The following is a 114,323-nucleotide window of genomic DNA, read 5'->3' as shown; positions in this document are numbered from 1 at the left end:
CGAACTGTTGCTACTTCCAGCCGAAGACAGGTTGAAGTCTACTTCAGCCCATCCTGCTGATCATACTTCCACTAATAATACAACTAGTCACCCTTTGTTGTTGTGAATAAACACGTTTGAACACTGAATTGACTTTGGGTGCTTTTGGGTGGAGAAGTCTGTGACCCAAATTTTCACAAATCACTAAGAATCATGACAGAAACATTAAAGTGTGACAAACATGCAAAAAAATAAGAAATCAGGAAGGGGGCCAACACTTGTTCACATCACTGTACATATATATTCATTAGTGCAGGGGGATTGCATAGCGGTTATTTTCAGACCTTTGCTGCTGGATTTTAATGCTTCATTAGTTTGATGATTTTTAGTTTAGTTTTAACAGATTTTACTGAGATTTAGGCTGAGCTACATTAGACTGTTGTTGGTTGGCTTTCTTTTCTTCATAACAGATCTGTTACCCTTGAAGTAAAACATTGGTCATCATTTCCTACCAGAAATGTGACAGTAGATAACAAGTTGCATGCAAACATCTGCTTTCTGATGTAACTTACAAGAAGTAACAAGTGGGCTAGCTTGGCTCTGTTACTGCTCTTTGTGGGGAGCAACTCTGTGATTCTCTATCAGCAGGTGACTGAGGATGACTGGTGAACCCCAACCCAAATAATGCTAAAATATGTCTTCCTACACCTGCATCAGATGGATGACATTTTGCCATTCAGACTGTTACTGAACAGTCAGTCCCTGTGAATAATCAACCGATTTTCCTCAATCATGTTTCATGTATTTGATTCTTTCTGCACATAAAATGTGACTGTATTTAATACTTGTGTCTGTAAAGCAGTCTTCAAAGACCAAAGCACTGGCACATGTTGATGATTTTAAGTCACACTGCATCTATGCATTGAAAGTCTGAAGTACATTCCTGTGTGCTATTGTTAAACCTTACAAATTGTTTCTGATCTGTTTCCGGGTAAGTGAATCACTTCATATTGCAAGCATGTCGTGCTGTATAGTTGGTCTACAGATTAGTAACAGACTAGGTATAGTCTGACACACCTAAAAACTAACAAAACTCTCTGAACAATTCATTAACAGCTACTTTCCGGTACTAGTCATGTATCTTTATATTTTTACTGGTATTTATTGCTATTCCAAGACTTTCGTTCGTTAACCTACCAGTTAGCTTAGCTAGCTAGTAGCATGGCTTCTCCCTCTCTCTCTCTTTCCTGCTCGGTGTGCCACATGTTTAGTTATTCCTCTGCCTCTTTTAGTGATAATGATACTTGTAATAAGTGCAAGGTTCTGCTAGCTTTGGAGGCGAGGATCGCTGATTTGGAAGCAGGGCTCCGCACCTTTGAACAAAAGCCAGCTAGCCTAGCCCCATTAGTAGGTGTGGAGCCACCGAGTTCAAGCTCAGGGTCTGTCTCAGGGTCCTAAACAGAAGCTCATCACTTGTCTGTTCACGTTTCTAATAGAATTTCCCTGCTCAGCGACACATCCGCTGAGAAACTGACTCTGATGATTGGCGATTCCATAGTCAGAAACGTGAAGCTAGAGACACCAGCGACCGTAGTCAAATGTATTCCTGGGGCCAGAGCGGGCAACATTGAGTCAAATCTGAAGCTGCTGAATAAGGCTAATTGTAAATATGGAAAAATTGTTATTCACGTTGGCAGCAATGACACCCGATTACGCCAATCAGATGTCACTAAAATTAATGTTGAGTCGGTGTGTAATTTTACTTAATTAATGTAGGACTCTGTAATTTTCTCTGGACCCCTCCCCAGTCTGACCAGCGATGACATGTTTAGCCGCATGTCGTCGTTCCGTCGCTGGCTGTCTAGCTCTCATCTCTAGAAATATGGAGTTTATTAGCCAACCTAAAGTTTGACAATCCTGAGTGAGGACCGGGACGCAGAGACTCAGTCTAAAACGCCTGTCGGCAGTTTCCTTGGAGCCGTCACCCCCCTCAAACCCCATAGAGATTGTGTCTGCCCCTCGAACATATAAGAAGTTAACAGAAGAGGAATTATTCATAAAAACCTAATAAAAATTAAGACCACTCCTCTTATTGAACAGAAAAACATTTATTATTATTACATATTTGGTCTCTTTCGTCTAAATCTCTGTTAGTAAATGATTTGATAACTGATCACCAAATTGACCTGGCTACAGCAGGATGAATATGTCAGTCTGAATGAATCAAACCCCCTCAGTCATAAAAATTGTCACGTTCCTCGAAGCACAGGTCGAGGTGGAGGAGTAGCTGCAATCTTCCACTCAAACTTATTATTAAACTTTCATCCTCAGAACAGTTATAACTCATTTGAGAGCCTCACTCTTAGTCTCTCACATCCAAACAAGAAAACACAAAAACCAGGTCTACTTGTCATTGTGTACCGTCCATCTGCCCCTTACTCAGAGTTTTTAACTGAATTTCCAGACTTCCTGTCTGATTTAGTGCTTAGTTCAGATAAAGTCATTATAGTGGGAGATTTTAACATTCATGTAGATGTTGAAAATAACAGCCTTGGGCACTGCATTTAATTCTATATTAGATTCAATTGGTTTCACTCAAAATGTTAATAAACCCACCCACTGTTTCAGTCACACCCTTAATCTTGTTCTGACCTATGGCATCGAAATTGAACATTTAATAGTTTTTCCCTAAAATCCTGTTTTGTCAGATCATTCTTTAATAACTTTTGAATTTAAAATGATGGATCATGCAGCATTTGGAAGAAAATTCCACTACAGCAGATGTTTATCTGACAATGCTGTTAATAAATTTAAGAAAATGATTCCTTTTATATACATCTATGCCATGTGTCAACACAGTGCAAGGCAGCTGCCTCAATCCCACTCCCCACCAAATTGATCATATTGTTGACAGTGTTGTATCCTCACTGCGTGAAACGCTTGATACTGTGGTCCCTCTGAAAAAGAAGTTAGTGAGGAGATTAGCCCCATGGTATAATTTACATATTCATACCTTAAAGCAGACATCACGAAGGCTGGAAAGGAAGTGGCGTTCCACAAATTTAGAGGATTTTTTTCTAGCCTGGAAAAACAGTCTATTAACATATAATAAAGCTCTCCATAAAGCCAGAACTGCAGACTTTTCATCACTAATAGAGGAAAATAAAAACATAAATATTAAACAATATTAAACATAACTGTTCTTTTCTTTAGACCAGGCCTATATGTTACAACGAAATCCTGTGATGCAGCAATTGATAGAAATTAATAGTTTTATTTATCAATTACAAGCACAGTAGTACTATAAAGACTGATTTGTTGAACTTCCAGCCTTGTAATCATGTAAAAACTTACAACAAAGTTTTTTTTGCATTTTTTCCATGCAACTATCATACAGTACTTTGTGGTGTTTTTTTAAATGCTGAATCAAGTTAGTAGTATTGCCCCATGAGGTAGCAACCTTAGCAAGGCAGGTTTTGCACAATACCTGACGCTGTGCAGTGTCATCTTTTTTAAAGCCAAAATAATTCCATACAACGGACGTCCTGCTCCTCTGGCACTAAAGCAGTTTCCGCAGTCAGGTTCTGTCGATGCTGAAGCCACTGTTTAACAGATTAAGTTGTAGTGTAGCATGCTAACTTTATTCTTCCTCTGCAGCCTGCTAAACTCTCACATGTCACGTGACGGACAATCACGATTTAATTGCAAATGCAATTAATCGTTCAGCCCTATCTTGAATCATCTGTAAGACCTCAGTTATGTTTAGACTGCTTCTCTCCCATAGATCTCTCTGAATTTACATCAGTAGTTGCTTCATCTAAATCATGAACATGTCTCTTAGGCCCCATCCCGACTAGACTGCTTAAAGACACCCTGTGATTAATTAAGTCATCTTTATTCTACTTAGTAAATTTATCTCTAATATCAGGCTACGTACCACAGGCCTTTAAGACTGCAGTAATCAAACCCCTACTCAAAAAGCCTAGTCTTGATCCAGGAGTCTTGGCTAATCATAGACCAATATCCAACCTGCCATTTATTTCTAAAATCCTTGAAAAAGCTGTTGCTAAGCAGCTATCAGACCACTTACACAGGAATGAACTATTTGAAGATTTTCAATCAGGATTTAGAGCACATCATAGTACAGAAACAGCACCGTTAAAAGTCACCAACGATCTTCTCTTAGCCTCAGATAATGGACTTTTATCTATACCATCCAAGATGGCGACCGACAAGATGGCGATCACCAAATTAAAGCAGGAAATACGCCGCCTCTCTCACGATCTCCAACAGAAAGACTCCATACTGACTAGCTTCAGGGACATTGCCCTCGAGCAGTCGAGGAAGATCTCCACACTTACCTCCACTCTCCAGGACACTGCCCCATGGGACCCGTCAACCTGTCCACGACCCTCCTCCTCTTCTACACCATGTCTTCGGTCCTCCTGGACCGAGGTTGCGATTCGTGGGCGGAAAAAATATCACCACGGGTCTCCGCGTCCCTCCCTAGACCTCTCCAATCGATTTGCACCTCTGTCTTCTGCCACTCCGGACCTACATACTGTCTCATCTGCCAATCACGTACCGGATCGTTCCGCTCCGGTATCCCAACAACACCCGTCACCCGCCAATGTCGTTCGGCGCCGTCACCTGCTCTCGCTCCCCCCTGACGACACCCGCTGCCCCCGCCTTAGTCCAAGTGCAATAACTTCCTGGATTTCTTCTCATCAAAAATCGAAAATATACACCAGCAATTTCCCCCAATCTGTGACACTGCAAACTGCCTCCACTGTACCCTACCCTGTCTATCAGTATCCTCCCCGCTTTCGAGTTTTATCATTCCACCCACCACGGTTATCTCTTCACTGATCCTCAAATCCAAACCCTCAACCTGCAAACTTGACCCCCTACCAACCAACCTCGTCAAGCTCTGTCTCCCCTCTCTCCTTCCTCATCTTACCCACATTATTCACACTTCCCTCAGTTCTGGTATCGTACCCCCATCACTCAAGACAGCCATCATCACACCAATCCTAAAAAAACCTGGCCTCGATCCTGCGAACCTTAACAACTTCCGCCCTATCTCCAATCTCCCGTTCCTCTCTAAAATTCTTGAAAAAGTTGTCCACCACCAGGTCCATACCCACCTTGCCGCCAATAGCTTATACGAACACTTTCAATCTGGTTTCCGCCATCTTCACAGCACTGAAACTGCCCTGGTCAAAATCACCAACGACCTCCTAGTAGCCGCAGACTCTGGCCTTGTCTCCATCCTCATCCTCCCTGACCTAACTGCAGCTTTTGACACCATCTCGCACAATATTCTCCTCCATCGCCTTGCTTCCATTGGCATAGCCGGCTCGGTCCTCTCATGGTTCACCTCCTACCTCTCTGACCGCACCCAGTCCGTCCATCTCCAGAACTTCCACTCCCAGCCCTCTACTGTCAGTTGTGGCGTGAGTCCTGGGGCCCCTCCTCTTCATTATTTATCTCCTTCCTCTCGGACATATCTTTAGGCAACATAACATCAATTTCCACTGTTACGCAGACGACACCCAGCTCTACCTCTCTGCTGCTCCATCTTCTACCCTCCCCCCTCCCTCCCTCCTTACCTGCTTACATAATATCAAATCCTGGTTCACCCATAACTTTTTGAAACTCAACCCCGACAAAACTGAAATTCTCCTCGTGGGCACCAAATCCACCCTTTCTAAAACCAGCACCTTCTCCATTTTAATTGACAACAATACTGTCCTCCCCTCCCCCCAAGTTAAAAGCCTGGGTGTCATCCTAGACGGTACTCTCTCCTTCACTCAGCATATCAATACCACTACCCGGTCGGCCTACTCCCATCTCCCTAACATAAACCGCATCCGTTTTTCACTCACCATCGAATCATCTGTAGGACCTCAGTTATGTTTAGACTGCTTCTCTCCTATAGATCTCTCTGAATTTACATCAGTAGTTGCTTCATCGAAATCATCAACGTGTCTCTTGGACCCCATCCCGACTAGACTGCTTAAAGGCACCCTGCCATTAATGAACTCATCTTTATTGGACTTGGTAAATTTATCTCTAGTATCAGGCTACGTACCACAGGCCTTTAAGACTGCAGTAATCAAACCTTTACTCAAAAAGCCTAGTCTTGATCCAGGTGTCTTGGCTAATTATAGACCAATATCCAACCTGCCATTTATTTCTAAAATCCTAGAAAAAGCTGTTGGTAAGCAGCTATCAGACCACTTACACAGGAATGAACTATGAACACTATCAGGATTTAGAGCACATCATAGTACAGAAACAGCACTGTTGAAAGTTACCAACGATCTTCTCTTAGCCTCAGATAATGGACTTGTTTCGATACTTGTCCTCCTAGACCTTAGTGCAGCATTCGACACCATTGACCACAACATCTTATTACAGAGACTGGAGCATGTGATTGGTATCAGAGGAACAGCGTTAAAGTGGTTCCAATCCTATTTATCGGACAGATTCCAGTTTGTTCATGTCCATGATGAACCTTCCACACGAACAAAAGTTAGTTATGGAGTTCCACAAGGTTCTGTGCTAGGACCGATTCTGTTCACCCTGTACATGCTTCCTTTAGGATATATCATTAGGAAGCACTCTATTAATTACCACTGCTATGCAGATGACACTCAGTTATATCTATCTATTAAACCTGTTAACACAAACCAGTTAACCAGACTTCAAGCCTGTCTAACTGACATAAAGGCTTGGATGACCAGTAACTTTTTACTTTTAAACTCGGAGAAAACAGAAGTCATTATATTTGGGCCAAAAAATCTCAGAAATAACTTTTCTAAAATTATAGCTACTCTAGATGGCATAGCCCTGGCCTCCAGCACTACTGTAAAAAACCTTGGAGTTATTTTTGACCAGGACATGTCCTTTAACTCACACATAAAACAAATTTCTAGAACTGCATTCTTTCACCTGCGCAACATTTCCAAAATTAGGAACATCCTGTCTCAAAATGATGCAGAAAAACTAGTCCATGCGTTTGTTTCCTCAAGGCTAGATTACTGTAACTCATTACTATCTGGATGTCCTAATATCTTAATAAAAGCCTCCAATTAATCCAGAATGCCGCAGCCAGAGTCCTGACAGGAACTAGCAAGAGAGATCATATTTCTCCTATATTGGCTTCTCTTCATTGGCTCCCTGTAAAATATAGAATAGAATTTAAAATCCTTCTTCTCACATACAAATCCCTTCATAATCAAGCTCCTTCATACCTTAAAGACCTCATAGTACCATATTATCCCAATAGACCACTTCGCTCTCAGAGTGCAGGCCTACTTGTGGTTCCCAGAGTTCTCAAAAGCAGAATGGGAGGCAGAGCCTTTAGCTATCAAGCTCCTCTCCTGTGGAACCAGCTCTCAGCCTGGGTTCAGGAGGCAGACACTCTCTGTACTTTTAAGGCTAGACTTAAAACCTTCCTCTTTGACAAAGCATATAGTTAGGGCTGGCTTCAGGCAACCCTGAACCATCCCTTAGTTAGTTATGCTGCTATAGGCCTAGACTGCCCGAGGACCATCGGTGCACTGAGCTCCCCTACCCTACCCCCCCCCCCCCCCCTTCTCTCCCACCTCATGTATATTCCACCATTGAATATTACTAACCTTGTGCTCTCTCTCTCCCCTAGTTTGTGCTCTCTCCCTCCCTCTCTCTCTCTCTCTCTCTGTACCTTCTGCAGATGTCCCTGGTCCTGGAGCTGTTTATCGCTGATGTGCAGTTACTGGCCCCACCAACTTGCAGTGTCTATTTGTTGTTTATTGTTGCTGTTCTTTTCTCTCTGCTCTATCCACTCACCCCAACCGGTCGAGGCAGATGGCCGCCCAAACTGAGCCCGGTTCTGCTGGAGGTTTTTTTCTTCCGTTAAAGGGAGTTTTTTCCTCTCCACTGTCGCCAAGTGCTTGCTCATAAGGGAATTGTTGGGTTTTTAGTTTTAGTTTTTGTAAAGTGCCTTGAGATGATTTGTATTGTGATTTGGCGCTATACAAATAAAATTGAATTGAATTGAATTGAATCGATAGCACGGCCATACTCGTTAATGCCTTTGTCACCTCTCGTTTGGATTACTGTAACTCACTCCTCACTGGTCTACCTCTCAAATCACTTCATAAACTTCAACTTGTCCAGAACTCTGCTGCCCGCATCATCACCAGAACTCCATTCTCACATCATATTACCCCTGTCCTTAAACAACTTCACTGGCTCCCTGTGTCCTTCCGTATAAACTATAAAATCCTCCTTCTCACCTACAAAGCCCTCCACTCTATTGCCCCACCATACATCACTGATCTACTTCACATCTATTCTCCGCCTCGTACTCTCCGTTCCTCCAGTTCCACTCTCCTCTGCACCCCTACAGTGCGCCTGGCCACCATGGGCGCTAGATCCTTCAGCCACACTGCGCCCCGCCTTTGGAACATTCTCCCTCATCACATCCGGTCGTCTCCGGACTTATCAACTTTTAAATCATCACTCAAGACGTATCTGTTCCGTATAGCGTTTTCCACCTAACTCTCTTAACTTCTCAAAGCAGCCCGTGATGTTCTACCACCCTCCGCCTATTACATATTGTCTCATATTGTTTCATATTTGTTGTTCTGTCATCTGGGTTTCTGTGTTTCAATTTGCTCTTGCTGTACATCGCCCACTTCCTGGATGCTCCGCACTTTTGCCTTTACATTCTGGCCCTCTGTTAATGCATTGTTGATTTTATTGTTGTTTTAATGCACTCTATGTATTTCATGCTGTATTCTTCCTTTTTCTCTCTGTAAGGTGACCTTGAGTGTTTGAAAGGCGCCATGAAATAAAATGTATTATTATTATTATTATTATTATTATTATACTTGTCCTCCTAGACCTTAATACTGCATTTAACACTATTGACCATAGCATCTTATTTCAGAGACTGGAGCATGTGACTGGTATCAGAGGAACAGCATTAAAATCGTTCCAATCCTATTTATCGGACAGATTGCAGTTTGTTCATGTCCATGATGAACCTTCCACTCGAACAAAAGTTAGTTATGGAGTTCTGCAAGGCTCTGTGCTGGGACCGATTCTGTTCACCCTGTACATGCTTCCTTTAGGCTATGTCATTAGGAAGCACTCTATTAATTACCACAGCTATGCAGATGACACTCAGTTATATCTATCTATGAAACCTGTTAACACAAACCAGTTAACCAGACTTCAGGTGTGTCTAACTGACATAAAGGCCTGGATGACCAGTAACTTTCTACTTTTAAATTCAGACAAAACAGAAGTTATTGTATTTGGTCCTAAAAACCTCAGAAATAGCTTTTCTAAAATTATAACTACTTTAGATGGCATATGTTGGTTCTAATCAAACATCTACACAGAGACTTTCTTTTCTTTCTTCTAGGTTGAGCTCGTGACTGTTAGGAGATACAAACTCGTTGCTATCTCCGGCTGCAGCCCCGAACCCGCCCAGAACACTTTAATTTATATGTGATGTGGTTACATGACTTCCAGGCACCGTCTCACTTTACACAACAGGGGAGAGTTGAAACATAGGTTAACTTCAAAGTTCATACACATATCTTTACATGTCCATATCTTTACATGTCTTGGTGATTTGCACAGAAAAACAGAGAACATCCTTGACTGTGACATGCCTGGTTGCACCCTTTACATAAATCTGTCTGCAAAATGACAATTCTCATAACACAGTTAGCAATTTACAATGCCCTTATTCTAACATTTCCCTCCTGTTTGTCATTTTCACCATAGTATCAGAGTTTTCCATCTTCCTTGTAGGATTTTCTGGAAACTCGTCATTATGACTAAACAAGATTTAGAAAAGCAAGGCTCTGTGAGGGGTTGGGCGAAAACCTTCTGTAAAGGAAAAATTCCCAACCGGCCCCCAGGCTCCTGGGCGACCACCTCTGGTCCTCTATCAGAGCACAAACAGTTACACATAGTCAGTATTTACACAAACTGTGCTTGCATAACAGACAATACTTAGAATCAGCCGATGGAGAGCCATAGCTGGGAGTAAGGATCAGATGGTCTCTTCAGCAGCCAAGGGTTTTGATACCGGCTGACTTCCACCTTACTCGGCTCCTAGTGGCTGTAGTATCTTGCAGTGGCTCTGGTGAATCCACGTGGGTCTCTCCTGAATCTTTACTGCAGTGGGAGTGGTCAGGATCACTGTATAGGGCCCCTCCCACTTGGGAGTGGACCAGGTCTTCCTCTTGATGACCTTTATCAGGACTTGGTCACCAGGTTTGACTCTCTGCACCTGTGGAGACAAAACATCTCTTGGCAGATTATTTGCACTCATGACTTCTCTGGTTTGCAACATCTTGCTCATCCATTCAGCTAGAGTAGTTTCTCCTTGAGGTTTTTCACACACATTTTCACAAATGGGAAGTGTAAAAGGTCTTCCATAAAGGATTTCAAACGGGGTCAGGCCTCTGTCTGTTGGCGTGACCCTCATATACATTTTTACCAGGGGGAGGCATTCCACCCATGTCCTTCCCGTTTGCTCCATAGTCTCATCTTTATAATGCCATTAGTTCTTTCTACCAGGCCTGCACTTTGGGGATGGTATGAAAAGTGGTTTTTCAACTCAAAACCCAGATGTTTAGACATCTGCGTAACTACTTCATTTACAAAATGTGGACCATTATCACTGTAGACTCGCTGTGGGATTCCATGATCTGGGATTATACTTTTACACAGCGCTTTGGCCACTGTTAGTGCATCAGCACTTTTGCTGGGCACAATCTCAACCCACTTAGAGTATGCATCTATCAAAACAAGACAATACTTGTATGTCTGACATTGTGACAACTCTATGAAATCCATGTGAATAACTTGGAATGGATAGTCCGGATTGGGGAATCTCCCTCTCTTTGGTCTGAGATTTCCCTGTGGGTTATGCTTACAGCAAGTCAAACAGGATTTACAAAAATTTTTTGAGTAGTTATTAAAACCTGGTCCATGAAAATACTTTTCCACTGCATATACCATTCCTCCTGTTGACACATGGCAAGGCCCATGTGTCAAAATAGCTGCCGTATGATAGAGACTTCTAGGCAAGCAAAGTTTGTCTTTAATCTTAAAAAGATCTTGCTCTATCATGGCTCCTTCTTTGAGCCAAAATTGCTGTTCAGCCGGTGGAGCTCTTTTCTGCATGTCTGAAAGTACTTCATGATCTATAGGCTGTTTCACTTCTTCCATGAGGTACAGGTTACATTTTCCAAACTGTCCCTGCGCTGCTGCTTTTGCTATAGCATCTGCTCTGTTGTTTCCTTTAGATACTGGATCTAATTTCCTCGTATGTGCGGCACATTTACAGACAGCGAGTCGTTTTGGTAACATGACAGCTTGTAATAACTCTTTTAAGAGTGGGGCATGTCTAACTGACTGTCCTCCAGCTGTCCTCATTCCTCTGCGAGCCCATTGTGCAGCAAAGAAATGAAGAGTTGAAAAAGCATACTGGCTGTCTGTATAAATTGTGACACTCTTCCCCTCTGCTAGCCTGCATGCTTGCGTTAAGGCTATTATTTCTGCAGCCTGTGCTGAGAAATGTGAAGGAAGTTGCCCTGCTGCACAGACATCCTGTAGTGACACTACTGCGAACCCACACATATTTTCTCCTTTGTCATTTTTAAAACAAGAACCATCTACAAACCACACGTCCCCTTCAGCTAAGGCTACATCCTTCAAATCACTACGGGGTTTACACGTCTCTTCAGTGTTTGTAATACAACAGTGTGGTGTGCCTTCCTCAGCTGTGGGCAATAATGTAGATGGATTGAGTGTAGAGCATCTTTTTATAGTCAAATGTGGCTGGGACATTAGGAGCGCCATGACTAACAGATGTCTGGCTGGTGACAAAAATGACATTTTAGTTTCTGTCAGAAGTAAGTCAACTGAGTGTGGGACCAGCAGTGTAAGTGGATGAAAAAGTACTACTTCTGCTGAGGCTTACACTGCCATTGCAGCTGCACACACAGCTCTGACACAGGCAGGCAAAGCACAAGCCACAGGATCCAGCCTCTTAGAATAATAGGCTACTGGCTTCTGCTTTCCTCCTGACAACTGAGTTAGCACCGAAGTCATGAACTTCCCTTTACAATCTACAGTTTGAACAAAGGGTTTACTATAATCTGGAAGACTCAAGACAGGTGTGGTCACTAACTGCTCTTTTAACTCACAGAAAGCCTGTTCTCCATCCGAAGTCCATTGTATTTCCTGCTTCATGGCCATCGGTGTTTCATAAATCAAGTCTAACAGCGGTTGTGTTACTTGAGCATAATCTGGAATCCACTGTCGACAGTAGTTACACAGCCCTAAAAATTGCATCATCTGTTGCTTAGTGATAGGCTTACAGGCTTGTTGAATAGCTGCTTTTCTGGATTCAGTCAGGGCTCTGCCTTCTGGTGTTAATTTATGACCCAGGAATACAACTTCAGAAGTAGCCCACTGTAGCTTTTTTGGAGATGCTTTGTTACCTGTTCTTTCTAAATGTTTGAACAGTGCTATCGCCGTGTCTTTGTTATGCTGCTGAGTGTCTGATGTAATTAAAATATCATCCACATAGGTCAAAATTTGGCTATGTGAGGGCACATGGAATGTAGATAAGCAATTTTCCAATTCTGATGCAAATATAGTGGGGCTATCAACATAACCCTGTGGCAACCTGGTGTAGGTAAGTTTCTTTCCCTCAAAGGTGAACCCAAACCATCCCTGTGAGTCTGGATGTACTGGGATAGAGAAAAAAGCATTACTGAGATCCACAACCATGAACCACTTCATCTCAGGTTTTATATGGTTCAGCAGAGTGTGAGGATCTGGGACACATGGGGCCCTACTTTCAACTGCTTTATTTACTTCCCTTAAGTCTTGGATCATCCTCCAACTCCTCCCATCAGCTTTTTTCACTGGGAATATAGGGGTGTTACACTGAGCCTCTGGTGCCCTCACCAGGATCCCTGCATCAAGCATCTCTTGTACCACAGGCCTGATTCCCTGAAGGGCGTCTGGTTTAAGGGGATACTGCTTTATCCTAGGTCTATAATCGGATTTGGCCTTAATAATAACTTCTGGAGCTGTGGTCATTAGGCCTACATCAGTTTTGCTTCGAGACCAGAAACTGTCAGGCACCTCAGCCAAACACGGATCTAACTCCTCCAGAAGTAACACTCATTCTCGGTCATCCTCCCCCATGTGAGCACGGGGAGTGGCCGTTACAACCCAATTTAAGTTTTTGTAAAAACAGCTTCCCACACTATTACTAAACCAGCCTCCTTCTTCTTCATGCCAATCACAAATACTCTCAGCTTTATTCAAAAACTGCTTTAACTCCTCCCAATGCATGTCATTCGTCTTAGACACTGACAAATGAGGATTAGGTGACCATCCCATCAAGAGGCGCTTAGCTTCTGGAGGAAGACTAACAGAGCAGACTGCCTTTCCTTTCCTATCAGTATAAAGGGTCGTTATCCTCTGTGGCCCTAACTTCTCAAACTTCCGTACATAGTCAAAATCTGGACCTGGGGTATGTTTATAATAGAGGGTGACATGCATCTGCTCTGGGGAGAGGCTTTCTGAGTGTGGTGGTTGAGGATCAGGCAGCAGTCTCAGGAGCTGCTCTCCTGTGCGTCCAGGGTCAGGCATGGGCAGATCTAGGGACCACCAGTAATGTGGCGCCCCTTGTTTCAGCACTACATAAGAGGGGATCTCCTCCCCCGGGCCTATGGCTGCCATCCCGTTTGTAGTAGGTACTAGAGATATTTTTAACTTACTCAACAAATCTCTGCCCAATAAGTTCACAGGACAGTTAGGACACAAAACTGCCATTACCTTTTCCTGAAAGCCAGATGCCTCATCCTCAATCACAAAACTTTGGGAGAAACTGCAAGGGGTGACCTGTCCATTTGCTGATTTTACAAAAATATTTTTATCACCTCTTGTCACTCCAGGAACTTTATCCCTCAAGACTGTTCTGTCTGCTCCTGTGTCACACAAAAACTTTATTTTCACTCCATTAATTTTTAGCATTCTAATGGGCATTACCTTATTCCCTTCTGCACTATAATAAGTGTCTACAATTTCTTCAAGGTCCAGCATTTCATCTACAGTAGGGCCTAGTCATGCTTGGGGTTAAAGGGTCCCGGTCTCCTATACTCTTCTGATCGTCTGCCTTCATCTCTCCCTGAGCTCTGGTTCTGCTCATCACAATCACGGGCAAAGTGTCCTGGTCTACCGCAATTATAGCATACATCATCCTTCCATTTCCTATTTTCAAAGCCTCTCCCTGAGCTCCCTCTACCTCTGCCTCTTCCTCTGAATCCTCTCCTGTTGTACTGTGAAGGACCTCCTCTCCCCCTGTCACCCATGACATCCAGTAGTGCAAACACTGCAGCTTTTGATTGTTGTTCTGATTTATGTTTCTGTAAGTCTTGGGCATGCTGTGCATAATTCATTATTTGAGTCACTCCATCTGTGGGTGTATTAATATTTAGCTTTCGGATGTGGTGAGTGATGGACGGAAGAAACCCACTCAGCAAGGCCTGTTTCAGTTGTTGCTGATAGGGGGAAGCGACAGTGTCAGAGGGGTCCAAACCACTGTTTGCCTTGAACACTTCCTCTAGCCGTCCTCTATAGTCCTGCACATCCTCACCTTCTTTCTGTTTACATTGGGCAATAGCTTGGTAATCAGGAGGTTTAACAAATGCATTTTTTACTCTATCTGTCAGTAATGCAACTTGGTTGTCTAAGACTGGGTCTCCGGGGGCCAAAACCTCCCCCCCTGGAGTCTGCCCTGTATATCCTCCCCTCACTCCTCCATATCTGTGTCCTAAAGCTTTCCTGCACACTGAGTCAATCTCCTGCCATCCAAATTGTAAGTTTGTCTAAGTTGTTGCAAATTTACAATCCATTGATGAACATTAGCGAAGGGGTCCCCTAGCCCTTTTACTGCATCCTCCAGCTCCTTACAAGACCACGGTCTCCTTACCAGGAGAAGGGGCCTGTTATCATTCCCTACTCCAAAATGAGGGTTAGGCACCTCTATGGCTGGAAAGATGCTGGCTGGGTCGATCAATGGTGGCCAGGGCGGCGGATCAGGACGGGGCCCCATCCCTGACCCACCGCCCTGGAGGTCCCTAAACGGGCTTAATTTTGACATGGCCTCTGCCAGTCCTTGGACCTCATCAATTAAAGGACCATACAGATTTCCTGATCTAGTGTGGCTAGGACTGGTTAGAGCAGGTCCAGCCGTAGGAGGCGGGGTCACGGCTGTCCTCGCTGCCCCCATCACAGGTGCGGCAGCCGCAGCCTTCTCTTCTCAGCTTGCTCTTGCCATTTTACTGCCTCAATGAGCTGAAGTTTAAATTTATCAATCTTCTTAGGTTCTGCTATGGCCATTTCTGCTTTTAACTGAGTTACCAATTTATCGCATGCGCAGGTTTCCAATTTTCCAGGAAACTCATACTTTTTCTTCCATTCTCCTAAATATCTCGCTGATCCAGGAGAATAAGTGTTCATAAATTTAGGATCCCCCATTAATTGGGGTTTACTGTTCCCCTTTCCCATAGTTGCAACTTTGGCACAAGCAAACGATCAGTCACAACAGCGCGGGGATCGTCCACTGTATCAGGCTTCTACAGGTGCTAAGTAGCCGTCCACTACACTCAACTTTTCAATTTTTACTTGTGCCCAACAAAATACACAGTTTTAATAGGTAGTGACACTGCTCTATTCAGCCGACAATAGTCCGTCAACTACCATCAGTCACACGTTCTCATTCACTCACACGTTCTCATTCACTCACACGTTCTCATTCACTCACACGTGTTTCAGTATCCCTGACACTTTTCTTTTCATCCCTGACGAATAGCGCTTTCACTTTTCAAGTGTCCCTGACACTACTATGTCCCTGACATAGGTTTCGTCCCTGACGAACTCTGCAGCTGCTTTCTAGTGTCCCTGACACTGCTATGTCCCAGACATAGAAGTCAACGCAGCTCACCTATTTCTGCAGATACGTCTCTTGTCTGGCTTCCGTCAAGCAGCAGAAGTGAAGAGGATCTTTTCAGGCGAGTAGACACCGACCTCCCGTCGAATTCACGAGGGTGGATTTTCCTCGATCCCCTATGGGACCGACTGCGCGCAGTTTTCCAGCGTCCTCGCCCTCCTCTTCACCGTTGATGCTGTATTGGAAACCGGGCGGAAACACCAATAAATGTTGGTTCTAATCAAACATCTACACAGAGACTTTCTTTTCTTTGTTCTAGGTTGAGCTCGTGACTGTTAGGAGATACAAACTCGTTGCTATCTCCGGCTGCAGCCCCGAACCCGCCCAGAACACTTTAATTTATATGTGATGTGGTTACATGACTTCCAGGCACCGTCTCACTTTACACAACAGGGGAGAGTTGAAACATAGGTTAACTTCAAAGTTCATACAGAGTTCACATCCATATCTTTACATGTCTTGGTGATTTGCACAGAAAAACAGAGAACATCCTTGACTGTGACATGCCTGGTTGCACCCTTTACATAAATCTGTCTGCAAAATGACAATTCTCATAACACAGTTAATTCTCATAACACAATGCCCTTATTCTAACAGCATAGCCCTGGTCTCCAGCACTACTGTGAAAAACCTTGGCGTTATTTTTGACCAGGACACACAAAACAAATCTCTAGAACTGCCTTCTTTCATCTGTGCAACATTGCCAAAATTAGGAACATCCTGTCTCAAAATAACGCAGAAAAACTAGTCCATGTATTTGTTACCTCAAGGATAGATTGCTGTAACTCATTACTATCTGGATGTCCCTGTATCTCCATAAAAAGCCTCCAATTAATCCAGAATGCCGCAGCCAGAGTCCTGACAGGAACTAGCAAGAGAGATCATATTTCTCCTATATTAGCTTCTCTTCATTGGCTCCCAGTAAAATACAGAATAGAATTTAAAATCCTTCTTCTCACGTACAAATCCCTTCATGATCAAGCTCATTCATACCTTAAAGACCTCATATTACAATATTATCCCAATAGAGCACTTCACTTTCAGAGTGCAGGTCTATGTGTAGTTCCCAGAGTTTCCAAAAGCAGAATCGGAGGCAGAGCCTTTAGCTGTCATGATGCATGTGTCGACTTCCTCTCCTGGACTTTTATTGAAGGATCATACAGGATCCAGTCTTTCTGTTTGTTTCACCTGTGTCTTGTGTCATCTGTGTCTTACCCTGTTAGTTAAATATTCCCTTCTCCCACAGTCACTTGCCAGGTCATTAGTCAGTGTTGTCAGACATTGCTAGTTTTTCCAGCCTTGCCAGAGTTTTCTCCCTTTTTTTGGATTTTGTCTATGGAGTCCTTTGTTAGTTAAGTAGCCCTTTTCTTATGTGTGTCTTCTAGTTCCCCACCATGTCTTGTGTTTATGCTCTGTCCTTCCAAGTCTGTGTTCTTGTCTCTGTAGCCTGATGTGTCCCTGAGTGTGTGTGTGACCCAGGTTGTATGCGCTGTTTTCCGAGTTCAGTGTTCGTGTGTCTGTTCTTCTGAGTTCTGTGTTCATGTTGTGTGGTTGTGTGGTTGGTGATAATGGACTTGTTGCTATACTTGTCCTCCTAGACCTTAGTGCTTCATTCGACACTATCGACCACAACATCTTATTACAGAGACTGGAGCATGTGACTGGTATCAGAGGAACAGCGTTAAAATGGTTCCAATCCTATTTATCGGACAGATTCCAGTTTGTTCATGTCCATGATGAACCTTCCACACGAACAAAAGTTAGTTATGGAGTTCCACAAGGCTCTGTGCTAGGACCGATTCTGTTCACCCTGTACATGCTTCCTTTAGGCTATGTCATTAGGAAGCACTCTATTAATTACCACAGCTATGCAGATGACACTCAGTTGTATCTATCTATTAGACCTGTTAACACAAACCAGTTAACCAGACTTCAAGCCTGTCTAACTGACATAAAGGCCTGGATGACCAGTAACTTTCTACTTTTAAACTCAGAGAAAACAGAAGTCATTGTATTTGGGCCAAAAAATCTCAGAAATAACTTTTCTAAAATTATAGCTACTTTAGATAGCATAGCCCTGGCCTCCAGCACTACTGTGAAAAACCTTGGAGTTGACCAGGACATGTCCTTTAACTTACACATAAAACAAATCTCTAGAACTGCATTCTTTCACCTGCGCAACATTGCCAAAATTAGGAACATCCTGTCTCAAAATGACGCAGAAAAACTAGTCCATGCATTTGTTACCTCAAGGCCAGATTGCTGTAACTCATTACTATCTGGATGTCCCTGTATCTCCATAAAAAGCCTCCAATTAATCCAGAATACCGAAGCCAGAGTCCTGACAGGAACTAGCAAGAGAGATCATATTTCTCCTGTATTAGCTTCTCTTCATTGGCTCCCTGTAAAATACAGAATAGAATTTAAAATCCTTCTTCTCACATACAAATCCCTTCATGATCAAGCTCCTTCATACCTTAAAGACCTCATATTACCATATTATCCCAATAGAGCTCTTCACTTTCAGAGTGCAGGTCTACTTGTGGTTCCCAGAGTTTCCAAAAGCAGAATGGGAGGCAGAGTATTTAGTTATCAAGCTCCTCTCCTGTGGAACCAGCTCCCAGACTGGGTTCAGGAGGCAGACACTCTCTGTACTTTTAAGGCTAGACTTAAAACCTTCCTCTTTGACAAAGCATATAGTTAGGGCTGGCTTCAGGCAACCCTGAACATCCCTTAGTTATGCTGCTATAGGCCTAGACCATCGGTGCACTGAGCTCCCCTGGTTCTGCTGCAGGTTTTTTCTTCCGTTAAAGGGAGTTTTTCCTCTCCATTGTCGCCAAGTGCTTGCTCATGAGGGATTTGTTGGGTTTTTTGTTTTTGTAAAGTGCCTTGAGATGATTTGTATTGTGATTTGGCACTTTACAAATAAAATTGAATTGAATCCCCAGCAGACTGTAGCATGAAACAGCACACTTGCTACCATAGTTCAGTGGAATATGTGCACCATCTTCTTGCAGCTGTCTAAGGAGCTAAGCTGTCTCAGGAGGAAAAGTCGTCTCTGCCCTTTTTATATAGAACGTCTGTGTTAAGAGACCACTCGAACTTATTTTCCAGGTGCAAAACTAGATATTTGTAGGCTGGCACCACTTCACTGTCTGCACCACAGATGATGACTGGATGAAGAGGAGGTTTACTACTACCATCTCCTTGGTTTTAGAGGTGGTCAGAAGGAGGCAGTTTTTGTGACTCCAATCACTGAAGGATTTCATCAGGCCTCTGTACTCCTCTTCCTGTCCATTCCTGATACATACAACAATTGCAGTATCATCAGAATACTTCTGAATGTGGCAACACTTGTATGTGCAGTCTGTTGTGTACAGTGTGTACAGGAATGGAGCCAAAATAGTCCCCTGTGGAGCCTTTGTGCTGCTAAAAGATGATGCAGTTTTGCAGCCAGATGAACTGTGGCCTTTCTGTCAGGTAATCTGTGATCCAAATAAAAAAAACAAAAAATAAAACTTCAGTCATGATATTGATATATCAATATGTGAAGATGAAACATATATTTAGTCTTTGGGACAACAACCTGCATTTTAATATTTAGGAATGATTCCAGAACATTCTCTACAACATTCTCTCTGATACAGCAGATGTATGCATTAACAGTTAATGAGTGAGAATGAAGTACCGCTGACATGCTGTGAGCCACAAAATTATATAAATGGAAAAAATGTAATGAGTGAAGCATGGTGACATACTTATTGTGTGGTGACAGTAACATCCTGACAAATGACCACATCAAGCAACAAAATGCCCATCCAGCGGGACTTGAATATGTGAATGTCTGATCTAAAAAAAAAAAGCAGATGATCTGTCTAATACTTTTATAAGTTTTATGTTCAGGCCAAACACATGTTTTAGATTGTCATGTTCCCAGGTTTTACACAGCAACAAAATGAAAGAAGCTTTTTCTGTTGTCCATGGTTCCAGAAATAAAGGTCCTATTCAGACTGATGAGTCTGATGGAAAACATTTTTGAATTCATATTCACTTTGGATTCAGAAAACTTTCTTAAATGCACACTCATGTTATAAATTACTTGTTTCAAATGATTGAATAGCCCACTTGTCATGGTCCGGTCGGACCCTCCCTCCTATCCGATAAGACGATCCAATGCACCTGTGTTCTGATGATCAATTAGTCTCACCTGTCCCTCGTCCCTCAGCTGTCCATAAAGACGCCTACCACCCAGGAACGCACGTCCGATCTCATTAGTGACTGCTTGGCTTGTGACAATGCAGAACCTACCGCTATTCAAAGGACTCCATCCTCTCGACCTGGTTTCTCCAGAGCTCCGCACTACCTCTCCTACCAATTGACTTCCAGCCCTCCGGTACACCGATCTCCTGATTCCTACGTTTCTCCACGTTCCCTCACGCTGCAAATAAAGACTCCTGAAACCCTCGCTACTCAGTGTCCGCTGTATACCTTAACACCACTAGGCTGTGCACAGCTCAACAGGCCTAGGCTGCCTGTGAATTTTAAATATGACAAAAATGAAGAATTTAATGTGCTTATAACTCACCCAACTGTTGCTAAATGACCCAATATTAGGCCATTGACAGATGGAGTGTTTTGAAAGTTGGATGAGTTGTGAACAGTAAAGTAAGGACATTATCAAAGGATGGGGATGTGGCTTTCATACTGGGGGATAAACAAGCACATGCAGCTGACAGGAACTTAAAGTGCAGAAACAAACAGCACATCAAGGACCAATTCAACAGCAACAACCACCATAACATAAAAGGCATCAAAGCAATAATTGAAACCATTAATGAAGTGGTGATTTATTGGTGATTATGCCAGAGAAACTAAGTCAGTTTTATACCTGCTTTGATATTCACAAGAGGGGGGCAGCTCCACCCTTCAGTTCACACCCTGACGAGCGACCACTGGTCCTCTAGCACCACCAGTTGAGGACCAACCTGAAGAAAATGGCAAACAAAGCGACAAGCCCAAACTGACTGACAGTTCAGGTACTGAAAGCATGTGCAGACTAGCTGACAGAGGTGTTCACTAAGGTATTCAACCTTGCATTACAACAGTGTGCTGTTTTGTGTTTAAAATCTTCCATCATTATCCCAGTACCCAAAACAACATCTGTAAAGACTCTAAACAACTAATGCCTAGTTGCTCTCATACCAATAGTGATGTGTCTGTGCTTCAAGATTTTGCTGCTTCCCCACATTAGATCCATCTTTCCACCTGCTATTCACCCTCTTCACCTATGATCACACCCCCATGTACCCCTCCAATTCAATAACATTTGAGGAAAACAGTTGTTTTGCTGATCATTAACAACGATGAGATGGTCCAAAGTCTTAAGGTGGAACATTAAGCTGATTGGTGTAAGGACAGCAACATGGCCCTCAACACGCGTAAGATGATATCTGACTTCAGGAGTGCAGGAAGAACAGCCCACACCCCCTCCAAATATATGGAGAGGAGATGGAGAGTGTTAAAAGCTTGAACATCCTTGGAGGACCTTCAACACTTCAAGTCTGTTCAAAAAACCAAGATTGCTTTCCTTGAGGTGAAACAAGCCTGGCTTTTAACACAAGCTGCTACTAAACATCTATAGGACTACCATGAAGAGTGACATCACAATCTGCTCCCACACCTAGACAGAAGGCAAATACCATTGCTGGAGACAATAATCACAATGGACATCCATATTTTGACATCTGTCTGGTAAACAGTTTGGAATAAGATCATGTACCAAGAGACTGAGAAACAATTTCTTTCATTGAACTGCGGCCGCAATAAAAACCTCCTCAACGGCTTCCCTCTCTCACTACAAAAAGTCAGACTGACAACATGTTCACCTTTTAAGACAACTACATACACAGTATTGCACTTTTGGATTCTAGTAGTGTTGGGACTGTTATTACACTAGATTTTGACATTAAGAATACATGCACTTAGGCATGATGCAACATTATGAGCCTTTCACATTGCATCTAGAAATGTGTGGCATCTACCATCGCTAAGCAACCATGAGATGTCTGCCACATGACCACAAGGACGTTGCAGGATAAATCAAAATGCTGTGAAAGGCATGTGTTTTTGTGTTTCACACAACTTCATTCATTCATTCATTCACTCACACGCACGCACGCACGCACGCACGCACGCACAAACCTCTCATTAGCACAGGGATGACATGTCTGACTGACTCAGTTTGTTATGGAGGTGACTCGGCTGCTGTACTGACCATATATTCCTTCTGGTCATGTTATTTCTCTCCTCCTTGGCATCTTCACCCTAACTACCCTGGACTACAATAGTCATTATATTTGTAGATGCTGACACTGAGATCAAATAAATATGATGCAAAAAGTAAACTAAAAGAACTATTCACAAAGCAGCTGTGAGGGCCCCTGTTAAAATCATGCTTCATGAAAGGTCAAACAATAGGTCAATATGCCTGTAGTGTTAGGTTGCCAGGTGACCAATATTCACTTGTCAATAATAATGTAATGTATCACTTTCATGTGATTCTTTTAAATGGACTGAACAAATTTACATGAAGTGATTCTATATACAAGAATAATTTGACCAGGAAATCCAGCTGGTGCGATGAAACCATCTTTATTTTATTTACTGTACACAACATGCTATGAAACATAGTGAAGTATAACAAACACAATTTGGTTTAATTAATAATTTTGACAAATTCTGAAATCATCAGCACTGCTAATTTTCAGTCACAGTAGTGCAGAGTTGTCCAAACTATCATCGCCTGTGTGATTGAATTATTTGACTTCTTAGTGAGCCAAATGGATCTTCAGTAACTTACTGACATCAAAATGTTTTTAAATGTTATGTATTGCTTCAAGGTAAATTACCTGCTGGGACAATGTCTTAGGAGTCTTCAGATTTGGGAGCAAATTTTTGAGCTAACATCTTTTAGCTGTTTTGTGAATGCAGACTAGGGTTTTTGTCTCTATACTTCCATCCACACTGACTTCCAAGTTGTACAGCTAGTTAACGTTTGTTATCCAGGGATGATTATATGGGGAGTTGAAGTGAAGTTGAACACTACACATTCCTACATAACCATCAAGGATGTCTTACTTGATGCCTACTGGTGCTGCCTCATCCCTCTTCCACTGAGTCTCACTAAGTGCTTTGGGGGCAGGTTATGTGCCTTGCTCATTGGCACCTCAGGATCTAACTAAATGAATATGTGCTGATAATGTTTGTTTGGTCCTGTAGGTAATGAAAACATTGTTTCAGCAGCAGTTAACTCCTCTGCCAACATTATCATTGTCCAGGTGAGAAATAACACTGTCTTGAGGTCCAGGTTGAAGCTGGTCCAAACTAGACTGAACCAACAGAATCTCTTTAACCAGTCTCCTGAAACACAACAGATTTGAAACAAAATTTCATTCAGATCCTTATTTCATCGCTATTTTGATGCCAGCCTCCAAAATCTTCTTACTTGTGTCATTCAGGAATTCATATCTCATCCTATAAGGCAAATGGCATTCAGTCCAACTCCCTGAACTTATTTCTTGTTTCAATACAGTAGTACCGAAACAGACCAATTATGACTTTTGAGAAATAATGTAAAGAATCAATCGTTGTATAAATCATACACAATAGAACTGCAACAGCAAATATGTATTGTATGAAATGTAACTGCAACAATATTTTTTGATTATGTAATAAAGATATGTTAATATATTTAATACTTCAGTTAAGAAATGTTGTGTTTATTGATATTTGTGACTTTGATGAAGATCAGATCACATATAATGACAAACCAGCAAATTGCCAACAGTGCAATTACTTTTTCTTGCAAGTGTAATTCCATCAGAGTGAGGACATTTCGGCAAAGTGAGGACATTTTGGCCAGTCCCAACTTTGTCTCCTTACTCCTGTTTGGGTACTACGGCCACTATATCAGGGTTGAGGTAAGAGGTGAGATATTTAGTTGTGATGGTTTAGGTCAGGGTAAAGTGCTATGGTATGCATTTTGGCAATGAGTGTCCTCACAAAGATAGAAATATTTGTGTGTGTGTGTGTGTGTGTGTGCCTGGTGTTAGTATCCTTGTATGGACTGAAATCCTTTTTGCTGCAAACACTTACACTGTGGGTGCTAGATTCTGTGCACTTAGTTATAAACTTAGTTTATGGTTAGGGTTAGGGGTTATGGTATAAGGCAGTCAGTGGCTAAGCTTAGCATAAAGCATCAAGCAATAATTGAAAGTCAATGTAAGGTCTCCTAAAACAAAGGAAAAACAAATGTCCATGTTATTGTGTGTTTGTTTCTGGGATATTATGAGTCTCATGTAAATAGGCTGCAATGCTAACACATATCTCAGCCTAATGAAACTAATTCTACCCAGGAGTGTTTTTTATGTAATAGACATTGATAAGGAATGATTGTATTAATGACATACAGAGAATGGGTAAATTAAGAGATATCTTTGACAAAGACATATAAATGTACCAAAAACTCAGCAATTTCTGTCATGTAATTATCAAGAGTCATCTTTATTTATCTGTTACTATACTGTACAGTATATTTCCTTAAAATTTTCCTTTACTGCATCATTTTATCTCTCCATCTATCCTGATTTTTTATCTAATCTGAAGTTACCTCATTGCTTCTTCAATGTTCTTGTTCTCTTTGACTGAGGTCTCCATCCATGTAGCAAAGCCGTTGGCCTTACTGAACTTGTCAATATTCTCTGCTGACACAGCCCGCTGAGCTAGGTCACACTGAAGAGATACAGACAGGCAGTAAGGAGAAGGAAGACTACTTTAGTGCGAGTAGTTCACAATATTTATTGCTTGATGTGTTGAAGCTGCAGCAATGTAATTCCTTCTCTTCCATTTTGAATGCCTGTATGTGTGAAAAAGTTTGATCTTTTATAGTTGAGGTCAATAAAATCTCTCTCTTTCAGTGTAATAGTTCAGGTTTTGGGTGTAAACCAAACAGGAAAGAGTTTTAGAGAGAAAACAAAAGACTAAACAGGTGTTAAGCAAAATAAATGACTGTAGGCCATTTTAAAATAGATTTTTGATTTTGTTTGATTTTGATTTGATATGAACTATAGGGTTTCTCTCTTAACAATAATGTATAATACTCTGCTAAACAGAATGTTTCTCTGGGAACTAGTTTTAGAAGTTCAGGTTAAGGAAACATAGTGACAAAGTTTCTTAAAAGCATAAGATAAGATAGGATAAGATAAGAAAACCTTTATTTGTCCCACAATGGGGAAATTGCATTGCTGTAACAGCAAAGCACAAGTACACAAGATAGTGCCAAAAGTAGCAAAGATGTGAGATAAATAAGAAATTAAACATGTTAATAAAATACTATGTGGAATAAAACTATAAAGCTACAAAAACTATAAGTGTGTACAATATGTGCCTATGGGTATGTACAGTATATGGACATCTATAGATAAATAAATAAATATCAGGCAAAGTGAGTACAGTATATTGCAATGGTAGTGATTCACCTTATAATACAGTATTGCACATGATTACAGCAGATGGATAACAAATGTACATAATAATATCAATTACAGTTTTAATATAATAACATCAGCTTTTAGTTGATCTTATTTTTCATTGGATTCCCTAACAATTCCTCAAGATGTTGAGCACACCACTCATAAATTAGTACTGAGCCAGAAGGTTTTTCTGATATTCATTAGTTAAATGCACTGGGTTACCTTGTTGGCCAATAGGATGCAAGGGATAGAGTTTCCATTGGGCAGCATGGCCTTGTTGTCCAGGTCATTTTTCCAGTGGGGACAATTGAGGAAGCTGGATGAGCTGGTGACATCAAACATCACAATGCACCCCAGTGCACCTTTGTAATAGATCCTGGTCATGGATATGAACCGCTCCTGGCCTGGAGGGAGGACATAAAGCCACGGTGTCGTCAGTCCATACATTCATGTATCTACTGAAAAATGTTTTGTACCTGCAATATCCCATAGCTGAAGTCTGACTTTTTCTTTTTCTGACCACTTGAGTAGCTTCACGGAAAAGTCCACTAGAAAAATTAAAAAAAAAAGAAGATGTGAACAGCAATCTATGACTGAAAACAGTTCTAAAGCAATAACTCCTGTTTGAGGATGCTTTGCCTAATACTACAGTGCCCAGCATTTTTTTAAAGAATCTAAGTCATGCTGTTAGCTCTTTTACAGGGTATCATTAGCCACTTACACACAGCATTATGATTCACCATTTGCCCACTTCACCTCAGAATATCCTCCTCGTCTCAGTCCCAAGACTCCCACATCTTGGCAGTCGTGGCCTAATCGGACTTGTAACCTGAAAGTCACAGGTTCGAGTCTCAGATCTGGCAGGAATTGTCGTTGGGCAAGCGCCCAGCCAGCGCCTTGTCCACTCTCAATGCCACGATTGAGGTGAAACCCTTGTGCAAGGCACCGGAACCCCAGCTGTTCCGGGTGTGTGTGTTCACTACTGTGTGTGTGCACTTGGGTGGAAATGGAATTTCTCCATTGTGGGACTAATAAGGGAATTAGGTTTAAGTTTATCTACCTACCCATCTTTTTCCCATTCCCAGACCTTCCCCACCCACCTACACACCTGTTTATATTACCCTCATTAGCCCCTCTGCGTATACACCCATGGTAAAATATCAATTATTGTTTCAACTTAAATGTAGAAGTGAAGAGACAATCTTAAAATTTTACATCAAGTAAAAATTTCAAATTCATTCTTATACCACAGCCTGTTATCTTCATTATATACTGCATGTTCTGTAGGAATTTTGTCTAATTTAGCTAATTTAGGTTTTACATTTAACTGCTGTGGTCTGTCAAGGCAGTGTAGTCAATAACACTGCCACCTAAGAGCAAGAAGGTTCTGGGTTTTAATACTGTTGAACCTGGGTGTTTCTGTGTGGAGTTTGAATGTTCTCCAATGAGTTTTCTACATGTACTGCAGCTCCTCCCACAGTTCATGCAGTCTGGGTTTAGGTTATCTAGTGACTCTAAACTGCCCATAGGTGTAAATATAAGTGTGAGTGCCTGTCTCTATGTAGAGATGTGTAAGCCCTTTGATAAACTGGTGATAAGTCTGCCTATCATCCAGTGTCAGCTGGGATTGGCTTCAGACCTCACTGAGACCCTGAAATGGACTAAGAGGTATAGATTAAGAACTACTTTATTCATCTCAAACTGGGAAATTCCACTCTGCATTTAACCCACCCAAGTGCAAGTCCAACTCGCTAGGCCACGACTGGAAGGATGGATGAACTGGTGGTAGTTGTTTGAACTTACAAATGTCTGCTCAATTCAGGTGGTCTGTTTAAACTTCTGTTTTGATAATTTGATGTATTAATGTATTGAACAAGCAGCACAGTGAATTGGTGGTTTGTGCTCTTGTCTCACAGCAAGAAAGGCCCTGGTTTGAAACTCAGCAGGGACCTTTCTGTGTGGAGTTTGCATGTTCTCCCTGTGCTTGTGTGGGTTTTCTCCAGGTACTCCAGTTTCCTATCATAGTCCAAAAACATGTATGTCAGGTTGATTGGTGATTCTAAATTGCCTATAGGAGTGAGTGGTTGTTTGTCTATATGCAGCCCTGTGATGGACTGGTGACCTGTCTTGGGTGTACCCCTCCATTTTGCCTGAAAAGAGCTGGGATAGGTTCCAGCAGATCTGTGTGACCCTAAAAAGGAATAAGCAGGTATAGATAATGGATGGATGGAATTTATTGCGTATTGCCCGACAGTCCTCTAAAATTAACCATCCATTTAAACATAACACTTGTGGATAACTGTTAATTATCTCTTCAAATTGATAGAATGAACCATAGTTCTTCATTTTGATTGATGACGTTGCTCCTGTTGGAGTCACTTTGTATGAGAGTTGGTACAAAGGTGTCATATTATGCTGCAGTGACTTTGTTCAGTGGTAAGTGTGGACTGAATTCAGTTTTAACCTTCATCATGGGTAGACTTGTTTTTAGTATTATCCAAAGAAACAAACAGGTCACACTGCACACCTCTTTTGAGAGTTAAAGGTTAACCAACTAGTCCTTTGATATGAAATACAACTGTTCCATGTTCTTAATACCACTACTTGCCATGTATTTAGTGAATGCACAATTTACTTTTCTCTGTGTATAGGCTCTACAAACATATTATAAAATAAAACACAATGAACATAAAGAATAGTAAAAAAAAAGACAGTATGCACTAAATATACTTTAAGTTATTTTCACGGATTCAATGTGAACTTTCTGAATAAAAAGTGGAATCAGACTGCCTTTGTCAGTTGAAAATCAGTTTTTGAGAAACTGTTGCACCTGTATGACAAGGTATTTTGGACAAGCTTGAAAAACACATAGACATACACATATAACAACAACAACCCAGATAATGATCCTGTACAGTAAAATAAATCAGCCATACCTCCAACCGTCATTTTGTAGTTTTTGCTGAACTGTCCGTTGACATAGCGATGCACAAAAGAAGACTTCCCAACATTTCCATCACCAACAATTAATATTTTTAGCAGGTACTCAGTCATTGCTGCACTCCGTCAGACAACAACATATGAGAAGTTCCAGTAATAAAAGGTGCCAGTGGTCAAAGTTCAAACCTTATATCAGGAAACGTAATCTGTGAAATAATCTATAAATAATAAAGTTGTTTGCCTGTGACGCAGCAAATACTCTACCATAACACACCTCGATTCAACTAATAAGAGCCTTTCTTTTCGTTTGTTGTTTTAAGTACATTTCAGGTTTTAAATGTTCACTGATAGTACGTACTTCAAATATAAACCCTCTGCTACTAAGCCCAAAATGAACATTAACATGAACTTGTTTAGAGACACTATGTCAAATCTAAACCTAAAGCAATTTATTCTAACCCTAACTCTATACAGTGCTGACTGTCCTTTTCTCCGTGTAGCATAAAGTGTTACTTTCTGCAAGGAAGTTGCCACAGCCCATAAATAGTTCAGTGACATAAACCACGCCTTCATGCACCAGGAAGCTGTTAATCAATCTGTGTAGGTGTTGGTTAACCTTTGTTTCTCTCTCCTAATGCTCTCTGGTCCTTCAGTGTTTGAAATGAACTATCACCCACATGTACATTTGCAACAGGAATTGTACTCAGCCCATTGATACAGAAGGCCTTACATAATAAATTGTTGAAAGTTGGCTGAAGCTGGAAAAGTCAGGGAAGGAGTCGACCGAAAAAATACACAAACTGAAATAATTTTTTTGCTTTTTATGCACCAAAAAATATTATTCAAACACTGATGCATCTTACTGTTGTGCTCCAGCATTGTCAAAGAGTAAGTCAGAGCGTTTACTATCACACCATTTACCCAGTATGCAAATATTTACAACTGCAATGCACCATAATCACATGTTGCAACTGGTGACTATTTCACTGCTTGGCTTCAAGGTGTGATGAGTAATATAATATGAAAATTTGGCTTGGAAAAAACCTAATATTACAAAAATGTCAGGATATTAAAGTCATAACTTTGCAAAAAACTGTGAGAATTGTAAAAGAATAAAGTTCCCTTTTAGTAGAGAGGTAAGAGAAGACACTTATATGACACTGAATTGACCACATCACCCCTGTTTTAACGTCTTTACACTTGCTCCCTGTTAAATTTAGAATTGATTTTAAGAGTTTACTTGACAATTTTAAGGTTCTCCATGTCCTGGCCCCGGCCTACATGGTGGACCTTTTAACCCTGTATGCACCTTCAAGTTGTTTCATATCCTCACATGATACACTTATAGTTTTTCGAGCTACCCAGCTAAAAACAAACGGTGACAGAGCCTTTGCTGTAAGGGCACCAAGACCCTGGAATGAGTTGTAAATTTGGTAGGCAGGATCATTGTCTTCTTTTAAGTCTTTGTTAAAATCATGTTTTTACAGACTTGCCTATCTGAAACCACTTATATTGTTTTATGTATATGTTTATTTGATATTATTATTATTATGTTACCTTTTTTTTAGCAAAGAACCTCATTATTCTTAACTGAGCTTCTAAAGGAAAAATAGTACAGATGAATGGAAAAAAATCCTTATGATTAATTAAAGATTCCATTCTTCCATCCTTTGCAGTCTTTATCTGACACCTGCTGGTCATGTTACAAACTGTACAACAGAGCACATGCAGCAGCAAGTGTTCACTCCTCTAGTGAAACATTCTATATCAAGAAAAGGAATTATCTCAGTTTTCAGAAGTTTACATTTAAATATATGCCTTCTGTGCTTCTCTGTATTACATCAGAGAAAACCATTAAAAAAATAATTATTTGTGAATTTTATTTTGTAAATAAATTAAGTTAACCTATCAACAACATAAAGAGCAACGAAATAAACACTGACATCAATGTGTTGCTAAAGCCTCTACCCTTTTTTGCCACAATGCTTAACTTCACAAAGTTAAAAAAGGTATAAATTTGTTTTATTTTTGTACTTTTTGTTTGATGGATTTCCAAATGTTGAATTAAAATAAATAGTGGAATAGCAGTTATCTTCCTACACAGGCCTGCAGCCTGGAACCCTTGTTGTCACAACACAGCATTCAATTCAATTCAAAATACAATCCATTAACTGATCCGGCAGATGCAGCAGTTTGCACTCCTGTAGGTTTTATTCCACCTCTTCATTCTATATTTGATTTAGCTTTTACAAAGAAGATGAGTTGCATCTTAACTTTTTTAACTGAAGTAGAAAACTAAAAGCTCTTTTTTTCTGCAGGTTTACCATTAAACCTTAAAATGCAATATGTTTCTGCAAGACTTTGCCTACTTCTCCTCATCCTCTTCCACTCTCGGACCTCAGTAGGCCTTAAGGAGATGGATAAAGTGTCATTAGAGGTCATTGTTAACAGCTCCCCTTGCAGTACCACATGTGGTCTTGGGCTGAAAACTCAAATGCTATGTCTACTAAAAGATAGCGAGAGAGCAATGGAAGAAGACGTAAGGAGCAAACATGGAACAGAGGTATCACAGAAACATAGTAAACATCTAAAATGTGAACGTAACATGGAAAATATCTCAGACTTCATTTTCATCTGCACATGATAATCTGGATGGAAGGTGTCAGAGGAATGTCATGTCCGTAAAGTGACGTGTTTGGAATCATGGCAGTGTGGGCTCAGGACAATGAGTGTGACTTCAGGACAGAGAGTGGAGATTGACTGTCTGGAAGAGGTCATGGAGGTGATGGGGAAGTTCTCCTTTAGGTGAGGGTAAGGAATCGGGTTAGCAAAGTCACACTGTCAAACTGTGACACACTGTCACTGTCAAACACACACACACACACACACACACATATATATATATATAATGATATATAATGACACATATATATATATACTTACTATACTATACTATATATGATACAAGAAGTGGCTGATATCGAAAAGTCCTACCGGTGGCTGGAAAAAGCTGGACTGAAAGACAGCACAGAGGCACTAATCGTAGCAGCACAAGAACAGGCCCTGAGCACAAGATCGATAGAGGCCGGGGTCTACCACACCAGGCAGGACCGCATGTGCAGGCTGTGCAAAGACCCTGAGACAATCCAGCACATAACAGCAGGTTGTAAGATGCTAGCAGGCAGAGCGTACATGGAACGCCATAACCAAGTGGCCGGCATAGTGTACAGGAACATCTGTGCCGAGTATGGGCTGGAGGTCCCAAGGTCAAAATGGGACACACCTCCAAAGGTGAGGGAGAATGACCGAGCTAAGATCCTGTGGGACTTCCAGATACAGACCGACAAACGGGTGATGGCTAACCAACCGGACATAATAGTGGTGGACAAACAGCAGAAGAAAGCCGTAGTGGTAGATGTAGCAATCCCAAGTGACAGCAACATCAGAAAGAAGGAACATGAGAAGCTGGAGAAATACCAAGGGCTTAAAGAAGAGCTAGAAAAGATGTGGAAGGTGAAGGCAACAGTGGTCCCCGTGGTAATCAATACCCTCGGGGCTGTGACCCCCAAACTGGGAGAGTGGCTCCAACAGATCCCAGGAACAGCAACAGAGATCTCAGTCCAGAAGAGCGCAGTGCTAGGAACAGCTAAGATACTGTGAAGAACCCTCAATCTCCCAGGCCTCTGGTAGAGGACCCAAGATTGAGGAAGACACACACACACCACCCATAGGGGTGAGAAGGGAATTTTTTTTTATTATATATATATATTTTTTCCTTCTCACCCCTATGGGTGGTGTGTGTGTCTTCCTCAATCTCGGGTCCTCTACCGAAGGCCTGGGAGTTTGAGGGTTCTTTGCAGTATCTTAGCTGTTAGCTGTTCTTCCACATCTTTTCTAGCTGTTCTTTCAGCCCCTGGTATTTTCAAGCTTCTCATGTTCCTTTTTTCTGATGTTGCTATCACTTGGGATTACTACATCTACCACTATGGCTTTCTTCTGTTGTTTGGCTTAGTGGTTAAGGCCACTGACTTTGGGGTGGGGGAGATCAAAGAGTTGGGGGTTTTTGTCCTGACCATCAAAATTATATATGTATATATATATGTGTGTGTGTGTGTGTGTGTGAATGAATCAGCTTCATCCCATTATATGAGAATAGCTCTCTATGGACAACAAAATGTGATCAATGAAAGTTTGGGCTATATGTTTTTAATGGTCCAGAGTGTTGTGGCGCTATGCACGAGGAATAATCACCTCTGATGACTCTCTATTTGCTCATTGGGAAGCTCCTGAGCTGGATCGGGTGATTCTAGACCCCATCAGTGAGGAGGATGCAGGTAAACACTTTTATGCCTGTATACAAACAGACCCATGTTGTGACATGAAATATCTTTAGTGTAGTACTGAAATGTGGGTCTTTATTACAAAACTAACAAAGAAATACAGCACAGAAATATGGATGCCTATGGATGCACCAAAGAACAGACACAAACACCAAGTATGTAATTATGATATTTTCAGGTACATATTGCTGTGATGTACAGGATACCTCTTTCCGCCTGGTGAAGAGGGCTTACTGGGGGATTCGCGTTTTGCCTGTTGGGGTTATCAGTCTGAACTATGAACGTTCTGTGGCCCAATGGGATTCAAGTGGAAACCAGCAGGTGACAAAACGGCATGACTACAGGAGGACCCTTCTTTACATGGTATGGTTTAGTTTAAAAAGTAATATTTTTGTGGATTCATTACTGTGGATACAAATACAAAATAATATATAGCCTATATAAATAGTGAAATATTCTTCTTGTGAGCCATTGCATTTTAACTAATGAATACTGTGGATACAAATGCAAATATATATAGCCAATATACAGTGGGTACGGAAAGTATTCAGACCCCTTTAAATTTTTCACTCTTTGTGTCATTGCAGCCATTTGCCAAAATCAAAAAAGTTCATTTTGTACACTCAGCACCCCATCTTGACAGAAAAAAAAACAGAAATGTAGAAATTTTTTCAAATTTATTAAAAAACAAAAACTGAAATATCACATGGTCTTAAGTATTCAGACCCTGTGCTCAGTATTGAGTAGAAGCACCCTTTTGAGCTAGTACAGCCATGAGTCTTCTTGGGAATGATGCAACAAGTTTTTCACACCTGGATTTGGGGATCCTCTGCCATTCTTCCTTGCAGATCCTCTCCAGTTCTGTCAGGTTGGATGGTGAACGTTGGTGGACAGCCATTTTCAGGTCTCTCCAGAGATGCTCAATTGGGTTTAGGTCAGGGCTCTGGCTGGGCCAGTCAAGAACGGTCACAGAGTTATTCCGAAGCCACTCCTTTGTTATTTTAGCTGTGTGCTTAGGGTCATTGTCCTGTTGAAAGGTGAACCTTCGGCCCAGTCTGAGGTCCTGAGCACTCTGGAAGAGGTTTTCTTCCAGGATATCTCTGTACTTGGCCGCATTCATCTTTCCTTCAATTGCAACCAGTCGTCCTGCCCCTGCAGCTGAAAAACACCCCCACAACATGATGCTCCCACCACTATGTTTCACTGTAGGGATTGTATTGGGCAGGTGATGAGCAGTGCCTGGTTTTCTCCACACATACCGCTTAGAATTAACGCCAAAAAGTGCAATCTTGGTCTCATCAGACCAGAGAATCTTATTTCTCATAGTCTGGGAGTCCTTCATGTGTTTTTTGGTAAACTCTATGCAGGCTTTCATGTGTCTTGCACTGAGGAGATGCTTCCGTTGGGCCAGTCTGCCATAAAGCCCCGACTGGTGGAGGGCTGCAGTGATAGTCGACTTTGTGGAACTTTCTCCCATCTCCCTATTGCATCTCTGGAGCTCAGCCACAGTGATCTTTGGGTTCTTCTTTACCTCTCTCACCAAGGCTCTTCTCCCACGATTGCTCAGTTTGGCAGGACGTCCAGGTCTAGGAAGAGTTCTGGTCGTCCCAAACTTTTTCCATTTGAGGATTATGGAGGCCACTGTGCTTTTAGGAACCTTGAGTGCTGCAGAAATTCTTTTCTTTTCTTGGCCAGATCTGTGCCTTGCCACAATTCTGTCTCTGAGCTCCTTGGGCCGTTCCTTCGACCTCATGATTCTCATTTGCTCTGACATGCACTGTGAGCTGTAAGGTCTTATATAGACAGGTGTGTGCCTTTCCTAATCAAGTCCAATCAGTTTAATTAAACACAGCTGGACTCCAATGAAGGAGCAGAACCATCTCAAGGAGGATCAGAAGAAATGGACAGCATGTGAGTTAAATATGAGTGTCACTGCAAAGGGTCTGAATACTTATGACCATGTGATATTTCAGTTTTTCTTTTTTAATAAATTAGCAAAAATTTCTACATTTCTGTTTTTTTCTGTCAAGATGGGGTGCTGAGTGTACATTAATGAGAAATAAAATGAACTTTTTTGATTTTGGCAAATGGCTGCAATGACACAAAGAGTGAAAAATTTAAAGGGGTCTGAATACTTTCCGTACCCACTGTATATATAGTAAATAGTGAAATCTTTTTGAAATTGCAAAAACATTTGACATTTGAAATAAAATGTTTCTTATTTAGCTTAAATCATTCAATTCACAAAAACTTTTATTGGCAATGGCAAAATAAAACCTGGCAGTGCATTTGCTATGTCTGAACACACAGGTGCTATTGAGTTTGAGCCTTGCATGTGTCGTGGCTGCACTAACACTGCTGAGCCTGGTCTGGACAATAAAGAGGAGAACATTCAAGAATTTTGACAGATGTTGCTGATTTGATTTAATTTTTGCTCCATGTGGATAATACCTCAATAAAAAAGAACTTCTTAGAAATAAAAGATGGTACCTAACCATATACCTAAACATGAAATGTTGCACAGTTTGCTGGTACAGAAAAAACAGGGCTTGTCACTCTGCTGAGGCAGAGGAATGCATGGGCCTGGTTTCCCTTTTCGACAGAAGACATTTTGATATGTGAAAGAAATGTGCATAGGTGTAAATTTAAAAAAAATGATTGAATTCCATCTGCTTTCTTCATGTTTCAGACTGTGTGTGCTGTATGTGCTAACTCAAGAAGGGTCTTTAAAAAACAACTTTTGTTAGAAGGTGGGTTTCCATCAACTTGTTTCAATGAATATGTTTAATTTGTGCACATAAAGGTCAGGAGTGGAAAGTTAACTAATTTAAAAATATATCTAGTAAAACTATAAAATAAAAAAAGTAAAAGTTGCATCACTAAAAGAAAAATGTGATAAGGTGCTAATTGACTTAAATTAATCACAACATGCACAGATTTTGCCATTTAAACACACACTGAAGAGAAAAAAAACTTAACTACAAACCTCTTTGGCATGATAAGGAGGCTGTAACATTCCTCAAATGAATACATGAAACAAACAAAAATACTCTAATAGACTGGTGATCCTTCCTCTCTCCCAATGTCAGCTGGGATTGACTCCAGCCTCCCTACGACCCTGGATGTTCCAAGATAAGTAGTAGATAATGGATGGAGGGAACAAGCAGAAATATCCTGTTTACAGCATGTTTTGTACTGACACTTCTGTACCCTCTTCTGCTATGGTTTAATGAAACTCGGCTACAAAACTAACATCACCTGCTGTTTATGTTGATGAACTAACTTCCACAATTCACATATCTGCAGTGGATGAAAATATGCTTTGTACTATGTTTGGATGGAAACTTGCAATGTCATGACTCAAAGGTAAACTGAACTGAGCCATTGCATTTCCAACATTGACAAGTCAGGCTGTATGCTGTGAAAAACACCTACAAAGTTAATTTTTATTGAAACTTCAAATACTTTTACCAACAAAACACTTCTGTACTTGCAGGACTTTGACTTAATAGATTATTTATAAAGCTGTTCCAATATCACTTTGTATGGTTAAAGGTTTTGTTAAATAACATGAAAGATAATGACTGTTTTATTAGGTTGATATTTGTGACTTGGTTTGGTTTAAAAAGTGATGTTTTGTGGATTCGACTGATTACTGTGAATACAAATACAAAAAATAATATATAGCCTATATAAAAGTGAAAACTTCTTTTGTAAATGGCCATTACAAAAATGAAATTTGAAATACTTCTTGTGCAGCTTAAATCTAATTAAATTCACAAAGTTCTAGATTTATTGGCAATGCCACAATAAAACCTGGCAATATATTTGTCTGAACACACAGGTGCTGTTGGCTTTATTAGCTTAGAAATATTGTGTGTGTTGATATTTGTGACATTGTGACCAATTTTTCAGAAAACCAGATAATTGCAAATAGTACCATTACTTTGTATTGCAATTGTATATGAATACATTGGTACTTTTTCGTCAGTACTTCCTCCACCACTGGAGGATACTCATGTATGCACATGAACATGCAGATGATGCAAATATACTCTACATTTGTCAGTCCTCAAGAATACACATCCTTTTTAGTAACACTGAATGTAAACTATCTCTAGCAACACAGCCACATAGGATTCCAGCTATCTTAGAAGTCCTGCTTAGGGCTAAGCTCTGCCTAACTCCATGCACTAATAAGAAAGACAGAGCTATGTGTTACCATGCACTAATAAGTGCAACCAGCTGAGAGGACAGTCCCGTGGAGAGATCTAATCAAGTGGAACCAGAAGCAGCTAACCATTAAATAGTTCCAAGACAAATAGAGTAAAAGAACATTAAAACATGGTGTCATGGATAAGGTTATCCAACTGTGCCAGTTGATGGCAATGTTGCCTCATATAAAGAGTTCAAAGTGCCGTATGTATCAGGTTAAATGCATATTGGTAATGTTTATCACAACCACAGTGTGATGGGATTGCTACCACAGTCGAACCAACCTGTTTAATGAATAACAAGATGAGATGAAAATGTTTATGCGCCACATTACAAAAAAGCTGGACTAAACAGACAGCTGTACGGTGGCCGACAAGGGCAAAAGCGCTGCAAAAGAGAAACGCTGCAAAAGAGAAACACTGCAAAACAGAAACGCTGCAAAAGAGAAACGCTGCAAAACAGAAACGCTGCAAAACAGAAACGCTGCAAAAGAGAAACGCTGCAAAACAGAAACGCTGCAAAAGAGAAACGCTGCAAAACAGAAACGCTGCAAAACAGAAACGCTGCAAAACAGAAACGCTGCAAAACAGAAACGCTGCAAAAGAGAAACGCTGCAAAACAGAAACGCTGCAAAAGAGAAACGCTGCAAAACAGAAACGCTGCAAAACAAAAACGCTGCAAAAGAGAAACGCTGCAAAACAGAAACGCTGCAAAAGAGAAACGCTGCAAAAGAGAAACGCTGCAAAACAGAAACGCTGCAAAAGAGAGAACACAACGGAAGTGCGCCAGGCCGATAGGGGGACCCCGAACCGAGGGGTGCAATGAACAAAGAACTTTTACAGAGGCGAGAGAGACACATGTAGTGACATAAGTCACGTCTCATTTTGGAGGCTGCGTAATGACACAGGTTATAGTGTTGAATTGCAAAAGAATTGAATGAGATATCTCTGATGATTGTTCTCATGTGCTAATATGTGCTAACAATGTTCTGTTACATTTGTTTACTTGATCAAAATGTCATACAACGTGGGGAGACGTGACGGGGGGGGGGGGGGGGGGGGGGGGGGTGTTGCAGGGTGGGAGATCTGAAGGTGCTGTAATGACTATAGGTTGTCTTGTTCAGGGTGTTCTTTGGGGAGTCGGTAGGGTGAGCTAGAGGGAGATGGGTCAGGGAGGAGGGAAGAAGTGTGTGTGGAGGGAAGAGAGGGAGGGTGAGAGAGAGATGTTCGGTGAGGGGAGTTAGCGTTACTGATGGGCGATACCACAGAATTTGGTATCGATCCGATACCAAGTAACTACAGGGTCAGTATCGACGATACCGATACCTTCTGCACCTTAAAGGAAAATCATTATTGCACAGTGTTGATTAATATCTTTATTGCAATGGCAACATGAATAATGCTCATGAACATAAATACTTGTTTAAATGCTAATAATAAAATGATAATAAATAAGGGGCAGCATGGTAGCTGAGTGGTTAGCACTGTTGCCTCACAGCAAGAAGGTCGTGGGTTCGCATCCCGGCCTTTCTGTGTGGAGTTTACATGTTCTCCCTGTGCTTGCGTGGGTTTACTCCGGGTACTCCGGTTTCCTCCCACAGTCCAAAAACATGCATGTTAGGTTGATTGGTGACTCTAAAATTGCCCGTAGGAGTGAGTGTGAGTGTGTGAGGTTGTCTGTCTTTGTGTGTCTATATGTGGCCCTGTGATGGACTGGTGACCTGTCCAGGGTGTACCCCTGCCTTCCACCCGAGAGAGAGCTGGGATAGGCTCCAGCAGATCCCCGTGACCCTGGACCAGGAAAAGCGGGTATAGAAGATGGATGGATGGATGGATGGATAATAAATAAATACCATTTCCCTTCGTAGTGGGTGAAAAATAGCACCACACGATGCTTCTTTTTCTATCTCTCTCCATGCTGCCGTGCCTCTCAGCACTGAGACGGAGGAGGTCCCTCCACGCTGCAGAGTGGAGAGACTAATACTTCCTTCTGCAGTGCATGACTGGCTCTGGAAAGCTCTGACATCTGATTGGCTGCCATAATCATGTGATACGGAAGACCATTTAAAATACGCTTGGGCTGGTTTTCACACATCCAAAACTCTCAGAAGTGAAAACTAATTGCACGTTTTTTATTAGGAGTGGTATCGAGCGATACTTAAGAAAGTATCGACTCCAAAGTATGGAAGTATCGATTCCAGAGAGTCGATATTCCCATCCCTAGTTAGCGTGGCTACGGCTGAAACAGTAGCCTGTTACCTGTTACCTGTTCTGACTAAAAACTTAATAAAGCAAAGTGACAAAAGAACGTCTGCTGGCTGTGAATGGCGGGCATTAGAGTACGTTTTACATTTATTATTTTTTAAACACTTGGCCGTCATGTTTTACAGTATTATAAAAGTACAATGTTGTAAAAGATGACGGCCAAGTGTTAAGTAACAAATGGAAAACGCACCTTCAGATCTCCCAACCCCCCCACGTTGTATGACATTTTGATCAAGTAAACAAATGTAACAGAACATTGTTAGCACATATTAGCACATGAGAACAATCATCAGAGATATCTCATTCAATTCTTTTGCAATTCAACACTATAACCTGCGTCATTACGCAGCCTCCAAAATGAGACGTGACTTATGTCACTACATGTGTCTCTCTCGCCTCTGTAAAAGTTCTTTGTTCATTGCACCCCTCAGTTCGGGGTCCCCCTATCGGCCTGGCGCACTTCCGTTGTGTTCTCTCTTTTGCAGCGTTTCTGTTTTGCAGCGTTTCTGTTTTGCAGCGTTTCTCTTTTGCAGCGTTTCTGTTTTGCAGCGTTTTTGTTTTGCAGCGTTTCTCTTTTGCAGCGTTTCTGTTTTGCAGCGTTTCTCTTTTGCAGCGTTTCTGTTTTGCAGCGTTTCTCTTTTGCAGCGTTTCTGTTTTGCAGCGTTTCTGTTTTGCAGCATTTCTGTTTTGCAGCGTTTCTGTTTTGCAGCGTTTCTCTTTTGCAGCGTTTCTGTTTTGCAGCATTTCTCTTTTGCAGCGTTTCTCTTTTGCAGCGTTTTTGTTTTGCAGCGCGTTTGCCCTTGTCGGCCACCGTACAGCTGGGCTATATAGATTCCTACCACTCAGTTACTTTAAGTCAATTTACTAACAAATACTGATTATTCAGCCATTGAAAGCATAGTGCACCACCCACACCTGCATCCACGTGTCATCTCCTGATAATACTTGCTGTATATATACTTGATGACGTGCTACTTTTGCATGACAAACAGCCACATCATTCTAGAGCCTGAGGATCGTAATGTAAAAGGAGGTTTTACAGTGCAATAGTTATTCAACTTGAGTATTTCCGTTTCTACTTCTAGTGAATTTTATTGGTAAATATTGCCCTTTTTACTCCCTTATGTTGACGATTATAGTTACAGTGCAGATTAAGATATTACACACATATCACTATGGTCAGTAATGTAACCATCATTGTGGCTGACCAGTGACCACAAGTTAAAATTTGAAATTTAAGATTTTGAGTTTTTTTTTTCATTCTGTTGAATGAACAATATCTCACTAAATACAGATCAAATGAAAGTGAATAAAGTATGCAATGCAGAGATTTTGGTCGGAGACTGAGGCGAAGGGCTAGTCGGGAACTCTGGAGAAAGGCTAGCCGTAGACTGAGGTGAAGAGCTGGGTGGACACTCAGGTGAGGGGCCTGCTGGAAACTCACGGGTAAGGCCTGCCGGAGACTGAGGTGATGAGCTGGCTGAAGACTGAGGTGAACAGCTGGCTGGACACTCAGATGAGGGGCCTGGTGATGAGCTGGCTGAAGACTGAGGTGAACAGCTGGCTGGACACTCAGATGAGGGGCCTGGTGATGAGCTGGCTGAAGACTGAGGTGAACAGCTGGCTGGACACTCAGATGAGGGGCCTGCTGGAAACTGCGGGGAGGAGCTGGCCAGAAACTGAGGCGATGGGCTAGTTGTGAACTCAGGGGAGAAGCCTGCCGGAAACTCTGATGAGGGGCTGGCTGGAGACTGAAGCAAGGAACTAGCCAGAGACTCAGGAGAGAGGCCTGCTGGAGACTCAGGTGAAGGGCTGGCCGGAGACTCAGGTGAGGAACCAGCTGGAAAATCAGGTGCCAGGCCTGCCGGAGACTAAGGTGATGAGTTGGCCAGAATCTGAAGCGAAGGACTAGTTGTGAACTCAGGGGAGAAGCCTGCCGGAATCTCAGATGAAGGGCTGTCTGGAGACTGAGGCAAGGAACTAGCCGGAAACTCAGGTGGAAGGCCTGCTAAGAACTCAGGTGAACGGCTGTCCGGAGATAGGAAGGGGACCTCAGCGGGGACGTTGTTGTCTGCGCACTGAGGTTCTGGGATCGTGGGCAGAACCTCAGCGGGGACGCTATCGTCGGCGCACCGTGGTTATGGAATCTGGACTGGAACCTCAGTGGGGACGCTGTCATCAGTGCACTGAAGCTCTGTGTTAGGTAAATTCTTTTAACAAATAGACTCAGAGGACAAACTTCGGTAAGATTATATAGAAGTTTTACTTGCAAGGAGCAACAGTCACACAGCACCTTGGTACAGCATGAGGATCACTGGCTGCTTGCAGCCTAACACATCAGTTTTCATGGAAATACAAAAGAAAAGGGAGGGGATTTCTCACAGAAAGACATCTGGGCCCTAATCAAATAGTCAAGGTTAGAGCAAACTGTGCTCACTGAGAGCAACAATTATATTTCCGCAATACACAATAGGCCCTATTCAGAAGTGTTTCAGTTATACAAAAGTAAGGTGAATCAGGTCACAGGAGGGTAAACATTTTAATTTCTCTAACACATCCCTCCTGTTTATGCTTAGCATAACTACTCTATGAAAATGTTTAGCAGATCATTAATGATAATTATTCTGGTAAAACACACAGAAAGATCAGAATTGTTACTATTATAGCAAAAACAGTAAAATCATAAATCATAACTATGATCAAACAAACAAACAAGATCACAATCACAAATCTAAAATGATTAGCATCCTAAAATATAACTTGTAGAAGTGAGAAATAAATGTCATAACTTTCTGTCTTTATGGACAAACAGTTATCACAACATCACTTCCTGTAGGAATTTCCAATGTTGGAGTCATTTGTGCCTTACAGTTCAGAAGTTAAGACAAATTTATCATAGTCGGTAAAAGACACAGTCAGGTCTTCCTTCGTTGGCTCTGGAGGAGTTTCAGGGTCCTGGTCATCCTGTGAAATGCACTGATACATTTGTTTGTTATTGCTGTATCAATAAGGCATTGACAAAGGCCTCTAATACACGGAATGCAACAGCAACCACAGCAGTCATACCAAATAGCAGTCATCACAGCCATTGAGATGAGTATGGACTGGATCAGACCGCTCCATTTACCAAACATTCCCACAATCCAAGAAGTGAAGTTGTTGTCAATACCAGCATTGTCAGCGAGCTCCTCAGATAAGGCTTGGAGTCCTTGTAAAGCTCGAGTGACAGATCCATCTGGGGAAGTGTTGTTAGGAATAAAGGTACAACAGGCAGATCCAAACATTTTACAAACAACTCCCTCCTTAGCCAGTAACATTTCCAATGACATCTGGATCTGCCAGGTCATATGACTAGTTTTGCCTAACTGCTCTGCTAAGCCTCTGACAGCATCTCTAGTGTAGTTAATGAATCTCTGCTGGTTGTAATACAAATAATTTATCCAATCAACATTTTTGTTAATGTTTGACCACCAAAACAGAAAAGATTCAAACCCTGCTGCAACTTGGTTTCTAGCTTTGTACTTATCGGGAACTCCTCTGGGCTCTGATGGCATCAATATATACTCTGTTATCAAAACTGCCTGCAGTGTCTCTTTTCACACGGTGTGGGATGTCTAGGGAAGAACCAGACAGAAGTAACACATAAAATGGCATCACCAACTGTATAAGAGCACAGGTTCCCTGACAATCAGATGGGAGCACTGGTCTCAATTGGTTTCCCCCACAACACCGCCATAGGTCAGCATGTGCAGTAACATGGTCCGTGAACCAGGAAGGGTCATAGCCTGCCCCAGGAGTGGTCACATTGGTGGTAGAGTTGCACCAGTGGAGATCACCGACCTTTCTCCCTGAAGTGGAATTTCTCAAAAACAGGTATAATTAGTACTATAAGGTGTAAAGAAAGGAGGAGTAAGAGCAGGAATAGCTGGCATCAAATAATGCAAAGACATTGTTTACTGGCTGGAGGGCAGGTGGAAGTAAACAGCTGCCTGTTGGATCATTGTGTGGATTAAGTCTTATCAGTGTAACCTACATATGTTAGTGACATAAATATACTTGTCTGCCCATGTTAGCCGTTACCACAGTTAACTACTTTACAAAACTCAAACTGGGCAGTTTGAGTCTCATTGGCCCAAAGATAAACGTGGGCACATCCTTAGCTCTCTATGTCCTAGGTTTGGTTTTGGTGTTATTCATGGCATTACCTGGCTGTAGCAATTCCTTCTCAAGGGAGGAAAAATACCAGGTCTTATCTCAGTGGAGTTAGCAGGATTCTCCGGCTGTTGCAAACCTTTCTCAAAGAGAAACAAAATCAACATAACTGTGGTCAGTGATATGACAGTCAATATGCTTATTGTCAGGTGTACGCTACACTGACATGGCTCTTTTCCCTGAAGGCAATGAAACACACGACAACTTTGTACCGAGTATATGCCTGCAAGTGAAAAAGGCCTCAGTTGCAGACAGAGAGAAGAGACTTTCTTCTCTCCCCCATGCGACCTTGACTCTCCTTCGCCCCTTTTCACTGAGCAGTCTTTTATTTTTATAGTGAGGAACAAACAAGGCACATGATGTGTGGGTGCAGTGAGAAGTTTCAGCTCATCATTACACAGGTCAAAAGGTTATGTAGTTTATCTGGTTAGATAGACACCTGCTAAAACATCTTACACAAACATGGTAAATCATGTTACACAATGACAACAATTGTACTTTTGACCTCATGACCCCAACACTTATTGTCAGTGTCACCCCACAAAATAGTCTAAAGGGGTGCCAGGGTCGATATATTGGACCCTCCATGGCAAAATGTACTTCTGAGCAGTCTTCTCCCCAGGTCACTCTACTCCTCACTCACCTAATTCCGCTGGGTGTGGTTGGTTTCTTCACTGGTTTGAGACGAGTGGTCCCTATTGGTCCCATCCCCCTTTGTAGCCAGACTTCACCACAGGTTAGTTGGAGTTTAGAGTGAGTCCCTGCTGGTTTGACAGAATTACTCAGACAGTACTTTTACCTCTTTACAGTGTGTTAAATGAATCCAGGAAGATCTTTCAACAATTCTCACAACCATGAGTATAGACTGCAGTACTTGGTAAGGTCCTTCCCAGCACAGAGAAAACCAATACTTTCTCTTGATCATTTTTACAAAGAACCAGTCTCCTGGATTCACTCTAGAGTCAGGTTCAGGCTCAGGACCCTCCTGTTGTGCATTAATACAACATTGACAACATTTTTATTATTCAACATTTTTGCCATGTAATCAGCAATGGTCTCAGTCATGTGAGCATCATCCTTAATGAATGGTTTTAACTGAGGTAGATGGTAACACTGCAGTAAGATGTTTAATTACCTGGTTTTCAAAATATGTACTATTATTACAATAGATTTTCTCTGGAATTCCAAATCTGGGAATAATAGTAGTTGTCAGTGTTTTAGCTACTGTTAGTGCATCAGGATGCTTTGCTGGAAACACTTCAATCCATTTAGTTAATGCATCAATGATTCAATTCAATTCAATTCAATTCAATTTTATTTGTATAGTGCCAAATCACAATACAAATCATCTCAAGGCACTTTACAAAAACTAAAACTAAAAACCCAACAATTCCCTTATGAGCAAGCACTTGGCGACAGTGGAGAGGAAAAAAATCCCTTTAATGGAAGAAAAAAAAAACCTCCAGCAGAACCGGGCTCAGTTTGGGCGGCCATCTGCCTCGACCGGTTGGGGTGAGTGGATAGAGCAGAGAGAAAAGAACAGCAACAGTAAACAACAAATAGACACTGCAAGTTGGTGGGGCCAGTAACTGCACATCAGCGATAAAGAGCTCCAGGACCAGGGACACCTGCAGAAGGTACAGAGAGAGAGAGAGAGAGAGAGAGGGAGGGAGAGAGCACAAACTAGGGTAGAGAGAGAGCACAAGGTTAGTAACATTCAATGGTGGAATATACATGAGGTGGGAGAGAAGGGGGGGGGTTAGGGTAGGGGAGCTCAGTGCACCGATGGTCCTCGGGCAGTCTAGGCCTATAGCAGCATAACTAACTAAGGGATGGTTCAGGGTTGCCTGAAGCCAGCCCTAACTATAATGCTTTGTCAAAGAGGAAGGTTTTAAGTCTAGCCTTAAAAGTACAGAGAGTGTCTGCCTCCTGAACCCAGTCTGAGAGCTGGTTCCACAGGAGAGGAGCTTGATAGCTAAAGGCTCTGAATGATCACTAAACAGTATTTCTTTCCCTCACAGTTATTTAGTTCAATAAAATCCATGCAAATGTGTTGAAAGGATATTCAGGTAGTGGAAACTTTCCACTATTTCTTGTCACAATCTGTCCCTGTGGATTATTTTTGTATATATTTCACATTGTTAATAATTTTTTTACAGTAGTTTGTAAAACCATATGTTGTAAACACTATGTTTACTAATCTACCATCCCTCCTGCTGACGTATGCACATTAGCATGCGTCAGTACGGCTGTGTATCTAAATAAACTTTTAGGTAACACTACTTTTCATCTTTACCTAATTTATACTCTTTTCTTTTTGTTTTTGTTGTTACTCATGAGTCTTTTCATTTCTAAGGTACACTATTCTGCATGTCCTTAAATATCAGCTCATCAAGATGCTCACCTGTAACTGTAGCTTGTAAAGGCAGTGGTTTCTGTGCTACTGATTTAGCAACTCCGTCAGCTTTACAATTACCAAAAGAAATCATATCTAGTCCTCACATTTGTGTCGCACTTACAATTAGCAACCTCTTTAGGCAGCTACACAGCATCTAACAGCTGTAAAATAAGATCTTTGTGTGTGATGGGCTTACCAGATGATGTAATCATATAGTTCTTCCACTGCTGAGCAAACACATATACAATTGAAAATCCATAATTGTTATCAGTGTAGATATTAACTACTTTTCCTTCTCATAATTTACAAGTTTCTGTTATGGTAATAAGTCCCTCAGCCTGCAATGATAAATGAGATGGTAGTATTTCAGCTTTAAAACATCTTTAAGGGTTACAACAGTGTATCCTGTAGAATTAGATCAGTCTGAGTTTTTTTTTTCTTTTTTCTTTTTTTACAAGATCCATCTACAAACATTGTCATTTCAGCATCTTTATAAGGTGTGTCAGTTTGGTCAACCCTGGGCAACACTCTATTCTCAGTTTCAGCAATACAATCGTGGCTCACCATCCTCAGCTATAGGCATTAATGAAGCAGGATTAAAAGTTGTACATCGTTCAATTGTGAGATGTGGCTGTGAAAGCAATGTAGTCATGCAGGATAGATGTTTAGCTGGTAACATGTATGCTAATCTTGTTTTGCAACAACAGGACAGAGATTGCATGTGGAACCTTTAGTGTCAGAAGATGGAACAACATAATGTTTGCTGAAGCTTGGACTGTCATGGAGGCTGCAGTAACAGCTTGAATACACACAGGCATTGCTATTGAATCCAATTGAGCATAATAATAAGCAATAGGCCTGTTTTGTCAGCACTGAAGTCATGTGACCATTTTTACAATCAACAGTTTGCATAAAACATTTTTCATAGTTAGGCAGTCCTAAGATAGAGGTGCTGGTCAGGGTCTTTTTAAGACCATCAAAGGCGTTTTTCTGCAATTTCAGTCATTTTATTTTATCATAAGTTGCCATAGGTGTGTCATAAATCAATTTCAACAATGGACTAGACAACTCTGAATACTTTGGTATCCATGCTCTGCAGAAGTTTGTCATACTTAAGAAAAACATCATCTGTCTTTTAGTTTGTAGTTATGGTACTTTAAGTATAGCTTCTTTTCTGTCTGAGTCTAGAGCTTCTCCCTTGCTGTGAAAGGTCGTGACCTAGGTATCTAACTAACCTTTTTTTTTTTTTGTACAACTGTAGTTTGTTCTTACTCACTCTGTGTCCCTGTTCTGCTAGAAACTTAAGCAGAGCTATGGTATTTGTTTTGCATTGTTCTTGTGTTTCAGAGCATATCAAAATTTCATTTACATACAAATACGTATTTGACTTCTTGCAGGAGGTGAAAACTTTGCTAAGTTAGCAGACATTACTTGGGAAAAGATGGTAGGAGACTCACAATAACCCTGCGGAATCAGCGTCCAAGTCCATCTTTTGCCCGAAAACTCAAATGCAAACCAGAATTATCATTGTTTGTTAACTTCAATAGAGAAAAATGCATTTGCCACATCAATGACAGTGAACCACTTTGAGCTGGGCTTGACGTCATTCAGCAGGGTGTGTGGGTCTGGTATAAGTGGAGCTCTAGGTATCTCTGATAATGCCTGCTTTTAGTAATGAGCTCACCCACAATTTGAACAGTTTCTCTTCCTCAGGTTGTAGTCTGCATGCTGCTCCTACATCTTTTACTAAAATGTGTTCTTTTGTAGTCAGTCTGAGTTTGTCTGGTGGATTAATAAGAACTGACCTACAAGCTCCTGTGTCACACAGGAATTTTATTTTAACTCATTGCACCAACAATGTTACTTTTGGTTTTTCTTCATACAGCATGAGTTCAATTACTCCTTCTAAGCTCAAAATGTTAGCTTCAGTCAGATGTGTGTCTCGTATCTCTTTATTCTGTTCAGTGTGTTTATTTTGCATCTGACCTTTTTTGCTGTCTAGTCATGCAGAGTAGCCTGCTCCTCCCTCCTGGTGCTCAGGGCGTGTCTTTCTCTGTGGGCAACTCTAGGCCCAGTGTCCTGCTTTTCCACAGACGTAGCAGTAGTCATAATTAACTATCTGCTGTCTGCCAGGTCTCCGGCCTCGACCTCGTCCCCGCCCCCTGCCCCGGCCATCGACGCTGCACCGGGGCTCTTTTTGTTCCGGGTCTCCCACAGACCGTGGGTTCATCCCGAGTTTCTGATTTCCTGAAAACCCTGCTCGGTTTTACCCAAATACGTTTGAGCCAGCGTCCCCCAGGCCACACAAATTTCGGTTTTGTTCGAATTCCAGAACTCAAGTCAAGTCAATGATATTTTTAGTCTCATTTTGAACTAACCTCTCAGCCTGATATGAGACCACAATTCACTGAGACTCTACTCAGATTGCATGACCTGAAAGACCCAGGACCACCCGTCGCTCCCAGAGAGCCAGAAACTCCCAGGGACTCCCTTCACACGGTTTTGTTTGGGCCCTAATTCCCTGAGACTCTACTCAGGTGACGGTTTTGTTTGAATCCTACAGACTCCCTGAGACTCTACTCAGGTGACGGTTTTGTTTGAATTAGACCCACTGAGACGCTACTCAGTTTTACCAAATTAAATTTCTCTGACCTTACAGGAGTCCGTCTCTGGTCTCGCCTTTCAAAGTTCAATCGCGTCACTCCTCTCCCCTCACAGCAGATCCTAGCCTCTCAATGTTCCAAACCATTCCCTTATGGGACCGGGGTGGAGGGCTTTCAGTCAGGAGTCTTAAGACTCCCCCGTGCACGGTTTTTAGGTCCAAACCTGGAAGGAAGAGGAGATATTGCAATCCCTGATGAGCCCCCAAGTTGTTAGGTAAATTCTTTTAACAAATAGACTCAGAGGACGAACCTCGGTAAGATTATATAGAAGTTTTACTTGCAAGGAGTAAACATTTTAATTTCTCTAACACCCTGGAAGTGGTGGAAGTGGAAGCTCTGGTACTTGGGGTGTCAGCTGGAAAGAGGAAAGCAAATAAGGAGCCTTGGTGGTGGAATGAGGAATTTCAGGAGCGTGTTAAGAGGAAAGGGTTAGCTAAGAAGAAGTGGGACACTGAGAGGACAGAAGAGAACAGACAGGAGTACAGGGAGATGCAGAGTAAGGTCAAGGTAGAGATGGCAAAGGCCAAACAAAGGGCGTATGAGGATTTGTATGATAGGTTGGACACTAAGAAGGGAGAGGTGGATTTGTACAGGTTGGTGAGGCAGAGAGACAGAGATGGGAAGGATGTGCAGCAGGTTAGGGTGGGATGGAAATATGTTGACGGGTGCCACAAGTGTGATGGAAAGATGGAAGGAATACTTTGAAGAGTTGATGAATGAGGAAAATGTTAGAGAGCTCAGAGTAGAAGAGGTGACTGTTGAGGAGCAGGAAGTAGCAAAGATCAGTAAGGATGAAGTGAGGAAGGCGTTGAAGAGGATGAAGAGTGGAAAGGCAGTTGGTCCTGACGACCTACCTGTGGAGGTATGGATTGTGTCTTTGTATGCATTGTGTCTTTGTAGATTTGGAAAAAGCGTATGACAGGGTGCAGAGAGAGGAGCTGTGGTTTTGCATGAGGAAGTCTGGAGTAGCAGAAAAGTATGTTCGAGTGGTGCAGGACATGTATGCGACCTGTAAGATAGTGGTGAGGTATGCTGTAGGTGTGACAGAGGACTTCAAGGTGGAGGTGGGACTGCACCAAGGAGCCCCTTCTTGTTTGCTGCACTGAGAACTGTTTCTAGGTAAGTGATTCCACTTCCTATTGCAAGCGTGTTGTGCTGTGTGTGCTGTAAAGTTCGTCTACAGATTAGCAACAGACTAGCTTTAGTTTAACACACCAAAAAACGAACTAAACTCTCTAAACAATTCATTAACTGATACACATTCTGGTACTAGTCAAGTACCTTTCTATTTTGACCGGTATTTATTGCTATTTCCAGACTTAGCACTCGTTAGCCTACCAGCTTAGCTAGCTAGTAGCATGGCTGCTCCCTCTCTCTCTCTCCTGCTCAGTGTGCCACATGTTCAGTTATTGCTCTGCCTCTTTTAGTGATAATGACACCGGTAATAACTGTAAGGTCCTGCTAGCTTTGGAGGCGAGGATCCCTGATTTGTGTTGGAAAATCTTACCTTATGACTTTCCCCGGGTTCATTAATGTAGGGATAAAAGAAGACGGAATGTAAGTTAGGAATCGACACACCGGTTTATTGTAAAAGTACAGAGACGTCTCTGGAGATCCACTCACACACGCAGGCAGAGAGATCTAAACAATAGATGGAAACTATACAATGTTTAAACTGTTGGGCAGCGCCCCACCAAAAGGAATTTATGATATTACCTTATATGGAGTTGTTATTGCCAACTGTCTTCTATGTGTTCTGAGTGGGGGTCGCTCGAGCAAACTAAGGCCAGTTACTTCCTTTATCTTATATGAAGCCCCCATAGGTGTGTGTGCATTCCACATTTGGAAGAGCGGCTCTGCACCTTTGAACAAAAGCCAGCTAGCCTAGCCCTTTTAGTACATGTGGAGCCACCGAGCTCAGGCTCAGGGTCTGTTAGCGGTCCAAGGGCAGCTCCGGAGCAGCCCGGAGAATTAGCCTGGGTGACGGTCCGACGGAAACATACTCCTAAGCAGAAGCCCACAGCTCATCACCTGCCTGTTCACATTTCTAACAGATTTTCCCCGCTCAGCGACACACCTGCTGAGTAACTGTTTCATTGGCGATTCTAGTCAGAAACTTGAAGCTAGAGACACCAATGACCATAGTTAAATGTATTCCTGGGTGGGCGACATCGACTTGAAGCTGCTGGTTAAGACTAATCGTAAATATGGTAAAATTGTTATTCACGCCGGCAGCAATGACACCCAATTACGGCAATCACAAGTCACTAAAACTAAGTCAGTGTGTAACTTTGCCAAATCAATGTCGGATTTTCTCTGGACCCCTCTCCAATCTGACCAGTGATGACATGTTTAGCCGCATGTCGTTGTTCCTTCGCTGGCTGTCTGGGTGGTGTCCAGCATAGACAATCCCTTTCTGGGGAAAACCCGGTCTGGTAGCAAGAGACAGCATCCATCCCACTTTGGATGGTGCGGCTCTCATTTCTAGAAATCTGGCCGAGTTTATTAGCCAACCTAAAGTTCCTAAAGAGTGGAGACGCAGAGACTCAGTCTAAAACACCTCTCTGCAGTTTCCTTAGAGCCGTCACCCCCACCAAAACCACACAGAGATTGTGTCTGCCCCTCAAACATATTCATCAAATAAATCAGAAGTTAACAGAAGAGGAGTTATTTATAAAAACCGAGTTATAACTGATCACCAAATTGACTTACTCTGTCTTACCTGGCTGTAGCAGGATTAACATATCAGTCTGAATGAATCAACTGGAGGCTGGGGGGAATTGTGGGAATGCAGACACACTTTGTGTGACTAGTACTGCAGCAAAGTGTAATCCTACATGTTTAGACACGTGACAGGGTCACCGCTCTTTACTAGAGGGGAGACAAAAGGGAATAACAACTCCATATATGGTAATAGACTGAATTCCTTTTGTGGAAAAGTACTGGCATGTAGGGCGGTGGCTAAGCTATATACATTCTATAGATTTTGCCTGTAACTCAGATCTCTCTGTGTGTCCCATGAGGGATGATCTCCAGAGCGCTCTGTATTGTTTAAATAAAACCTGTAATCAGCTGAACCACTCCAGTGTACTTCCTCATCAACGGACCTGGGTAAGTCACGGGTGTATTTAACACACCCTTGATCTGGTATCGAAATTGAACATTTAATAGTTTTTCCCCAAAATCCTATTTTGTGAGATTATTCTTTAATAACTTTAGAATTTAAGAAAATCATACAGCATTCAGAAGAAAATTCCACTACAGAAGATGTTTATCCGACAATACTGTTAGTAAATGTTATCTTTATTTACATCTATGCCATGTGCCAACGCAGTGGAGGGCAGCTGCCTCAATCCTAATCCCTACCAAATTCATCATGTTGTTGACAGTGCTGTAGCCTCACTGTGTGAAACACTTGATACTGTGGCCCCTCTGAAAAAGAAGTTAGTGAATCAGAGGAGATTAACTCCATGGTACAGTTTACATTTTCATACCTTAAAGCAGGCATCACAAAGGCTGGAAAGGAAGTAGCGTTCTGCAAATTTAGAGGAATTTTTTCTAGCCTGGAAAAACAGTTTATTAACATATAAAAAAGCTCTCCGTAAAGCCAGAACTGCATACTATTCATCACTAATAGAGGAAAATAAGAACAATCCCAGGTTTCTTTTCAGCACTGTAGCCAGGCTGACAAAAAGTCACAGCTCTGTTGAGCCCAGTGTTCCCTTAGCTCTCAGCAGTGATGACTTTATGAGTTTCTTTACAAATAAAATCATAACTATTAGAGAAAACATTCAACAGATGCTTCCTATTGCTGCTATAAATGAATCTTCTACTGCAGTAGCTCTTGAATCATCTTTAAGACCTCGGTTATGTTTAGACTGCTTCTCTCCCATAGATCTCTCTGAATTCACATCAGTAGTTGCTTCATCTAAATCATCACAGGTCTCTTAGACCCCATCCTGACTAGACTGCTTAAAGACACCCTGCCATTAATTAACTCATCTTTATTAGACTTGGTAAATTTATCTCTAGTATCAGGCTACGTACCACAGGCCTTTAAGACTGCAGTAATCAAACCTTTACTCAAAAAGCTGAGTCTTGGCTAATTATAGACCAATATCCAACCTACCATTTATTTCTGAAATCCTTGAAAATGCTGTTGCTAAGCAGCTGTCAGACCACTTACACAGGAATGAACTATTTGACATTTTCAGGATTTAGAGCACATCATATTACAGAAACAGCACCGTTAAAAGTCACCAATGATCTTCTCTTAGCCTCAGATGATGGACTTTTTTCTACACTTGTCCTCCAAGACCTTAATACTGCATTTGACACTATTGACCACAGCATCTTATTACAGAGATTGGAGCATGTGACTGGTATCAGAAGAACAGCATTAAAATGGTTCCTGATGAACCTTCCACATGCACAAAAGTTAGTTATGGAGTTCCATAAGGTTCTGTGCTAGTACTGATTCTGTTCACCTTGTACATGCTTCCTTTCAGCAATGTTATTAGGAAGCACTCTATTAATTACCACTGCTATGCAGATCACACTCAGCTGTATCTATCTATGAAATCCGTTAACACAAACCACTTAACCAGACTTCAAGCGTGTCAGAAGTGATTGTATTTGGGCCTAACAACCACAGAAACAACTTTTCTAAATTTATAGCTACTTTAGATGGCATAGTCCTGGCCTCCAGCACTACTGTTGAAAACCTTGGGTTATTTTTGACCAGGACATGTCCTTTAACTCACACATAAAACAAATCTCTAGAACTGCCTTCTTTCGCTTGCGCAACATTACCAAAATTAGGAACATCCTGTCTCAAAATAATGCAGAAAAACTAGTCCATGCATTTGTTACCTCAAGGCTAGATTACTGTAACTCATTATTATCTGAATGTCCGAGTATCTCCATAAAGAGCCTCCACTTAATCCAGAACACTGCAGCCAGTGTCCTGACAGGAACTAGCAAAAGAGATCACATCTCTCCTATATTAGCTTCTCTTCATTGGCTCCTTGTAAAATACAGAATCGGATTTAAAGCCCTTCTTCTCACATACGAATCCCTTCATGATCAAGCTCCTTCATACTTTAATACCATATTATCCCAATCGACCACTTCGCTGTAAGAGTGCAGGTCTACTTGTGATTCCCAGAGTTTCCAAAAGCAGAATGGGAGGCAGTGTCTTTAGCTATCAAGCTCCTCTCCTGTGGAACCAGCTCCCAGTTTGGGTTCAGGAGGCAGACACTCGCTGTACTTTTAAGGCTAGACTTAAAACCTTCCTTTTTGACATAGTATATAATTAGGGCTGACTTCAGGTAACGCTGAACCATCCCTTAGTTATTCTGCTATAGGCCTAGACTGCCCAAGGACCTTTGGTGCACTGAGCTCCCCTACCTTAACCCTCCCCTTCCTTCCCTTCTCCTCTCCTCCTCTCCTCCCCTGCTGCTTTGTGCTCTCTCTCTCCCCTAGTTTGTGCTCTCTCCCTCTCTCTGTAACTTCTGCAGGTGTCCCTGCTGTATATTGCTGATGTGCAGTTACTGGCCCCACCAACCTGCAGTGTCTGTTTGTTGTTGTCATGATTCCCCTTTGGGACTTCCTGCCGGAGAACCTTTATTTTGTAAAGACTTCCTTTTTTCCCTGGCACTGGTTCCCGGCAGCTTTACTTTAGTTATTTGTGTTCATTGGTTTCACCTGTTGTCTGTTGTGTTTATCCCTTTCACCTGTGTGTAATTGTCTTTGTGTTTCTCCTTATTTACACCTCTCTCTTTCCTTTGTTCCCTGCCGAAACATTAGTTGTATTTAGTTGGGGTTACAGAGTGAAAGTGTGTTTGATGACGACCGTCTCACCCGGTCTTTCTTAGTCCCGACAGTCTCACCCGGTCTTGGGAGTTTACCGTCTCACCCCGTTCTCTTGTGTTTGTTGTTTTGCCCTGGAAGTCCCAGGAGGAATAAAGCTTGTTGTCCTGCAATTGGGTCCTACCGCCTCTCCTTTCCTCCAGCACCTCACCAGCTCATGACAGTTGTGTATTGTCGCTGTTCTTTTCTCTCTCCTCTATCCACTCACCCCTACCGGTCGAGGTAGATGGCCGTCCAAACTGAGCCTGGTTTTGCTGGAGGTTTTTTCTTCCGTTAAAGGGAGTTTTTCCTCTCCACTGTCGCCATGTGCTTTCTCATAAGGGATTTGTTGGATTGTGCCTTGAGATGATTTGTATTGTGATTTGGCACTATACAAATAAATTGAATTGAAAAATTTCATTGAATTGAATGGACAGGCTGGCAGATGAGGTTAGACAGGAATCACCGTGGACCATGATGTTTGCAGATGACATTGTCATCTGTAGTGAGAGCAGGGAGCAATTGGAGGAAAATCTTTAGAGATGGAGGTTTGCTCTGGAAAGGAGAGGAATGAAGGTTAGTTGCAGTAAAACAGAGTACATGTGTGTAAATGAGACGGACTCAAGTAGAACGGTGAGGTTACTGGGAGTAGAGGTGAAGAAGGTGGAGGATTTTAAGTACCTAGGGTCAACAGTCCAGAGTGTTACAACCCTTTGTGTCTAGGGGAAATTTTTAGGGAAGAACACATTGACCAGATCGTAAAAGGTCGGCCGATATTTAGAAAAGGCCAAGGAGCTTAAGTACAACAAAAAAAAAAAACAGATTCTGGTATGGGCACAGCCAAGTACTTCAAAACGTTCAACAAAAAAAAAAAAACACAGGCTCAAAGCCATTCAAAAATGAACTAATAATTCCAGGTCTTTTTAACTACTTTAGAAAATCAACACAAATACCAATAACTATACAGCTCTAATATTACCAAGAACACAAAGACTATTCAAACCGACAAGCGGTATACAAGCACTACACTGACAACAAGGTTTGAGGAGAAAGTCACAACACCGAGGTGAACTGACCATTGGCAAGGCACAGCTCACCCCATGTGTCGGAAATCCTGGGCCTTAAATATAGGAAATGCTGAGGTGTAGTCAGCTGATTGGTGGGAGGCTGGTGAAGGGGAACCAATCAGGCAAGGAGGCGCGGCCCATGGAGATGTTCTGCAGCTGCGAGTCGGCGACTTCCTCTGCTGTCGGTCACCCGTCTACGGCTCCACCCAGCAGACAGAGGTTGGAAGGTGTGGGTGAGGATATCCCAGGCATCCTCTCACTGGGTTTCTCAGTCAAACACAATATCACAGTAACACACACAGGGGGGGGGGGCGGAAAGCTGAACGGCCCATGGCCGTAACAAGAGCAATGGAGAGTGTGGAAAAAAAGTGAAGAGACAGGTGGAAGCAGGTTGGAACGGGTGGAGGAAAGTGTCAGGTGTGATGTGTGACAAAAGAGTGTCAGCAAGAATGAAAGGAAAGGTGTACAAGACAGTAGTGAGACCAGCAATGTTATATGGTTTAGAGACAGTGGCACTGAGAAAAAGAGGAGGCAGAGCTGGAGGTAGCAGAGCTGAAGATGTTGAGGTTCTCTTTGGGAGTGATGAGGATGGATAGGATCAGGAATGAGTACATCAGAGGGACAGCTCATGTTAGATGTTTTGGAGAAAAAGTCACGGAAGCCAGATTGAGATGGTGTGGAAATGTTCAGAGGAGGGACAGTGAATACATTGGTAAAAGGATGCTAAGATTAGAGCTGCCAGGAAGGAGGCCTAGAGAAAGACCAAAGAGGAGGTTCTTGGATGTAGTGAAGGAGGACATGAGGATAGTTGGCGTGGGTGAGGAGGATACAGAGGATAGTGTTGAATGGTGGTGGATGATTTGCTGTGGTGATAATGCTCTCTTATCTTTATTTAAAGGTACAATGTGTAAAATGTGACAGAATTTGTGATCTAGTCATGAGATTTCAGAATGCACCATCCAGGTACAGGGAGGGTACAGTCTCCCTCACCTTTAAAAGAAAGTGTGATTCCCTGGTCCCTTAGTTGGTCCAGTCTGGGCTACTATAGGAACACTGCGGCATAACATGGCTGCCTGTGAAAAGAGACCTGCTCCTGTAGGTTTAAAAGGCTCATACTAAGATGAATAAAATGTAGTGGCTGGCATTTTTTTGGTGAATACACTAATGACAACATATTTATTAATACTCCATTTCTGCTAATAGATCAATCTAAATATTACATACTGACGCTTAAACTCTCTAATGCACCCAAGCACATTTTTTGTGTTGAAGGGACATTAACATTCCCATTGACTTTTTTGAAGGTGCATCATTTAAATAACATTTTGATTATTGGAACTTTACATCAAATTGAATATAACTCATTTACTGGGTAAAGAATTTGAAGATTTCAGCCAATTTGAGGACTAAGCAGAGATGACAGATGCCAACCTCAGTGTGCATGCAGACAAGGAAAAAAGGCTATGATGACAGAGTGAAATGTTTTTGTTTCTTTGTGATGAGCATGATCTTTTATTTTAGGAAAAACAGATACCAACAAAGGACTCCAGGGAAATAACGCAAATGAAATTACGCTGATATACTTACCGTAATTCATTCATTTCCTTGTGGAACTTGCCCATGCTAAACTCTGAATCATTTCCCTTCATGTGGTTATTTCCAACATCAGTGTGCAGAGACAATTTAATTATTGGTCCACTGTAGCATCACAAAACAATTTTTATACTATTTTCCCACTGAATCAATATATAGAACTATGTATGGGTGATAGCTCTACAATGAGACTATCCAAAAAAGCCCTAGAATGGCAAGGGCGAGCTGTTTATGACCATGTTGAGCTCTTAGGAGGCAAGATCAGCACTTTTACGTAGGTTTGAACTGTGAAGAATATCCTGAAATTAAATCACAAACCACACAGAAAATGCCCAAGGCCTACTTTTAGGGGTCATTGTTAAATAAGAGTTTTGGGATCCAATACAGTCTAAAGCCTCAAAGTCATTCTTGTGTTAAGTTAATACTAAGTTGGCTTGCTCAGTAGCCAAGTCTCATCACTAATCTGTGGGAAGTGGTAATAAGAAACAAAAAATGCAAAGGCAGGGAAGAAAAAGACTGCTAGCCAGTCAAGATGGATCTAAACAACGCCAGTTTTAAATGTTGAAATGCCATGAAGGAAATGCATTCAACACACTAGACATCACAGATATATACCACTTATTCAAAGCAGAAAATATGTTATGGATGAAATGTAATTCCACTTGGATCATGTGCTTTATCAAAATCAATATTTAATGAAGTTGTAAAATGTTCATATTGAATATAATACACAAGATGTTCAATAACATTTGGCTGTCTAGACTATTTACTCCTTACAGTTAAATCATTATTTGATGTTTTATGTTTAGACTCTTACACCACCTAGCAGGGGTTCTAGACCATTTTTAAAGCCCCCTTGTCTGTCATTTCAGCCCCCCTAAAACAATCAGCTATCAAATTATTAAAATTTATTGAAAGTATAATTTTTACTATTTAAAATGCTTCATTAATGACTGACTGCATTCATAACTGTAGTATGACTGCAGTAATCAAACCTTTACTCAAAAAGCCTAGTCTTGATCCAGGAGTCTTGGCTAATTATAGACCAATATCCAACCTGCCAGTTATTTCTAAAATCCTAGAAAAAGCTGTTGCTAAGCAGCTATCAGACCACTTACACAGGAATGAACGATTTGACATTTTCAATCAGGAATTAGAGCACATCATAGTACAGAAACAGCACTGTTAAAAGTTACCAACGATCTTCTCTTAGCCTCAGATAATGGACTTGTTTCTATACTTGTCCTCCTAGACCTTAGTGCTGCTGTTACGCCCCAGCCTAGGGGTTGCCGGAGCGTAACACGATTGTGGAGTTTTCCTTCAAACCTCTTCCACTCTCAACCAACACGAACAAGACGAACTACAATTAACAAGAATATTTATTCTGTTTAAACACAGAATACAATATAGAATGTTCAAAACAAACACAAACGCTAATTTAGCCCTACTCAAACAAAAACGCTCCGTGAGCCCTACGATATCAAACAAACGAAAATCAATAACAGAAACGCTATAATAGCCCTACGATCTCAAACAAAAGAAACAACACAAACTCACAGGTCGCTAGCCTGGAAACTCCTAAAACAAAACAGGAGAAAACAAAACACAAACGTCGCCTAAATATCTAAGTATTTCTAATCTAAATAACGAAAATCCTATCAATACTAAACCTACAAAATCGAAACAAAAATCTAATCACTAACTAACTAATTGCGAAAACGAAGTCTTTATCAAATAGCTGGGAATGGCAAAGGTGGGAGAATAGCTCTCCTGAACAGCAGTCCGTGGGCTTCTTATAGTCCTTCCGGGAAGTGTTGGACCAATCCCGGAAGTCCAATCCACGGGCTTCCTACGTCCACGCCCACTCCATCCTCCGTCACACCCACACACATACACACGTAATGGGGAGGACCAATAACACACAACCATACACACATAATGACCCCTAGGGTCATAACACTGCATTCGACACCATTGACCATAACATCTTATTACAGAGACTGGAGCATGTGAGTGGTATCAGAGGAACAGCGTGAAAATGGTTCCAATCCTATTTATCGGACAGATTCCAGTTTGTTCATGTCCATGATGAACCTTCCACATGAACAAAAGTTAGTTATGGAGTTCCACAAGTCTCTGTGCTAGGACAGATTCTGTTCACCCTGTACATGCTTCCTTTAGGCTATGTCATTAGGAAGCACTCTATTAATTACCACTGCTATGCAGATGACACTCAGCTGTATCTATGAAACCTGTTAACACAAACCAGTTAACCAGACTTCAAGCCTGTCTAACTGACATAAAGGCCTGGATGACCAGTAACTTTTTACTCTTAAACTCATAGAAAACAGAAGTCATTCTGTCCTTTAACTCACACATAAAACAAATCTCTAGAACTGCATTCTTTCACCTGCGCAACATTGCCCAAATTAGGAACATCCTGTCTCAAAATGATTCAGAAAAACTAGTCCATGCATTTGTTACCTCAAGGCTAGATTACTGTAACTCATTACTATCTGGATGTCCCAATATCTCCATAAAAAGCCTCCAGTTCATCCAGAATGCCGCAGCCAGAGTCCTGACAGGAACTAGCAAGAGAGATCATATTTTTCTTATATTGGCTTCTCTTCATTGGCTCTCTGTAAAATCCAGAATAGAATTTAAAATCCTTCTTCTCACATACAAATCCCTTCATAATCAAGCTCCTTCATACCTTAAAGACCTCATAGTATCATATTATCCCAATAGACCACTTCGCTTCCATAAGCAGAATGGGAGGCACTGAGCTCCCCAACCCTAATTTGTTGTTGCTGTTCTTTTCTCTCTGCTCTATACACTCACCCCAACCGGTCGAGGCAGATGGCCGCTCAAACTGAGCCCGGTTCTGCTGGAGGTTTTTTCTTCCGTTAAAGGGAGTTTTTCCTCTCCACTGTCGCCAAGAGATTGCTCATAAGGGAATTGTTGGGTTTTTAGTTTTAGTTTTTGGAAAGTGCCTTGAGATGATTTGTATTGTGATTTGGCGCTATACAAATAAAATTGAATTGAATTGAATTGAATTGAATATTGCAGAATGTAATGACCAGAGATTATGTTGATTCTTCACATATGTGATTGTTTGCATTTATATTTGTACTATCGACATTCTGCAATACACAGCCACAACACCAGGTAGTGTTATCAGCAATACTAGTGAGCCCCTAAGGCCCCTGGCACCTAGCTAGGATTAGGAAAGATTGTGAGTTTAATATGAGTTTAATATTCAAAAGTCAACAATGACTTGAAGTGCAACACAAGATTTATTTATTTCTTTTATATATGTATTAACTAGGACTGTCAATTGATTTAAATATTTAATCGCAATTAATCAATTGTCATGAGTTAACTTGTGATTAATTGCAACTTAATTGCACATTTTTATCTGTTTTAAATGTATCTTAAATTAATACTTTTCAAGTTTTTAAACTCTAATCAACATGGGCATGGACAAACATAGATGCTTTATGCAAATGTATATTTTTTATTAGTGAAACTTCCCTAAACATACAGCATGAAGAACATAGACATGTTTCAAAGACGGTAGATATGATTTTCAAACAACTTGTTCATGTCTATTAAACCCATGGAAAAAAAGAATATAGAAAAAACACAAGGTCCCATTAATTTTCCTTCTTTGCACTAAGCCAGTTGCTCAAACACACAAGCCTGTTTACGTTTTGAGATGAAAGGACAGCTCGCTTTTTCTGAACAACATACCCAGACAATGAAACAATTTTTCACAAGGTATGGATGTTGCAGGTGTTGCTAAGTATCTGTCAGTTCAGAACATGTTTTTTTTTCTCCATTTCTGTTTGCTGCTGCACTGTTCACTGTCTATGGCTGCATTTTCAATTTCTCCTACTACAGGCTATACCACGGTTCAAACAGGAAACGCGCACTGTGTTAATCGCGTGTTAATAAAATTAGTGCCGTTAAATTGAGTTTGCGTTAACGTATTATTAACGCGTTAATTTTGACAGCCCTAATATAAACCTACAGTATTTACAACAGTTTTGAGACACAACAACACAGCTGTCATAATATATAATCACCTTTTCAGTAGGTATAGCAATTGCCGCACATCCAGCAGTTTTAGAAGAATAGTGATTAATTGGAGCTGTGTTACTGTTTACCTGGTGAATGTACAGTTAGGTGAGTTCCATAGGTAAGTACCATAACACAACTGATGATGTGTCCAAGGTATACCCCACCTCTCACCCAAAGTCAGCTGGGATTGGTTCTAGCCTTCATAACCCTTGATAGGGTAAGTGCTGTAGATAATGGCTAGATGAAACTGAGAGGTCACCTGCCAGCCAGTCACTTAAAACAAATGAAAACATGATGTCACACCATAGCAAAAGGGTCACACCTGTGCCTTCTCTTAGCGTAGGAGTTTTCATAAATCTCTAGAAAGGTTGCTGGCTTCATCTTTATGAAAAGGTCTTAAGAGGAGAATTTTAGGAGAATTTAGGAGAGTGCTTACCAGTAGGATAAGAACCCTTGTGAATATGCCTCCTGGCTTCTCACTTAGTTTGCTACTGACCTGACCTGGACTTGGTTAAGCAACAGAACACATACACTGATGGTGACACACATTATCTGCCTCAGGTCGTTCTCTCTCTGTCAAGCTTCATGTCTTCTCATCCCTGTGCTTCACACCACTATCTGAGAGCTCATCCCAGTAATTCACACTCCGTCCTTCTCACTCAGTTTTAATGTCACTCTGCCATTCATTGTCACAGTGCTGATTTGGATATGCACTCTCCCACTGATTTGCCTTCTTCATATCATTAATTCACACTTTGTTTCTCCTTATCTCTAGTTTTTTCTCACCCAGTTGAGTACTCAGGCTGAATAAAACATGATGGGACCTGACCAAACCCAACTGGTGTTTTTTTCATCCTTTCTTTCTTATATGGTATGTTTCACTACATACAGCATGGCATAAAGGTCTTGTTTTACATCATCTTTACTGAAAATTCTTGTCATGGACAGAAAGCTCATATTCAGGTCTCCAAATTTTATTATCTCTATGATGGTACTGCTGATTAATATAATATTATAGATTACATTGAAAAATATGGCTTTCAATGAGAGACATTATAAAAATTAAGGAAACCACAGAGGATTTTGAGAAAGTGAAGTTTTTTTTTGCAGTTACATTATTATGTTCAGTCTGACTGGATGATACTGGTTCAGACTATTAAAAACAAAAATCTTAATTTTCCCTCCAGTGCAAATAAATATGGACATAATGATATAATATCAAATGCAAGGACTGTAGTTTGAGAACAACACTGAAAAGTTTACAATTAATGACACAGAACAAAGCCGGAAGCTTGGTTTGAAAGATCAGGTCCTGCTGATTTTAATTATATGAGTCTCATTTGTGGATGTTGAATGCTTTTCAAGTTATGAACCTGAGAGGAGAGACCACAAATGATTTTGATTGGGTTCAGTACATTAAATGATCATTTAGTCAAGCCTGGGGCATAGATCATTTTGCATAAAGTTATTTTTCTATATGTTTTCCTCTCCTCATTGGACCAAAGTCAAACATACAACCTGTGCAACAAATTATGTTCTTTATCAGCTTAGGGTTTGCATGTGCTAAATAAGATGAAACAAAGATGATAGGACATTTTGGGCAGGTCATTATGAAAATATACAATGTGTTCTTTGCATTTAGCTCTTTAGTTGTGTTTTTATAGACAGCACCACACAAAAAGCAAGGCATAAAAGAATCAGCCACGACAGTGATACAACGGTTATTTTAAAGTTAGGGTTTAAAAAAGATCTGTGTATTAGAATCTCATTCTAAAAATAAATGCCGTTAAAATACATAATATGAAAAATGCAACCACAGGGGAGCACAATCCAGTGTCTTCATGCGCCGGTCCCAAGTCCGGGTAAATGCAGAGGATTGTGTCAGGAAGCCCCTCCTTGAACCGCCACCTTCTCGTGGTGGAGGGGTTGAGTGCCCATATGATCCTAGGAGCTATGTTGTCCGGGGCGATATTCCCCTGGCAGGGTCTCCCAAGGCAAACAGGTCCTAGGTGACGGACCAGACTAAGAGCGGTTCAGTGACCTCTTATGGAGCAAAAACTGAGGACCATGATGTCGCCCGGCATGGCGAAGCCGGGGCCCCACCCTGGAGCCAGGCCAGGGGTTCGGGCCCGTAGGCGAGCGCCTGGTGGCTGGGTCTCCCCCCATGGGGCCCAGCCGGGCAAAGCCCAAAAGAGCAACGTGGGGCCACCCTTCTGTGGACCCACCGCCCGCAGGAGGATCCAAAAGGGGCTGGTGCATAGTGGATTGGGCAGTGGTCGAGGACGGGGACCTTGACGACCCGATCCCTGGATGCTGAAACTGGCTCTAGGGACATGGAATGTCACCTCACTGGGGGGGAAGGAGCCTGAGCTTGTGCGGGATGACAGATGACCATGATGTTTGCAGATGACATTGTCATCTGTAGTGAGAGCAGGGAGCAGGTGAAGGAAAAAATAGAGAGATCAAGGTTTGCTCTGGAAAGGAGAGGAAAAAAGCTTAGCCACAGTAAAACAGAGTACATGTGTGTAAATGAGACGGACTCAAGTAGAACGGTGAGGTTACTGGGAGCAGAGGTGAAGAAGGTGGAGAATTTTAAGTACCTAGGTTCAACAGTCCGGAGCAACGGAGAGTGTAGAAAAAAAGTGAAGAGATGTGTGCAAGCAACTTGGAATGGGTGGAGGAAAGTGTCAGGTGTGATGTGTGACAAAAAAGAATGAAAGTAAAGGTGTACAAGACAGTGGTGAGACCAGCAATGTTGTATGGTTTAGAGACAGTGGCACTGAGAAAAAGACAGGAGGAAGAGCTGGAGGTAGCAGAGCTGAAGATGTTGAGGTTCTCTTTGGGAGTGACAAGGATTGATAAGATCAGGAATGAGTACATCAGAGGGACAGCTCATGTTAGATGAGAGAAAAAGCCAGGGAAGCCAGATTGAGATGGTTTGGACATGTTCAGAGGAGGGACAGTGAATACATTGGTAAAAGAATGCTGAGGTTAGAGCTGCCAGGAAGGAGGCCTAGAGGAAGACCAAAGCGGAGGTTCTTGGATGTAGTGAAGGAGGACATGAGGATAGTTGGTGTGGGTGAGGAGGATACAGAGGATAGGGTTGAATGGAAGTGGATGATTTGCTGTGGCAACCCCTGAAGGGATCAGCCGAAAGGAAAAGAAGAAGACTACAAAATAGATTACATTAATACTTATCTGTTTTTGAGCAATACCAACAGAATTCTGTGATACTGTTTTCACTGAGGGAATGATCTCTCAAAACAAATTTTTCTTAATACACACAAATAAACATCCACAAATACCAACATGACCTAAAATGTTATTTTAAACAAATAAAAAGTAAAAAAAAAAAAAAAGAAATACATCACATCATTGTTGGTAAGCTCTTAACCTTTCCCCTGAAGCACACCAATTGTTTGCTTTGTTGCTGTCCTTCTTTTCCCTCTGTCTAAGTAGCAGTGACCTTTTTGTGAACACTCTAGGTCTTTTATGAATGAGTGCACCATTGTTTATGTTCCTGTGCTGCTCAAATGTGTTCATCTAAACAGAAAACCCAGAGATGATGCAATCTGTGATCCACAGCTGACTGCAGAACCAAAACTGGTATTTATATGGAGCCGACAGGCCTAGGGTGGGGATATAGATAATCTGTATACATAGGGAATGAGGAGAAAAAAAACAAAAGTGGATAATTTTGTGACCTTTACACTAAAGAATAATGGTTATGCTGAGGTTGGGGCTTGAAGGCGAGTGCCTAATGGCTGGGTCTCCACTCATGGGACCCAGCTGGGCAAAACCCAAAATGGTGATGTGGGGCTGCCCTTCTGTGGGCCCAGATCCACAAGAGGATCCCATAAGGGCCTGGTGTATTGTGGATCGTGCAGTAGTCGAAGATGGGGGCCTCAATGACCTGATCCCTGGACGCTAAAACTGGCTCTAGGGACATAGAATGTCACCTCACAGGGGGGGAAGGAGCCTGAGCTTGTGCAGGAGGTTGAGTAGTACTGAGTAAAGATAGTGGGCTCACCTCTATGCACAGCATGGACTCTAGAAACCAACTCCTTGAGAGGGGTTGGACTCTCTTCTACTCTGGAGCTGCCCCTGGTGTGGTCTTGCTTATAGCTCCCCAGCTCAGCTGCCAGCCACTGAATGAGAGGGTCACTTCCCTGCACCTTTGACAGGTCTCTCACTGTTGTTTCAGCCTATAGTCTGAGCAGCAGTACAGAGTACCTGGCCTTTTTGGATTCTCTGGGAAGGGTGCTGAAAGGTGCTCCAACTGGGGACTCCATCATTCTGCTGCAGGACTTTAACACTCGTGAGCAGCGACAGTGAAACCTGGAGGGGCATGATTGGGAGGAACGGCTTCCCCGATCTGAACTTGAGTGGGGTTCTGTTGTTGGACTTCTGTGCCAGTCACAACTTGTTCATAATCAACTTGTCCATCAGTGTACATGGCACATGGCACTTCATCTCTGGATGTTGTTGGCTGTCATGGCTGACATGCCTCTGCAACATTGCTTGGCAATCGGGAACAGTGCCTGTGGACTGGCAGACCAGAGTGGTGGTCCTTTCTTTTTAAGAGGGGACGGAGGGTGTGTTCCAACTATAGAGGGATCACACTCCTCAGCCTCCCTGGGAAGGTCTATGCCAGGGTGCTGGAGAGGAGATTCCAGCCGATGGTAGTACCTCGGATCCAGGAGGAACAATGCGGTTTTCATCCCAGTCGTGGAACACTGAACCAGCTCTATACCCTCTTCAGGGTGCTTGAGGGTACATGAGAGTCTGCCCAACCAGTTTACATGTGCTTTGTGGACTTGGAGAAGACATTCAACTGCGTCCTTTGTGACATCCTGTGGGAGGTGCTCCAGGATTATGGGGTCCAGGTCCCTTTCCTAAGGGCTATCCGGTCTCTGGACAACCGGAGCAGGGGATTGGTTCACATTATTGGCAGTAAGTCAGACCTGTTCCCAGTGCATGCCGCACTCTGGCAGGGCTGCCCTTTGTCAGCAGTTCTGTTCATTATTTTTATGGACAGAATTTCTAGCTGCATCCAGGGGAGTCTAGTTCGGGGACCACAGGATTTCATCTCTGCTTTTTGCAGATGATGTTGTCCTTGTAGCTCTATTGAGCCAGGACCTTCAGCATGCACTGGGGTGGTTTGCAACCAAGTGTGAATTGGCTGGGATGAGAATCAGGACCTCCAAGTTTGAGGTCCTGGTTCTCAACCGGAAAAAGGTGGCTTGCCATCTCCAGGTCAGGGTAGGGTTCACCTGCCTCAGGTGAAGGAGTTTAAGTATCTTGGGATCTTGTTCATGAGTGAGGAAAGGAAGGAATGTGAGCTTGACAGATGGATCAGTGCATCGGCAGCAGCAATGCAGTCTTAAGGTGCAATGTAATAAATATATAAAAGTTGTTAAGCAATAAAACATTGCACCATCACTCACACACGTGTGGGATTTTACGACAGAGCAAATGGTCACTGACTTAAACCAATGTGGGGGTTGAATGTTTGCTTGACCCTTTCATGGTATGTGGTTCTGTCTGTTTTATTGTTTTAGTGTTTTAGGGTAGAAGGTTGTAAATAACTGCCAACAATTTGTTTCTTTGATGGTAAGAAGACTGAAGATAGTACCTGAACAAACATGTGGAGTCTGTTCAAGATTAGTCCACCCCTTTCTTGTCAAAATGTATATAAACTGGTCTTTTAACCCAAACGGGAGAGGACTTCTGCAAGGACGTCCTCTCCGGGCCCGTGATTAAACCTGAGATGATTCATCACACTTGTGGTTGTTTTCTGAGAATTAGCAACTCTCAAACTTAAAGAAATTTCTACCACAATTTGGCGACGAGGATGGGATGGACATGCCACTGACTGTTGCCTGTTCTAGACCGAAGGAAACCACCGGTGGTAAAAGTTAAAAACACAGGGAAAATTCCGCTCCGACAAACGGAGGAACTGGATCCCGCCTGAGGTCAGAACGAGTGGCGGACAGTGGATGCTCCATTCATTTACTGAGTGAGTACAGTGTTATGAATCATTTCTTCTGTATGTTTTTTGGTATGTTTTTGGTCTGCGTTAAAGAAAAACCCTAGGTGTGTGTTTGGTAATCACGTGATCGTTGTAATCCCTCCTGGTAATGAGACCAGTGTGTCTGCGGGACAGACGCCAGATGATGAAAAAATAGTCCTAAAAAACAAAAAACAAAAAAGAATAAAAAAACAAGAAACAACGTGAAAACCCCACTGGCTGAGGATTACAAACGTAAGTCTTCCTTCGGGAAGCCATATGGTTTATTAAGGAAAACGACCCGTACGTGGCAAACATGAAAAAATTAAGACAGTACTGACGAAGTAAGCTATGATTGTTAATGGAAAACGATATTGTTGTTTATGAAAAGTAAGCTGTTATTGTTAATGTTGTTACTGAGAAGTAAGTAATGAGGAGTAAGCTATTATTGTTTCTGAGGAGTGAGGGTATTATTGTCTATTATTCTTAGAAATCATCCCATAAAATAAATTGGGCGTGTGAATGTGGTGATAATTTTATAAGCTTTGTGGTGACTCCTTCAGTGTCTTGTATGCACAATGTGTGTACAGTAAGGGTACGTTGCTCGGAACGAAAGTGTCATACAAACTACCTGGCTGAAGACAGTTACCCAAAGTTAGTGTTTGTCTGATAAGATCCGACCATACGATGAGATGGGAAGATCAGAGTGAATGAGAATTTATTGTGTGTGTGTTATAAGCCCAATGAAAGTGTAGGCACCAGTCCCAGTGAGTCTAGGAACATGGGGAATAATCCGGGGAAATTAGAAATCCTACCTGACCCTCTGACAGGCCCTGCTAAAGTAATGACAGAGAAATGGGGTAAATGTGCAGTTGAGGAGATTCCACTATGGCACGCCATTACTGAAGGGGTTGCAAGGCACACTTAGCACAGACTGTTTGAAGCGGTGTAGAATATTGTTGGAAGAAAGAGAAGCGGAAGTGACAAAGAAAAGAAAAGGGAAGAAAATAAATTGGCACTCTTTCCAGAAATGGGAAAGGGAGGCAGAGGTGAAAGACAAGAAATCCACTGCAGGGTTGATGGTAAACTTAGCAAAGTCTGATGGTGAGGAAGTTAAAAAGGGAAAACAGAAACGTAGAGTAAGAAAGGGTAACCTGCCTCCTCCATATGCTGTCGCTATGCCCGTGGGGGGTCCAGCAGCAGCACAGCCTATCAGAGCCCAGGTGGCTGCAGCAGCGAGTGCCCAGTCACAGGGAAGCTCAGACGAAGAACAAGAAAGTGAATCTGAGCAACTCTATCCTGACCTGTCTTCTCTTTACATAACCCCTCAACCAGCGAAAACCCAGACTGAGAAAAAAACTCAAATTTCACCTGATCCTTTGAGCAGAACAAAGTCTCCCCTAGCAGCTACGTTTGACTACTGGCTGAGGAGCCAGACCAACAAAGGGGAAATACACCAGATGCCCATGATGACGTTCCCTAACCCTCAGCCTATGCCACAAGACGCACAGGCACAGGCCAACTGGAATCCAGAAGTGCTCGTCTACAGACCATGACAGCCAGATGAACTGAAGGAGGTTGCGGATGAACTACTGGACCCCCAAAAAACTGGCGGTGAGAAATGGGTAACAGCAATGCAGCAATTACTCACTATGTATAACCCTACGTTACAGGAAGTAGAAGCTGTGTGTCGCAGGTTTTTCAAACTCCGGTGGGCAAACATCAGACCCACAACATGGTCAACCACGGCAACAGTGGGGTCCCAACAGTTCACCACCATGATGGACACCCTGTATGATGCTGTACGAACTGCGTTTCCTTTGAGAGTCTGCTGGCCTGAGATTCACAATACCAGACAAAAAGAGGGGGAGTCAGCAGCTGATTATCGCACCCGCATGGAAACGGTATTCGCTGCGCATTCAGGAATCGACCCAGGTAATGCGGCATACACCCACCTGTTGAAAACTGCATTAGTAAATGGTCTTTATCCTGGCTTAAGGAGCTGCGTGATGACATCATGTGTAGGCTGGGAAACAGAGACTTTGCCAAATGTATGGACACATGTCTTACACGCAGAAAGGAACCGAGTGGAGGCTCACATGAACCAGGTAAAGACTCTCCAAACTGCTCAGTTGATGTATTACCAACAGGGAACGCAAACCCTCAGAAGGGGCCTGAGGCCACGACACTACACTCCAAAAGGCCGAAAATTTCTGCAGGATCAGCGTCAGAGAGGACAGCCTAACACAGAAGTACGGTGTTACACTTGTGATGGATATGGACACATATCCCGTAACTGTCCTACAGACAGGAGGAGGACTTCACAGGACACACAAGTGCAAGAGAAACCCTGGCCACATGCTCCACCCCAGGGACTTGCTGTGCATTCACCAGGGTTCCAGGCTCCTCAAGCATAGGAGGCAGGGGAGGCAGGTCAGGACATCGCACTACACGGAGACACACATACAGTTCTACAACCACACACTAATAGACCAGTTGTTACATACCATCAATACATACAACTAACATCAGACTCAAAAACACCACCTAGATTAACTCTTAAGATACAAGGAGTGAATGTAACATTCTTAGTAGATTCAGGAGCAGAGATTTCTGTCATTCAATCTAAATTGCTCCCAAATGCACAGAAAACAACACAATACCTTAAGACAATAGGAGCATCAGGCATCCCTGGTCTTGAACCACTATCAGAGCCACTTACAGTATGTTTTGGTGATTACAGAGGTGACCATGTGTTCCTTTTGTCAGATGTATGTCCTGTAAATTTAATGGGCAGAGACCTCATGTGTGCACTAAGGGTTGATGTTAAATGTGAGCCCACAGGCATTGACATAACTTGTGCAACAGCCGGTCTCTATCCCTTCTCTTTGTCACAACCTGCCTGTTATTACTCATGGGATCTCATACAGTTCCCTGACATAGATGAATTATATTCAATGGTGCCACAGATAACACAGGCACCTGCAATCCTACAATGTATTTCTCATGTTTCGGCAGAAAACAGAGATATCACATATGAAGAAGCTTGGACTACAACTGACAAAGACACACTGGAAATAACCTCAGTATTAATTGGACACAACTGTGCAGCAGCTGTAGTAAGCCTCTCTAAGTCACAATTAGCTGTGTTTACAGAAAGGGGTTTTGTCCCACACATTGCATTGACAAAGCAACCATATCAGTCCTGGGAAGATATAGGTTCGTGGGTTAAAACAGCACTAGAGGCTACAGACTGGCAGCCAGAGTGTGATGGTAGATTACATTGCAAATCATTGAACATTACATCCTGCTCCTTACATATCCTAGTACCAGTTATACGATCTATTCATAGGTTGTATTCACAGCATAAAGAACCGTTACTCCTTGTGCCTCTGACGGCTGATGAGGAAGCATTACTTTCAACAGTACCTAGCAAATTGTGGGCTACAAGTAAGTTTGATTTTGGGGAAATAAAAGGTGCAACTCCTGTTGTTGTACAGCCAAAGTCTAATTTTAGGCCTTGTAAAAAACAGTATACACTGAGTCCTGAAGCTGTTGAAGGCATTGCTCCTGTCATTCAGTCACTGATAGATAAAGGTGCTATTGTGGAATGTCCTCAGTCACCCTGCAACACCCCAATCTTGCCTGTAAAGAAACCAAATGGTAGTTGGAGGCCGGTTCAGGACCTCAGAGCCGTGAATGCAGCTGTTCACCAAGTGGCTCCTACAGTTCCAAACGTAATAACACTAGTGTCTCAAATTCCGGGGGATACTCGTTGGTATTCTGTTATTGATTTAGCAAATGCATATTTTAGCATTCCTGTTCATCCTGACTCACAGTTCTGGTTTGCATTCACTTTCAATGGTAAACGTTACACATGGACTCGCATGCCCCAAGGGTTTTCTTCAAGTCCTACTCTGTTCACAGTGGCAGTGGCTGAAAACCTCTCACATTGGGAGAGTCCATGTGGTAGCACACTAGTTCAGTATGTTGATGATTTGTTAATATGTTCCCCAACAAAGCTAGCATGCCAAACAGACACAGTGTCTCTACTAAGTTTTCTGGCAGAAAACGGCCACAAGGTTTCAAAAGACAAATTACAACTTGTCTCACAATCTGTGCGCTATCTTGGCCATATTTTAACTCCGGAGGGTCGCAAATTGGGTCCTGAACGCATCCAAGCAATTCTGGATGTACCAAAACCGCGAAATAAAAAACAAATGATGTCATTTTTAGGATTAGCAGGCTATTGCCGTCCATGGATTCATAACTATGCGGAGATCTCCCAACCCCTTAATGACATCACACATGGGGGAAAACATTTGGCCATGACTGACGATTTGACTTGGACTTTGACTGCAGAGACTGCTTTCACAGAACTAAAACAGGCTTTGTCAAGCACACCCTGTCTAGGACTTCCAGACCACACTAAACCATTTAATTTATTTGTATCTGAACGAAATGGCTTCATGTCTGCTGTCCTCACCCAGCAACATGGTGACAAACAACGACCCATAGGTTATTATTCAAAATATCTTTCTATAACAGAGAGAGGTATGGTACCATGTTTGAGAGCAGTAGCAGCTACTACTGAAGCTGTCTTAGCTACAACTGATATTGTTGCCATGAGTCCTCTTACAGTACATGTCCCCCATGCAGTCCACTCTCTCATTCTGCAAGCAAAAACAGCTCATCTTACACCAGCTAGACAGATGCACTGGCAGAATATTTTATTAACAATGTCACATGTTACTCTCAAACGCTGCACTGTTCTTAACCCTTCAACCTTGCTCCCTACAGCTGAAGACGGAGAGCCTCATTCATGCTTAGAGCTTGTAGAAGCTACAGCTAATCCACGTGATGATTTATTTGACACACCTTTGGTTAATGCTGAAGCTGTATTCTTTGTTGATGGGTCTTCAATGAGGAACCCATCAAATGGGGCACCATGTGTGGCTTATGCAGTCTGTACTGAATATGATATAATTGAAAGTGCTAGATTGCCCTCTCACTTATCAGCTCAGGCTGCAGAGTTGTTTGCCCTAACCAGAGCTTTCATTTTGGGTACCGGAAAACGCATCACAGTCTACACTGACTCTCAATATGCATTTAATGTTTGTCACAACTTCCATGCTTTGTGGAAGAACAGAGGTTTCCTCACCTCAACGGGTAAACCTATTGCTCACAGAATTCTCATTATTAATCTTCTGAATGCCTTATTGCTCCCTACTTCAGTAGCAGTGTGTAAATGCCAGGCCCACACTGGTGCTACTGATCACATCTCGCAGGGGAATGCAACTGCGGATGGAGCAGCTAAGGCAGCAGCAAATTCACCTGTCTCCCCAATTCTACAGATGCCCCTGTCTATTCAGGAAAATGTTTTTTCCCTTGATGATGTCTCCTTATTACAGACAGGAGCTGATGTGGGTGAGCAAACTGCCTGGAAAAGAAAAGGGTGCACACAACTTCCCTCGGGTATCTGGGTTAGCCCTACTGGGCTCCCGGTGCTCCCTAGATCCATATTTCCCTTCTTGGCAAAATTGACTCATGGGCCTGACCATGCGTCAAAAGGGGGGATGGTGGATATTGTAAATAGATTTTGGTATGCACCAGGATTTTCAGTGTTTGCTGAAAATTTTTGTAAAAAATGTGTGATTTGTGCTACTAACAATATAGGTAAAAGTTTAGAAGTAACTATGTCTGCGCATCCAAAACCAGAAGGCCCATTTGAACACTTAATGATGGATTTTATTGAACTCACTCCATGCAATGGCTACAAATATTGCTTAGTAATATTGGATATGTTTTCAAAATGGATTGAGTGTTTTCCATGCAGAAATGCTACTGCTGTTTCAGTGGCAAAGGCATTACTGAAAGAAATCATTCCACGATGGGGACTCCCTTCCAAACTAAGTAGTGATAATGGGTCACATTTTGTAAATAATGTGATACAGAGTCTGTCAGTAAGTCTTCAGATTAATTTGAAGACACACTGTGCATACCATCCATCTAGTGGTGGTGCAGTTGAGAGAGCTAATCAGACACTGAAAACCAAACTTACAAAATTAATGGCTGAAACACAATTGTCATGGGTAAAAGTCTTACCTTTAGCGCTAATGTTTATGAGAGGCCGCCCACATAAAACAACTGGGCTCTCTCCTTATGAGATACTCACTGGACGACCCATGCGAATGACAAATACGCCTTTCCCCCAGAATAAGTTAACTTTAACAGGAATGGATGATGAGATGTTACAATACTGTTGTGCACTTAACCAGACTCTCAAGCTCATTTTCCCTAAGGTAAAAGCTGCCCTTCCTGAGCCTGTGGTAGGACAACTCCATGCTATCCAGCCAGGAGACTGGATAGTGGTTAAAGACCTTAGGAGGAAGCATTGGAACCAGCCCCGTTGGACAGGACCATACCAGGTGCTACTGACAACCCCAACGGCTGTCCGGATTGCAGAGAAGGATACGTGGATTCATGCATCCCACTGTAAACCCTTCCCACAGGGTGCCACCGATGAGACGACGACGAGGAGCTGAGAAGATGCGCGGACTGTGGGTGCTGTTAGCAGTTGTCATCACTGGAGTGATCACCACTGCAGCCATAATTCAGACTGCATTCAGAACAGACGAAACCACGAAAGGAAGAACCAAAGACATGTCATCCAGACTCCCAGAAGATGACATCTTACAGGCAAACAAAGAACTCTTAATAAGACGCAAAAGACAGTTGTTCGAACAGTCCGAGTGGAAACCTTGGGGGTTTGACGCAGAGGAAGTGCTATCTCAACCTGCTGTTCATGTTAATAGTTGGTATTCCTACATTCAGTGGCATAAAAACAACCTCTACGGACCGTATTCTAACATTCTAGCTATTCAGGGTCCTCCTGAAAGTTGGCATTCTCTTTTTAAATTAGAAACACAGCATTGCCCTTGTTTGGACCCTGTTATTAGTTTAGTACAGTCTTTTACAAAATATACATCTGTAAGCGAACACAGCAGGCAATACTGTAAATATTCCCATCGAATGTGGTATGGTGCAACCGCAGATGCATATGGACATACACAGGAACAGAAATTTATTTATTTATCATGTGTAGATTGGTTTTGTGATCACATGTTGCCTGCACCATTTCCATTGAATTCTACTATAGCTGACCCTGTGGAAGTACCTTTGCAACCCACAAATATTTCACATTCGGTGTGTTTGTGTTCAAATGGCACAGGACAGTTTATGGGAATATCCCAATGTACAAACCCTGTTGCAGGTCTTACAAGTCGAACAATCATGACTGCACATGGGACTGAGCACCAGCCAGCTTCTGGTTCAGTTAATATCACTTTCAAAGATGGACAGACAATATTAGTAAATGATTACCTTCATGCTCCTGCATATATGGGTATACCACCTATTGGAAATTTTTATTGGCTTTGTGGGAACAGAGCATTTCTTTTCCTACCGTCAGGATGGTCAGGGTGTTGCTATTTTGTTAATCTTACAATTGTTAACTTAGCCTTAGTTCCTGTTAATTTAATGCATAGTGTAAACCACATTGAGAAGCGAGAGATAGCAAAATTCTCAACCCTTGAAGCTTTCCATTGGCGTATTTCTTTAGGTGAAAAATGGGGAATTGGGTTGTTACCTTGGTACGGTGTAACATTCTTAGCCGATCACATTGACAATATTACCTATTCAATGTCTGCATTTGCCAATGAGACTATAAAAGGGTTTTATTTACTTCAAGCAAATGACAAATCTCATAGACTAACATTATTAAAACATGAAATGGCTTTAGACTATCTTTTAGCCAAAACTGGAGGCCTGTGTTTAACTTTAAATTTGACAGGAGATGCTTGCGTCACTCTCATTCCTGACAATTCTGATAATATGACAAATGTTATAGCAACATTACAACGGATTCGGGATGCTTTTGGGCCATCCGAATCTTCGGGTTTCAGTTTTAGAAATTGGTTATCAGATAAGTTTGGTCCTTGGGGTGCTGGAATTGTGCAAATTTTAATCCCTGTAGTTATTATGTTTAGTATGCTCCTGTGTTTTTGTACATGTGCACTCACTTGCATGCGGAAATGACTGAATCATTTAACTGAAATACAGTTAAATGATTGGGCCCCGGGAAACCCATACACTGACAGTGATCTAGATATAGAAAAACCCTGACTAATGATGTAACATTTTGTTAATGTCTTGTCTTGAATGTGTTGACACTTTGTGTCAAAAGGGGGGAATGTGGGATTTTACGACAGAGCAAATGGTCACTGACTTAAACCAATGTGGGGGTTGAATGTTTGCTTGACCCTTTCATGGTATGTGGTTCTGTCTGTTTTATTGTTTTAGTGTTTTAGGGTAGAAGGTTGTAAATAACTGCCAACAATTTGTTTCTTTGATGGTAAGAAGACTGAAGATAGTACCTGAACAAACATGTGGAGTCTGTTCAAGATTAGTCCACCCCTTTCTTGTCAAAATGTATATAAACTGGTCTTTTAACCCAAACGGGAGAGGACTTCTGCAAGGACGTCCTCTCCGGGCCCGTGATTAAACCTGAGATGATTCATCACACTTGTGGTTGTTTTCTGAGAATTAGCAACTCTCAAACTTAAAGAAATTTCTACCACACACGACAGCACACATTCTGCATGCTCTTGCATGTTTTCAAAATGAAGTAACTATTACACATGAGTAAGTCAAATATTTCCAGTGTTTAGTGCTCTTATTGCTTTTGCATAGATGCTGTTCTTAGGTTTGTTAGTCTGAATTTTCAGTGATCTGAAATGTCTGCCTGAGAGCAAACATTCAAAAACAAAAAAGCCAGGGTGGGTGGATCTCTGAGAAAGTTCTGGGCCTTCCTGAGGCAACAGGAACTGTAAAGGTGTTCCACAAAGGGGAGGGGCACAGCCGACAACCTTCTGTGCTATGTTGATGACAGTGACTTCCTCTCTGCAGATGTGTAGCTGGAGAGCCACAGATACAGTACATTAAAATGCTCTGTATGGTGCAGCAGTAGAAAGACACAAGCGGTTCTTGTGCAAGATTATTGTTCTTGAGTAATTTCAGAAAATACAGTGTTTGCTGTGCCTTTTTGATGATGGCGGCGGGCCAAGTTATTTTCCTTGCACCACACCCATGGCTGCTCCACCTCATACTGGTAAGCAGTCCCATTCCCATAGAGATGAGCCCCACCATTATCATATCATCTGTAAATTTATAGTTGGTGAGGGTGCAGTCGTATGTGTACAGGGAGAAGAGTAAGGGGCTCAACACACAGCCCAGTGGGCAGTCGGTGCTGAGTGTGAGAGCTGTGGAGGTATGAGGGCTAACTCTCAACCTCTGAGGGCAGTCTGTCAGGTCAAGTCCTTAATCCAGAGGCACATTGCCTAAGATATTCCTACGTTTGACAGTTTGGGCACCAGTTTGCTGGGGAGGATGGTGTTAAATGCGATGGCATCCTCTGTGAACATACTTGCCCTCTAAGCAAACTGGTGAGAGTCAAGCTAGGTGGAATATGAGAGGTAATATGGTTAGATATAGTTTCTCAAAGCATTTTATTATGATGAGCATAACAATGAGCTCCCGCAGCTTTCCTTGGGTTCACTGCCCTCACTGGGTGTTCTTGAACTGTGTAACTCTGGCTGCTGGATGTAGAGTGGTTGCTCCCAATGGTTCCACCTCAGAGAGATTTAGTTCCTCTGTCAGCGAGGTGTCACTTTTAGCCGACAACAAAATTGGTGACCCCGACGTGATCTTCAAGGGACGACTGGACACAGTCTGAGGCTGAGGATTTCCAGCAAGGACTGAATCTGAACTCCGGACCTGCTGACACTCACGGGGCGGCCCCAAAGTAAAAGGTAAGCAGAACCTGTTGTTCCGAATAACCAAATTTTGTGTATTGGCAATTGCTAAATTATAAGTGAGTGTTCTGGAGGTAAGGAGCGAAGGATCAAATTGGGATAGGGATTAATGCTATGTATATGAAAGTATTGCATTGAAGAATTGTATGTGGGGATTTTCAAGTAAAGAAAGAATAAAGAAAAGTAGTAATGAGTAAGATAAACTGCCTGATAACAATAGGTTATCGAACATGGAAAACTGAGTTGAGACAGGATCATTAGATTGCTGTATTGGAGCGTTATTGTAACTCTATACCAACCTGGTCTTGTATTCCTTGAGAATTTAAAGTTTGCCAGTAACTTGATTGAAAACAAACACAAGGCTTGAGTGTTTAAATGAGCACTGTGAATTTCCATGCCAGTTAACAGAGGTTTGCTTTAAGTACATTAAGTTATAGTATAAAAGTTGCAAAGCATACATGAAACAGCCGAACTTGGCGGCCGTGTGAGCACAAGTTTGGTTGTGATTGCAAATTAAATAAAGTTTAAAATTGCATGGGCGAATGCCAGTAAGCATTGGTTTTTAACCTGGGAAAAGGAACTTTATCTGACGCAAAAGAGTAGCGTTAAAACACGAAAAACACAGTGACGACTCTGATGAAGTATGTGTGCGTGAACGGACTGTGCATATTCAAGTGATTTGTGATCTTGCAAGGTTGGTGTTGACATGCACGTTGGCAGAATCTATTGTTAGAAAATAGAGAAGTGTACTCAGTGTCTTCTTGTGTTAGGAGAGAAGGAGAAAGTGACTGTACAGATGGCAAGGCAGAGTGTGGGTGAATAAGGAAGTCGGATAGAGTAGTTCAGGTAGGAGGAGTCACAGGAGTGAAGGAGGTCAGTGACATAAGAGCAAAGGAGACTGAAAAGGCTGATAGTGGTTAATTAATCCCCTAGGGAAATTCAATTGTTTCAGCAGTTATTCTAATTTAGAGTTATTTATTTATTTAGATTTAAGATTTCTCATTTTTATTTTAATTTTAATTTTGATCTTAATTTTACATTTTATGCATAGCCACAGCTGCAGCCGCTGATTACAGAGAAGCTATCGCCAATTGGGAAGCAGCTGCCAAGCATGGATGGGGGTCAACCAACACCAAGATGTGGAAAATCAAAAACACAGATGAAACTACAGCAGCCATGTATGAAGTAATGACTAATGTCTTAAAGGCACAGAGGAAGAAGAGGCAGGCACTGACGCAGGGACCTCAGCCTACATAATCCACCGCCACCAGTGACAAAAGAAGGAACTCCTGAGAAAGGAGGCCTCCTTGACAGAGATACCCACCTTTACAGCTCTGAGGGAGTGGGGCTCCAGGCCCCCATGATGGAGATAAAGAGTGGAAGGATAGAAGTGGAAAACCCTATCCGAGATGCTGCAGCCTCAGTAGCCATCAGAGCAGCCAAGGTGGCAGATCAAGCAGCAGGATGTTGTGTGAAGCAATTACAGGAACTCTCCAGGAGAGTGGAGGAACTCTCAATGAGAAGAAGTTCCATGGATGAAGGGAACAGCAGCCTGCACTCCTGCAGCCAACACCTCGAAGCCTGGGCCTATGTTCCCTTCCTGGGTGCCCCCTAGGAGATCCTACTCCAGCGGGAGCAGAACCAGGGTAGTTTGGAGCACCTGATGTAAGGAGCCCTTGTAGCAGTGACCATGAAGAGGAAACCCACAACTTCAGTGGGAGCTTTTACCCCTTTACCCCTAACCCAACCAGAGTCCACTCCTTTGCACCAGTTCCAGAACCGTTTGTAGCAGTGACGAAGAAGAGGTGGATGACTTTGATGCCTTGGATGAAAAATACCTAGGGCCTGGAAGAAATGAGTTGTGGATGGATGAAGACACCTGGGCAGGTCCCAACAGCTGGTCGCCTCCTCAACTAGCTCAAGTCACAGGCCAAGTCACTGGAGTGTTTGAAGGACACCTGGTTCAAAGTGGAGGCACCTTAACGCCTCAAGCTAACAGTCAACATGGGAGAAAGAAGAAGCCTAAGCTCCCCAGTGGTGCATCAAAACCTGAAAGATCACACCCAATGGCTTTCAGAAAGCCCCTACAAGGAGATGTAGCATGTACCCCCTCAGACTGATGGGCCCAGGACCAGGACAGACAGCTTATGTCCCATTCGCACACCGTGATATGGAGGGCCTGGTGGGAAAGCTACCCCCACTAGCAGGAGGAGCCATTGAGTGGATATCAACGCTGGAAAGTCTGACCATGGGAGAAGCTCTATGTGCTGGAGATATGCGAGCCCCATTTGGAAGGATTGAAGGAAAAATCACAACCAAAAATCTACTAAGGATGGCAGGTGTGGGATCAGACATGGCAGACTCCACTCCTTTGCACCAGTTCCGGAACCGTTTGTGGGAGGAAATGAGGAAAGTCTACCCCACAGAAAGAAATATCGATAGTGTGGGAGATAAAATAAAGCCGGATGAAGGAGTTCTGGAATAAGAGGGCAGCTGAGCTCTGGGAACGACACACGGGTGCCAGACATGACTCCAGCAAGGCCATCCAAGCTCTATGGAGAATGCAGTGTGTCAAGGGCCTACCAGAAGGGGTAAAAGCTCCCACTGAAGTTGTGGGTCTTCAGAAGATGACCTCACAAATGTGGACTCAACACCTCGAGCACCACTACCGCAGACACCAGGCTAAGAGAGTCCAAGAGGAAGAGCAAGTGCAGGCCCTTACCAAAAGGTTGTTAAAACAAAGCATTACCTGCTGAAGATCTGAGTCAAGACTCCAGGAGGTACCCTCAAGTCCCACTAGTTGATCTGCTATGGTCTGGACAAAATTGCAGATGTTCATAGACATGTGACAGCCAAACAACTGCACAAGTTCTTTCTAGATGTTCTTCTCAGTGAGCTGGTGAGACCAAGAGAGATTCATCTCCTGATAAGTCACAAGGAAGGTCAGCTGGCTCCCCAGAAAGTCCGCACTGTAGGAAACCTTGTGCTCTGGGATGGACCACTAGGAAAGACTGTTGCTGGTACCCATCCTGAGCTGTTTGAAGAGGTTGCAGTTTCAGCTTATATGTCCAGAACACACTTTGCAAGGTCTATGAGGACTGCTGCTGTAAAGTATGAAGAACTCACTTGTATAGCCCCTATTCATCCTTCAAGTCAACAAGCCTCATTAAACAAGGACTTTCATCTCTCCAACACCGTGAACCACAAGTGTGATGTCTTCACTTCTGTGGTTAAGTCTGTCAGCTGCCTCATGTGTGATGTAGTTGGTGTCTGAAGCTAAGTCAATAAGGGTACCAATCTTTTGTCCAGCGTTGGCTGTATCCTTTAAAAGCATCATAATAACTGGCCACTCCACTAAGCCGTTTTCTGCCAGAAGGTCTGATTGACTTTCTAAAGCATGAGAAGTCCCAGACACTGTGTTGCAGAAAGCATCTCGACATTGTGGGCCAGTTCAGGTGACAGCTTTTTAAAGAATTCTTCTTGTGCCTCCTTATAGTTCCTTTTGCCTTCACCTCCCACTATACTGCCTTTGTTCCTCCTTTGAGCCGTGTTGCCTCTGGACATTTCAGTACAGGGACACAAATAATAATGGTGGGCTTGCTGGTCTTTACACTCTGGACTTTTGCACAGAAATTAAGTTCTACAGTTATCATCATTGTCATGAACTTCCAAACATTTCCTGCAAGCTCCCAGTCTTCATACTGCATCCTTCTTCTCTGTGAACTTAAGTATACGAAACCTCTTACAGAAGTACAGCTTCTTCTTATGCTTATTGTCTCCGCAAACAACACACCCAGAAGGATAGCTACTTGACTGGTTTAAGACTTTGGTTCTAGCTTGCCTTGATTCAATCTTGGTTTCTCTCCTAGGTGGATCTTCATCCTTCAACTGGTCCAACTGCTCATAAATGCTTTCCTGACTCTTAAGAAAATCCAACAGACTGTCAGAGCGGTTGTCTGGAACCACAGCGTTGTTCTTCTCAGCTGCATAGAGAAGCCAATCTTTCTTCAGGGCATCAGGAAATTTGCTTTCAATCGACTTAGTTACTAATGGATTCTTAATAGCACTGATGTCACTGATGGCCTTTAACAGCTGGAAGTCTTTGGAGCTCCTCGACTATCTCAATGGCGATGGCAGTTCGACTTCCAAAGCGGTTCTCCAGAATGCGGAAGATATCATCTGCTGTGTTATAGGACATCAAGTGAAGAGCTCTGGTAATTTTGTCATCCAGGCTGTCAAGTAGCTGGAACTTTTTGACTTCTCTTGACCCAGTTGGCTCACATTGTCTCTGCAGAGCTTCCCAGTCTCTTCTCCATCGATAAAAGTCACGCTTGATGCCAGTAAACTTAGGAAGGGAGGTTGGCTTCAGCTTAATGGCTGGTGTTGGATAGCTGATAGAAGCTGTAGCTGCTGTAACCACTCTTTCGGCATCTATAGATTTTGCTTGAATAAAGTCTATTTTCCTTGAAGTTAATTAATCATCTCCTGCTGCAACTGTTTCCTTGTCTAGTTGGTTGGTATGTCTTTGTGTAGGTTGATATTACACCATTCACTCACACTACAACATGGTGTAGTAAAAATATATCTTTTATTAATGGCAGGACTCGTAGAGAAAACACATTCAACAACACCGTCGGGTTCTTCTATTTTTTTTTCTCAACAACATTTTCCTTTCTAGTGAAAGTCAGATAATAACAATAAATGGATTTAAGTGCATTTTGGCTTCACCATAAGAGTACAATACAGTTGTATACTATGTGATCTCTTCACACTCTACACTTAACACCACAGTGTCTAGAAATAATGAGGGTCTACCTCTGAGTAGTTGCCACAATAATACCATACCAAGTTAATGCCTGTCTTAACAATATGGATTGTAGGTAGCACCTCTGTTCACTTACACCAACAATATAGTACTGACATTTTAACAGCCCTGTCTTCCTGGCTCCTGTGTGCTGGGCAGGTTTGTAGATGGGACAGTTTGTGTGGCCTCTTGAGTGTCATGTCCGGTTACGACATTTCCGGTCAAGTCATTATCCACAAGCATGTCCATACTGAACTCCTCTGCTTCAGCATTCAGTTCAGTTTGGGTTTTTGGCTCAGGAGAGATAGGCGGTACCACATTTTGTTTCTTATGCTCACAGTGATGATGGTGTCTATGTGCTTGTGCCCAATAACATTCCTCTTCATCTGAACTGTCTGTGTCCTCTGATGTTTCATTAGATTTACTGTCCCTGTGCCTCTTTCCTTTTTTGGTCTGAGAATTTTGTCCTTTCACAGTGCTTTTCACTGATTCCTAGTGAAGATAGTCAATGGAAACCATTTCAAACGGTGCTGTGGCAGGTAAGTGACACATGGGGGCTCTGCTATGCATTTTTCTGGAAGATGCATTTGCAGACTTTTCTTATGAAAAGCTCAATATCTTTTTGCATCCCCGGCTTAATAAAATCTTTGCCTAGCGAGGTGTACTACACGATCTACCCCTAAGTGTCCCATTTCACAATGGAGATGTTTGTACACAAGTTCTTTGCACTTTCCTGGAAGCACAATCTGAGTGAAAGTTGATGTTTTACATTTTAACAGACCCTCTTGAGAAACGTAGTCTTTTCCATTCATGGAGTAGTCGTTTAGTTTTAACTCTTTCTTTTTTCATGGCCCCGCTGTCTGGTTTTTCTCCAGATTTTTTCAACTGGAGTACACAGGATATTACTGAGTCTTGTAACTGTGCTTGCTGAGCTCTTCTGCCCCTGCTGACTGAAAGGTGGGCTTTGACTCAGTGTTTTGGGGTCCTTCTGCTGAAAGAAGATCATACAAACATTTAGCATAATATAATAAACCAGGAAGCCCAGAAGTTTGCGCAGCTCCTTAATGTTTGTTGGGTGTTTTGAATTTAATGATTGCACAGCTTCTATTTCCTTATTGTCCATCTTGTAGCATGGATTTTCTTTCTATTAAGGCCCCTGTAGTCAATGCAAAGTCTTAGACTCCCATCTGTCTTCTTCACACAAACCACTGCAGCTGCATATGGGGAGGTAGATTTTCAGATAAAACCTTTATTTAGCAAGTCCTGGATATGGCTTTTGACCTCTTCATACAGTGGATGAGGTATGGCATTGTATGTCTTAGCTACTAGGACTTCGTCAGTTAGGTTGATGTCCATTTTCAAGTTTTCAATATATCCAATATCATCTTTATGTCTTGCAAATCCACCTCATTCCTCCCTGAGCATTTGTTTGACCACTGCCTGCTGCTCACTGTTCAAGTGGTCTAGATTGACAGGTGGATCAGTTTTTCATGGGAAAGGGTTCTGTGTTGGAGCAAGATGGAGCCTGCATGCTTGCTTGCATTTTGAAACTAGACTGTATGAACCAGAGGATTTTTCTGTCTTTCTTACCCTCTTCAAGGTGCCCAAGGTTCTGTTTGGGAGTTCCGTTTAGGGTTATTTGGGGACTTCAGCTCTGAGGTCATGGCACGTCACACCGTCACAACCTCTGCGAGTTTTGCGACGGGTTTTGTCTGCCTCTGGCTCTGCACCCTTTGGCCCAATGTGTGTCACTATCACATCTAAAACAATGGTTGCTGTCGTTTTTGTCCTGCTGACATGCTACACATTGTCTCTTGGTTCTCCTATTAACTGGAACTTCGGTCTGATTGGCATCACTGTTTTGTCTTCTACCTTGGACACTTTGCACCAGGGATGCTACTTGGCCTGTGAGCTCCTGAATTGCTCTCTTCTATTTTAGCAAATTGTCATGATCCGCACCTTGCACTTCCTGTTTGTTTTATTTTGTAGAGGATCATGACAGGAACTAGTTTTTGTTGTTTTCTGTTCCCTTGACTTTTGCCCCAATTAGTTATTGATTTCACCTGTGCCTTGTTTTGTCCCTCACTTCATATACCTCTGTTTAGTCACTGTTTCCTTGCCAGGTCGTCTGCCTGCCACTGCCTGCCTACTGTACCTCTGCCAATGAGAAAGAGTTTTCTAGTTTGCCTTCCTTGTTGTTTCACATTTTGGATTTCCTTCCTGGGTTTTTCGTTCTTGGATTTTCCATGTGTTAAGTATTCTGGTTTTCTTTTGTCTGTGCCCTCACCATGTCTTATTTGCTCATGTGTTTCCAGTTTGGCCTTGTTACCTTGTCTGTGTTAACTCCCTTCGTTCATGTCTTGTTTCCCTTGTGTTCCATGTTCATGCTTTGATTCCCCTTCATGTTCATGTTCCCCTTTTGGTCTGGTGTGTCCCCTCAGTGTGTGTGTGACCCAGACCCTCAAGCCTTGTTCCCTTGAGTCCCTGTCTTCGTCTTCGTGTTCATGTTTCATGTCCAAATGTATCCCTGCCTTGACCTGTCCCTGATTAGTCAAGTGTTTGTTCTTGTTTAGCCTTTTTTTTTTTTTTTTTTTTTTTTTTTTTTTTTTTTGTTCAATAAAGTCCCTTTTCCTTCACTTCGGTGTCCTACGTGGGTGAAGTGTACTCCCGACCGTGTCCTAGTTCATGACACTACTAAAGGGTTCTCTCTAATAGGATTGTTAGGTTTGGCTGTTACTGTGGTTGTGACAGAGTGATTTTCATCACCATCTTGCCCCACTGTGCTCAGGCTTGCTCTGAGTAACTTTGTTTGTGACTGTCATCTTCTGAATTTTCTCATTCTCATTGTACTGGGCGATCTCCATTTTTGCCAACTCATCACTACTGGACTCACCCTGTAGATACAGTGGGATGTGTAATTTTGGGTAGCCTTGTTAATCTTCATGATTTTCCTGTATAAATTCTTAGTTGTTACAATAAAACATTTCAGTTAAATATATCATGTAGGAGACACACATAGTGATATTTGAGAAGTGAAACAAAGTTCATAGGATTTACAGAAAGTGTGCAATAATTGTTTAAACAAAATTAGGCAGGTGCATAAATTTGGGCACTGTTGTCATTTTATGGATTCCAAATCCTTTAAAACTAATTCTTGGAACTCAAATTGGCTTGGTAAGCTCAGCCTTCATAACTTCCACTTCAAGGTAGCCCTTCCTTAAACCACCTTCAATCTGGTGTTCAAGGCTAAATCTTAGGGTGTCCCTAGATGTTGACTCACCAACATGTCCATTTATCTGGAAGTCCTTTCTTAAACCGCTGGAGGCACAGTAGCTGTTGCCAATGGCGTTTCTGTCTCTGCTTGGGGTCCCCTCGCACTGCATTGTCTCCAGAGAGGTGTGAGTTTCCTGCGCCTGCAGGAACGGTGTGTGGTTGCCTCGCTGTCCTGTTCTGATGCAGGCTGAGCAGACCAAGCTGCCTCCCTCTCCTCAGCAGCAGGTTGTGAACCTAATGGCTGAACCTCCCTCACTGTTGGTCTCCACCGGGCCCTCCCACAACCCGTCGAGTGTATTATTCAGTTCCAAAAGCACCGGCATGCCCTCATCCTCCATTTCCAGTAACTCTTCACGTTCACAAAACTTTATAATGTGCTTAACCAGAGGACTTATTTCTAATGTCCTCCGCCATTTTATAGCTCTCACAAACTTTTTGCAGTTCTTTTACCGTCAGCCCAAGTAGTTTGGCTTCTATTTCCAACAGAAGCTCTTCTCTGCACTCTGACATCTTGCTTGTCGTGCTTTTTTGTCCAGGGTTACAGAGTTGACAAAAAAAGTCAACCGCCGTTAATCAGCATCCATTTAGATCTCGATGGAACCTCCAAAATGTTACACCATTCACTCGCACTACATGCATGCTGTAGTAAAAATATATCTTTAACGGCAGGACTTGTAGAAAACACATATTCAACAACACTGTTCTTCTATTTTTTTTTTCTCAACAACACTTCTCTCTACAGACTGGCAGTATTCTGTTCTCATCACTTTTCTTCTGCTCCCTGCTGGTTACTACTGTCTTAAAATCCTCTTATAGTGGCTGGCGTGGACCCACGAAGCACGTTCCTCCACCTTTAATACCGTATTTGATGTCCGTAGCACATGATGTGGTGGTAAATTTTGTCTGCTTCCAGTGCTTTCTCCAGCGGTCCTCGATGAGCATGTAGTCGCCTGGTTTGAAATCATACAGTGTGGTATCTGCAGGGTTAGACAGGGCTGCTTTCATCTGGGGACAAAGCTTTTCTTCACAACATTTAGTTAATTTGGTCTTGGGTATGCCATTTTGTCGTTCCATTGCACCTGTACTTGAAGAATGCTAATTGCAATTAAACCCAAAATAGTCTGACAGATTTCTCAGGACCAACTGAGGACCATTGTGCACGGTGGCAGCTCAGTGACGCCAATCATTCAATGCTGAAAAAACCCATTAGGTCTGGGTGAGTTTACAATAGCGTTTTTAATGGTATCACAGGCATTGTGTGCTGCACAGATTACACATTTATGCACACATCCCTCCTTTACACAGAGGTAGAAATATGCCCTATTTAAAAAAAGTTTCCTCTGCTTCCAGAGATACCCATAATTGTGGACAACACCAAAAGCATAGTGTGAGTCAGTGTAAATGTTTTTGTCTGTTTTTGTCTTTGGCCAATTTACAGGCTTTGCTAAGAGAAATCTGTCCAGTAGCCTGTGTAAACAGGTGAGAAGGCAATTTACTACTAGAAATCACACCATGTTTTGTGACTACTGGAAACCCAACTTAATTTGACATCCTGGGAAGCAAAGCCATGAAAAATAATCTCTATATCTACATTCAAAGACCAGGACTGGGAGTATAAATGGTTGACAACACCTTAGTGCAGTTATGAGCATCTCCATCATTTTCTATGGGAAGAAATGTTGCAGGGTTCAACATGTTACACCTTTTAACAGTAATAGCCATTTCAAGCATTATAATGTGGTATCTTAATTAATAAGCATTGAGTTTGCAGTCTGTGTGTAATATATGTGTGCAACAATATGCAAAACAATCATTAGGCTGGAATAGCCAAGAAAATCGCATCATGCTAAAACAGCTTTCTCTGCTGCAGCAACAGCTGGTAGGCAGAGAAGTAGATCCATCTTTGATGAAAAATAAGTAACAGGTGGTAGATTATCCCTGCGAGGTTGGCATAATCCAGACGTTCTCTGGGGTGATCACATGACCCAGATTCTGTCCTAGAATCTGATTCTGTTAGTTGAAAGTTCTTGAGAAACAGCACACTCTGCAACCAGGGGCACAGGTCTTTCTAACTCCAGTCAGAATTCTCTGCCAGTGAGATATGTGAAGTATCTCATGTAAATAGTTTTTTCTGTAGATGAAAGTAGAAGACGAGGCTACATTTCTCATTACTTCTCACTATGCTTCCTCATTTATTACATGCAAGCTTTTTCCTGTGGTGTGTGATTTTGTGCATTGCTTCCCTCATGACCATATCTGTTCATGGGTGGAATACAAGTTGGACGCCATGACCCCTGACACCTCTGTCATGGAGAGAATTAATACATGTCATCTTTTGTCTCTTCTTCTTCAAGAGAGAGAGCAGGAGATCCATTCGTGTGACCCAGATTATTTCATTGTGCTGCATTCAACAGTAATCAACAACACAGTGGTCTCTACTGTGACAATGTCTCATCAACTACTCAACCAAGCAGTGAGGGCGAGGCATTTAATTCTCTGTTAGTATCCAGTACTAACCCAAACTCTAGTAGCCATTCTCTGGTGCACTGTGTGACTCAGACTATTTCACTGCGCTGCATTCAACAGTAATCAAGACTCTCTTATGATGACGTCTTGTCAACTACTTAGTAGTGAGTTTTATAGATCTCTTTTTTACGGTAACACTACTGGTCTGCCCATGTTTCCTTTATCTTACCGTCAGTCTGTCCCTTTGATACTCGGTTTGGACTGGCAACTGGACTCCTTACGATGAAAGCTTCTCAACCTGCTGAGAAGGAATTACCTATTTGTACTGTGCACTGCTGTGCTCCATCCTTCACAGTCCAGACTGTGCATCCATTCCACTCCTGACACCAAATCTGTTGTGGCAAATATGTAAGAACTGACAGAATACAATTGACAGGATGGCAAGTTTAATAGGCAAGCAACAGAAACATGAGCAATATGTCCAGACAGGTCAATTAGATAGACCAAACCTGCAGGTTTCCTGAGGGTTTTCCTTAGTGGTTGAGTTATACAACATCAAAATTGTGCTTATACAGGCAAATGGTCAACATAGTAATTAGCAAGTCTGTGTGATTTGCTGTGTCTTCCTGTAGCCTGCATCCCCCTGCTGAATACACATCAGTGGTCTTTGTTGAATTCATACATCGAGGCTGTCTGTGCTATAACAAAGGTGGCATGTTATATGTGAACATTTCCCTCACACTGCACGTCTTCTGTCTGCTCTATCTCAGTGCCTCCCCTATTCACTGTAGCTTCTGGCTTCATTTCCTCATCTGACTTCATCTGTCACTTTACACTGCTAGGAATATGTAACAATTTGCTATTGCATATACCAGAATAAATTACTCTTGCACCTATCATAATAAACTGATAAAAAAATAATGCTTCACAATAGTCTACTTTTCATTTCCTGGAATTATCATTACCTTTACAATGTAAACAACTGATGCATGTTGTCACGCAAGAATTGATATGGTGTATCTAAGTTTGTCGTAAAATGCAATTGAAATCCTACCATTGTTACATTTAATTTTATTTAACAATATTTATGCACCCAATCATGTCATTTTTATTATTTGGTGCAAATAAGTGTTAATGGACATGGGAGATAGACCTTGTTAATTCTCTGGTGAGTGGTGAAGATGCAATATGTGGTGCTCCTTTTAACCCAGCTGGTCAGAGGTCCCCTGCCTTTAGCTGCCTCATGCAGCTCCTTTTTTTCTGCTTTTTTCACCTCTCTTGCAGAATTCAAAATCAGGATTTATTAAAAAAACAAGAAAGAAATAAAACACACACTCAAATTAAGTTTGTAAACAGCTTTCTATTAGGATGTCATAAATTAATTTATAGATTCAAATCAAAAGGAAACAGCCAGAGGAAGCAATCTCGTTGGCCTGCCAAACTGTTTCCCAAGAAAAAGGAAAGCACAGGGAAGTACAGTTGCCCTGTGCTACTGTCAGCAAGGAGAGGACAGAAAATATATTCGCCCATGACAAAATGTAGGTCTAAGTAACAACAGAATATTTTGAAAATGATCCCTTTGCTTAGCTATGTCAAAATGATTGTGAGAGCTGTTTCAATGGAAACGTGTGATATGGAGTGGTAATGCTCTTACCACCCAGGTTGTTTTAAACAGGTGCCTTTTTTAGGGGTGTATACCTAAATTTCATCTCAGCACCTGTGGAATATTATCCATATATAACTCTAAAATTCATGTATCCAATATGTAACCTTATACATCCCATAAGCATTCACTTAGCTAACCATATATATTCAGTCTTATATATTCATTTATGTGATTCTAGTGTTCCAATATTTAGAACATGAGAAATGTTGACCAAAAAAGGTAATGGAAAAGGGGCAATGGGCTTAGAATGAAGGATCATAACAGGAGGTGTCTATGTAATGTACATAAGGTCAAGAACAAAGAACGATAGTTGATGTATTTCCTGGGGATCATTCAGGTTTATTTGTAACTGTTGCAAGTGCATAATAAACTTTTGGCTCAGACGTCATTGACTTGAGAGTTTGATTTTAAACTTTGAAAGAAGAAGAACAGTGTATGTGGGGGGTTTAACAACTGCACTCGGCCTTGACCGGAGAATTCTCCACGACACACCCCTAAAAATAACGATAATTATAAATCTTTAGGCATATTATTAACTAATGTCAGATTTCACTAACACATTGTTCTACCACACACAAGCTATATAGGAGAAGGAGGGCGCAATGGACTTCTTGGTGGAGATTGAATCCACTAGTAAGTTGAAACGCAAATACAGTTGCTGCCTGTTCTGACTGTGAACATTGGGTCATTATTACTGTGACTTAGAAAGTGTGAGGCTACAGTTTCATGCTGTGAACATTGTCAAACAACGTTAGCAAACTTAGCTGCACACTTGCCAGATAAGTAGTTACTGTAACTGATGCACTTTAATATTTTAGTTTAAGATAAAATACCAAACATGTAGTATTATAAAGCATTGCAATTATTCTTCATTAACAAATAAAAGTTTAGTTTTATGTTTACAATAAAGGTAGTATTTTGTTTTTTCAAAGAAAACAACTAGATTCAGGTGAGAAAGTGAGGTCAAAATGACACTTGACTGCATTACCCATAACTAGTATTATATAGGGATAAATCTATATGGTTAAATGTATATCTTTTATATGATTATAGATTATAGAGCACAGGGAAGGAGAGTGCGACAGTGACATAATGGCATAAGGCTCTGTATGAATGCACATTCTCCATAGTGGATGAGATCCCTTAAAGGTTTGATTCTAGAATTGCCCCTGGTCTTAAAAACTGCATTTCTCAAAAGGCCGATGTTGCAAACACAACATACAACCAAACAACACTGTTTTCAAAGAAATTACCCGACAAGTATAAATAAATAATATAAATGTTTTATTTTCGCAACATCATCTGAAATGTTAGGTTAACAGACATTTGCCAAAGTGAACATAACCTGCTCAGCATAATCCAACAGTACATCAGTCAAGTGCACATTATGCAAGTAAAGGTTTACGTCCATGTGGCATAAACTGAGTAATGCAGCCATATATTTTTTATTAATAGAAATTATTGTGTTGTAAGTGATTAATTCATAAAATGTCATTACATATCCACAGTTAATTGTACTAATTGTTATTTTTCAATTGTTCCAGGTTAGATGTTCTCAAAAGGGCAATTTGGACATCAGGGGGCAAAGGGACAGGTGATTCTTTTCATCTTTCAAATTGTCTCCATCTTGGCCCTTTTTCTCTCTTCACACATTTCATAGTAGTTAAAACAGTAGTAGTTAAAAGGTTGTTTGCTTGTTTTTTAGAAATCCACACACTCTCCTTATTGTTTTAAATAAACTACAAAGTGTTGTACTGTAATAATATTAAAAATGAAATTTTTGTGTGTGTTTTTTTAAACCTATCCTGTCCAGCTGCTTGGGATACAGTATTGAGGATCTGGATGCCTTGTTGAGCCAACAGAGTTGCTTTTCCAAAAGGTGTTGAATCAGTGATGCATATACAATATAAACAATAAAAATGCTTATAGTATAGCAGTACAATGTGAGACATTACTATTGTCAGTGAAAACGTCTTCAGCGGGCACTGGGGAGGTTGCGACCGAGTGTGAAGTGGCCGTGATGAGAATCAGCACCTCCAAGTCCGAGGCCATGGTTCTCAACCGGAAAAAAGGTGGCTTGCCATCTCCAGGTCAGGGGCGATATCCTGCCTCAGGTAGAGAAGTTTAGGTATATTGGGGTCTTGTTCATGAGTGAGGGTAGGACGGAATGTGAGCTTGACAGACAGATCGGTGCATCGGCAGCAGCAATGCGGTCGATGTACCGGTCCGTTGTGGTAAAGAAGGAGTGGAGGCAAAAGGCAAAGCTCTCGATTTACCGGTCAATCCACGTTCCTCCTCTCACCTATGGTCATGAGCTTTGGGTGGCTTCCTTCTCAGGGTGGTTGGGCTGTCCCTTAGAGATCAGTGTAGAGCCGCTGGTCCTCCACATCGAGAGGAAACATTTAAGGTGGCTCAGGCATCTGTTCCGCATGCCTCCTGGGTACCTCCCTTGGGAGGTGTTCCGGGCATGTCCCCCCGGGAAGAGACCCCGGGGAAGACCCACGACACGCCGGAGGGACTATGTCTCTCGGCCGGCCTGACAACGTCTCATGTCCCCCCAGAAGATGGGGGAAGTGTCTAGGGAAAAGGAAGTCTGGGCTGCTTAGGCTGCTGCGCCCGCGACCTGGCCCTGGATAAGTGGAAGAAGATGGATGGATGGATGGTGATAGTGCAATATACAGTGGGTACGGAAAGTATTCAGACCCCTTTAAATTTTTCACTCTTTGTGTCATTGCAGGCATTTGCCAAAATCAAAAAAGTTCATTTTATTTCTCATTAATGTACACTCAGCACCCCATCTTGACAGAAAAAACCAGAAATGTAGAAATTTTTGCAAATTTATTAAAAAAGAAAAACTGAAATATCACATGGTCATAAGTATTCAGACCCTGTGCTCAGTATTGAGTAGAAGCACCCTTTTGAGCTAGTGCAGCCATGAGTCTTCTTGGGAATGATGCAACAAGTTTTTCACATCTGGATTTGGGGATCCTCTGCCATTCTTCCTTGCAGATCCTCTCCAATTCTGTCAGGTTGGATGGTGAACGTTGGTGGACAGCCATTTTCAGGTCTCTCCAGAGATGCTCAATTGGGTTTAGGTCAGGGCTCTGCCTGGGCCAGTCAAGAACGGTCACAGAGTTGTTCCGAAGCCACTCCTTTGTTATTTTAGCTGTGTGCTTAGGGTCATTGTCCTGTTGAAAAGTGAACCTTCGGCCCAGTCTGAGGTCCTGAGCACTCTGGAAGAGGTTTTCTTCCAGGATATCTCTGTACTTGGCCGCATTCATCTTTCCTTCAATTGCAACCAGTCGTCCTGTCCCTGCAGCTGAAAAACACCCCCATAACATGATGCTCCCACCACCATGTTTCACTGTAGGGATTGAATTGGACAGGTGATGAGCAGTGCCTGGTTTTCTCCACACATACCGCTTAGAATTAACGCCAAAAAGTTCAATCTTGGTCTCATCAGACCAGAGAATCTTATTTCTCATGGTCTGGGAGTCCTTCATGTGTCTTTTGGCAAACTCTATGCAGACTTTCATGTGTCTTGCACTGAGGAGAGGCTTCCGTCGGGCCCCTCTGCCATAAAGCCCCGACTGGTGGAGGGCTGTAGTGATAGTTGACTTTGTGGAAATTTCTCCCATCTCCCTACTGCATCTCTGGAGCTCAGCCACAGTGATCTTTGGGTTCTTCTTTACCTCTCTCACCAAGGCTCTTCTCCCACGATTGCTCAGTTTGGCTGGACGGCCAGGGCTAGGAAGAGTTCTGGTCGTCCCAAACTTTTTGCATTTGAGGATTATGGAGGCCACTGTGCTCTTAGGAACCTTCAGTGCTGTAGAAATTCTTTTGTAACCTTGGCCAGATCTGTGCCTTTCCACAATTCTGTCTCTGAGCTCCTTGGGCAGTTCCTTCGACCTCATGATTCTCATTTGCTCTGACATGCACTGTGAGCTGTAAGGTCTTATATAGACAGGTGTGTGCCTTTCCTAATCAAGTCCAATCAGTTTAATTAAACACAGCTGGACTCCAATGAAGGAGCAGAACCATCTCAACGAGGATAAGAAGAAATGGACAGCATGTGAGTTAAATATGAGTGTCACTGCACAGGGTCTGAATATTTATGACCATGTGATATTTCAGTTTTTCTTTTTTAATAAATTTGCAAAAATTTCTACATTTCTGTTTTTTTCTGTTAAGATGGGGTGCTGAGTGTACATTAATGAGAAATAAAATGAACTTTTTTGATTTTGGCAAATGGCTGCAATGACACAAAGAGTGAAAAATTTAAAGGGGTCTGAATACTTTCCGTACCCACTGTAATGTTGAATGTCTATGACCTTGTGCTCTCTCTCTCCCCTAGTTTGTGCTCTCTCCCTCTTTCTCTGTTCTCTCTCTCTGTACCTTCTGCAGGTGTCTCTGGTCCTGGAGCTGTATATCACTGATGTGCAGTTACTGGCCCCACCAACCTGCAGTGTCTATTTGTTGTTTATTGTTGCTGTTCTTTTCTCTCTGCTCTATCACTCACCCCACCCGGTCGAGGCAGATGGGACGCCCAAACTGAGCCCGGTTCTTCTGGAGGTTTTTTCTTCTGTTAAAGGGAGTTTTTCCTCTCCACTGTCGCCAAGTGCTTGCTCATAAGGGATTTGGGTTTTTGGGTTTTTAGATTTAGTTTTTGTAAAGTGCCTTGAGATGATTTGTATTGTGATTTGGCGCTATACAAATAAAATTGAATTGAATTGAATGTCCATCCATCCATCCATCTTCTACTGCTTATCCGGGGCCGGGTCGTGGGGGCAGTAGCCGAATCAGGGATACCCAGACTAATGTTAATAATGCAATTTACAGTGTCAGTGTAGCCAGTTGATTGTGACCCTTATATTTTATTTTATATCATTTATTTTACAGTATTTCTTTCTTGTATTTGTGTTGAAGGAAATACTTTTTTTCTTGTGCGTTAACTTCATCAAAACTTGCATTTAATGCTTACCCTCTGTAACTATTATTTAAGTTTAGCTTCAATGGTTCCGGTCGGGAGTTCCTACCAATTATTGTAGGTGGGGTCTTAATTAGTAGCACACCTCAGGAAGAGGTATCGCTTCCTCTTTAGGCACTCCCATTCAGTCTCATTGTGGATGCAGACGTTAAGTGCGGGTATCGCTGTCTCATATATATCCTATTTATTTGTTTTGTAACTTTATCACGGTGTATATTGTGTTAAAACTTTGTTAATATGTATTTTATGACGTACGTCCATGTAATTAGTGAATTCTATTTGAAAACGTCGCTTTTAATTGTGATATGTCTTAGCGCTTCATCCCCATGTGTGTCTTTCCGTGCAGGAGTGAGAGAGTAATGTTAAGCCGTTCGGTGTGTTAGTACTGATTTTACCTCATACTACTCTTCTTTAAAGGCGTTAGGCGTTTGTCTTTTATTTCGGTCAGATTCCTGCGTTCCAGTTCTGTTTGTGTTAATCCCAGGTAACTTTGTGCTTCGTGTTCATTAGTTAGATTACGTTCACCTATGTCCTGAATTCTGTCTATATATGTCCCCGGCTTTCCTTTGTTCCCCGCCGGAGCATTGATAATGCTAATACATGCGTTTATCGGAGAAGAGCTTTTCGCGCGTTTCCAGTTTGCTTCTTTTGTATGCTGAGCGGCAAGTTTGTTCTGTCTGTTTGCCTGTCCACCGAGTGGCGGAGACACTTTATGTTTTGTACCTGAGCTTGGAAGATCCAGGGAATAAAGCCCGTTCGTGTCCAGCACTTGGGTCCTCACCTCTCCTCCTTCATCACGCACCACACAATATCGTAACAAACGGTATGTTTGTACACTTGGTAGTTAAATAATTTGTTTTATGTGTTAATTCAATCGGGCAATGATTTAAGTTACAACATTCATTAGGCTCAGGTCACTAATTGTCATGTGCTGCAGTTATATTCAGTGACATAGCTGTGATGATTAGATGTAATTTCTGGACATACCAGGTGGAGGCGCAAGGAAATAGGATAAATTGAGTGAGTTAGAACATGTGACTGGTACATGGATCTGTGAAGTTATGGAATAAAATATGGTTCTGAGAAATCAACTGAATCTTTATTTGCAATAAGCAAACAAAACATGGCACATGAAAGTGTCTTTCACTGCAAACACTGTGGCACACAGCACAAGCACAGGCAATGTCCAGCATTTAGTAAGAGATGCTCCAACTGTCAAGGCATGAACAAATGTGGTAAAGAAAGTGAAACCAGTAAACACTGTGGACAATGCTGATCTGAGTGACACATTTTTTTTGTTGGCTTAGTTAACAGTGAAAATGAGCCACAAAAAGAAGTAAATGCTGTCAGAGAGGATAAATGGATAGCACCATTGCAGGTGAATGGAACCTTAATCACAGTTAAACTGGATACTGGTGCAAAAGCAAACCTGATTAGCATGTCTGACATCAAACAAATGAAAGAAAAGTCAAAAATACATGAAAAGAAAACTAAAGCACTATAATGGAAAGAAAATCACATGTCTGGGCACATGCAGGCTCAAAGTGACTGCAAAAGGAAAAGTTAATCTGCCATTCTCAGTGGTTGCAGAAGGATTTGATTCACTGCTAGTTGACAAAACGTGACGATTTAGGACTTGTGAAGAGAGTCTATTGCATAAATGCAGATGTGGTAAATGACAATGCACAACCTGTTGTACATGCTGCACGTAGAATTCCTGCACCACTTAAAGGACCTCTAAAGAAAGAATTGGACAGAATGACGGCACTGGGAGTAATAAAGAAGGTCGAGGAACCTGCTGACTGGGTAAACTCATGGTGTGCATGAAGGAAAAAAAATGGTGATCTGAGAATATGCATGGATCCAAAAGATCTTAATGAAAACATCAAACAAGAACACTTTCAGATACCGCAACATGAAGAGATCACAAGTGAAATGGCAGATGCTAAATATTTTTCAAAATTAGATGCATCACAAGGCTTCTGGTAACTGAAATTGGAGGAGAGCAGTACCAAATATTGCACTTTTAACACACCTTTTGGCAGATATTGCTTTCAGAGACTTCCATTTGGCATAATTTCAGCATCAGAGACCTTTCATAAAGCCATGGAACGTATCATCGAAGGACTGGATGGAGTTCGAGTCTACATTGATGACATTATTATCTGGGGTAGTAATGTGGAAGAGCATAATGGGAGGCTGATTAGAGTGCTTGAGAGAGTCTGCAAAAATGGGCTGAAACTTAACAAAGCTAAATGTCAGTTTGGAGTTCAAGAAATTGTCTTCCTGGGAGACAAACACTCAGCTCATGGTGTTGAACCTGACAAAGAAAAAATCAAGGCAATACTTGAAATGCAAAAACCCAAGGACAAAACAGAAGTACTGCGCATTAGGGGGATGATTAATTTCATAGGCAAATTTATTCCCAATTTGTCTGCAAAAACATCAGGAATTTGTGAGCTTCTACGTAACGATTGTGAGTGTAAATGGTCAAACAAGCTAGAAAAGGAGTGGCAAGATCTCAAGAAATCTTTAACCACTGCACCTGTGTTGGCATTTTATGATCCATCTAAAAGTATCAAAGTGTCAACAGATGCCTCTAAGGATGGAATTGGTGCAGTACTACTGCAAGATGAAGGTGGTTTGGGATTAGTGTTTGGATTGGAAAGATTTCACAGTTACATTTATGGTCTACCATCCTTCACTGTGGAAACAGATCATCGTTCTTTGGTAGCCATCATCAAAAAGAACTTGACTGAAATGTCACCCAGAATTCAGCGCATGATGATGAGATTAGAAAGGTATGACTTTGAGCTCATCTATACACCAGGAAAACACCTGATAATAGCTGATGCCCTATCCAGAGCACCTAACAAGATGAGTGTGAGCACAACGGATGAGGATGTTCAGTGTCACATGAACATGATAGTATCTGGATTGTCAGTATCAGATGAGAAAACCAAACAAATATCTGGGGAAACATCAAAAGACGTTGAGCTGCAGAATGTGATTGAAAACATGGAAAATGGTTGGCCAATGGATTCGTGTCCACAATTATATCAAATCAGAAGCGAACTGAACTGTAATTAAAGGGCAGTTGTGGCCTAATGGAGGTGAGACCCTAGAGCAAGGCACCGGACCCCCAACTGCTCCCCAGGCGTCGCAGCGCTGGCTGTGCTCTCCGTGTGTGTGCACTTTGGAATTGGGTTAAATGCAGAGCACAAATTCCGAGTATGGGTCACCATACTTGGCCATATAAGTCATTTTCACTTTTTCAATTGATGGACTGTTGCTAAAAAAGGAGAGAATCGTTATTCCACAGAACATGAGAAGTGACATGTTACACAGGATTCATGAAGGTCATTTGGGTGTGGAAAAATGTAAAAGAAGCACGAGAGATACAGTATTCTGGCCAGGAATCAAGAAAGATATTGAGAAGATGGTGAATGGATGTGACACATGTCAAATGCACAGAAACAAGCAAACTAAAGAGCCCATGATGTTGGCTGAAATCCCTACATCACCATGGGAAAAAGTAGGAATGGACTTGTTTCATTTAAAAGGGAAGGATTGGTTATTGACTACTACTCAAACTTTCCTGAAATGGCATTACTATCGAACATTTCATCTGACTGTGTTATTATTCATGCAAAATCCATCTTTGCTAGACATGGAATACCACAGACTGATAGACTGATAATGGACAATGGATAATGGAGTAGCAGAGACTGGAAAGAGTTTGCACAGCAATATGATTTCAGCTGAAAAGGGAGTCCACATTCTCAAGCAACTTCTAAAGAAAGTAGCTGATAGTAGTTCAGATCCCTATCTTGCTCTGCTGAGCTACAGAGCATCACCACTGGAGTGTGGATTATCACCTGCCAAAATGTTGATGAATCGAAAGCTACGCACAACATTGTCAACATTTTCAAAGATCAAACAACATCCACATCTGCAGAAAAGGCTGCAACATCAAAAGATGAAACAGAAAACATTTTATGGCAGAACAGCCAAACAGCTTCCATCATTGTAAGTTAATGACACTGTCAGGATTAAGGATTCAAATGGATGGGAAACAAAAGCTTGTGTTCTGCAAGAAGTAGCTCCAAGATCATTCACTGAGAGAACAGATGAAGGACAAGTTCTGAGATGCAATTGTGGTAGTCTTCTCAAATCTCCAAATGTTCCAGAGTCCAACAGGAGCAACACAGAAACTGATGCTGCATTATCTTTTCTCACAGACACTAGTGCTGAAGTACACACACAAGAACCAGTGTTGAGAAGATCCACAAGAGAAATCAAGAAGCCTGTTAGACTTTAAGTGTTTATTTGAAGTTAAATGAATAATAATATGCAACTGTGTTTTCAAAAGTTGTGATTTTGAAATTTGATTATAATGCTTGTTAATGTGAAAGTGAGTTACCTCAAAGAAAGGAGGATGTGATGATTAGATGTAATTTCTGGACATACCAGGTGGTGGCGCAAGGAAATAGGTTTAAGACAAGAAATTGATCGAAGAAAAATGGAGTTAGTTAGAACATGTGACTGGTACATGGATCTGTGAAGTTATGGAATAGGATATGGTTCTGAGAAATCAACTGAATCTTTATTTGCAATAAGCAAACAAAACAATAGCATGTTGACATAAAAGGAGAAAGGGGTTATTTCACACAATTATGCACATTTTCATTTTCCATGAAGTATTTACATGATGGAATGATGCAAATGTGCTTAGTGTTTACTTATATTAACTATTATTTTGTTGATTACATGTAGTTTAGGAAAAGGTATCGCTTCCCTTTTAGGCACTCACATTCATTCTCAGAGATAAACGTTAAGCCCTTTGGTGTGTTTGTACTGATATTACCTCATACTACTCTTCTTTAAAGGGGAATAAATTTCATCAGTCATCCCATCCTATTGTGATCGTGCTTCTGTCCAGATATTACTGCTTGACACCTGCTACATCAGCAATGATACACAGAGATGACTATATACATGTGTATGTGAATGTGAACATGTGCATGAATATATAAGCTATATTGTCAGTGTGCAATATCCCACCTTTGCCAAATCCTGTAGAGTGGGTAAATACACATGGCAAAAATCCCCAAAGGTGTTTAAAGACAGCTTTACTCCATCTGGTTGCCTCAGAATTCCAGGAGCCAACCCACGCTGCAGTACATGGACATTAACAGCAACATTACTTCACATCTTTGGTGTGTGCAGTTTATTCCTCATTCCTCATCGACTCCAGGGTGACATCAGTCAGGTTTTTATGCAGTGGTCTGCTGGGGCAGTGGTATCACATCAGCAGACTGGAAGAAATTAGACAAATTGATTTTAAAAAAAGGCCAGGTTGGTTCTGGGCTCATTCTCAGGAGGAGGTTGGGCGTAAGAGAATGAGGCTCAAACTGTTAGCTACTCCCAACTCCCACACGTGGTGTGTGAAGAAGCACTACCCTAAATCCTTTGTCCCTGCTGCCTTCAGACTTCACAAGTGTCACTAACATTGTCCCTGTTCACCTCTGTTTTCACATTTATACAGACTGAAATTATTAAGTCCATAGATAACTAGTAAAGTACAACTGTAATCATCACTTGTCTGGTACAAGCTTCTCAAATGTAGACACTGTCAAATGTAAACACAAAAATGTATTATCTTTGCTTTTCAGACAAAATTAGCAACTTGAAGCTCAGATTTGATGAGCAACGTAAACAACTGGTTAAATAAAAATGATGGGATATCACTTCCACCAATCATGTTTCACATTGTATTCTTTGCACACAGGGACAGAAACAGCTTTCTCAGACTGTGTGTGTGTGTGCGTGCGTGTGTGTGCGTGTGTGTGTGTGTTTGCGCACGCGTGCGCGCATGAACAGCTAAATAACTATTGCTTAATATTTGCTTTTGACTTTGAGAAAATTAAATAAGATTGGTCCTGAAATTGAGGGCATGACAGGTACACAAGACACACACGCATTAAATCACACAAACTGACACATAGGACATGACAGATGACCTTTTCTAAAAGAGCTGTTCAGGTGCACCTGCACAGTAATTGAAGACAGCCATAGTGGGGAGTCTGTGCGCGTATCTCCATGTGTAGACGTGTGGGTTGCTATTACTAATGTGGGGACATTAAACTGTTTATACAGTCACACTGTGGAGCTTCACCTTCCTTTGGAGACCAAAAGAAAGATCCAAAACATAAATCATTAAATTTCAGGATGATGAGCAAAGGTAGGGGTAGGGGTTAGAGTTAGTCAGCAGTGATAATAGTTAAGGCTAGGTTCTCAAGGAAATAAATGTAAATTAATGTAATGTCTCCTGAAGTGATGGAAACCCAGCTGTGTGTGTGTGTGTGTGCATGTGTGTGTCCTGCAGTGACAACTGAGCAAAATCAATTAATTTAACCTGACATGTGACATTTACTGTATATATTGGTGCTACTAGTAGTAGTTGACCACAGTCTTTGTTTATGGGATGGACTCATCGGCATTTTATTTATGTAAAATCAAGACAAGACATAAAATGTGTAGAAAGGGCTCTGAATAGTCTTGGAAATCACTGGATGTTTTAAATATTATTTGACTTGCAGGCTTTTGACTATATTAGACTTTTAAGTTCACTCTGTAGGGTTTTCAGCAGCTACGCTATGATGACATTTTTGAGCGTGAGTCACTGCTTACTGAGGTGCCAAAACTGCAGGCCCTACTATAAAGGCCCTGAAAACCCTTTTTTCTCAACTGGCTTCTTACTTTGTGCGGGGAAATGCAATAATGCTATTCTCTGTAAAGTTAGCTTGATATTTCACACTTTTATACACTGTAAGATAAGTCTGTAATTGTAGTTGAAGGTGAGCAGACCCAGTTAGGAAAATACAATATCACTTTTTCTATGCACCAATCGTAGTTTGCCAACTTACTGTAACTATATGTAACTATATTCTCTATTCATTTATATGCATTTCTTAAGTTTTTATTGAAATGTGGGGAAAGTGCTAAAAGTACCTAGAGTAAGCCCTGAAAGTAAGCCAACAGAAATTGGCCACTAAAAACATTTAACCATAACATTATCTTTAGCAATAAATATTGGATTTTGACAGGGATATAAGTCCAAAAAGAATTACATCTCAAACAGAACTGGAAAATTACTGAATATCTCGCAGACTAACAGAACAAGGGCTAAGTGACAAGGCCATAAATTATGAAGATATTGTAGCACTCGCTGCTATGATCTAGGTTCTCCCTGATGTTACACACCACACGGACACAACTTTCACCTTTCAAACTCTTGAACTAAAAGGCTAAAAGATCCGGGAGTTGGCAGCCTTCATGCAGCGAAGCCATTGGAGGGGGCATGATCCAAACAGAGGGTGAATGGGTGTCCCAGGAGGTAGTACCTGAGGGCGTTGACCACCCACTGGATAGCTAGACACTCTTTTTCCACAGTGCTGTACCTTGTCTCTCGGTCCGAAAGCTTCCGGCTGAGATACAGCACTGGGCAGTCTACCCCTCTTACCTACTGGGACAAAACGGCCCCCTGTCTGATGTGTCAGTCTGCAGGGTAAATGGGAAAGACAAGTTAGGTGCGTGAAGCAGTGGTTTCCCACAGAGAGCTTGTTTTGCCTGTTAATGAGGCCGGTTAATGAGGTGGTGAGGTCTACGAACCCAGTGATAAACCACCGGTAGAAATCTGCCAATCTGAGGAACCACCTCACCTCCTTTTTGGTCATGGGCTGGGGGTAGGTCATAATGGCTGCAGTCGTTTCTATTTGTGGCCGCACCTGACCTCTGCTCAAATGGTACCTCGCCCCATCCAACTGCGCACTTACTCGACCGCTATTCTGCCAGTACCGTTTGCCATTTATGCTCTGGCAGTCTGTAGGGCTGTGATTGCACTGTACAGTCCGGGGTTGTCTCTGTATGATTGCTAATGAGATTTGTGTGACCTGACAGGGTGGAGAACCGCCTCTCTCCTTGCTTTTAGGAGGTTCAGGTAGTAAATCTGCATAACCCCTCCCCTGTCGGAGTACACAACCTCATAATCAACATCCCTAACTCATTGTGTGACCTCAAAGGGACTTTGCCACTTGGCGAGTAGTGGAGCTGGACAAATGGAGCAATACAAGCACTTTATCTCCCAGTGCAAATTGTCGCAACCGTGCCCTTCTGTTGTACAGGTGTACTTGCCATTCTTGAGCCTTCACTTCACTTATACTGGTGCTTGGACCATCCTCCCAGCTTTCCTTAATAAGGTCCAATGCACTCCAAGGTTTTTTGCCGAAGCAGCTCAAAGGCAGAAATTCCCATGGAGGCCTGGAAGTACCTCCTGCACAGCAGAGGGTCCAGCCATTCATCCCAATTGTGTTCATCCCTGTGAATAAACTTCTGAATCATTGACTTCAAGGTTTTTTTCATCCGTTCCTGCAGCCCATCCATCTTGATGCCAAATAATTTATAAAGCTCCCTAAGAGTGTGAGACATGAACGAATTGCCCCGGTCGGTCAGGATCTGCTTAGGGATCCAGACTTGGGAGATGACCTGAACACTTTCTGCTGAAAAGCTGTGAGCAGCACTGCCTCAGGGTACGGTGTTGCATAGTCTACCAGAAAGAATACAAAATGATACCCTTGTACGCTCCAGTGGAATGATCCAATTAAGTCCATTCCGACATACTCGAATGGCAGCTCCATTCTGTCCAGGATTGCTCAGCAGATGACAGTGAAGTCACTTCGTGTCCCAGCTTGAACCGTGAGGGCTGCTGCCTCAGCTTCTCCAGTCAGAAGCGGTAGTAGACGCACCCCCACTCCGCTGTTGGCCACTGGTAGGCTGTGGTCGTCGCCTCAAAAATCTCGAGGAAGCTGGGTGGGTCATCTTTTGATGTCATTCGGTATAAAGTGAAAGGGTAGGGAGAGGTCCGAGGGTAGAGAAGCTATAGTCCTACGGTCAAGCCACCAACTCCCGTAGTATCTCCATCTGTTTCTGTTGATGTTGCAGCAGTTCCATCTGCCAGAACACTTGGGACTGGGGAGAGAGCGGAGGTTTAAGTGGTACTCTGCTTTACAGCAGTCCCCTCCTGGCATCTTGTCGTTGTGACTTCAGTTGTGGCTTGTTGAAGTCCTCCTCTCCCCGTCACGCCTGCTCCTATATACATCATTAGGCAGATTATTAACCCCAGTGAGCCGCAGCTGTGGTCAATTTCCTCATTTCTCTGCCATTCCCCGGGCCACTGCTGTGCAACTCCCCCCCCTGCAGCCTCGCGGAAATCACACCCTGCTACCACAGATATATTTGTCCAGTAACAAGAATGGAAAAACATTCAATGTGTTTGTTAGACCTCAAGGACAATATGTGCTATGATGAGGGCTACTGAATTGACTTTTTCAATACAATCATCTCAAGGAACTTTGCATAGAAACCCAACAAATCCCTTACTAGCAAGCACTTGGCGACAGTGGAGAAGAATAATTACCTTTAACAGAAGAGTTGAGAGAAAAGAACACCAACAATAGACAACAATTAAACAATTTGCAGGTTAATTGGACCAGTAACTACACATCAGCAAAATACAGCTCCAGGACCAGAGATACCTGCAGAAGGTACAGAGACAGACATAGAGACAGAGACAGACAGAGAGAGAGAGAGAGAGAATACAAAGTTAGTGACATTCAATGGTGCCATATACACTGCCAGTCAAACATTTTTAATTGATGTCAAGACAGTTACCTCTTTGCAAAGACAATAAAATAACTAAATGACATTTCAGTATCAGTTAATTTCAGATTCTCCATAGAATATTGAAATCTCTTAAAATTTCCACACCAGTCATTAAAATATATTGAAATATCACAATACTTATGACATACATGATTACATGTTTTCCGATATTCTGTCTTCCACTAATGCAAAGCAAGTGATTAATATGCTGTCAAGTGTAAGAGGTAAATTTTCTCACTGGAAATTCCTTGATAAATGGGTGGATGTGTTATACCCCACTGTCATTTCATATGTTACTGTGAGTAGCCAATTGTAGATGGCATTAGTTTCCAGGCAGTTTGTGTTAGTGAATTACTTCCCATTGCAAGCGCGTCGTGCTGTGTGTGCTGTATAGTTCGTCTACAGATTAGCAACTAACTAGCTATAGTCTAACACAGCTAAAAACTAACAAAACACTCTAAACAATTCATTAACCACTACATTCCGGAACTAGTCAAGTACCTTTCTATTTTTACCGGTATTTAATGCTATTCCCAGACTTAGCGTTTGTTAGCCTACCAATTAACTTAGCTAGCTAGTGTGAGGGGTCAAAGATAAAAGATTAAATTATTGTAAGCACTGGTGTAAAGACCATATATAGGAAGTGAAATATTACTGAGCATATACTGGTGTAGAGACCATATACAGCAGGTGAAATATTATTGAGCATACGCCATATATGGGAATGAGCTGAGCAGCAAGAGTTACAGTTGAGAAGGGCGTAATCAGACTATATAACCACTGTGTGTTTCCTTGTTTTCAGTTCTGTGGCTACATGCATTAGAAATAGTGTCACAGAACTCCAGATATATCTGACTGTATTTGCTCATGTAATCTGTTTTGCTGTGGAAACAATAAAAGTATAGAATCTTCAATAGGCTACTGATCTCTTCAAATAAACCAACTCGGGGGGACACAGGTGTAGTGCTTGTCCCAACAATTGGGGGCTCGTCCGGGATTTGAGGAGATCTGGGATTGGACATCAAAAGACAGATCAGATGCACTCCACTGAAAATTCTGGCCGGCCATAGAAAGGTAAGCAGAAACCTGTTTCATCGAATTTTGCATATTGGCTGAAACATTAAATTAAGAATTTCAGTGGGTGAGTTGACCTGTTCCTAAATTATTGCATGAGCAAACAGTAGTAAATGTGCTCATAAGTGATGAAAGAAAAGGGTTAGAGTCCCTAAAGAAAAGGGTTAGAGTCCCTAAAGAAAAGGGTTGAAGTCCCCACCAGATCGGCGTATCCGGTGAAAGGTAGAGGTTAGAGGCCTTACCAGGTTAGTCTACTGGTAGAAGTCCTTGGTTTGGCAACCCCCACAGTACTTGACGAAGGCTGTTTTAGCTGGGACGGCTGGATCCCGGGGAATTCAGGACCCCCAAAGTCCTTGCGTTTGGGCATTTATCCAAATAGAGTGAAGGTTTGAAATTATATAGTGTTGTGAATTTTTTGTTTGTATGTCTGAAACCACACAAGTGTCTTGAATCGTGGATACCTTACGGTGTTAACTAAGCAGCTGATCAGGAAGTTGCGAGAGAAGTAGTGTTTAATTGGGTCAGTCGCTCGGGTGTACTCCATACAAACTGACTGGCTTGTGTGGTATAGGGAAAGTTGTTTTGTATTGAGAAAAGGTTTCATTTACAGGAAAAATTCGAGGTAAGTAAAAATGGACGGAGAATTTGATAGGGAAATAAATGATGATGGGTGGGGTCCCGGAATGAAGAGATGGAAACCGGTAAGTGATCAGATTATCCATCTCATGCAAGCGGTGAGTGGAAGAGAAAATCCGAAAAATAGAGACAAAGCTAAAGAAGACATGAGAGTTTTGGTAAAAGAAGTAATGAAGGAGAAAGGACTTTCCCCGTCCATGAGAATGCCGCTGAAAAATACCTTGTGGAAAAAACAAGAGTAGGTTAGAGAAGAAAAGGAAAAATTGGAAAAAGATATTGGGGAAGCAGGAATGTTGAACAAGTCCAAGTTAAAGAAAAAGGTAAAAGATTTAAAAGAATACAGAACTAAGCTCTATGATGCCTGGGTGTGTTGCACATGTGCAGACTTATAATCAGGAACAGAAACCAACGTCACAAGGAAGGAATAGAAGCGAGCCTGCACCTCCTCCACCGCCATATCAGGAAGTGAAACCTACTGCCCCGCCAGCGCAGCTCTACCCAGTGTTGACAGTTACAGGAGGAAGTTTAGATATAGAGCCTGCAGCAGCGGTAGGAAGGCACAGAGTGAGAGAAAGAAAAAGGGACAATGGGGAAGACGCGCAGCCAGAACAAGAGGCTTTTGAGGCTAGGAAAATGAGAGAGCTGACAAAAGAAAGGGAAAGAGAGACTAGAGAAGCACAGATGAGATTGGAAAATAACAGAGGTCAGACTATGAGCTCTTTAAAAAAGGAATATAGAGGTAAGGTAATGGCCAGGGGAGAACTGCAGGGAAATTGGAAGGAGGAAGAGAGTGAATGGATAGAACAGGGAAGTTGTATCAGAGAGCGAAGTAATTGGGAAGAAGAGGAGGAGGACGACAGAGAGGTCCTCCATCAGTCAGGCAAGAAACCAGGGCATACTACTCAGAATGTAGATCAGTTACTCTGGGTGGATGAGACCACCCCCATGCGAGAAGTACCGCCCAGAGGTAGACATCGCATGAAGCTGAGATCCCAAGATAGTCCCGAAGGACCGGCGGCACCTGGCCCTTCGACACCGGCAGGGAATTTCCCTCTCTTTAGAGGAGATGGAGGTAGAGATAGATATAAACCATTGGCCTGAGGAGATGTTACTAGCCTGGTAGAGCAGATGCCCCCTCCCTCCGAAGGAGGTGGACTGTGCCTTAAAGTTGGATAAACTGACTGCAGGACAGAAGCTTGCTTTAGGAGATTTCAGGGCTGTGGCTAGTAGGTGTTTGACTTTCAGGGACCTTAAGGAAGTAGAGGAACAGGCTGGGACAGATCGTGAGTCAGATGAAACTCCGCTGGCTAGGGTGATTACAGAGATAGGTGAAGTCATGCGTGAAAAGTTCCCACTGCCTAACTCAGCTGGGGTCCCCAAACTGCCATGGAAATCTGATCAGACCCCCAGAGAGTATTTGGATAATTGTAAAGAAGCCTGGGAGAAAATCACTGGGTGTCACCCAGGGAAGCGAGGGCTGCAACAGGAATGGTTCAGACAGGCAGTGATGGAAGGAGTGTCCCCATCTGTTAAAGACGCCATGATGACTAACCCCGACCTACCGGGAAGTCATTATGATGGCTAACCCCGACCTACCAGTTAATCTCATGGGCAGAAACCTCCTGACTCGTATTGGGGCCTCTATACTCTGTGGGCCAGAGGGCCTGCAAGTCTCATTCCCAAAGCACTACATCCCTTGGGGGTCAATGGATTATTCAACCACTTCCAGAGCAACATGAAACAACAGACATTTACTGGGGAATACTGGAACCTGAAGGTCCCACCTTCAAGGGCATTATAAGCACATACATGGAGTGGAAACCGTGGATCTCTCTCTTGGAGCCATACACCAACCCCCCTGACCCTCCCCATGTAACGTTGTTCTATGACAGAAACTCCTGTGATTGGTATCAGGAAGAATTTCTAAATCATTTGGAAGGGTGGTCATGGACAGTGGAGTGCTCTGACCTCTTTGTGGGTCCTGAGGGAGTGGCTGCGGGCGTCAAACTCACTCCTGAGCAGATGATCTGGTATGAGATGGCAGATGAGGCCACTCCACATGTTTCCTTAGCCTTACATCCAGGGCACCAAGCTAAAGAATTAGGTCCTATGGCAAAGAGACCCCTTGCACTCACTGATTGGGCTTCAACCCAATTGCCCGCGGTCCACTTTTCTCCCTCTTCCAAAATGTACAAAATTACTTGTTCGACGATTGATTCGGCCATCTTTGAACATTGTCAGCTGTCAAGAGATCATGGAAGAGACAAAACTGACCATGATCTGGCAGAGCACCTCCTACAACAACTCCCAGACAGTCTCTGGTCCCGGGGCTCCACGGACGTGGGCATCTGTAAGTCCTGCCCTCCCATTTCTTTCGACGTTTCCGCCGAGGGGCGAATATGGCAGGCTCAATATCCCCATAAGCCCCCAAGCACCACCTCAGCCTGGAACACTCCCATCCTCCCAGTTGAGAAACCTGGAACAGGTAAATATCGTATGGTCCATGATCTTAGGAAAATAAACTCAGTCACAGTCACTCCTACTTTACCTGCTCCTAATCCATACACTGCACTGACCAATCTTACTCCAGAATAGAGATGGTTCACTTGCATTAACCTAGCGAATGCCTTCTTCTGCCTCCCTCTTCATCCAGACTGCAGGAACATTTTTTCATTCACTTTTCAGGGCCAACAGTTGAGGTATACTTGGGTGCCACAGGGCTTCGTCCTCTCACCGGGTCTCTTTAATCAAGTCCTGAAAAATATGTTGGCTGGCTGCCCCTTGCCACCTGGTACTACAGTCATCCAGTATGTGGATGATATCTTGATGGCATCGTGCACTGACACAGACTGCCTTGCAGCAACGCTTTCAGTGCTACAGAGGTTGGCAGAAAAGGGCTTTAAAGTCAGTAAATCTAAGCTTCAAGTTGCCAGGAAACAAGTTTCCTTCCTAGGTCGCATTATCTCGGCCAAAGGTGCTGGACTCTCACCATCCCATCGGTCCACCATCCTGCATCATCCCAAGCCACAAACTGTGAAGGATATGCTGTCCTTCTTAGGTCTAACAGGCTTCAGCAGAAACTATATCCCCAACTACAATCAAGCTACTCAGCCTCTTCGCAAACTGGTCAATGAACAAGGCATGAGAAACCTTGCAGCTAAACTTCAATGGGACACAGCCACAGAGATGGCCTTCATCTCCCTGAAAATGGCCCTAGCACAAGCAGCAGACTTAGCTCTCCCTGACTACACAGCACCATTCTTCCTAGATGTTTCTGAAACAGGAGACACTGTAAACGGTATCCTATTTCAGAAAAAAGGGGGAGGTAGGAAGGTACTTATGGACGTAAGTGTGATCCTTGACAACATGGAAAAGAGACATCCAGGATGCACACAACATGCAGCTGGTGTAGCAAAGCTCATACAAAAAACAGCACACATGGTCATGGGACACCCACTACAGGTTCTCACAAATCACAGTGTAGTGGCGTACGTAAATTCTCAGGCATTCACCATGACACTTAGACAGAGAAGGGTGAGCGAAGCATTAGAAGCACCTAATCTCACATTCACACATGAAGGGATCAATATGACAGACTACATGATTGCAGGGGAGCCAAATTGTTGCCAGGATAAAGTCACAATAGATGCTAAGGTGAGATCAGATCTGCAGACTAATGCAATCCCAGGGGCAGAAACATGGTTCACAGATGGGTGTTGTTTTAAGCATGACACCAAAGGACTGCAGGCAGGATATGCTGTAGTTAAGTGGACAGGACAAGACTTTGAGATAGTGGAAGAGGGAAAGTTGGAGGATAGGCCCTCAGCACAGAGAGCAGAGATAGTAGCTGTAGTAGCAGCACTAAAGTTGGGAGCAGGAAAGAAAGTTAATATCTACACAGACTGCATATGCAGTGGGAGCAGCACAAGTAGACTTGGGACAATGGATCAGGACAGGGTTCCTCACCGCGGATCAAAAGCCTATAAAACATGAAGAAGAAATGAAGGAACTGGCGGAGGCATTGAAGTTGCCGTGGGAAGTGGCTATCATAAAGTGCACAGGACATGATCCCTCAGAAGGTCTCATAGCAAGAGGAAACAGAGTCCCTGATGAAGCAGCAAAAAAGGTAGCGAGATACCAGGTCCGACTACACATGGTAAGTACTGAATCTGTTCTCACGGAGCTCCTACCATCCATATCTCTGGATCTGATTAAGCAAGCACAAAAGGGGGCCTCTCCCCAAGAGAAATCAGTATTGGTTGGTCCTGCCCCCAGGACTGAGGAAGAGTGTGCTGGAGGAAGCACATGGGCTTGGGCACCTCGGACACTGCTAAATGGACAGAAATTTAGCTCACTGGTGGCATCCATTCATGACAGATATGACCAAAAATTTTGTGAAAAGTTGTAAGCTATGCACAGAATATAACCCGAAGCCCACAGTGAAGCCTCATATGGGAGCATTTCCCATTCAGGTAAGACCAGGACAAGAGGTGGTGGTTGACTTTACAGATATGGGAGAGAGAGTGCAAGGGTACAGGTACGTATTGGTGGTGGTAGATGTCTTTACAGGTTGGCCAGAGGCTTGGCCTACAAAAAGAGAAGACAGCAAAACAGTCATTAAATGTCTCATCAACCATTACATCCCCAGACATGGCTTCCCCGAGAAGGTTAGGTCAGATAATGGTACTCATTTTAAAAACAGTGACCTGCAGGAGGTGGAAAAGGCATTGGGGATAAAGCATGCATTCGATACAGTGTATCACCCACAGTCCCAAGGAAAGGTTGAGAGAATGAATCAAAACTTAAAAACCAAATTGGCTAAAATCTGTGGTGACGTGGTTTCATTGGAGCCAGTGTGTGCCAGCACTGGAACCAGGGCGCACCGTGCAGGACATCCAGAAGGAGCAGGAGGAGAACACATCTCAAAAAGGGGACTCGGCTGAGTCTCCCATTCAGTCTGGTCCTCAACAACAAGGGCAGAATAATCCCTTGGACCAGGCTCTGGCTGGGGTAGTCTACCCCCAGACCAGCAACATGCCTGATCCGGACGGGTCGGGCTGAAGAACAGAAGAAAGAAACGGAGGAAGCCTGCATCCCAGAAAAGAGACTCTTGAATCGCTTTGCACCCGTTTAATTACCACTGTTGTACAAGGTAAACAGGATGTTAAACAGATGATGCCCCTCCTCGCCACAGGCACTCTGGAGAAGGAAGAACATGAGTTCTTGCAACAGTATGATCTCTAGAAGAGATCAAAAGGGGGAATTGTGAGGGGTCAAAGATAAAAGATTGAATTATTGTAATCACTGGTGTAAAGACCATATATGGGAAGTGAAATATTACTGATCATATACTGGTGTAGAGACCATATATATAGCAGGTGAAATATTATTGAGCATATGCTGATGTAAAGGCCATATATGGGAACGAGCTGAGCAGCAAGAGTTACAGTTGAGAAGGGCGTAATCAGACTATATTGGGCCTCTTTCTGGGGAAATCCCGGTCTGGTAGCGAGGGACGGCATCCATCCCTGAATGGTGCAGCTCTCATCTCTTGAAATTTGAGTTTATTAACCAACCTAAAGTTTGACAATCCACAGTGGGGACCGGGACGCAGAGACTCAGTCTAAAACACCCCTCTGCAGTTTCCTTAGAGCCGTCACCCCCTTCAAACCACATAGAGATTGCGTCTGCTCCTCAAACATATAAATCAAATAAATCAGAAGTTAACAGAAGATGTTCAGCATGCACTGAAAAGGAGCATGATGAAATCCTACATAAGGTGATACAGAGAGCCACAAGTTACAACCTATCTTTTAACTTTGATAAATGCCACATCAAGCAATCATCTGTGCCATATGTAGGTCACCTAATAACAGCAGATGGCCTAAAAGCAGACCCAGCAAAAATTGAGGCAGTAAAGTCAATGCCAGCACCAACAGACAAGGATGGAGTCCGCCGCTTCCTAGGATTTGTCACCTATCTGTCAAAGTTTCTGCCCAGTCTCAGTGAAGTGGATGCACCATTGAGACAGCTACTGAAGTCTGATGTTGAGTTTGCATGGCAGCCAGCGCAGCAACAAGCTTTCATCAAATTGAAAGACTTGTGTCCGCAGTCTCCAATGCTGACATACTATGATCCTTCCAAACTGGTTGAGATTTTCTGTGATGCCAGCAGCGGCTTGGGTGCTGTTCTGCTGCAAGATGATCATCCAAGTTGCCATTTCATCTCGTTCACTAACAGACGCAGAAACACGCTACGCGCAGATTGAGAAAGAGGTGCTCTCAATAGTTCATGCCTGTACAAAATTTCATAACTTTATCTTTTCATGTCACGGTGTACAACGACCTCAAGCCTCTGGAAGACATTTTTAAGAAACCACTGCTCTCCACACCCATGCGCATCCAAAGAATGCGTCTTCGGCTCCAGTGGTATGACCTGTCAGTCAAATACAGGCGAGGGAAGGATATGGAGCTGCCCGACACACTGTCCAGAGCACAACTGCCTGAAGTCAGCTTGTCACTGCAGATGGAATCATCAATAAGGGTCTATGCATAATAATTCCTCCTACCATGCAAAATTACATGCTGAAGCTCATACACTATTGTTCAAAATAATAGCAGTACAATGTGACTAACCGGAATAATCCAGGTTTTTAGTATATTTTTTATTGCTACATGGCATGGAAGTTACCAGTAGTTGCAGTAGATTCTCAGAAAACAAACACGACCCAGCATTCATGATATGCACGCTCTTAAGGCTGTGCAATTGGGCAATTAGTTGAAAGCCCTCAAGGCTCAGTTCAGCAGACACGGTATCCCATCCACTCTTCGAACAGACAATGGTCCTCAGTATGCTGCAGAGGAGTTTAAGAACTTCTGCCAAAGCTATGGAATTACACACAAAACATCATCACCACACACACCACACTCCAATGGTGAAGCAGAACGAGCAGTGCTGACTGTCAAGAAGAACAACACCCAAGTCAATTGGCCTGTCACCAGCGCAACTGCTAATGGACAGACAACCTCGTAACAACCTGCCTGCTGCTCACCAGTTGCTCACACCAAGTGCATATGACTCTCTCAAAGTAAAACGTCAACTGGACAAAAGTAAAAGCGTCCAAAAGTTCTACTATGACCTCAAAAGAGCAAGTGGTCTTCGTCCTGCTTTGAATTCAGGAGTTGAGGTGAGAATGCAACCATATCCTGGAAATCAAAAGTGGACCCCAGGCGTTGTGGTCAAGCAGCATGTAGCTCCAAGATCGTATGTTGTGGATTGCGGAGGTAAGGAGTATCATCGCAACATGCAGTATCTCCGAAAAAGCTCAGCAAAAGCAATCATGGCTCGTCACAGAGTTAACATGGAATACTGGACTCAATTGTCTGAGTCTTTGAGTGAAGATGGAAATAAACTGGATGCACAGTCTGGTTTACCTCATTCACCTCCAAAAGAGCTTTCATCAAGCAAGCAATCACTGCCTTCAGGACAGTATGTTACCAGGACAGGCAGGATTGTGAAACTTCCAGATAGACTTTGCTTATGATCAGGGAATGGTGTGATGAAGACTCATTGAGGAAGAATACTAGGTTCCTTCCTAAATATGATGCTTAATTGTTTTGTTACATGCATCAACATTTGATTTAATTTTCCTTTGTTCATTTTCTAATAGGAATTAAGTGTGAGGACAAAACACTTTAAGATTTAAAGTCAAATGCATATGTGCATATAGAAATTTATTTAACATTCATAATGGCTATATATTTGTTTGCAATTGTTTTCAGCTGAGGAGGAGAGATGTAATTTATGGTGATTGTTGTGGCAGTATACCTTTAAGAAACACACAGAACATTATAGTTGTGTAGTGACTCTTCCCCCTTATACTGGTATGTATGTGTCTTGATTGATTCAGCAGAATAATCAGTTTGGAATGTGGTAAGCATTGTGTCGGTATCGTGCATTATATTACACATTTATGTTCAGCTTTCATAAATGGCAGAAACCTCAATCCGTCTCTTCTGGTCTCTGTTGGTCATGAAAATATAAGGTCACTGTTAGGTATCGAACTCACCCTTCAGATTCCCAAAAATTCATAAATTTAAAACCACTAGTACACTTCACACTTCCAGTCCACCACTGGTTAGACATGCTCCCATTATTTTTAGGTTGTCAGAGAAAAAAGACAAGAATGTAATAGTCAAGTGCAATCTATATGTGACACTGAGGTAAATCTCTACATGCACAACCTCCACTGGATGTACAATGGTTGAATAAACTGCATTTTATAATATTATAATGCCCAGTCATGATTCTATGATTATTTTTAGTGAAAGTAACTTAAAAATAACACAAAAATAGTAAAACACAGTAATATTGCAATGTAGATGGTGTATATCCAAGGCTGCTTAAAGACTATGCTGGCCAACTGTGTCAGCCTCTAAAGAGGATCTTCAACCTGAGTCTGCAGTTGGGGAGGGTTATCCTATCTAGATAATCTCATAACTAGAACCAAGAAGCAGAAGAAGTTTGTGTTGCTCTTATAATGAAAGATTAATTCATTTAATAGGTTTTTAATCACTAGTGCACACCAATGATTTATGGTTTGTTGGATATGTTTTAGTCTGTACATTAGT

At 42.3% G+C, this 114,323-nt stretch overlaps 2 protein-coding genes across 3 annotated transcripts; one reads left to right on the top strand and one right to left on the bottom strand.

Moving 5' to 3' along the window:
- Positions 1 to 22,659: 22,659 nt before the first annotated feature.
- Positions 22,660 to 29,023, bottom strand: LOC113146120 (ras-related protein Rab-7L1-like). 2 transcript variants are annotated; one of them, XM_026333411.1, is made up of 5 exons: positions 28,494 to 29,023; positions 26,034 to 26,105; positions 25,780 to 25,961; positions 24,696 to 24,817; positions 22,660 to 23,446 (listed from the first exon to the last, which is right to left on the bottom strand). In XM_026333411.1, the coding sequence occupies exons 1-5, from the start codon at positions 28,609 to 28,611 to the stop codon at positions 23,323 to 23,325; spliced, it is 618 nt and encodes a 205-aa protein (XP_026189196.1). In that variant the 5' UTR covers positions 28,612 to 29,023; the 3' UTR covers positions 22,660 to 23,322. The 2 variants fall into 2 exon arrangements, with proteins under 2 accessions (XP_026189196.1, XP_026189197.1); XM_026333412.2 differs by lacking the exon at positions 28,494 to 29,023 and adding an exon at positions 26,279 to 26,652.
- Positions 29,024 to 30,835: 1,812 nt separating this feature from the next.
- On the top strand, positions 30,836 to 78,679 carry tmem81 (transmembrane protein 81). The gene is made up of 6 exons (XM_026331621.1): positions 30,836 to 31,065; positions 31,144 to 31,302; positions 32,716 to 32,831; positions 33,016 to 33,200; positions 78,116 to 78,242; positions 78,336 to 78,679. The coding sequence occupies exons 1-6, from the start codon at positions 30,836 to 30,838 to the stop codon at positions 78,677 to 78,679; spliced, it is 1,161 nt and encodes a 386-aa protein (XP_026187406.1).
- Positions 78,680 to 114,323: the final 35,644 nt, after the last annotated feature.

The sequence above is a fragment of the Mastacembelus armatus genome, chromosome 7 (genome assembly GCF_900324485.2).
Source record: "Mastacembelus armatus chromosome 7, fMasArm1.2, whole genome shotgun sequence".
In the NCBI taxonomy this organism is placed as follows: Eukaryota; Metazoa; Chordata; class Actinopteri; order Synbranchiformes; family Mastacembelidae; genus Mastacembelus; species Mastacembelus armatus.
The sequence above is the reverse complement of the archived record's forward strand: the minus strand, read 5'-3'. Positions and strand labels throughout refer to the sequence as shown.

Bases quoted from the DNA above. Each gene is read 5' to 3' on its own strand.
- LOC113146120 (XM_026333411.1), bottom strand. From the start codon at position 28,611: ATGACTGAGTACCTGCTAAAAATATTAATTGTTGGTGATGGAAATGTT. The intron at 26,106-28,493 runs GTATGGCTGATT...TAATTTTTCTAG, and splicing joins CTACAAAATGACGGTTGGAG to TGGACTTTTCCGTGAAGCTA. The intron at 24,818-25,779 runs GTAACCCAGTGC...GTATCTCTTCAG, and splicing joins GCATCCTATTGGCCAACAAG to TGTGACCTAGCTCAGCGGGC.
- tmem81 (XM_026331621.1), top strand. From the start codon at position 30,836: ATGCAATATGTTTCTGCAAGACTTTGCCTACTTCTCCTCATCCTCTTC. The intron at 31,303-32,715 runs GTGAGGGTAAGG...TTAATGGTCCAG, and splicing joins ATGGGGAAGTTCTCCTTTAG to AGTGTTGTGGCGCTATGCAC. The intron at 32,832-33,015 runs GTAAACACTTTT...TGATATTTTCAG, and splicing joins CATCAGTGAGGAGGATGCAG to GTACATATTGCTGTGATGTA.